Source organism: Schistocerca nitens, chromosome 2, assembly GCF_023898315.1.
Source record: "Schistocerca nitens isolate TAMUIC-IGC-003100 chromosome 2, iqSchNite1.1, whole genome shotgun sequence".
In the NCBI taxonomy this organism is placed as follows: Eukaryota; Metazoa; Arthropoda; class Insecta; order Orthoptera; family Acrididae; genus Schistocerca; species Schistocerca nitens.
Genome location: NC_064615.1, coordinates 201,683,198 through 201,827,376, shown reverse-complemented (window position 1 = coordinate 201,827,376; position 144,179 = coordinate 201,683,198). Strand labels below are relative to the sequence as shown.

General features: G+C 40.0%; 1 protein-coding gene across 1 annotated transcript; it reads left to right on the top strand.

The window, feature by feature from the left end:
- Positions 1 to 53,216: 53,216 nt before the first annotated feature.
- Positions 53,217 to 109,504, top strand: LOC126235901 (tRNA-splicing endonuclease subunit Sen2). The gene is made up of 4 exons (XM_049944845.1): positions 53,217 to 53,667; positions 68,648 to 69,638; positions 85,425 to 85,585; positions 109,239 to 109,504. The coding sequence occupies exons 1-4, from the start codon at positions 53,476 to 53,478 to the stop codon at positions 109,398 to 109,400; spliced, it is 1,506 nt and encodes a 501-aa protein (XP_049800802.1). The 5' UTR covers positions 53,217 to 53,475; the 3' UTR covers positions 109,401 to 109,504.
- The last annotated feature ends 34,675 nt before the right edge of the window (positions 109,505 to 144,179 follow it).

Sequence of the window (144,179 nt, the reverse complement as noted above, 5' to 3'; positions counted from 1 at the left end):
CGAAATGGAAAATTTTCCATAGAATTCTTATCTTCATTTGCTGGATACGGTCCTAAATAGATATATAAACTGCAATCAGTGGGTCTTGCATAGGACCTGCAATTGCCCATGGTGAAATTTTCTAAGAGGGGACTAATACACCCTCTTCAAGGAGACTGCTTCAGCCCATAAAGACTTTTGTTCAATTTGCGTTCTAAATTTATGTTTCCACTAACGAAACCTTCAGGTTGTTTCATAAATATATATTACTTGCAAATTACCATTGAGAAAAGTAGTTTTCACATCAAATTGCTCTATGTCCATAGCATACGCTCCCGCCAAAGCCAAAAGAATGCGAATTGATTCATACTGAACAATAGATTAAAAGATTTCTCCATAACCAATTCCAGGTTTCTGAGAATACCCTTTTGCACATAATCTAGCTTTATACCTCATTATGCTACCATCTGGGTTACGTTTAATTTTGTAACCCATTTATAACCAACAGCCAGACTATCTGGAGATAGATCACCTAAATCTCAGGTATCATTTAGCATCAATGAAGACATTTCATCTTTAATTGTTTTGTATCACTTCTCAGAGTCTTCAGATGCCATCGCCTTGCTGAATGTTTGCGTTCATCATTGACTGCTGGATAAGCCACAGAATTTTGGAAACAAACTGGAAGGGGGGATGGGGTGGCAAAGTAGATCACCGTTTCTAAGATTCAGTCGTGATGAGCCGTATTCTCAGTAACATAGGGGTCCCTGGTCTTGCACAAAGTCCTCTTCGTTTTCAAGTTGTTTAACTTCATTTCCTTCTGCATTCGTCTTGAAGTTGTACTTGTATGTGAAGTTGTTGGGCCTGAATTCTGTGTGCTACCCTGCGACGTTTTCTTTGGAAACCATTTCTCATGGTACAATTATTTCTTTTGTTATAGGATTGTAGAGCCTGTAATTGTTACTGTAACCACTGTAACCAGCCATTATCGTCTTAGATCGAAACTGTTTGGGAGTGAGCGTACAGCACTCAGCACCAAATCTCCCTATATGCTTTAATGATTTTTTCTTCCTGAACTGTTTCTCATAAGGCACCTCATCACAATTAGCATTACGTGGATAGCGATTAATGTATAGACAACCATGTTGTCAGTTTCTGCCCAAGGTTTGTCTGGAAGGTCAAAATCGATAATCATTGTGTGAACACTTTCCTCAATAGATATGATTTCACTTCAGCTTTACCATTCTGCTCTGGTGTATGTTAAAATGATTATAAAGCTGATCATTAATGTAACTCTGCCCAAATACCAGTCATAACTTTAAGCTTATTCCTTGTATACCTTCCCACCAACTGTTGAAACTCTATGAACATAGAAGCGACATCATTTTTCTTCTTTGGTACATTTACAAACCTTAATTAAGTACTGTCGTATTTAAATACAACAAAGTAGTCAGCTGCAACTAATGACATGTGTGGCATATATACACATACATTAGTATGAATGAATTCTCCTGAACCAGAGGCACAAATCTGAAAACATGATCTAAATCCCTTCCTATGCAGTTTACCACACTGACATAATTCACAGAAAAACTTAGATAAAAATTTTATTTTATTTCAGTAATCAAACCACAATAGCCATTTTCTTTAAATTTTCGAAATTTTTCAGTTGAAAACCTCTTGTGCTATAACAGAGCTAAGTCAGATGATGCACAATTTGCTTGTTTTACATTGTCCATACAAAATAACATCCTGTAACATTGATTTTCAGCTTTTACATCACTTGCGACTATTCTCTCACTAAATTCCTTGATCTTACTATTGTCAAATATGACACCGAATAATTTATTAGCTACTACTCCCATTGAAAATTTTTTTTTCAAACCAGGTACATACAAAGATCCTCCAGTATATGAAGTTCCCATACACCATTTACTAGTGCATTTAACTTGACTGATCCAATACCTTCTGCATAGCCAACTGAATTATCTCTTATCTGAACAGGATCTTCCAACTTCCATTGTGGTTTAAACATAAAAAACCATTCCATGTAACATTATGTCTGTTGCTGCAGCGCTGTTGGCAAGCCAAACATTACACAATTTTTAACCAAAACGTTCCTTAATTCTGGGGTCAAAATTTTATATTTAGCTTCTTGATTTTTCTCTTGACAATTTCGTCAGTCTTTTCTTGAACTCGGCATTGTTAGGACATTTCTTATGAAAATAATAGCGCTCAACATTCTTCTTATTCACAAAACTTTTACTTAAATTGCTTTGCAAACACTGATCCTGACCCTTATCCCTTTTGTCATTACCACAAAGAGCAGCGGATACTTTATTCAGTTTGAGACAAATGTTGTTGTTCTTGCAGTATCCAAGCTGTTAAATTATCGAAAGTCTGCCTGCTTTCTGCATGAGTCCCAAGCTTTAACAAACGAACGATAGTTTGCCAGAAGTCCATTTAAAACTTTGACAAACTTCTCTGTATCTCCCACTGCTTCAGCAACATCTGCAAGAGGCTGTGCTAATACTTGAACTTTACTAATATGTTGCACAATAGTATCACAGAGTGACATCTTATAACTAAAGAACTGTTGTCTCAACGATGCTTTATTTACTGCTGATCACTGCTCATAAATTATCTTAAGATGATTCCACATGCCATTTGCTGTAGCACATGACATAGCAGTTTGCAGCTGGTCAAATTCCATACCAGACGAAAAAACAAGATTTTTTTTGCATTAAGGTTGTCCTACAAGTTCTGTGCATCTGTGCCTTCAGCTGGACTTACTTCACCTGCGTCAGTGAGGTCTAGCAATTTATGATTGATTCCTTTATTATCAGTGAAACAGTTTACATTACATGGATTTCATTATGTAAAACATTGAAACTTTTATGGCTTAAAATTAATTTCTTATACAGTAATTAGCAATGAAATGTACACATTATAAACAGCACTTCTTATAATAGGTAACCTATTTTAATTACATTCAAATTACAAACAGTACTTCTTATAATAGGTAACCTGTCTTAATTTAGGTACTCCATTACCGTGTAAAAACTTTTATTTTGTAAATAACCCTTCAGTTTTGCTTTGAATGAGTAGATAGTATCTGTGTCTTTTATATAAGGTGATAATTTGATATATAATGTGACGGCATTATGCAATAACCTCTGCTGAGTTTTATCTTTATTTTTTGTCTTCAGATGCAAATTGTAGCAGTTTCTTTTTTATAATCATGTACTAAGCAATTTTTAACAGTGGTGAATATATTTTTAACATACACAACGATATGAAAAATAGATTCACAAGATATAGTTAATATTTTCAGCGCTGTAAAAATTGTCAGGCAGTGAGCTGTATTTTCACTCTTGGTCATTATACATGTTGGTCTTTTCTGATGTCTGAATACAGCATGAATATTTTTCTTATTCACTCCCCAAAAATTATGCCATAATTAACAACAGAACGAATATAAGCCAATTCTCCTGATCTGATATATGAAACATCACCTACTGATGTAAGAATTCGATAGCAAATCATGCTGTAGAGATTCTTTTCACCTTAACTTAAAGTCAACACACATTCCTAGAAATTTTGTGCATTCCACACATTGCATAACTTCATTATTTATTTTCAAGTTGTTGTAATCTGGCATTTTGTTTATATGGACGTTCATAGTGCTTGTTTCCTTTATATTAAGAGTGACCTTATTTTTTATTGCTGCTAAGTCTTTCTTCAGCTTTAGGTCTTAGTACTTCTAGTGATTTGTCAGTGATCAGTCTATTAGATTCACCTGTGAACAGTACTGTTTGTTCCCACTTGATACTTTGTGGGAAACAATTTACGCAAATTAGGCACAGAGCTGGACCTAGCGTGTTACTCTGCATTACCCCTATATTTATACATGTAGGATCAGAAGTATTTTTTTCATTATATTTGGACATAGCTGATGTGTGTGTAATGATTATCAACTACGCTCTATTTTCTAGATATGACAACCACTTTTTCATCATCCTTCTTATTTCCAGTTCATCTAGCTTATTTAACAGTATTTTGCAGTCAACTGTGTCAAAAGCTTTAATTAGTTCTGCATCCAATGCATGTAGGAAATGTTTTATTAGATATACTGTTGCAATTCAGTATCTTTCCATGATCAGAAACTGAACTGGTCTTTGAAAAAGAGGCTTTATTTATTTAAATAGTTCATAAGTGTATCTTTTACTATAGTTTCTATTATTTTCTAAAGCTAGAGAGTAGTAAGTGTGGCCAATAATTTTCAATATTTTCATTTTCACTTTTTTTGTAGAGAGACAGTAATCTGACATATTTTAAATAATAATGAAAGCCACCATGTTTGAATGATTGATTTATGATGTCAGCTGATCGTGATGTTTGGCTCTCTGTACAGCCCTTAATCAGACAAGTTAGCACTTCATCGAAACCTGCTAAAATTTTATTTTTCAGTTTGTGAATTGCCTTATAGACTTCCTCCTTTGTTGTGGGCAGTAGTACCATTGAATGCAGTTCACATCTGTTTAGTTTTCTGACATAAGGTGTTATTTAAATTTTTCCTGTAATTTTGTTCCTATACTGCTAAAGTAGTTATTTGTATAGTTTGCCAAATCTTTGGGAGCTCTTATTAGAATCTCTTTGTATTTGATTTTTATGTTTGATTTATTCATGATACTGGTACTTGTTTCCTGCTTTACAATCTGCCATACTGGTTTGTTTTTGTTTTTAGCAGTATCAGTTTGGAATTATGAGCCTTTTTTGCCACAAGCAGCACTGTCCTGTATGTTTGCCTATACCATTTGTAAAAGTGTAAGAAAGCTAGATTACATTATCTGTTTTTGATGGAACTGAGATACTTTAGTGTTTGAGATGATTTCTTGATACCTTTTGTCTCCCCTTTGTTTTGTTCCACTGTGGATAAAGGACATAACACTGTACAAAAATTCTCTTCAGTTTTTAGTTTGAACAGAGTGATGAAATTTTTAAATTTTTCTTTTATATCTGCTTCCCATGTTTCATCAGCTATTTGTTTGATAAATTCATGCCTTCTAGGTTTAGAAAATAGTCATCCATATATCCCATTTTCTTTGTTTTTAGTGCAGCCATTTCTATATCTACAATTTGACTGAAGTGGTCAGATAAACCCAGATCTACTACATCCACATTGCACTATTCTTTATCTAAATCTGTTAACACATGATGAATAGCTGTCATTGACTGGTCTGTTATTCTTGTTGCACTATTTCTATTAACCATTGACACTCAAATGAAACTTTGAGTGATGCTTAGAAAAATATAACAGGTAGCATCAGGATTAAGTGTATTTATATTTAAGTATCCACATATGAGGATGATGTCCTTTGGAATGGGTGTCATATTGATAACTGATACAGTGCGTGCAAAAAGATATTCATATAAGCACTAAGTGATCTGTGGAAATGAAAAAAATAATTAATTTTTACTCTTATATTTGTCCCTTGATTATATTGCAGTTAACTCAAAAGTTCCTCTTCACTGACTGCAGACAGATCACTTCTACCATTATATTGATAGCTTGTTTCAAATAGATACAATAACCTCCACACTTTATAGATGTTCTACTTGATTCACTAGCTAAATTGTAAGATGTTAAATTAAATGGTTAATTTCTGATTCTTTGCACAGATGTTCTGTGATACAAACAACAGAGCTATCTATGACTTCCAGTTTAACGTCGACCTGTTGTACTTTATTTTTTAGAAACTGAATGTTGAACAATTGTTAGTTTATCTTTACTACATTCAGCTCTTTTTGCACTCTTTGTTCTGTTGTCCTTTTGCTTTCTCATTTCGAACATTTTCATGTATTTTATTTTCACATGACATTTTGGATTTATCTCCCCTATCAGACATCAGCTTTCCTTTTTTAAATTATTTTACAAATGCCTGCAAGTATTTTACCAAAAGTCATTGTACCTAGTCTATTTAAGTACACGCCATCACTCCCCAGACATTTGTCATTCAGAAATTTGTTTGGATCGAGAAATATTGTACCAAGCTCGTCGCACTTCTGCCTAATATCATTGTTTAATTTGTTTATGTAAGCATTACTCAGCGATCTTCTGTGTAAAATTCCACTGACTGCCAGTCTTGAGCTTGTATATACACCTTCAGCTGAGTGAATTACATTTTTTGTTTCATTTACGATTTCTTCCTGACTGCTGCTTCAAACTAAGTTCATCCCACCATCTTTGAACTTTGTCTCAGGATTGGTATAATTTTTGTGGTTCAGCTGTTTCATGTTCATGATATTTTGAAGATGTTTGCTCATTTACTGTGATTGGATGCCAGGTCGAACATCAAAATCACAGTTGACAACCACCATATTCTTCAATATGGGGTTGTGTAAATAAAATGGAGAACATACTTTCTATTAGAAATTTTGGAGAACATTCTCAGGCACGCAAGAATAAAGTGAGTCGGAGAATATGCTGCACCTGAGTATGTTCACAGTATGAGTAAAACGGTGGGGAAAGTTGCTCAGAATTTGAACATTTTCTGATTTCGTAAGAATAAAACTGGAGAAGCTTCTTGTAAGTGGAGAACATGCTCTGATTTTTGTAGTGAGCTCTGTAACAGACTTTGAGCTGAGTGAATTGTGTTGAGGTTAAGTTTTATCGACTTTTTGATATAAATGGCAGAATTTATGTTACTTGGAAGGCAAAAGAGATGTACATAGCCTGAAGAAATCGTGAGGAAGGGAACTACAGAAGTTTATACAGGTTTCACAATAAAAACATTATTTGCCTGGCGAATTTACTTCTAGAAAATATCGAAAGAAAAGATGTGACCTTTCAAATGAAGTGAAAATTAAAACATTTTTGCTGCTCTTTATCAGACCGAAGTTTTCAGACTGACGCATGAGATGACTTAGGTATATATCAAGCAAGTGTGTCACTGACATATCCATTTACAATGGATTTCCATATTTACTAGTTGTTGATTCACTTCCTAGCTTAGCGTTTGCTACTTTCAGTTATTCCATCTCCTTTCTAGGGGATCCAATATGACTTGGAAACAGTTTCATCATCATGTCTTCTTACAGCATAAATCTTATATTTTGCTATGTTAGAAATAAGTAAGCGGACCAGAAAAATTAATAACTGGTTTATTACAAGCCCAGCGATCTAACAAACCATATAGACGACTGATTACATGCTTGATACACAAGCAGATCATTATGCACCATATTTAACCTCGTGTTAGAATACTCTGAAAGTGTTCCAGTATGGAGTGGATGAAAATTCATGTAGTCTTAAGATTTTGTTCGCATGATGTGTTCACCCAACTTCAATAACAAGAATGTTTCCCGCGTGTCGAGAATTTGGGAACATCGCAAGAAAACGCATTTCACTGAACTGTTCATAATTCTCTTAATTATTCGTTGCTGCACATGAAAGTAAAACCGAAATACAGTACAACTTTTCCAGAACATACTGAATCCAGTTCCATAATTATACACTGAATACTCTGTCTGTTTGAACGAGTTCAACATTAAGAGAATGGTCTTTTGCTCTGAGAATCTTCTACGAAGAACTTTCTCTTTTTTATTCATGTGAACCATGGAGTCGCCAATAATAAGAAATTCATTTCTGTTAACTGATTTAGTTAAATCACTTCCTTGTTTGTCCTTTTTCACGCATGTAACTGTTTTGCAGCTATATTTTTGAATACTGATGATTTTCGTTCGATCCATCTTTTTTCTTTTCACTTTACACATAAAACCTTCGATGTAACTGGACACACTTTGGAGACTAGATGGATGTGAATAAAATAACAAAATATCCAAGTAAATTTACACGTTTTTTGTGGGAATAACATGTTGGAAAGGCTGTAATTAAATTCTAACAGCATATGATAACGAGTTTTATTTTTTTGGATAAAAACTCAAGGCAGAGAAAATCTAGAGAGAGAGAGGAGAAACACACACACACACACACACACACACACACACACACACACACACACAGTAAGTGGGTACATACAGCACACTAGCGGATTGTTTTATGATCAAACCCACCCATCAGCAAAAGTAAATATAAAAATTAAATCAATAAAATTGTACATGAAAGTTTAAACCTGAGATCACCTAGGGATCAAAAATTTAGCTACAGAACAAACTCCAGATTGTGAAATTCTTTATCATTATTTTTATTTCTCTTCATTTATTTATACTGTTGCTTAATATTACCATATTCTAAAAATTGTAAGTCGCAGTCAGGTATTATTTTTAGACCTGTCTGGCAAAATAATTTTAAATTTGTTGTCAAGCTCTCTACTAATTTTCTCTTCAATCTAGTTTTTAATGTAATAGAATTCGTTTGATTCTAGATCACTAATCTTTCTAAACAAATTAGAATTGTTGCATTATTAAGCTATTTCAGTAGAGGTTTCATTTATATAGAATTAAATTTAATAACCTGATAAATTTCTAATATTATTAATATGACTAATGTGTGAGATAAATTTGAATTTAATGTTTTTGTTGATAGAAATAATAAACAAAAGGAGAAGCAAGTTCTAATATTTGCAAAGAATATTTTAAACCATCTTTAATTACAGAATATTTTAGAAGTGAGGAGAATTCTGAAAGTATTGATACATTAAAGTAAATTTATGAAGAAGAAAATAATATGACATTTAATAGTTATGATGAAACTACTATAGAAGTACGGGAGGAAATAGAAAACTCAGATTCTTCCTTTTTATGAGTGTAAAAAAGTAGCTAATTATAATTTACCTGTAAATAATTTACCAAAAATAATACAAAAATATATTAAATTCTATCTATTATTTTTAATAGTTTTCACTTAGTAATTAGAGATTTAGAAGATAGAGAATACAACAAAAACCAACTAATAAATTTATATCATTGGTATAAGAAATGTAGAATGAATTTTATTTTTACATTAGAAGATATAGAAGATTTTTAAATAATAAACAATTTTAATATCCAAAAGGCACAGTATCATAGTTTTCTATAACTACTCCTTTATCAAGAACTTTTTCTAATCCAGTTAACTAGATTCTTAGTGTCAAAATCTCTAGTGATCTGACTATTTTCTAATTGTATCCTTTCCTTCACTTCACTCTTGATCAACCTTATCATAGATTTGCCATTCAGCTTTTGAATATTTTTATAATTTAACGTGAATCCCTTTACTTTCATCTGTTTTTTTTTATTTTTTCTCTTAATAGTAACTTTCCAGGCCAGTTCAAACCCAATCTGTAATCCAGTTATTTCCAATTCATCAATCCATTCACCTAACATACAACCTGTTTCCACAGCATTTTCACCATCATCAATATGTACTGTAGAATTAATATCAAAATATGTAACAGATTCTCCTAGTTTATCTAACATATCATATAATCTAAGCCTTGCATTCGATTAGTGAATAAGCTATAAAAATATTTGTAGCTGAATTATTTTCCACATAGTGATCCTTCAAATTGTACTTCATCTGAACCATATTGTCATTGAGAAAATTTATATCTATATTAAAACTTCCTGGCAGATTAAAACTGTATGCCAGACCGAGGCCTTTGCCTTTGCCTTTCGCTAACAAGTGAAGAGCAGTTGCCCACAATAGGAAAAAGTCGCGAGTTGTGTGTTAGTTCTGCACATAGTTTTAATCTATCAGGAAGTTTCATATTAGTGCACACTCCACTGAAGAGCGAAAATTTCATTCTATATCTATATTATCTAATCTATCATTAAACAGTAGCTCATAAAATTGCTGTTTGATTCATATTTTGCCTTTGCCCAAATTTCCCCCATAATGAATCATGACATATCTTAGCAACAGCTCGTTTTCCTGGATTTTCCTTTATTCTATCACGATCTAACACAATATCTAATTTCTCTTTAACTGTTTTGATACACTCTTCACCCATTTAAAAATCATGTGGAATGATTTCTAATTTTATTTCCAGGAAATGTTTTACATAATTTTTAAATGGTATGTTGTTTTTATTTCTAAAGTCCCAAATTCCATAGACATCTAAAAATTTATATACTTTTTCTACAACTTTCTTCACTTCATCAGTCGTCAAAGTTCCAATAAAACTACTTTCGTCATCATTGGGATTGCATTTACTTATTCTTTTCTTTTGCACATTTGACACATTAGGGAAACAGTTTTTCATTTGTCCTTACTGGTAAAACTGGTTGATACAAGTCTTTAGGTGACATTACTTTATATTTTATTAAACCATACTAATGTTCAGACTAATATCTTGCTCTATATATTTTTCTCGGATTTCGTTCAGGATGAAAGTAGTAAAATCGCACAGTAGGATAAAGACTACATACATCATGTTTTTTGCTAGCACCATTAGCTTTAGCTCAATTTTATTGCATTTGTTCGACCACCATAAAAATTATCTAGCGAATGCAATATTTTAACAATTTCATGTGGGTGTTTTAATTTCTTAAGCTGTTTATACTCTGTTGAGTTAAGTGAATCACATTCACACATCTCCACTGAATTACATCCAGCATTTCATATTTCATCACTTCTTGTTACAATCTTTTGATGAGAGTCATCCATTGTTTCTTTATTTTTTGTGTTTATCGTCTCACTTATAACATATTTTTTCCAACCATGCCAGATGCAACCATGGTATTGATAAACAGTATTAGGTTCTTTATCAAAGACATCCTCTTTTGCACCAGGTATTTTTACTTGTCCACCATTAAGAGTATGCAACATATTATTATTGTTTAAACTGCTTAGCGAAGCTATGGCTTCTTTACCATATTTCTCTTTCTGTTCTTTATTCAATACAGCAATTTTATTGTCAGGTTAATATTTAGATCGGTATGTAACAATACGAAATCCGGCGATTGTCAAATAACAGATTGGATCAATATTAGCTATTTCTAGGAACTATTTTCTTAGTTCTAAACAGCCTCTTCTCAAAACATCTACATCAGAATTACAGTGCTCATTAATTACTTTCTCCATATTGTACATATAATTTTCTTTAACTTAGGAGCTACGCCATTTGAGAAACACAACAGTAATATCAAGTATCTGGAATCGGTCCTATGTAATTTTCATTTTCCTATATTTTGAACAAATGTTGGAAGTAGCCTTTCTTCAATTTATTCAAATGAAAATTTTTTGGAAAACTGCTAAGAGACCCTTGTACAAAATTACTGCAGTCTATCATTTTTTGACCTAAAGGATTGATCTCCAATAACATTAATTTAGTTCCTATGTAGACAATATATTTCTTCATCGTGTTTTCAACAAAGTACTTCAAAAGTAACGATGAATTATATGCTTTAGCATAGTGAGCTATGAATCTATAACACTTGTTTATTTCAGATGTCATCTAACTACAGAATTCATTATCTGTATTAAATCTATAAACAGTATCTCCTTTAAAATTGTATACTACTATGAGATTCGGAATATGTATCCCAGTTTCTAGTTGAGCTTCAAAATCAAAACACATGTATCATTCTCTATAGGTAAAACTCACTATCAGTGGGAATCCATCTTCGTAACACTCAAATAGTTTACCAACAACTATTTTTCTACATTCCCAGCATTGGTAAACTTAAAAATCTTAGAAAAATCCATTAATATAACAACAAACTTTATTTGGGCAAACTTGGACTACAATATCTTCACCAAAATTTCTATCACAAATTCCACCTTTTTGCAATCAGTACTGCATGCAACATTATGATTTCCAGTTTTTACTGCTTGATTACAATTACTACAAAGTTTAAAACTAAATTTCTGTTCTTTAGATCTTAAACAAATCTTTTTACTTCATTAACATTCATAAGCAGTATCACAAATTTCTTTGTGATTTCTTAAGCACTCTCCATTATTACAGTATCTATTCCAGTTTTCACAGTATATCTTGTTTTCCAAAGTTATGGGTCTGGACCTTCGCATAGTATACAGACTTTTCTTTCTGTTTCGTAATTATGTTTTCTTTTCTGTTATATGGCTTTTTACATTTATTACAGAAATATGCTGATCACAAGAAAGCCTTCATACTGTTAATTACATCTTTATACAGATATATCTTTATATCTTTCTCAGGACCACAACAGATAACTGAATTGAAATTCTCAGCACATATAACATTTATTTAAATATCCAACAATTCTTCAACATTTTTAATGTCATCTAAAGTAGACCCTTCTTCATTGTATTGTCCCAACTGATTACATAATATATTAGTTACCTTTTTTCGTTATTTATACTCCTTCTCTAATTTTCATAATACAGTTTGTAGTTAGTTCTCTGCCTAAGATTTTATTTCTCTGGTACATTAATGCAACTATTATTGCTCTAGGACAACACAGATAATCATTATTATTAATTCTTGTGATACATTTTTTAGTCTTTATGTTGTCAGCCAAATTATTATTATTTTGCCTTTACTACCTGTAGGGACTGCTATCATCTGAATATTAAATGAGATATCTGCTATACCAACACTCTCTTCAGATGTTAATATATCTCAGATTGTATTGCACAAAGCTTGAACAAATTTCGAGTATTATTTGACACTATATATCGTGCAGTACAAACGAGGTTGCACAGTGGCTAGCACACTGGATTCACATTCGGGAGGACAATGGTTCAATCCCATGTCTGGCCATCCTGATTTACGTTTTCTATGATTTCCCTAAATCGCTCCAGGCAAATGCCATGAGGTGCTTTTGAAAGGGCGTGGCAGACTTCCTTCCCTAGTTCGATGAGATTGATGACCTCGCTGTTTGGTCTCTTTCCAAAAACAACCCAACCCATATCCTTAAGAAATTGGATGTAATATTATTGGATTTTTGGATGTTATATTCAACTTATCTCCTTTTCTAAAATTTGTTCTTTTTTTGCTACTTCAATCATTGAATTGAGTGCTTTCGTTACATAATATATTTTTTCACTAATGGTGTCGAGTTTAGCAATATTAGCATCATTAAAGACAATTTTATAGGCAACATACCAAATTTGAAATTTTTCTTAAATTATCGGTCTTAATTCTTTCATCTCAAATAAATGCTTTTTCAATGACTCAGTCTCTTTTTCTTGCTCAAATAGTTTACTACTGAATGGATTAATTTTGTCTAGTCTCACGATTTTTTCTTCTCTCGATGGTCGAGTTTTTTCAATAAAATCGTCACCAAGGCTGCAAGGGAGGGGAAGAAAACCAATGCGCACTCCGTGTGCATACCGGGGGAGTCATTCCAGAAGTGGAAAGTGTCCTTCTGGATGCCATGAAGGGTACAGGTTGCACCCATCTGCAGGTGGTCGCTCATGTCGGCACCAATGATGTGTGTCGCTACCGATCAGAGGAAATCCTCTCTGGCATCCGGCAGCAATCCGATTTGGTGAAGGCTGCCAGTCTCGCTAGCGGGATGAAAGCAGAGCTCACCATCTGCAGCATCGTCGACAGGATTGACTCCGGACCTTTGGTACATAGCTGAGTGGAGGGTCTGAATCAGAGGCTGAGACAGTTCTGCGACCGTGGGGTCTGCAGACTCCTCGACTTGGGCCATAGGCTGGTGGGGTTTCGGGTTCCACTGGATAGGTCAAGAGTCCACTACACACAGCAGGCGGCTACACGGGTAGCAGGGGTTGTGTGGCGTGGGCTGGGCGGTTTTTTAGGTTAGATGGCCTTGGGCAAGTACAGAAAGGGCAACAGCCTCAAAGGGTGCGGGGCAAAGTCAGGATACGCGGGGACCAAGCAGCAATCGGTATTGTAATTGTAAACTGTGGAAGCTGCATTGGTAAAGTACCGGAACTTCAAGCGCTGATAGAAAGCACCGAAGCTGAGATCGTTATAGGTACAGAAAGCTGGCTGAAGCCAGAGATAAATTCAGCCAAAATTTTTACAAACGCACAGACGGTGGTTAAAAACGGATAGATTGCATGCAACCAGTGTTGGCGTGTTTGTCGCTGTTAGTAGTAGTTTATCCTGTAGTGAAATAGAAGTGGTTAGTTCCTGTGAAATATTATGGGTGGAGGTTACACTCAACAACCGAGCTAGATTAATAATTGACTCCTTTTACCGACCTCCCGACTCAGCAGCATTGGTGGCAGAACAACTGAGAGAAAATCTGGAATACATTTCACATAAATTTTCTCAGCATGTTATAGTCTTAGGTGGAGATTTCAATTTACCATATATAGACTGGGACACTCAGATGTTTAGTACGGGTGGTAGGGACAGAGCATCGAGTGACATTACACTGAGTGCACTATCCGAAAATTACCTCGAGCAATTAAACAGAGAACCGACTCGTGGAGATAACATCGTGGACCTACTGATAACAAACAGACCCATAGTTTTCGACTGTTTAAGAGCAGAACAGGGAATCAGTGATCATAAGGCCGTTGCAGCATCCCTGAATATGGAAGTAAATAGGAATATAAAAAAAGGGAGGAAGGTTTATCTGTTTAGCAAGAGTAATAGGAGACAGATTTCAGACTACCTAACAGATCAATACGAAAATTTCTGTTCCGACACTGACATGTTGAGTGTTTATGGAAAAAGTTCAAGGCAATCGTAAAATGCGTTTTAGACAGGTATGTGCCGAGTAAAACTATGAGGGACGGGAAAAACCCACCGTGGTTCAACAACAAAGTTAGGAAACCTACTGCGAAAGCAAAGAGATATTTACTGCAAATTTAAACGCAGCCAAAACCTCTCAGACAAACAGAAGCTAAACGATGTCAAAGGTAGCGTAAGGAGGAATATGCGTGAAGCGTTCAATGAATTCGAAAGCAAAATTCTATGTACCGACTTGACAGAAAATACTAGGAAGTTCTGGTCTTACGTTAAATCAGTAAGTGGCTCGAACAGCATATCCAGACACTCCGGGATGATAATGGCATTGAAACAGAGGATGACACGCGTAAAGCTGAAATACTAAACACCTTTTTCCAAAGCTGTTTCACAGAGGAAGACCGCACTGCAGTTCCTTCTCTAAATCCTCGCACGAAAGAAAAAATGGCTGACATCGAAATAAGTGTCCAAGGAATAGGAAAGCAACTGAAGCCACTCAACAGAAGAAAGTCCACTGGACCTGACAGGATACCAATTCGATTCTACATAGAGTACGAGAAAGAACTTGCCCACCTTCTAACAGCCGTGTACCGCAAGTCTCTAGAGGAACGGAAGGTTCCAAATGATTGAAAAAGAGCAGAGGTAGTTCCAGATTTCAAGAAGGCTCGTCGAGCAGATGCGCAAAAGTATAGGCCTATATCTGTGACATCGACCTATTGTAGAATTTTAGAACATGTTTTTTGTTCTTGTATCATGTCATTTCTGGAAACCCAGAATCTACTCTGTAGGAATCAACATGGATTCCGGAACAGCGACAGTGTGAGACCAAACTCGCTTTATTTGTTCATGAGACCCAGAAAATATTAGATACAGACCCCTAGGTAGATGCTATTTTTCTTGACTTCCGGAAGGCGTTCGATACGGTTCCGCACTGTCGCCTGATAAACAAAGTAAGAGCCTACGGAATATCAGACCAGCTGTGTGGCTGGATTGAAGAGTTTTTAGCAAACAGAACACAGCATGTTGTTCTCAGTGGAGAGACGTCTACAGACGTTAAAGTAAACTCTGGCGTGGCACAGGGGAGTGTTATGGGACCATTGCTTTTCAAAATATGTATAAATGACCTAGTAGATAGTGTCGGAAGTTCCATGCGGCTTTTCGCGGATGCTGCTGTAGTATACAGAGAAGTTGCAGCATTAGAAAACTGCAGCGAAATGCAGGAAGATCTGCAGCGGATAGGCACTTGGTGCAGGGAGTGGCAACTGACCCTTAACATAGACAAATTAATGTATTGTGAATACATAGAAAGAAGGATCCTTTATTGTATGATTATATGATAGCGGAACAAACACTGGCAGCAGTTACCTCTGTAAAATATCTGGGATTATGCGTACGGAACGATTGGCAGTGGAATGATCATATAAAATTAATTGTTGGTAAGGCGGGTACCAGGTTGAGATTCATTGGGAGAGTCCTTAGAAAATGTAGTCCATCAACAAAGGAGATGGCTTAGAAAACACTCGTTCGACCTATACTTGAGTATTGCTCAACAGTGTGGGATCTGTACCAGATTGGGTTGACAGAGGAAATAGAGAAGATCCAAAGAAGAGCGGCGCGTTTCGTCACAGGGTTATTTGGTAACCGTGATAGCATTACGGAGATGTTTAATAAACTCAAGTGGCAGACTCTGCAAGAGAGACCCTCTGCATCGCGGTGTAGCTTGCTGTCCAGGTTTCGAGAGGATGCGTTTCCAGATGAGGACTCGAATATATTGCTTCCCCCTACTTATATGAGGTGCATTCAAGTTCTAAGGCCTCCTTTTTTTTTCTAATCAACTACTCACCCGAAATCGATGAAACTGGCGTTACTTCTCGACGTAATCGCCCTGCAGACGTACACATTTTTCACAACGCTGACGCCATGATTCCATGGCAGCGGCGAAGGCTTCTTTAGGAGTCTGTTTTGACCACTGGAAAATCGCTGAGGCAATAGCAGCATGGCTGGTGAATGTGCGGCCATGGAGAGTGTCTTTCATTGTTGGAAAAAGCCAAAAGTCACTAGGAGCCAGGTCAGGTCAGTAGGGACCATGAGGAATCACTTCAAAGTTGTTATCACGAAGAAACTGTTGCGTAACGTTAGCTCGATGTGCGGGTGCGTTGTCTTGGTGAAACAGCACACGCGCAGCCCTTCCCGGAGGTTTTTGTTTGAGTGCAGGAAGGAATTTGTTCTTCAAAACATTTTCGTAGGATGCACCTGTTACCGTAGTGCCCTTTGGAACGCAATGGGTAAGGATTACACCCTCGCTGTCCCAGAACATGGACACCATTTTTCAGCACTGGCGGTTAGCCGAAATTTTTTTGGTGGCGGTGAATCTGTGTGCTTCCATTGAGCTGACTGGCGCTTTGTTTCTGGATTGAAAAATGGCATCCACGTCTCATCCATTGTCACAACCGACGAAAAGAAAGTCCCATTTATGCTGTCGTTGCGCGTCAACATTGCTTGGCAACATGTCACAGGGGCAGCCATGTGGTCGTCCGTCAGCATTCGTGGCACCCACCTGGATGACACTTTTTGCATTTTCATGTCGTCATGCAGGATTGTGTGCACAGAACCCACAGAAATGCCAACTCTGGAGGCGATCTGTTCAACAGTCATTCGGCAATCCCCCAAAACGATTCTCTCCACTTTCTCGATCATGTCGTCAGACCGGCTTGTGCGAGCCCGAGGTTGTTTCGGTTTGTTGTCACATGATGTTCTGCTCATTAAACTGTCGCACCCATGAACGCACTTTCGACACATCCATAACTCCATCACCACAAGTCTCCTTCAACTGTCGATGAATTTCAATTGGCTTCACACCACGCAAATTCAGAAAACGAATGATTGCACGTTGTTCAACTAAGGAAAACGTCGCCATTTTAAGTATTTAAAACAGTTTTCATTCTCGCCGCTGGCGGTAAAATTCCATCTGCCGTACAGTGCTGCCATCTCTGGGACGTATTGACAATGAACACGGCCTCATTTTAAAACAATGCACATGTATCTATCTCTTTCCAGTCTGGAGAAAAAAAATCCGCCACACACTGTTGGGATGCTTGCTGTAGCTGTAGATATAGAATCGTTACAAATAATTTATATTAGGTACTCGTTTCGGACTTGATCTAGTCTTGAAATAATTCTGGTTGAGATTTAAAATCTTGTAACACAGTAGCATTCTCTAACTCAGATTTCTTTAATTATCTGTATCCTCTAATACCAAGATTTTTAGCTCTAGCTTTGAGTTCCCTTACTTTCAAATTATCGAGAGTTCCTTTAACAGGAGGTAGTTACTTGAAACGATTAAATTAAATAAAGCTTCTTTCCTAAATCTGCTTTATACTCATAAATTATTCTTCCTGCAGTAATCACTAAGTTGAGCGATTGTAAACTATCTCAGTGAAGCTTCCATTTATGGAAAATAAAAAGATTAGCTTTTCCGAAAATGGGATCAAAAATTTAAGAAGCGTATTTATGATGACTGAATGTAAATGTCGTTTGAGATCACTTGTAATTAATTCTTTTCCACATTTACACACAATTTTTCTTTGTAGCTTATCTGCTAGTTCAAAAATCTTACATTTACTTGAGAGATATTTCCTACATGAACGGTTAAAGTAAAAGCAACTACAATGTTTAATTTCGTCACAGCCCATAGATTTTTGTTGAATTACCTCAATCGTCATTTTTCATGGATATCAATATTTTAGAATGTTCCTCACATGAAATTAGTTTTAAATGATTCTTTTAATATTCAGATGAAATATTTTTCCACACACACAAAGAATGTAATACACCTACTTTTTTATAAAGTTTATCACACTGTTTACTGATAAGTGAATACTTATCCTTTGTGTACATGTGTCAAAAATTATCACTCAACTTTTCTTCACTTTTCTACACTACTTGAACATATCCATTTATAGAGACATTTTTTCATTAGATTAATTAAAATTATTCCTTAATAAATGAACCCATTTTCATGTTGCTGTGCCTGTATATTTAAAGTATTTACACTCTTAATTTTTTTCCTGTCACTAGCGTTTTTACTGTGTGTTTCTTATTTCATTTATGAATTTCAAGTTCAATACACACTTCATGAAAAACAAATTTTAATCTCTGATGATACACTATTAAGGAGATCGCAGAAATAAATTTTATATAAAATTGCATATGGGAAACGCTTCCAGAACGAAAAATTACAAGATTGCTACAGAATTTTAATTTATCTAATATATTTTTATTCTATTTAAATGGAGTTGATTCCAGCGCCAGCTGAAGCAGGTTTCGGACTGCATCCAAGTACATCTAATGCTGTTTGCAATTCAGATAAATTACAGTGAATAAATTTGAATTTATTAAGCACAACAATTATCAATTAAATTATTGAGTTGTTTTAGAGATATTTGGGTTCCTTTATTCAAAGAGAAAATTTTATTAGTAACAAATAATATTTAATCTTTTCTGTTTAATATTGCAGGCGCCAAAGATCAGACACCTGAAAAATTAACAAAGTGCTATAGAATATATTTTTATTCTATGTAAATGGAGTCAGTTGTGTATCCAAAAAATTATAAACTCACTTATAATAATGAAATTGTTTTAAAAATTATTGATGAAAATAATAATCTATTGTTTAAAGCAAAGGATGTGGCAATACCTTTAGTATACAATCAAACATATAAAGCTTTTAAACGTATTTAGAAAGAAGATAAAAATATTAGAAAATATTGGACTATTCAATTTGGAGGGTCTACCTTCTAATGAGAAAAGGACAATGTTTGTTAATGAATCTGGATTATATTGTTTAATATTAAAATCGAAAACAGTAGAAGCAAAACAATTCTAAAATGGGTTACACTTGAAGTATTACCAGCAATTCGCCATCATGGTGAATATACGATTAGAAAAGAAACTATAGATTCCTACAGAAATCAAATAGAATACAAAAATTATGGTATAAAACAACTAAAGAAGATATATAACTTGGCTGCAAAATGAACAGAAGAAATGAGGAAACAAATTCATTGTTACGACATGTTGTTCCTCAATGAAATCATCGAAATTTAATAACTCTTCTTATTTTAAGATTACATAATTTTCATTGCAAATATTATGTTATTTGAGCACAGTGTAAAAATGTAAAAAATCAAATACATATTATTAGAAATAGACATGTAAATTGTGAAGAATTGTTAAGAATTAATTATATGCTGAGTGAGAGATACTTTAAGAATTAGTTGTCACAAAATTATTTCAATACTTTGGGTAATTATTCATGAGAAGAATTGATTAATGATATAATGATTATTCGTCACCGAAATTCAACTTAAAGAATATCAGCAATTGGAAAAACTGACCACTGTGAAAAACCATAATAATGTAATAGTAGAATGTATATTTGGAGATATGGATTTTAAATTGTTGTTTAAATTTATTAAATCTACTATGCATATTTTGTCATCTTCGTCAGACTGAATTAATGTAATTCTGTTTTTAAAAAGTATTCATGCATGATAGAAATTTCATCTCCATTGAGAATGAACAAGTAATATCACTTTCATCAGTTAATTGATCTATGAATTTGGAGGTCTCTTTATTCTGATAACATGCAGCTAGAAAGAATGAAAGTGCACTTTTTTATTATTAGTGCTGCCATTAACATAGATAATGTTTATTAACATATTATAATATTACTTTTGATTTATTTACCCAACTTATGTTTATCATCAAAATCCAACATTTGACATAAACTTAATTACTTTCCTTATTTAAAACTCAACAAAATATACATTGGGATACTTTGTCTTCTGTAATTCTTGCACATAAAAATATCTGTCAATACCATTCAATTTAAATGTGTCTGGATTAAAATGAATTTTAGTTGACCAGTTAGCTGTCTATACTTTTTTGAAAAAGTCCATTAAGTTTACTAATTCTAAATTTATCACCAAATTTTAATTCGTTTTTTTCGTTTGAATACAATAGTAGTGAGTTTATATTTTTTCATTAACTTCTGTTGTTTTCGTTGGTATAGTTGAATGTTTTGTGTTAATGTAGTCATCAACTAATTTCGACACTAGTTCAACCCTTTTATGATTTCCTTGAAAAGAAAATTTTTCCACATCTTTTCTTTCAAAGTTCTATTAAATCTTTCAACGACCGATAATTTGAATTCGCTTAGAGTTGGATGATGATTAATGTTAAATATTTTCATTAATTCTTGAAATTCTTTATTAAAAATCTTTGCCATTCACTGTTTGCAGATGTATTGGTTTCTCGACTCAAATAATTTCTCTAAACAATCAAGTATATTATTACCTGTATTATCTTTAACTGGAAATGCCCAAGCAAATTTTAAAAAAAATCATCTATTACAGTTAATAATGTTAAAGTAAATAAACGAGAAATGTATTTCCTCTACTATGGTGATACTTGGTTCTGTGTTGTGAATTTCTTTGCACCTAAGAGTTTCTTTTATTTATCATGCTTTTACTCTATGAAGTATTTGTTGTTATTATGAGTCATCCATTACATATTAAACGAAGAAAAGTACTATTCCTAAAAGTATTAAGTTCTTGTTACAAAATTATATCCTAAGTTCGTCTGCAACAAATAACTATTTACATCCTTTATTTATTTTCGAGATTCCTTTTATATTTCCAGAGTCCATTTCGACTAAGTCAGCTTGCCATCAATCACATATACCAAGTGAAATAACATTTCTTTTTTTAAATTCTTTCTTGTTGACTTACGTAATTCAATAATATTTTCTTAATGAATATTAAGGGTGAGAGATTTGCTCACTCCTTCACCGACAAATTTACTCTTTTTTTTGCTGTACAAAGACCTTGAATTCTTTGTCTTTCATTTTCAGTTGTTACTCTGAGACAATTATGTGTTTCAGTAAACTTTTTAACTTCAAACAGTAGATGTGGATACGATTATCCATTTGTATAGAATAAAAATTTAGTCAACTTTTAATTTTCTTCTAAAGAGGTCAGTACTTCTAGATCTCTACTAACTTTCTCATGAAAATTATTAAATTTCGAATCTAATGAGTTTTCTTTCTAGGATATCCATTTTAGTTAATGTTTGAAGAAGTGTTCTTTTTGTGTCATTTACTTCTGTATTATGATGTTCCATAATACCGTCACAAGTATCACTTCCTTGTCTTAAATATGTGAGCATTTTGGTGAGTTTATTCTTTGTAACAAGGTTTTTTCATTCTTCTTTATTGACATAATTATTGAATTCGTTAGAGTGCTTCTATATTCAGGTTTTGTAACAACATTTGATACTTTATTCTGTAAAAAATATTTGTTAACTATATCTTTTGCAGCAATTTGATCATTTATAATTCCAATTCTTCTATCTTTAATACCAATGTAACTCCTAGTTACTTTAAAAATAGCATTAGTTTCTTTCTGAAATTGTTTAGTTACATTTATTTTTGAGTCTACTGATGATTGAATATTTTTGATTTTGTGATTTCTTTTTGGTTGAAACCCTGAGTCATTATTGATCTTATTTACAAAAATGACCATTTATTAAAGTGAAAACATCATAAAATTGTTATTCTCTGACAGTAACTATAACAGAAAAAGACATAGATTACCACAAATTACTTCTCTCAGCATTGTATAGATCATTTTTTCCAAATATTTAACTAGTTTAATTGGTATATTACCGCCAAATGAATCAAAAACAAATTATATATCTGTATTCTTATAATAACAAATCAAATGAGAACCAACATGACCAGATGTATCTAAATTAACTATTCCAGATGCATTTTCACTGAGATGACTTGGTAATTCATCACTCATAAAAACGCCACGAAAGTATTTAATTTTTAATTGTTTAATTAGCTTTTCTATATCAAAATTACTTATTGCATTAGCATAGAAATCGACTACTTTTTGAATTTTTTTCTAGATTCAGTGTCTTTTTTCCATTGCTTGATTATGTCTTTTCCCTTCTTCCAATTCTGCATCACTTTTTTCTTGTTTATTACTGCATTTGCGATTGCTGCAGAACCACCAACAAATCAACCAATAGTTGCTAGACATGGTAATGCAGCTAATAGTAATGGAAGGAATTCCCCTTTGTATTGTGTTAATCCTTTTACTTCTTTCTTTTTGTTATATATTCAGTAATCTTTTTCACAACAGGAATACCTAATGTAATAAATAAATTTCCATCCATTTTTCTCCCTGTCTTCCGATTTTGTGCATCAGTTAAAATTGTTCAATATTATGTAACTGTTCATTACTCAGTTTTTGGCTTAGTCTTGCCACTAGTAGGCAACGTATAATCAAAAGAATAGTTATACCTTTTTATAGATTAAAAATTTATAAGAATTAATACTTTTTACTATCCTTAACCATTGTCATCCAAGCCTAATCCCAGCCAGCAGGAGTTGCCGGGTGGTTCTAGGTGCTACAGTCTGAAACCGTGCGACACAATTGTCGCAGGTTCGAATCCTGCCTCGGGCATGGATGTTTGTGGTGTCCTTAGGTTAGTTAGGTTTAAGTGGTTCTAAGTTTTAGGGGACTTATGATCTCAGCAGTTGAGTGCCATAGTGCTCAGAGCCATTTGAACCTAATCCCATTCCTAATTTTCTCTTTCCATACATTATCCTGTAACTGCAGTTGCTGCTAATTTTTCTCCTAATGAAGCATCACTTCCATACATTTTTTTCTTTTGTGGCTAATTGAAGCTCTTCATCTTCTTCATGTTTTTTTCTACATTTTTATTATCTAAATACATAATATTGTGTTTTTTACATTCTTCATCTAATTTATTTATTCCTGGCTCACCATGTACTAGTCTTTGAACAAGCTTAATAAATGGCCTGCAGTAATTAAATCCTGGCAGATGCATCTCTGCTTTGGTAAATTATTTAAAACTCAGCTGACTAATCCTTTACCATCACATTTAAGAGTGTGGCAGATGGCTCGTCGAACCACTTTCACAATTATGTGTTATTCCTATCTCGTATAGCGCCCGGAAAGAATGAACACCTACATCTTTCCGTGTGAGCTCTGATTCCCCTTATTTTATCATGGTGATTGTTTCTCCCTATGTAGGTCGGCGTCAACAAAATATTTTCGCATTCAATGGAGAAAGTTAGGGTTTGGAATTTTGTGAGAAGATTCCATCGCAATGAGAAACGCTTTTCATTTAATGATGTCCAGCCCAAATCCTGTATAATTTCAGTGACACTCTCTCTCATACTTCGTGATAATACAAAACGTGCTGCCCTTCTTTGAACTTCAGTCCTACCTGGTAAGGATACCACACCATGCAGCAGTATTCTAAAAGAGGATGGGCAAGTGTAGTGTAGGCAGTCTCCTTAATAGATATGTTACATTTTGTAAGTGTCCTGCCAATAAAATGCAGTCTTTGGCTAGCCTTCGCCACAACGTTTTCTATGTAAATATATGAAGATGGTATCTGTTCTCTTAGACATGTCCAAAAGAACGAATACAATCTTTATATAGTTGAGGCTAACAGGCCATTGACCTTCTCCAGTGTAGATGCACACGCATAGCCCGAACACTTAAGGGACTCGGTAAGATTGTCTGCCACGAGTAATGAGTGAAATCAGCAGCGGCACTACGAAAGTAGCATGTGGACATTAAGTTGCGAATGTGGGTCTCACGGAGAGCATGCAAGGGATAAATCCCTGCAGTCACACTATCCTCTGTGCCCTCGGTGGCTCAGATGGATGGTGTCTCTGTCATGTAAGCATGAGATCACAGGTTCGAGTCCGTCAGGGCACACATTTTCAACTGTTACTGTTGTTGTATATCAACACCTGTCTGCAACTTTGAGTCCTGATTTAATTATCATTTCATACATTTTCTACGTGTTCCTTCCAATTGAAGTTGTACATAATTGTAATTCCTAGGTATTTAGTTGAATTTACGGCCTTTAGATTAGACTGATTTATCGTGTAACCGCAGTTTAAAGAATTCCTTTTAGCACTCATGTGGATAACTTCACACTTTTCGTTATATAGGGTCAACTGCCACTTTTCGCACCATTCAGTTATCTTTTCTAAATCGTTTTGCAGTTTGTTTTGATCTTCTGATACTTTTTTAGTCGATAAACGACAGCGTCATCTGCGAACAACCCAAGACAGCTACTCAGATTGTCTCCCAAATCGTTTATATAGATAAGGAACAGCAAAGGGCCTATAACACCACCTTGGGGAACGCCAGAAATCACTTCTGTTTTGCTCAATAACTTTCTATCAATAACTACGAACTGTGACCTCTCTGACAGGAAATCACAAATCCAGTCACATAACTGAGACGATATTCCATAAGCACTCAATTTCATTACAAGCCGCTTGTGTGGTACAGTGCCAAAAGTTTTCCAGATTTCCAGAAATGATCTGAAATCCCTCGTCAATAGCACTCAAGAATTCATGCGAATAAAGAGCTAGCTGCGTTTCACAAGAACGATGTTTTCTATACCCATGTTGACCGTTTTCTTCGATTTAATTCGCAATGTTCGAATACAGTATATGTTCCAAAATGATGCTACATATCGATGTTAACGATATGGGCCTGTAATTAATTGGATTACTCCTACTACCTTTCTTGAATCCTGGTCTGACCTGTGCAACTTTCCAGTGTTTGGGTATGGATCTTTCGTCGAGCAAACGGTTCTATATGATTGTTAAGTATGGAGCTAAAGTATCATCATACTCCGAAAGTAACCTAATTGGTATACAGACTGGACCAGAAGACTTGCTACTATTAAGTGATTATGTTGTTTCACTACTCCAAGGATATCTACTTATTAGGCACTCATGTTGGCAGCTGTTCTTGATTAGAATTCTGGAATATTTACTTTGCGTTCTTTTCAGAAGGCATTTCGGAAGGCTGTGTTTAGTAACTCTGCTTTGGCAGCACTGTCTTTGATAGTATCTCCATTGCTATCGCACAGAGAAGGCATTATTGTTTCTTGACACTAACATACTTCACATACAACCAGAGTCTCTGTGGATTTTCTGCCAGGTTTCGAGAGAAGGTTTCTTTGTGGAAACTGTTATAAGCATCTCGCATTGAAGTTCACGCTAAATTTCGATCTTTTGTCAAAGATCGCCAATTTTGGTGATTTTGCGACTGTTTAAATTTGTCACGTTTGTTTCGTTGTTTCTGCAACAGTGCTCTAACCCGTTTTGTGTACCAAGGAGGATCAGCTCTGTCGTTAGTTAATTTATTTGGTATAAATCTCTCAATTGCTGCTGATACTATTTCTTTGAATTCAAACAACATCTGGTCTACACTTATTAATTTGGAAGGAGTGGAGATTATCTTTCAGGAAGGTGCCAAGTGAATGTTTATCTACTTTTTTGAACAGTATATTTTTTGTTTATTTTTGAAGAATTTGGGGGTTACAATATTCATCCTCACTATGACAACCTTGTGTTCACTAATCCCTGTATCCATTTTGATACTTGTTATTAACTCAGGATTATTTGTTGCTAAGAAGTCAAGTGTGTTTTCACAACTGTTTGCTCTTCACATGGGCTCATGAACTAACTGCTCGAAATAATTTTCAGAAAATGCGTTTAGCACAATTTCGGATGATGTTTTATGTGTACCTGCGGAGTTAAGCATGTATTTTCACCAACATATCTAGGGTAAATTAAAGTCACCACCAACTATAAGTATATGAGTTGGACACGTGTTTGAAATCAAACTTAAGTTTTCTTTGAACCTTTCAGCAACTGTATCATCTGAATTGGGAGGTCTGCAAAAGAATCCAATTATTGTTTTATTCCAGTTGCCAACAGTGACCTCTGCCCATACCAACTCACAGGAACTATCTACTTCAATTTCGCGACAACTACATCTAACAGCAACAAACCCTCCACCGGCAAACGTGTTTAACCTATCCTTTCTGAACACTGTTAGTTCTTCGCAAAAATTTTGGCTGAACTTACATCTGGATTTAGCCAGCTTTCAATACCTATGACGATTTGAGCATCAGTGCTTTCTATTAGCACTTGGTGCTCTGGTACTATCCCAACACAGCTATTTTAATTTACAACTGTTATACCGATAGTCCCTGGATCTATGTTCTACCTGTGTTTGGATCGAATATGGAACCCATTTTGGATTTTTGATAATAGAATCAGACATTCTTTGTCAACATATGCCTTATTCCCACTTTCTCATTATGATAATTTTTATTTCCAGCTTATTCTTCTGCATGGATTACTGCTTATCTATCAATTAATTGCTGGACATCATTCATACAAACATATTCGATTGGTTTTTCTGAATATTTTTTACTAAACTTTCACCAACGTTTTCATCATTACTTTCCAATGAATCATCTAAATTTTTTTATCTCAATGCTGAAAAAAATCATCAACAATTTCTTTTATCATATATTTGTATTTAATTCCTCTACACAATTGTACTTTATTTGGATTATTATCACAATATAATGCTCCCAGGTGCATAATATATCTGCATAATTCGGTAAACCAGGTCCTTTATTCTTGCCTTCCATAGTTATTTGTTTTTAGTAAAAAAATTCATAAACCAGCTGTACCTTCACATGTCCTGTCACCAATAGTTAATTTATCCCCATCGATTTTACTGGTAATTTATAAAAAACTTTATATGAGACACCAGGTCTCAATCCAAAAACATTATCTTTACTGTAATTAATATATTCTAAGATTCTTTCACTAACATTTTTTTAACATTTTTATCCTTTCTCTCTTCTCCATATTTACTTAATAAATCTTGTATTTCTGATCCACTTAAAGTATAGTCACACTGTGGACTTTTAAATTCTTTAATTGGTTGTATATCATTAAATTATTCTAGGTGACAATGAGAATAAGGAACCATTTCTTTCTCATCTTGTCTATTTTCTTCAATTGCTTTGAACACATTACCACCTAATCCTTCGATTCCTTGTTTAACTTGTTCAATTGCATCAATAACTTGTTGATATTTTCTACATTCATATTTTGTTCATGGTTGTTTTTCTCATTTTTAAATTCTTCTTTTAATTGATTTTTACTCTTCTATTTTGTCTAGCTTTTTAATAACTTCTGGATAAAACTTTGCAAACATTTATTAGAGATGAAAAACATTAAACATTTTTAATGTTATGAAATTCTGTACTTCTGAACTTACTTTCAATCGGTTTTCTAGTCATACCTACTGTTATAAAACCCAATTTATCTTTACTCCAACATTTACTACAGATTTCTTAAAAGTCATCCAACTTTAAATCACCACCAACTAACTCATGATAAATATGATTTAAATTTGTATCATTTTCTCTAAAAATATTGTAACACTTAAGATTATTTCTAACTAATGGTTTTGGAGTTTTTGGATACGTTTGGCTTAAATAAAAACAATATATTCCTTTATGCCTACCTCTAGTAAAATATCCTCTAACTATGTCTTGATTTCGAAGAATAAAGTTATCAATTACTACTTCACAATTATATTGATATTGACATAATGGTGTAATTTCATCATTATTTTCAATGATAGTAATAAACTTTTTATTACACTTACCTTCAATATTTTCACATCTTTTTATAAATTATCATTATTTCAGTTGATCTAAACTTTTTGAATAAACATACATGAGCTTAATTTTATTACAGTTTAACCATCCTGGATCTACAATATAATTGTCCTTCAATAATATTGCTTTTCCACAACCACTTGCCCCTATAACTGAACTTCGAATAGAATTTGGTAAAAGTTTATCTTGTTTGTTTTTTGATATCTTTTCTGGAATTCTTATTTTGTGTTCCCAATTCAGTTAAATAAATTTTTTAATATTAAATGAGCAGATTATTTCAATTGAGTGATAAGTCATCTGTTCTCAATGAGGGATTTATTGTATCTATATGACATTACTTTAGTAATGGTGTACTGATTGGTTTTTATTCAACTTTTTAACTCCAAATATTATATCGAAAAATAATAAATTATATTGTGATGGAGAAACGATAGAAATTCCTATAGGTGAGTGCAGTTTAAAACTTAAGAAAAATTTATTCATTTGAAAAATCCAAATATTCATATTGAAGCAGATGAAATTTTAAATAGAGCTGTTATTTAAAGTGATAAAGAATTATACATTGATATAAAAAACAATATTGCAAGTGTTTTAGGGTTCAACGATCAAATTACTTAACTTAATTAAAAAACACTTGCTAAAGATGTTCTTACAATTATTCCATTTGAATTAAGTAATGTAAATTTTAATTTGGCTGATGGAATGATTGTTGAACATAATGGTCATTTTCATTGAGAAACTAATATTATTGTTTCATTTAAGCCTAATGCAGAACTTGGTGGACCAATAATTCATGAACCACATTATTCTATATATATTCAAATTTTTAATCCATTTATGATTTAGAAGTTCCTATAACTGATGACAATGATAGTTTGTTTCACTTTAATTGTGCTTATGTACTGATAATTTTAGAAATGTCTTAATAAATTTTACCATTAATAAATCATGAATAGAATCGAGAGTTATCAGTTTTACTCATTTCCTGTGAATGAGAAGATTAAAAATAATCTAAATCTTCCCAACAAGAACACAGATTAATATAAATATTGGAGATTGTAGGGTTCATCGTAATCATGCTCAGTTGTACATGAGTTTTGGTATTATTGGAGCTGATGTTACAGATTATCCATCATATGATGGAAAATCCATTAAAAATTAATGGACAACTACATTGCCAAGTTGTTAGAGGTCATCACTATAAAGAAAGGAAACAATATTTTGTCTAGAGTGGAGCACCCATTCATTTCTTCATGTGTCCTTATGAGATTAACTTCGACTATAGCTAGTGAGTTAAGCATGGAAGGCCATATTCTTAGTAATGGTAAGATAAAAAGTAAGAAAAAGGAAATACCTTTTCCACTAGAATTGTTTGGTGGATTTTTCAAAGATTATAAAGAAATGATGTGGGAAGGAGACTTAACAGTAATTTTTAGTTGGAGTTCAACTGCTGGAGATGCTATTCTTATATTGGTTAATAAAAACGATGCTGGAATTGAAATAAAACATACATTTCCAAAAGAAAGTAAAATTGTAAAAGAATCTATGGAAATTCGTGTTTCAGTTGTAAAATATGAACCAGAATATTTATTAGAGCTAGGAGAAGAAAGACTAAAAAATACAAAAACTCTAATTTCCTTCTTTGAGTCACAAACAGTTGATATAGCCATATTAGAAGGAAAAAGAAATTTAAACTAGATATTAATACTTATTATAATTCTTCAGAACTTGATATGCCTTACTTTATTTTCGTTGTTTTCCACACTCATTGAAAAGAATAATCAACTAATCGATTCTTCTTATTTGATCATGTTACATTACGTAATAGCTATGTGAAAAATGGAAGAAATGAAGTTTTTCCTCAAGAATTATGGAATCTTGATCCATCGAACAATTATCTGAAATCGTATGTTGCTTTCTTCGATTTTAAGAGGATTACTCAACTTTATGATGATGTCAATGTAAATCCCTTCAGTTTTATTGAAAATTATCCTATTTTGTTATAAATATGTCTAAGAGAATTTATATGTTCACCACAAAGAAAACTACATTGAAATTAGTTGTTACTTTTAATTTTAAAATTCCGGAAGATGCAAATGCATACATAGTCGAAAAATTTAACATATGATGCTCAGCAAAGAGTATTGAGTGACAATTTTTAGTATTATTTTTTATTCTGTATAAATGGAAACTCTACTAAAAACTTAATAATGTTAGCAGTTTTAATTTGTTTAAAAAGATTGGTGAGCTAGAAGCAGATGAATTGTATTACATTGGAGGCTGTGAGTATTTAAAAACTAGTTATGGTGAGAAAATTTGTATGGAGATTGATAATAAATTTAAAATTATTTTGCCAGACAGGTTTAATGAAATAAAAATAACTGGGACTTTGAATTTTATAAGATGGTAAAATTAAGCTACAGTAAGAATGAATGAAGAGAACTAAAAATAATAATAACGATTTTCACGATCTCGAGTTCATTGTGTGAGTAAAGTTTTAATCCATGGGTGAACTCAGATTTAAATATTCAAATATAATTTTATCGATTTACACACACACACACCATGACTGAAGAATGAAGTTACCAGATATGATGTATCGCACAAATTTAACACATGCAAATGAATAAAAGACCGTGTGCTAAGGTTCGGTTGAGCAGTTGCCTGCGGGATGATGCACATGCGCAGAGCTGGATTCGCATTATAGCAGTGCTTTCTCCAGCTTCTGGATACTTGAAGCATGGCTGTTTGTCGTATGATCAGTAGCAGCAAGTAGCCAGATGCTACCTGCAAAAATTTATCCAGCGCGCCCAAGCTGCCTTATTCATGCATGCACAGAGCAAGCTGAGTTATAGTCGGGGGGGGGGGGGGCTTCTACATGTGACCCACGTGTATGTTTTATGGTATTGCTGGTCTTAGTTTACAGCTCCCGTGTCAAATGAAAACGAAACAGATTTCTGTGGCCAGGAGCCATCAAGTGATTTAACTTACATTCTCATAATCATGAAAGACCAAAAAAGTTAGTAGTTTCAATTTCCAGAATTTATATTATTTCCACGTTATTAGCAATCAATCATTAATGTCTTAATGAAACTATTTCTGTCTGTTTTGCTGTTTTGTAGAGAAATTTGCTTCTATTAATTTTTTCCACTGAGGCAGTTAGTTTATTTGAAATGATGTGTTTCATTCCGCACTATTGGTTACTTTCAATTTCGTTCAATTTCAAGTGGAAATTTTCATTTCCTGGGACGAATGGCATTGTACCATAATAAACAACCAAACATGAGAATACAGTACTGGACCTCCAAGAAAATTTGGATCACGAAAACCACATAGAAAAGCTGAATACCGGACATAGAGATGTGCAATTAGAGCGGAATGAAGCATTTTAGTATGGTTTATGAAATTCTGATGCTGTTGGAGTAGTCTATGTCCTGTTCCTTTTATGACACTGTAAGATCTGTTAAAGCTATGTACATACGAACATACGTAAACATTGTCTTTAAGCTGACTAAGTAGGCAAATTTGGTCTGTAGTTTTGAACTAAATATTTTGTTTCAGATATATTGACAGCTGTAGCAGAATTTTACAAATCTGCCTTCTGTGAAACAGTGTTTTCCGATCACAACGCCCTTGTCTAGTACTTCCTCTAGGCCTGAAGTTATTTCTTAATTTGTGTTTAGATCTTAAATTTATAGAGTGCCATTCTATACCAATTGTAGACTGGCAGCATACCGTGTTTTATCGTTTTAACTCCCCACATCGCTTTATATTTATTCCTAGAATAAAATATAAACTGCCAGTTGTACAGTTTCTTTGCCTCACAGACAACCTTGTTAATTTTACACATTTTGAAATAATCGTGAAATTTATTGTCCTTTATTCTGGTGTAAGCTACACAAGAAACTGTTTCTTTTTTTGCAAGAAATTTGTATTCTATCCTACTAGCTTTTTGCAGTGCTGTGTAGATGCAAACCTGATTGGGTATGCTACATAACAATATTGCAGAGTATGAATTAAAAAAAGAAAAAAGTCTATCAAAGTCACCCCATAGCAAAATGTTATGGTACTTTGAACTGTGGAGTCTAGTTTTGGAATGATATTATGCCAAGAACTGCTTCCTTATTTGCATTCTTTATCTGGGTGGGATATGATAAAACAATTGTGTTTGTCCACTCAACAACATGCCACAGGGCCGCACATGGTCACGTGATGTCCCACCATGCACGAAATTCCATACAGAAATGCGACGAAAAGCGTATGAGCAGAGCAAGCACCAAGCACGGGCTGGTACATCATCATAGCTGCACATGCGCAGTGCAGCCTGTTGTCTGGCGCTGTCTGCTCACACGAACCTCTAGTCAGATGTGGCTAAAATAGTGAAAAAATGAGAGATACAAAGACATTACCAACACAACAAGCTAAGTGATTAAAACTTTGTGCAGTAGGGCTGTGTTTGAACATGGCTCGAATTGTTCGAACAGTTTCCATCGCAGTTCGGGAAGTCTCGGGTTCTATTCTAACTTTTGGTCAGCCTGCAATCTAGTGTTTGTTGGTACTATCATAACGATCACTCTTAGCGTTTTTAATGTGCTATAGGTTTTAATAATAAAAATAACTGAAACGCGGACTGAAATATCTTCTAGAGCGCAGGTCATGATTAATAGTGATATCTAATAACAAAATAAAACATTGAAATTATGGTTCTGTCCAATTCTCGAGCATTCGCTCGTCCTGTGAGCGAGTGAGAACCGATAGTACTATCTCCAAAACCGGTCTTGCCCCTTTAATTGAATCTCGCGGTAAAAATACAGTCACTTTATTAAGATATATGTTATTTGTTCTTTGTTTTTTTGAATAACAGGTCTGATCGTTTCATACAAATATTGCCATCTGATTTTCAAACTGATTCAAAACTCTTAACCTTTTATCTGTTGTTTCTTAAAAGAGATTGAATTGCGCATTTGAATTTACCAAATCATTACCGTCTCTCATAAATAAATAAAATATTGTACTGAGTCAGATGTGTAATAGTTTTTGGAGGACAGCATTTCCATCTTTGAGTCCTTTACTTAAAAGGAAACATAAATAATGGTTATATATCCTTATATTCCGGTACTGTATGAGAACTAGTGTCGCGAATCTGTTGAAACGTGTTGTTAAAAAAGGAAAAATGTTTTAACGTTCAATGTAGTATTCCTTGGTATTTTCATGAAATACGTTTTTTGTATATAGGATCTTCTTGAAGTTCGTTTTTTCAGTTAAGTGCCAAATCTGTATCCTAAAGAAATATACCGTTTTAAATGAAACTGTTTTGTTCTGCCCAGGCTACGTGAAACTGAACAAAATGCAGTTTTTTCAAGTTTGATTCAATTCAGTGTGTGCTGGTAGAAGCTATCTGTTGTTGAATCGATCTGTACGGTAAGAATATGGCTACAAACGGAGACTATAAAGTGATTATCGATAAACTCGAAGGGCCTGAAGATTGGGCAAAATGGGAATGGCATATCTCTATGGTACTCCATTGATATGTACTGGAAGATATTATCGGTACGCACGAACCCGTGGTGCTGCTTCGGGAACCAACAAGTGAACAGAAGGCAGCGTACACAGAATGTCAAAAGAGCGAGCAAAACAAAAATTTCCTTATAACAAATGCAAGCAACTAGGACACTGGCAGCGGAGTGTCTACAGAACCCTCGTGACTGCAATAAGAGCGGTAAGAAGAGAAGGTGAGTGAAAACGCTGTGTTTATTTCGTGTGCTATGGGTGCGTCTACTGTAAATTATATTGACGTAAATAAATGGTATTGTGATAGTGGTGCTACGAAGCATATCACCCCGAATAAACAATACTTCGTCTTGTACAGCGAATTTGATGTTCCTGAAGTGGTTTCATTAAGAAGACAAGGTACTAACATGCATGCACTTGGTAAAGGCACAGTTTACATCGAAATAAGACGAAACAATGAATGGTATAAGGCCAGGTTGGAAAATGTTTTGTATGTGCCCGATGCAAGCGCTCAGTTGTTCTCTGCCAGAGCAGCTGCAGGTAACGGCTACAGTATAACATTCGATTATAAAAGTGTTATGATTAAAAAAAAAATCAGTGGCGACATCGTCATGACAGGCTATGTGGAAAATGGTCTGTATGTGTTGAATATGCGTGTTGTCAGACCAGAGAACAGTGATCAAGTAAATATAGCAAAATCTGAAACACTGCAAATGTACCATAAAAGATTTGGTCATCAAAATAAGCAACACATCAAGAACATTTTGAAAAAAGTGGTCCAAGAACTTTTCTGCTCCTTACGTTTCGTCCAGGACTACGCTGGACTTCCTCAGAGGCGTTGCTCCACTGAGTCTTGCCGACTGACTGGTCGGTTTTTTTTTCTTTATTGAATTTCAATTCCCCCCGAAGGGGGCGGGCTGGCAGCAGCTTAGTATGCCGCTCTTCAGCCGACAGATTGTGACAAAGATCAAGAGAACAAATAATAAAAAAACAGGCGATAAAATCGGAGACTTAGAGAGTAACAAGGCGAAAAGAAATCGTGGAACTTAAAACAACAACAGAGGGATGATGATGCTAAGAAAAATACATACGAAGCAGACAGGGAAAACAATAGACAATTAAAAAACACGGCGACAGTCTGGATTCTGTTCGCAAAACACATAAAATTCACACCGAGCGACAGCATGGTTTCTGTTCACAACACGAGAAAGACATACAACACTGAATAGTCACTGGAACACTGCACTAAAAAGTTGGCAAATGTGACACCACAGTCGAGAGCAGGTGGGGGGAGACGGGACAGAAGATGGGAAAACAAAAAAAAGGGGGGAAAGGAGAGTAAAAGCGAATGGGGGAACCGGGAAAGGAGCTGATGGAGGATGAGGACCCAGAAGAGGGGTGGAGGGCAGACGCGACAGGGAGTGGGGGAGGCAGAGGAGGGGAATACAAAAGGACTGGGGTGGGAGAAGGGAGTTAGGGAGAGGTGTAGTGGGGGAGAACACAGGACGGAAGGGGGGGGGGAAGAGGGAGCCCAGGGAAAGGACAGAGGAAAGGAGGGGGAGTGAGGATCAGAGTTGATAGGAAGGATAAATGGAGGGAGAGAGGGCACCATCCGGGAGGGGGAGTTGACGGAAGCCACCTAGGGAAAGGAGATGGAGGGTAGGGGGGACACAACGGTGAAGACGTGGCAGGGGGCGGGGATGGGAGAGGAGAGGAGAGGAGAGGAGCAACCAGGGAGGTGTAGTGGATGCGGATATGTTCGAGGAAGAGGAGCAGATGGGGGAAAGAAATGAGATCATATAGGATCCGCGTGGGGGACGGGAGGCGGATACGGAAGGCGAGGCGGAGTGCATGACGCTCAAGGATCTGGAGGGACTGATAGAATTTGGGGGGGGGGGCAGACATCCAGGCAGGACTGGCATAACAGGATGGGACGGATTAAGGATTTGTAGGTGTGGAGGATGGTAGAGGGGTGCAACCCCCATGTCCGGCCAGAGAGGAGTTTGAGGAGTCGGAGGCGGTTGTGGGCTTTGGATTGGATGGAGCGGAGATGAGGTATCCAGATGAGGTGACGGTCAATGGTGAGGCCAACGTAGGTGAGGGTGGGGGTGAGGCGGACAGGACGTGCGCAGACAGTAAGGGAGAAATCCAGGAGCCGGAAGGAGCGAGTGGTACGACCTACGATGATTGCCTGGGTCTTGGAAGGATTGAGTTTCAGGAGCCATTGGTTACACCATGCAGCAAAAAGGTCAAGGTGATTCTGGAGAAGGCGTTGGGACCGTTGGAGGGTAGGAGCGAGGGCGAGGAATGCGGTGTCATCAGCATATTGCAAGAGGTGTACTGGAGGGGGGGGGTTGGGGCATATCTGCCGTGTACAGGAGGTAGAGGAGAGGGGAGAGGACAGAGCCCTGGGGCACACTGGCAGAGGGGTAGAAGGTGTGGGAATTGGCATGATGGATGGTAACATAGGAGGGGCGGTGGGAGAGGAAGGAGGCCACCAGACGGATGTAGTTGATAGGAAGGGCGTAGGTTTGGAGTTTAAATAGGAGACCGGGATGCCAGACACGGTCGTAGGCCTTTTCGAGGTCAAGTGAGACAATGGCGGAGCGACAGGAGTTAAGCTGGAGGGAGAGGAGATGAGTGAGGTGGAGGAGCTGGTCATCAGCAGAGAAGGAAGGTCGAAAGCTACATTGGGTGTTTGGGAGGAGGTGGTTTTGGTGGAGGTGGATGATGATGATGATTATTATTAGTGTTTTAGGGCGCACAACAGCGAGGTTATCAGCGCCCGTTCCCAAAAGTTCAATTGAGTCGAATTGTGAGAGAATTGGTATTGTTCAAAGTGCAAGATGGGACACAGCACACCAAAACAGGGAGATAAAACTAAAAATAAAATAGCAGTACAAACAGGGAAAAATAATTAACGGTGGCTGAGTGACCACTTACAAAGAATGGGTGACCAAACCACTGGACAGCACATTAAGACTTCAATCCCAATATTTTGGGAAGAAGGCCAGACATCACACAAAAACGTAAAACTCTAGCAACACTCGCCTCATTATTAGTTAAAAGAGAGGGTAGGTCTGGTGGGAAACCGAAATCGTCCCTCAAACCCGCATATAAAACACACTCAGTTAAAATATGTCGTATCGACAGCTGTGTCCCACATGTCTGACACGTTGGTGGCTCCTCACGACGTAACAGAAAACCGTGTGTCAAAGGACAATGTCCTATTCGAAGCCGTGTAAGGGCTACTTCCTCAGCGCGTCGGTGGCGGAAGGAGGTGAGCCACGGTCGGACAGAATCCTTCACCGCTCGCAACTTATTATCCCTCACGTCCAGCCACTGAGCCTCCCACCAACGCATGACCTTCCGAGTCACGAAAGACGTAATGGCCTGCAGGGGGACGGAACAGCGAGCAGGAGGTGGGATGGAGCAAGCCTCCTTGGCAGCCGCATCTGCAAGTTCATTTCCAGGAACCCCTATGTGCCCAGGAACCCAGCAGAAAATTACATCCTTACCCTGCTGTTGCAAGAGCAGGAGTGCATCCGGCACCTCTTGCACCATCCGATCTGCTGGGTACATCTGTTCAAGAGCGTGTAGAGCACTTTGGGAATCGGAGCAGATGATTAATTTCGTACCACGATGTCGGCGCATATGCTCTAATGCTTGCAGAATGGCAAACAGTTCTGCATAGTAAACTGAGAACTGCTCTGGGAGCCCTATCCGATGGACAGTATCGGGAAACACAGCAGAGCAGCCCATAAAAATCACCCTGTTTAAACCGATCCGTGTAAACAGTAACAAAATCGGAATGGCGTTCTAAAATCTCAGTAAGTTTAATTTTAAAAAGGTGGTCTGGGGTACAATACTTCCTGTAAGCAGCCAGACCAAGAAGTAATCTTGGCCTTTGTAGTCGCCAGGGAGATCCCCTACTCCATCCCTGGTAGAGTACCTTAATGCCCTCCAGGTGTACTAACTCGAGACTCTCCTTCGCACGGATGCCAAACGGCTTTGTTGCCTTCGGACGGTGGCGGAAGAGACGTTCCAGTGCCGGCTGGGAAAAAGTGTTGGACACCAATGAAAGAGGAGTGGACTTGGCCCTGTACGCGTGCCGTACCACGAGGAGAAGACGCTGAATGGACAGCGGAGGCTCTCCCGCCTCGACACACAGACTAGCGACCGGACTCGTGCGATAAGCCCCCGTTGAAAGCCTAATACCCTCATGGTGAATCACGTCCAACATTTTGAGGTAGGAAGGTCTGGCAGAGCCATAAGCTTGACATCCGTATTCCAGTCGAGGTCGCACAAAGGCCTTATAAAGTTGGAGCAGACGTGCCCTGTCAGCGCCCCAGGATCTATGACTGACGCATTTAAGGACGTTTAATGCCTTGAAACAGCGGACCTTTAGATCCGCTAAGTGTGGCAACCATGTGAGCTTCTCATCTAAAATAAGCCCGAGATATTTCACTTTTCCCACAAAGGGGAGAACAGTGTCTCCTAGTTTTAAAACAGGGAGATTAAAAAGAGAACGGGAACGGTGAAAATCTACACAAACGGTCTTCTCCAAAGAGAATTTAAAGCCCGTGGTCTTAGACCATTCCTCCAATCGCACGAGTGTCAGCTGTAATTGTCGTGTAGCAGCTGTGAGGGAGGAAGACGCACAGAAAATGGAGAAATCGTCCACAAACAAGGAGCACTGCACGGGCCGTCGTACTGTGGACGCAATACTATTGATGGCAATTGCGAAAGCTGTCACACTGAGGACACTTCCTTGAGGGACACCGTTGTCCTGCTTAAAACGGTCAGACAGGACATTCCCAACCTTATACTTAAAATATCTGTCCGACAGAAAGGATCGGATGAGTGTGGGTAAACGCCCACGGAAACCCCACTCATAAAGCTGCCGCAAAATGGTATGCCTCCAGGTAGTATCGTACGCCTTCTCCAGGTCGAAGAAAACCCCGATAAGGTGTTGCTTACGTAGGAAAGCATCTTGTATCGCTGTTTCGAGTAGGAGCAGGTTATCGAGGGTGGAATGATACCTCCTGAACCCACACTGGCCGCGGGTAAGTAAGGATCTGGATTCGAGAACCCACACCAGGCGCCGATTGACCATACGCTCAAATGTCTTTCCGACGCAGCTCGTGAGACTAATGCTACGGTAGCTACTGGGTTCGGTCCGATCCTTCCCTGGTTTTAAAAGGGGAATTAAAATCAATTCTTTCCACGAACTAGGAAAGTCGCCTGTCTTCCAAATTTCATTAAAAAGTTGCAGGAGGACTTCCTTCGACCGCAGATCCAACTGCTGCAGCATGCTATACGATATCAGGTCTGGACCAGGTGCGGTATCCCGAGATACGGACAGAGCAGAGTCCAACTCCCACAAAGAGAAAGGCTGGTTGTATTCCTCAGCGTTCTTTGAACGGAAATCAAAACCAGCCCTCTCCTGTGTACCCCGATAGCGCAGAAATTCTGGGTCCTGGCTAGAATCGGCCGTAATAGTTTGAAAAGATTCTGCCAACGCCCGGGCGATGTCTCTTGGAGATGTTAGGAGACACCCCCGCTCACGTATAGCTGCTATTGGCGGTCGAGAGTATCGCCTTGAGATCCTCCTAATGGCTTCCCATACTTTGCTGGAAGATGTGGACCTATTGATGGAGTTCAGGAACTCACGCCAAGACCTCCGTTTACTCTCCCTAACGATTTGTCTCGCCCGCGCCCGTGCTATGCGGAAAGTTGTCAGATGCGCAGCAGTGGGGCACCGACGGAATCTTCTCAAAGCCGCCCGTCTATCTCTGATGGCGGTACAACAGTCGTCATTCCACCAAGGGACAGGCTGCCTCACAGGTGTTCCCTTTGACTTTGGTATGGATACATCAGCGGCATGGTGCATCACCGCCGTAATGTGATCCACCCAATCCTGGACGCCTTCACACCGTTCAAAAACAGCCAACTGCCGGTAGAGCGTCCAGTTTCCCTTCCGGAACAACCATTTCGGCGGCTGGGCGACACGACCCATTTCAACTGGCAGATGAAGCCAGATAGGAAAATGGTCGCTGCCATGAAGGTCGTCGTCTACGACCCACTGAACAATGTCCACAAGCACAGGCGAACAAATAGAGAGGTCTATGGCAGAAGACGAACCTGAAGCGGTGCTAAAATGCGTGGCCTGACCTGTGTTCAGCAGTATGATGTCGGAAGTCCTGATCAACTGCTCAATCATCTGGCCTCTGGGGCAGGTTTTGTTGGAACCCCATAATGCATTATGAGCATTAAAGTCTCCTAAAATGAGAAAGTGTCGGGGCAGCTGATCAATGAGCCGTCAATGCGCTGTCAATGCGCTCAGCGGGTGGTAGATACAGGGAGCACACTGTGACATCAACCTGGGCCAGGATCCGAGCTGCAACCGCTTGTAGCGTTGTGGTTAAGGTCACGGGTGAGGAGTGGAACGTGTCCTTAATGAACACGGCCACCCCACCCTGAGCCCTATTACCAGTCAGGTCGTCTTTCCTGTACACGCGATATCCTGGAAGTACAGGCGTGTCAGTCTCTTTAAAATGTGTTTCTTGCAAGGAGATGCAAAAGGGGTTTGCTTGTACTAACAGCCGCAATTCTGCAAAGCGAGGTCTGACTCCATTCAGATTCCACTGAAGTATGGAAGCCATATCAGCGTTTCGGTTTAGATTTCCCCCTGTCTTTGCGCCGCGCTGGTGAGGCACTTGTAGAGCGAGTGGCAGCAGAGGGGCTGCCAGGTTCTGGGGAAGAGGTATCAAAATCTATGACGATTTCCTCCTCATCAGTCAGGGATGCCAGGACGACATCCGATGGCGCCTTTGGCAGGTGTGACGTCAAACGCCGTGCGCCTTTCCCCGGTCCCGTTTTCTTTGTGGAAGTCGGGGATGGGGGAAGTGGAGAGGCACTCCGTTTCTGGAGGGCCTTCGAAGGCTTCACTGGAGCTGTCTCAGCAATAGCGGTTGGTGCAGGCGGAGCAGCCTGAAGAGCTATATCATTAGTGGGAGCGCTCTGGCAGGTACAAACGCAGGTACAGGTATTGGGAGGATACTGCGACGCTGGACATCGTCTGCGTCGAAGTGTCTACTTGCGACGCACGGTTGTGCACCAAGGAGGCATAGGATGTGGCAAAGACAGGGGGTTTTGTAGCCCTATACTCTCTCTTGGCTTCCACATAAGGTAGCCTCTTTGTCACCTTGATCTCCTGAATTTTTCGTTCTTCCGCAAAGACGGGGCAGTCTCTGCTCCAGACGGGATGGCTCCCAGAGCAGTTGATACACAGCGCTGGAGATGTGCAGTTGGTCCCAGCTTCATGAGCTGCCTTGCCACATATACCACAGGTTGGTTCACCCCCACAACTCATTGTCGTATGGCCAAATCGCTGACATTTGAAACAGCGCATAGGGTTAGGTATATAAGGCCGAACCCTAAGTCGGAGGAAACCAGCCATAACGTATTCAGGTAAGACAGGCGAATTGAAAGTCACAATGAAGGTGGCAGATTTCTCAATAACTCCATTATTCCTACGTGTCCTTTGTTCCACGTCTACAATCCCCTGTGTTGCCCATTGTTGCTTCAGCTCGTCGACATCGATATCCATTAAATCACGGCAGGTGACAACGCCTTTACTGGAGTTGAGGGAATTGTGCAACTCGACAGTAATATCATACTCGCCTCACTTGGTTGACTTTCGAAGCAGCTCCACTTGCTTTGCCCTAGTAGTCTCAACTAACAGGGTACCATTCCTCAGGCGTTTGATAGATTTCAGCGTACCTGCGAGTCCTTCTAAACCTTTATGTATGTAGAAAGGAGACACTTTTTCAAATGAGCCCTCCTTCCTCTTAATCACGATGAAAACATTCTCATTTATGACTCCATGAGCCCCGTTACTCTTTTCTATCTGCATATCTGGAGGACTAGCCTCCCTCATGCGCTTGACTGATTGCGAAGTTGGTGAAGGGAAATACATGGTTGCCATGTGCATCCCACGAACAGCTAGGGAACTAAAGGTCCGCTCAGACAGAGCCCCGCGTGCCTGAGTAAGCCTTATACAACTGGGGTGCGGCAGGTGCCCCAGAGGTTGCCCGCTTGCGACTGTTCCACCTCAACAGCCATGCATCTCATAGGCGCGGAGCACACTGGAAGATTGAGGGGTTTTTGTAGAGGTCGGCCTTCCTCGCAATCCAGGCGGTCAAGCCAAGATTACCATTCCCCGCAGCACACAACATTCCACCGCCGCGCCATACGGTGGTCGCTGAAGCACGTCCGGGGGTTACGGTGACAGGAGACGGGCGGCGCCGACCAGTCCCCAGCTCAGGACCCCGGGGTCGCCAAGCCCGTACGCAGCAAATGAATGCTGCGCCCCTGGGGGGGTGGAGGTGGAGATGGATGCGCCGGGAAAGGATGGATTCCAAGAGCTTGCTGAACACCGATGTGAGACAGATAGGAAGAGGCATCAGATGGAGGCTTATTGGGTTTGGAGAACATCGGGATACGGGAGGTTTTCCACAGGTCGGGATAGAAGCCAGGGGCAAGGATGACATTGTAGAGGGTGGCAAGGAGGGAAAGGAAGGAGGGAGGGCAGTGTTTGAGGTGGCGGTAGGTAACGCAGTCGTGGCCGGGAGCAGTGTTGCGTTTAGTGCGGAGTGTGAGGCTGATGTCCTGTGCAGTGATGGGAGTGTTAAGTGCAGATGGTGGGGTGTGGCCCAAGTACTGGAAGCTAGGAGCAAGGGGAGGAACAGAGGTATTCGTACGGTCCATGACATCAGGGAAGAGGGAATAATCAAAGTGGGGATCATCTGGGATGGAAAAAACATCAGAGAGGTGGGAGGCAAAGTGGTTGGCCTTACTGAGATTGTCAGGAAAGGGACTGTCATTGAGGAGGAGAGGGTACTGGGGGGTGGGGCGGTTCCCAGTAAGGCGGTGGAAAGCAGACCAATACTTGGAAGAGTTGATGGGGAGCGTGGTGTTGAGTTGTGTACATGTCTGGCGCCAGGCTCGGCGTTTCTTCGCAACAAGCAGGTTGCGGATGTGTCACTGTAATTGCCGGTGGCGGGTAAGTGTATCCCGGTCACGAGTGTGGAGAAAAGAGCTGTAGAGGCGGCGGGACTCTCGAAGGAGAATGACGGCCTGTGGAGGCAGGGTGGGGCGGTGAGGGTGGATGGCTTTGGTGGAGATATGGGTGGCGACGGCGTCAGACAAGGTCTGGTGCAGGAAGGCAGCAGTGCGAGAGATGTCATCAGGAGACTGGAGGGTAAGGTCGTGGCCGTCAACCTGGGTGTGAATGGAATCCCAGTAGGCATCCCATTGGCACGGGAGTAATCATGGACAAGTTTAGGAGGGACAGCAGGGCGAGGAGCGTGGCGGGGATGGCGACCGTTAGAGATAGTGAGGAGGACAGGAGCATGGTCACTGCCAATGAGGTCAAGGACATCCGCGGTGATGCGCCCAAGGAGGTTTGGAGAGGCAAGGACCACATCAGGAGTGGTGTTGGATTCGGGCCGGGTGTGCTGAGGCAGGGGAACCAGGTCTCCCTGGAGAGTGGTGAGAAACTGATGCCACCGCCGGAGGTCGGCAGGATCACGGCTGTGGATATTGAGGTCGGCGGCAATCACGTAGGTGGAGAAGGTGCGGTCAATGTGGGCCAGGAAATCGTACGGGATGGAGGTGTGAGGTTAGACATAAATGGTGGCACAGGTGATGGTAAGGGTGGGGAAGAAGAGGCTGAGGGTGAGATGCTCGGCAGGATTGTTAAGGAGAGGTTGGGGCCGGACAGGGAGGTGCTTGAGGTGGCCTATAGCAACTCCGCCACACGCGAGAGGGTACGGGTTATCGGTGCGGTGTAGAGTGTAAGGAGCCATGGAGACGGAGATACGGGGGTTGAAGGAAGGTTTCATTTAGGATGAAGGCATCCACGCGGTGCTGACGTAGGGTGTGGAGGAAGAGGAGTTTGTGGGTGGGCAGGGAGCGAATGTTGTGGTACAGGATACGGTACGATTGTTGTACCATGGGAGTGGAGAGTTAGACAAGGGTGGTGAGGGGGGGTGAAGGTGAAGTGGGCTTGGTTGTGGGAGTATGTGGCATAGGTGGTAAGATGGAAGATGGAACGGGCAGCGAGGGCGATTTGGGAAAGAGTGTGTGAACACTGGAAGGGGTGGATGTTTTGGAGCACAATGGTGGTGAAGCAGATGATGTCCTCAGCAGTAGGGGGAGGGCGGAGCGAGTTGTTGGGGTGGATGGGGTCATCAACAGGACGGACAGGCACGGTGAGCTCAGGGGTGACTGGTGGAGGTTTCGCTTTACACTTCGAGGAGTAGGTAGGATGTGGTTCGTTGCAAGTGTTGCAGGAGGGGGGAGAGGTGAGGTTGGGGCAATGCTTGAGGAAGTGGGAAGCTTTGCAGTGGGGACAAGTAGGGGGGTTCTTGCAGGCAGAGGTAATGTGGTCGTTGTAGGTGAGACAGCGTTGGCAGCGGTAGGATTGGACTGGGGAACGGGAGGGGTCCACCTTATGGCGCTGATTGTAGATGAGGGCTCCCTCGATGAGGAGGCGGTCAATGGAGGAGGAGAATTCGGTGAATATCCGCATGAGAAAAGTCGGCCCGGCATAATTGAAGATGCGACGGGCCGAGCGGATTTCAATGTAGGGCCGGGAGTTGAGTTCCGCCAACACCTCAGCCTCCGTGATCACGGGGCTAAGCTTCGTGATCACAGCGGTGAAGGTTGGCGGACGCCGGGGAGGTTGAGGCTGACGGGGAGAGGACGGGGTGTGGTAGGGGGTGAGGGTTGCACGTTGGCCAAATTGGATACGGGGGATGCGGGAGAGGAGATCGGTGTGGAGGGAAGCACTGGGGGATTTTATGAGGACCGAGTCCTTGCGAGGAATCAGTTGGGAGATGGGAGCAGTGGGGTAGTATTTCCGGATGGCGAGGGTGAGGGAGCGGGCATCAAGGAATTGAGAGTCAGGATGGGAGAGGACAAAGGTGTGGGCGGCAGGCTTGGCGGGGTCGGGGGTCGGAGCCGCGTCCCATGGGGGTGGGTGGGTCACGGGGGTTGGGGGATTTTTTTGGAGGAGACTTCGGGGGAAGGGTCAACATTCGGGCGCTTTGAAGGTTTCGTGGGCACAACCGGGTGGAAAGGTGGCAGGGGTACGGGTTGCAGGGGGAGATGGCGGGGGGCAGGACCACCCTGAGCAGCGGATGACGCAGACGGAGGGGGCGTGGGTGTCACTGAGACTGTGGAACGTCGAGCAGAGATCCGTGCTGGCTTGGAGCCTGTCGGAGGCGGTGCGGGGAGCGGCGGAAAATCAGTAGCTGTCGATGGGGCGACAGTCATAGGGGAGGAGGAGTTGGGGGTGGTTACAGCCGAAAGTGGCGCAGGGGTAGGGTGGACAGGGAGAGAAGGAAGGACGGGAAGTGGGGTGGAGGAGGAGCTCCATGTGATGGTGGTTGAAGCAGCGGAGGGAGAGGTGAAAATGATAGTGGTGGTGGTGATGGGTTGGGACATGGCGGCGGCGGCGGCGGCGGCGAGCACCGCCAGGCGGCAGGCGGCGGCGGCGGCGGCGGCGAGCACCGCCAGGCGGCAGGCGGCGGCGAGCACCGCCAGGCGGCAGGCGGCGGCGAGCACCGCCAGGCGGCAGGCGGCGGCGGCAGCGGCGGCGAGCACCGCCAGGCGGCAGGCGGCGGCGGCGGCGGCGGCGGCGAACACCGCCAGGCGGCAGGCGGCGGCGAGCACCGCCAGGCGGCAGGCGGCGGCGGCGGCGGCGGCGAACACCGCCAGGCGGCAGGCGGCGGCGAGCACCGCCAGGCGGCAGGCGGCGGCGAGCACCGCCAGGCGGCAGGCGGCGGCGGCAGCGGCGGCGAGCACCGCCAGGCGGCTAGCACCGCCAGGCGGCGAGCACCGCCAGGCGGCGAGCACCGCCAGGCGGCGAGCACCGCCAGGCGGCAGGCGGCAGGCGGCAGGCGGCAGGCGGCGGCGAGCAGCGCCAGGCGGCAGGCGGCAGGCGGCAGGCGAGCACCGCCAGGTGGCAGGCGGCAGGCGGCGGCGGCGGCGAGCACCGGCAGGCGGCGACCAGGCGGCTGCGGCGGCGGCGGCGAGCACCGGCAGGCGGCGACCAGGCGGCAGCGGCGGCGGCGAGGACTGGATGGCGAGCAGTAGTGACGGCGAGCAGACGACACGGCAAGGAAACGGCGGGAATCTTCCACGTCGATGTCGCACCCTGAGAGTAGCCCAGGTATTGAAACTCTTCGATGAAGACGAGAGGGAATCCAACCCTCGAATGACTGGTTGGGTGTCTGAGAGCGGCTTATATATTGTGAGAAAGGGGGGCGTGGTTCAGGTGACACGTGATGAGCAGTGATAATCCATAGCAAAGATAAGATTGACTATCGATTACCACCTTGTCAAAAATAAAAATTGTTAGCAATTTTGTAGAGCCACTGACCATATATCGCTAAGTTTCATAGCCTCCTCTTTCCTATTAAAATTATCATGATGTTTATAAATTTCAATAGCTTCTATATGTAGCCTTGGATAGTAATTTAACGTTGTAGATAAAACTTCGGTATCCGAAAACTTCACTTGGTGGTTGCCTGGTTGAAGAGCATGTTCTGCTACAGCTGATTTTTCTATTTTTCCAAGTCGACAAAGACTTTTATGCTCTTTCAGTCGCGTGTTTACGCTTCTTTTGGTAGTACCATTATAAACTTTACCACAGGTACATGGAATTTTATACACACCACATGTCGACAGGGGAGGGCGTTTATCCTTCACAGATCGTAGTACTTGACTTATTTTCTTTGTTGGTTTAAAGACGGGTTTTATGTCATGTTTTCGTAAAATCTTACCGATCCGATCTGTTACTTTTTTAATAAAAGGGAGAACTACTGTATTTTTCGGTCGTTGTGGTTCATTCTTATCTTTTGGTCTTCTATTCCTTGGACGCAAAATTCTATTTATCTCTTTTCTTGAGTAGCCGCTTTTTTCAAAAGCCTGCTTCAGATGCTGCACTTCAGCATCCAAATTGTCAGGTGTACATATCCGTTCCACTCGATCGATGAGACTTTTTATGACACCCGTTTTTTGTTGTGGATGATGATTAGAATTTTTATGTAAATATCTGTCCATGTGTGTTGTCTTCTGAAAGACTTTATATTCCAAGCTTCTGTCGGACCGTCTCATAACTAAGACATCCAAGAAAGATATTCTGTTATCCTTTTCTATTTCCATAGTAAACTGTATTTTTGGGTGAATTTTATTTAGATAATCAAAGAAATCGTCCAAGGCCTTTCTGCCATGGGACCAAACCACAAATGTGTCATCTACATATCGATACCAACGAGATGGTTTGTTATTAGCTTTGTCTAGGGCTGATTGTTCAAATTTTTCCATGTAAAGATTGGCAATCGCAGGGCCTAATGGATTACCCATTGCTACTGCATCAAGTTGTTCATAAAATTCATTATCCCACTGGAACTGACTTGATGTAAGACAATGTCTGAAAAGAACAGTCAAATCTTCTGGAAAAATATCCGCTATGAAAATCATTACTTCGTTAACAGGAATCATTGTGAATAAGGACACAATGTCAAAACTTACAAAAATATCTTCAGGGGCCAGAGTAAGTCCCTCTAGTTTTTCAATAAAATGACGTGAGTCTTTTATATATGAGTCAGTTTTTCCAATAAATGGTTGTAAACAAGTTGTTGAATATCTTGCTATTTCATAAGTGGGAGAATTGATGGCACTGACTATGGGCCTTAAAGGGAAATCTATTTTATGAATTTTAGGTACACCATACAATCGAGGACACATAGCTTCACTTTTCAACAAAGTTCTTTTATCTTCTTTTCGGATAGAGGTAGATAACTTAATCAAATTATTTGTTTTCCTAAGTACACTGGCTGTAGGATCCCTTGCAAGTTTTTTATACTGCCCTGACGTTAAAAGGAGTTAAACGCATATTTCGGTATCTGAAAGGTACATTAAATTATGGCATTAGCTGTGATACAGAAGAAAATCTGAGAATTTACAGTGATGCTGATTTTGCTGGAGACAAACAGACAAGACGTTCAACAACTGGTATTCTGGCAAAGTACCATGGAGGGGCAATATCATGGACAAGTCGGTTTCAGAAGATAGTGGCTATATCTACAACTGAAGCAGAAATCATTTCAGCAAGTGAAGGAGCCAAAGAATTAATTTGGTTACATCGTTTACTAAGTGACTTGGTTGAAATGCCGGAACAACATCCAACACTTTATATTGACAATGCCAGTGCATTAAAATTAGCAAAAAACCCTGAATATCATCGTCTGTCAAAACTCATAGAGGTCCAACACTTCTATGTTCGTGAAAGATTTCTGAATGGTGAAAATTTGGTAGAACATATAGACAGAAAAAACCAGTTAGCTGATCTGCTGACAAAGCCACTTGAGCGAGTTCGATTTAATTTGCTGCGTGCAGAGTTTGGTGTGAAGGAAGTCAAACAGTAACTCCTTGTTTTCATATGACTGTTTTATTTACCCTTTTGGAGGGACAAGGAAACAAGGAAAAATGTTTTTAACGTTCACTGTAATATTCTGTGGTATTTTCATGAAGTATGTTTTGTGTGTATAGGATCTCCTTGAAGTTCATTTTTTCAGTTAAGTGCCAATTCTGGGGTCTAGTGAAGCAGGGGATACAACCAGTCGGCTTTGACCAATGACATCATACATTACTCATAGATTATAATGTCTTCACTTTCAGCTATAGATAAAAAAAAACAGTTCTGTGTTCCAGATAAGCGCTATCATTGTACATTGAAATAATTGAATGTGATTTTAAAAGAGAGCGCTACATATTGCTCAAAATATTCTTTGTGTGAAGTTGTTTAAATAATTGGTTCTTTGCAATTCATTCGATACTTAATTTAATTCGTAGTGATATTGAGGTAATCTGGACTATTGGTTTCTTATTTTAGGACAATTTTTAGTACCTCACTTTCGTTTGTAGATACGGGTTTATCTGTTCTGATGAACCTGGATGATTTGAGAGTGCGGCGAACATATATACCTCATAAGTGTATCTCGTCGCCGTAATCACGACTTATTCCTATGGCGCTGCAGCAAAAAAAAAATGTTCAAATGGCTCTGAGCACTATGGGACTTAACATCCATGGTCATCAGTCCCCTAGAACTTAGAACTACTTAAACCTAACTAACCTAAGGACATCACACAACACCCAGCCATCACGAGGCAGAGAAAATCCCTGACCCCGCCGGGAATCAAACCCGGGAACCCGGGCGTGGGAAGCGAGAACGCTACCGCACGACCACGGGATGCGGGCTCTGCAGCAAAGGTCTGTTGTGGCAGTCCAGTAGACGAGAAACATGGTTCGAGAAATCTAAGCTCGCCTTGAGAGACATTATGAAAATCATGTACTGTTGGTGTTTGAGATATCCTGTGTGGCTGTGTGTCCATGAATGAAGTGTGAGTAAGCGTACAGTTATGGAATGGCACTCTTTTTGCAGGGTAGTTTGTGGGGAATACATGCAATATAGGGGGGCCGTTGGGGATGGGGGGGGGGGCGGGGTTTATGGTCGAAATTGACGAGTCGCATTTTGGCAAAAGGAAGTTCAACAGGGGGGGGACCTCCAGTGGGATTATGGGTTTGGGGTGCTGTAGTTTCAGGTCAAGAGTGTGACAATGTAGTGTTTATAGAAGTACCCAATCGAAGGAAGGAAGTTTTGGTCAGCTTCATTGAAGATCACGTTGCAGAGGGTTCCACTGTAATTTCAGATAGTTTTTCTTCATATAGGGATTTAGGGGAAAGGGGTTCTCAGCATCTCATAGTTAATCACAAGGGGCTCTTAGTTAATCCACAGGGGATTGCACAAATAGCGTAGAGGGTTATTGGTCAGCTGTGAAATCTGTTGTAGGGAAGGGAAAACGCCGGATTTCCACACTACAAAGTCACTTAGACAATTATTCATGGAGGCTTAGTATTCCCAAAACATACTGCCCATTTAAATGTTTTGTTAAACGTCTTGGGCAGAAGAACCGTCCGAAATATGTTAGCTAATTTCACATTAGGATGGGTGGTGGTGATCTGAATGTGTGTGTCTGCGCGTGTATGTATGTCTGTGTGTGGGTGTGTGTGTGTTTTCGTGATGTTTTGTTTCTTGTGTATATGGCTATGTCATTTTTGTTGATGTCTTTCTAGGCAAGCTTCGGTTCTTTTTTAAGAAGTTCCCGTGTGATAATTTCAGTTTTCCATTATTTTCTTTTACTGCATTTGATTATTTCGACGTTTTTCATTGTTGAATTTCACCATTACGTATATTTTTATGTACTCCAGTACGTAATAGAAAATTCGGAGTTGTCGTTCTTCTTCCGTTTCCCAGCACTAATATCAGTACGATTTTTTCGAATCTGTGCTAGCAATATTAAAGGCTAAACGCCCGACACAACTAAAATTTGTATCCCGTCCTTCGGTTGACCTTTACACTGACACTATCTATTCGAAACGAACATTAATGAGATTTACCTATATATGTCAACTGGAGAGCAGGATAAAAACGTTGTGTATAGCTATATAGCTAAAACCAAGCGAGGTGACGCAGTGGCTAGTACACTTGACTCGCATTCGGGAGGACGACGGTTCAATCCCGCGCGTGGCCGTCCTGATTTAGGTTATCCATCTCTGATCCGATGAGACCAATGACCTCGCTGTCTGGTCTCCTCCCCCAAACAACCCCAACCCCCCTATATACACTCCTGGAAATTGAAATAAGAACACCGTGAATTCATTGTCCCAGGAAGGGGAAACTTTATTGACACATTCCTGGGGTCAGATACATCACATGATCACAGTGACAGAACCACAGGCACATAGACACAGGCAACAGAGCATGCACAATGTCGGCACTAGTACAGTGTATATCCACCTTTCGCAGCAATGCAGGCTGCTATTCTCCCATGGAGACGATCGTAGAGATGCTGGATGTAGTCCTGTGGAACGGCTTGCCATGCCATTTCCACCTGGCGCCTCAGTTGGACCAGCGTTCGTGCTGGACGTGCAGACCGCGTGAGACGACGCTTCATCCAGTCCCAAACATGCTCAATGGGGGACAGATCCGGAGATCTTGCTGGCCAGGGTAGTTGACTTACACCTTCTAGAGCACGTTGGGTGGCACGGGATACATGCGGACGTGCATTGTCCTGTTGGAACAGCAAGTTCCCTTGCCGGTCTAGGAATGGTAGAACGATGGGTTCGATGACGGTTTGGATGTACCGTGCATTATTGAGTGTCCCCTCGACGATCACCAGTGGTGTACGGCCAGTGTAGGAGATCGCTCCCCACACCATGATGCCGGGTGTTGGCCCTGTGTGCCTCGGTCGTATGCAGTCCTGAATGGTCCTCGTCGATACCCCAGGAGCAACAGTGTCCCTAATTTGCTGGGAAGTGGCGGTGCGGTCCCCTACGGCACTGCGTAGGATCCTACGGTCTTGGCGTGCATCCGTGCGTCGCTGCGGTCCGGTCCCAGGTCGACGGGCACGTGCACCTTCCGCCGACCACTGGCGACAACATCGATGTACTGTGGAGACCTCACGCCCCACGTGTTGAGCAATTCGGCGGTACGTCCACCCGGCCTCCCGCATGCCCACTATACGCCCTCGCTCAAAGTCCGTCAACTGTACATACGGTTCACGTCCACGCTGTCGCGGCATGCTACCAGTGTTAAAGACTGCGATGGAGCTCCGTATGCCACGGCAAACTGGCTGACACTGACGGCGGCGGTGCACAAATGCTGCGCAGCTAGTGCCATTCGACGGCCAACACCGCGGTTCCTGGTGTGTCCGCTGTGCCGTGCGTGTGATCATTGCTTGTACAGCCCTCTCGCAGTGTCCGGAGCAAGTATGGTGGGTCTGACACACCGGTGTCAATGTGTTCTTTTTTCCATTTCCAGGAGTGTAGCTCAACTAAAGAATGGGATACTATTGTACTGCTTTTGATCAAAACTATAACTTTCAGTCGATACTATTAGCATCGACGGCGAAAAAAACTGCCCCATAGTGAAGTACGGGATACAAATTGTAAATGTGTCGCCTGATTGCCTCTTCGAGTAGTTCAACTGAGGTACAGGTTGCAAATGTAACATATGTCCATTTCCACGTTTTCGATAGCAGTGTCAACGGAAGTATGGGATACAAATATTATGTACATAGCTCCTTCTGCAATCGGTAGTACTATTGTCTACATAAGAAGAGACTATTAGTGATAGAGGAGGCGAAAGAAAAAGCACATGTAAAATTTGTATCTCGTGTTTCAGTTGACCTATAAACTTCAACTGAACAACAATATTAACGAAAATGAATATGTGACGTGAGGTATTCTATGCTACCAATATTTCCATCCAGCTTTTCCCCTTCATTTTACACAGAAATAATGATACAATTACTTGTCTTGACATATGTCAACCATATTTTTTGTCTTTCGTATTCCTTTGTTTCTGAACACTTGTTAGCTGTTACAACTGTGTAATAAACGAACTCTGGCAAAATCTGACGTCATTGGTCAAAGCCGACGGGTTGTATCCCGTGTTTCACTTGACCCCAAATCTGTATCCTAAAGAAATATACCGTTTTAAATGAAACTGTTCTGTTCAGACTTAATAATTTGCAACTAAACATAATAGGTAGGATTTAATATTATTTCCTCCAGTGTTTCACTAAATTATTCAGTTTTAAGTAAAGCCTTAGCTTGTTGTTGTGGCTAGTTCGTTGTTCGTTGCGTATCCCTTGCACTGGGGCCGCGCAAGTCAAATGTCACGTGATTTTTCGAACAAGCTCGATACTACATCGAACGCTGCGGTGTATCGGGAAATCTCAAGCCAGCTTGAACACGTGTATCGCCTGTCCAGCCCTAGTTGTACCATTGTACACCCTTATTTGTGCTAAAGACAACCGTAATATGGAGTAATGAATGTCATTTTTCCTTCTGGTGTTGTAGTTTTGTACATCATTGTTCCTTCTGAACTGTAGTGGATTATTTACAACAATATTACCATCTTCAAATTGATTTCTCCAAAACCCCACGTAATGGCAGAGCGGACTGCGTGTTTCTATGCCCAAGTACATGTTACAAGGAATTGATTTCGATTTACAGTGAAACTTCTAGTTTCTCAGCAGAAGCTAAAGCTGTACTCGCAGCTTTAAAATATACGCAGAACCAATTAGAAACATTTTCATTTTAAGAAGTTGCATAGTTTAATCTGCGATGGAAGGTAAAACAAGTCGTTCCAAATCATTACGATTTATCGTGCAAAATGATCCATAGAACTTGAAACCAAATAACTAACTAACTATCTTATTCAGAAGTATCATTTGCTTATCGCCCGTTTATTGCAGTGACGAGAGACCCGTAATTGTTTAAATTGTATCTATGGTTGAAGGGTAAGGTGTAAAGTTCTTTCTTCTTTGAACTTTCATTGATTTTACAAGGCTTCTAACGTCATTGGATTTCTACGGGCTTGTTTACATTTTTTTTTTGTCTTTACTAGTAATGTAAAAAGTTGTTTTTGTTGTGATGAAATGGGATTGTCGTGAAGATATGTGTTTCTTTGGATATCTGGTGAGAAAAACTGTAAGGGTGCACTACCTTTAGACATCGGTAGTGTGTTTTTTATGCCGTGATGTGTAGTAGTCGTTCATTAATTTCGCGGACAGGCCGACATACGATTCGCGGCACATCGATCCGATTTTTGAGGACCCATTGGTAATGGAGAATGTAAAGGAGCCCAAGCGTAAGCGTCATGTGTACGTAACACGAGAACAACCATTTCCCGTCGTTATAGAAAGTGTTTCCGGTATACCTGTGAGTGCGCGACTGTGGCAAACATACACTGGTCGCTACAACGGCGACTGTGTAGTGGTGGAGAAAAAAAATGACATACACTCATTATATACAAAGGTAATCAAGTAACAGATCTAATAGTTTACATAAGTAGACACTAAATATTCTTGGTTAAGATGTCGAAAAGGTTTTCAACCCTTATAGGTAGTTCGTTGGATTTTTATTATCCTCCATTGGTTTGATGGCCCTTAGTTTTATTCCTGTGTTTTCTGTTCAGTTTAATGCCGTTCTACCATTTCCGTCAATAGCTTTAATTAGGTGTATGCAAATGTCAAATAGAAAAAAAATGTGCTCAGTGTACAAGATACATTTAGAAAACCACATTTTTTCTTCTGATCAAGAACTGTGCTTATATTTAAGAAGCCACTTGACGTTAATCTACATGCAGTATGTTATCAGCATTCATTTGAGTAGTTTAGCTCTTCATGAAATGAAATGTTACTTGCTAGTAAATATTGAATATCTCTGTTTAATATCTTGTAACATATTATCGGATTTTATCTTATGTATCCCCTATTCATAATTTCCGCTAAGAAAGTCAATTTTTGTAAGTTTGTAAGAAGGTTGTTGTGAGTGTACATTGTTGTCTTTTCCTGAATGACTGTCACTCGAGAGTTTTCAGCAGTTGTTTTCTCAGAAAAATGTGTTATAAACAGTGCTGCACATTTTCAGTGCATTGTACGAATGGTAGCAGGCAACAACCAGAATCTTATGAAAAGTATGTTTATTCATAGATAACAAGTTTCTGTAAGTGACCATATTCAGGTGACGGATGAGCACTACATGAAGAAAAGTTTCTTGGGATGAAATATTTAGTTGTTTTTGGTTGTAGCATATGTAACATACACTGTACATGCATTTCTTATCTTAGTAGTTTTCGTTTTTCGTATGTCAAAAAGTCACTCTTATATGTGACAGCTGCTGCAATTACAGGCAAATCAGTTGGTGACTGATGTAACATGTATAAAATAGTAGATACACTTATATGTGACAGAAGTATTTAATGCCAATGTAACTTCCTTTAACTTGATTTATGGTAGCAATAGGAGTAACTGAAACTGGTTGTCTATGAATAAATGTATTTTACAACAGCTTGTAGTGGATCCATGATGGGTCAGTCCATACCAAGTGGCCCAAGAAAGAAGTAATTGGTTGCTTGACCATCTCAGAGGAATTTTATATTTGCTGGGTGAATTCCCCAATGCTTAGTAGTCACAAAAATATTGTTCAAAAAAATTTATTGTTTGTTATTTTAAAATGGCGGCCATATTTGTTCCAGGCCGTGTTAATTTTTTAGTATTTGCAAGCATCTACATTTTTTACAATTATTCAGTAGGCCTAGTGGATTGTCCAAAGTCTTTCAGATGAAGTGCATTTAGTTCAACATTCTCTGGGCTACAAAGTTACATCATTATCACTTAGCTGAATGTATTGTTTAATATATTTTTAATAGGCACTAGTTCAAAGTTATCAGCCACAAATTAAATAAAACTCAATTTTTGAACAGTAGTTCTCCAAAGAAGATTAATTTCTCAACTTTAATATTTTTTTCTGCGATTACACTGCATTTCTGCGATTACACTGCATAGTATAGTTACTTTTTATAGTATCAATAGTGAGCAGCTTACACTTACAAAATTACACTATTTTTTTAAAAAATTGTTTTTTTATTATTTTTTTATTTTTCTGTTTTGTGGCCTGCATTATCTTTGTTGGGGGACCAGATAAAAATCTGAAAATTCACAGTTAATAGACCTTTATGATATCAAACTTCAGTATAAATTTCAACTTTGAGATTCAGTTGGAAGTTATGGATAAACAATTACAAACACAAGTCATAAGTACGTTTTTTAATATCTGCGATATCTAGGCTTATGGAATAAAATATATCAGATACAGTAGATAATTTAATTATATCTATGATTACTTACTTTATTTATTGAAAATAAGCCTACTGATTACATTATACTGTTCTCTTGTTATTTGTTTTTAGTACATTGCTCATTGAACATTTGAGAAATTTGTTCACTCAGTTTGGGGGTTAGATTATAAGTTTGCCCAGTCACCGTTGTAAATTCCATGGGAGACAGCTTCCTTAGTACATTTTTAAGTGGCATCCAAATTTGATCCTTCTCAATTTTTTTAAGAGATGTCCTTGGTCCTGTCCTGGAGGGTTGACAGAATACAACATGTACATCTTGGTTTTGACAGTCAATATTATCAACTTCACCAATCCACCCTGTTCATCATAAACATAAGCCACTATGTCTTTATTTTGAAGATCCAGTTGTACAAGTTTTCCACACTGATGAAGTTCACTATCAGGCGAAGTTGATGTGATCTTACACTTCAGTAAGTTTTGTGAATGGGGTACAAAACAGTGTAAAGGATAGAGTGCCTTTAATCTTCTGACCGAGTGCCGACTAGTGTTGGGCCTTTCCTTCAAGACACTGTCATAGACTTCTTGCATTTCCTCACATTGTACAAAAACATAAGTAATTCCTTTGATATGTTCTTTATAAAGAATTCTAAATTTCTTGAGGTGTTATGATATGATTGTCATTGGTCCGCTGCAGACTTGCTTTTGTGACAGCTCGCTTTGTTGTATCCCCGGCACCATCACAAGCATTCTTCCCATGGCATGAAGCGAAAAGTGCCATTCTACATCAAACCCAAAATCTTCTTTATGAAAGGATATGTTAATAAATATTTTTTGTTTTTATATTGACTTGCTGCCCCATCCAAAAAGTAAATCAGTTTTTTATGCAAGGGTGGTGCTGTTTAATGTATTTTGTTAATTTTAGTTGAAAAATGTGCACTGCTGTAGTGTTGTGTTCAAGGTAGTCACTCACGACACAAAAGTTGTGGCTCATTAGTTTATCTTCATCTTTATAATAGAATACAAATGGATGAACTGTGGCCTGTTTGTTTAGCCATTGGTGCCCTTGTACTTCATCTTGAACAACAAAGGAATAATTTTCCGAAAAGTCAGCAAGAACTAAGCATTCATTAGCTGCCAAGGTTTGCTTTTTGTCTTTCAAAAATTTACTTTGAGCGTTTGCAATAAAATGATGCATTTTCAGATTTTCAAGGTTAGCCACCAACACTTCAAAAAACTCTTCTTGTGATTTTATGACTGTCACCATTTCAGTTCTGTTTTGTGTCACCCATTGTTTGTATTTTATATTGTCAGGCATCAAATCGTCTTCTTCAGATTGTTCAAACATGTCAAGTAAGGCTTGTTTGCCTGGACAATCTTCACATTTTCCGTTGATCATACAATTGTAACTGTCAATATTGTATATTATAACTTCCAAAAGGTCTTTATAGTCAACTCTAAGATTGGCCCCATCTATCATCAACTTTACGTTCTGATGATACAAACAAACACAAACGTTATGGGTGCCAGATGCCGCTGAAACAATACACCATCTTGGTCTCAACTTGCATAACTTTGATCTTCCAATTTTAATGTCAGGATTTTCTTTTTTAAATTCAGTCAATAGTTCATTTAAATTACCCAATATTAACCTTTTTTTGTCTTTGAATCTTAGAACCACTTTCTTTCACAGAAACACAGTCCTTTTTTTTTTTTTTTTGCCAGACATCAAACGGCTGTTATTGTCATAATCATAATACTTAATAACTTTATTGGTTGTGTTTTCATCTACCAAATTAGATGCACTTTTCTTTTGTAATGCTGGCAAAATTCCATGTTCTTTTAGTAATTGCCTTGTTAACTTAATAAGACGTTCTGACACATTATATTCATCACTAACTTTTACTCGACTCCAAGAATTCAGCAGTAAACTGATAATTTTACCCACTTTGTTTGAAGTACTGCATTTATTTTTTAGTTTTTCTATCAAATCATCATATTCGGTGGTGAAGTTTTAGAACTTCCATCTATTTTAGTACAAATTGTATTTTGAAATGAAACTTCCAAATTCTTTTTGAATGTAGCTGCCACTTTCTCATTTTTTGTATTCAAGGCACTTGGCCTTTTATGTTGACTTAGTTTTCTAATTTTACTAGCAGGTGATATACCCAGGGTTTCATAAGCTGTATCTACTTTTTTAATGGTTGCTGATAAGTCACAAAATTCTCTACCTGAGGTTTCACTATTCTTTCTCTTGTGAATTACAAACATTTTAGAATAACATGATGGACACAGTGATTTTCCTGGTATGAGATTGACAAAAGGGCTTTTATTTTTAGAATAATGATCAAATGTTATTTCTCACAGACCTTTTGTTATAGGTTTCTTATGTTTCTCAAAATGGTCCATGCAAGACTGACCAAAAAGGTGATGAATTTTTTTAAAGTATTTCATTCCATGCTGCTTGCATGTTTATTTGACCTCTGGGCCGACTCATACGTAAAACAACACTTTTTCTTCTTCACTGTAATCTTCAATTAAAGTAATGTCTTTAGAATATACTCCTTGCTTCATTAATAATAACACCAACAGAACACTGAGACACCACTTTTCAGCTGCACACTTCAAGAACTTCTAGCTAAATAAGTGTGAGTAGACAATTGTTGGTGTAAGGGAGAAGACAACAATCAGACTTGTATAGGCTTGCAGATGCAATTGTTAGCCTGCTGAAACAATTACCACAGCATTGTGTAGACAAATAATCATTAGTTAGTGTAATGTGGCGTGTTACATTATGTAATTGGTATACTTTATTTGATTAGCCTAGCAGATATCGCAGATGTTAAAATATGTATTTTTGACTCGTGTTTGTAATTTTTTTCCGTAACTTCCAGTTGAATCTCAGAGTTGAAATTTATGCTGAAGTTTGATATCATAAAGGTCTATTAACTGTGAAATTTTCAGATTTTTATCTGGTCCCCTAACAAAGGTATTGCAGGCCACAAAATGGAAAAATAAAAAAAAAATCCATTTTTTAAAATAGTGTATTTTCTTAAGTGTAAGCTGCTCAACATTGATACTCTATAAAAAGTAACTATACTATACAGTGTAATAGCAGAAAAAATATTAAAGCTGAGAAATTAATCTTTCTTTGGAAAACTACTGTTCAAAAATTGAGTTTTTTTTTAATTTGTGGCTGATAACTTTGAACTATTAAAAATATATTTAAGAATACATTCAGCCAACCGATAATGATCTTAATTTGTAGCCTAGATTGTGTTGAACTAAATGCATTTTATCTGAAAGGATTAGGATAATCCACTACTGAATAATTGTAAAAAATGTAGACGCTTGCAAATACAAAAAAAAACACATGTGGCCTGGAACAAATATGGCCGCCATTTCAAAATAATAAACGATAATTTTTTTTAAAAAATATTTTTGTGACTACTAAGCATTGGGGAATTCACCCAGCAAATAGCCTATAAAATTTTTCTGAGATGGTCAAGCAACCAGTGCCGGACCACTTGGTATGGATTGACCCTGATGCCATTCTTTAAACTCCCACCTTAAAAAAATCCTATGACAATTTGCAGTGCCGTTGTTTGTATACACTAGATATCTGCTGTTAATCTGACTGGTTATAGGTCCTCCACAGTTTAGGGGTATTCACTACAAACTTCATCTAGTGTTTGTAGGTATTCTCTTCTGTGGGCAAACCGCATTTCCCGGCTTTACTATTTATAAACTGAAGCATGTCATTTACTTTACATACAAGTGAGCTTATGGCAGTGTCCCTGAATGTGGCTGCTAAAGAAGGATGAGGGATTTGGTGTCGGGAAGACTCTGGGGCAGAAGGTGTTGGGAGGGAGCAAGGCCTTAGGGGATGATCATATATATGGACATTAAACCCTCATCTGTGGGAAGAATAGTAATGACAGGATTAATTTCCAGATTGTGGATGGCTGTTCGTTGCTTTGCTTTGGTATTGGGCTCACTTAAAAAGAATATGGGGAAGCAATATAAAACCAGGTTGGAGGTGAGGAAGTCCTGCAAAGTTCCCAGGGTCTGGAAGAGGAATAAGGATCACAGAGACAGTCAGAGCTGTTTCAGACATGGTTCATTGTCTGTTTTCTGCTGACAGAGGTCAGCGTAGAGGGTGGTGAGGAAATACTTCAAGTAGATGAGGGGTGTAAGACAGGGACGGAATCTTTCACCCCTGCTGTTCAATCTATATGCCAAAAAAGCAAAGGCAAAAATGAAAGAAAGATTCAAGACTGGGATTAAAATTCAGGGTGAAAGGATATCAGTGATAAGATTTTCTGATGACATTACTATCATCAGTGAAAGTGAAGGAGAAGTACAGAATCTTTTTAATGCAATCAACTGTGCAGTGAATAAAGAATATAGATTGAGAGTAAATCAAAGAAAGCTGAACATAATGAGAAGTAGCAGAAATGAGAACAGCGAGAAACTTAACATCAAAATTAGTGGTCACAAAATAGATGAAGTAAGGAATTGTGCTATCTAGGTGGCAAAATAACCTATGGTGGATGGAGCAAGGAGGATATAAAAAACAGACTAGCACAGACAAAAAGTGCATTCCTGACAAGAGAAGTCTGATAATGTCAGACATGGGCCTTAATTTGTGGAAAAAATTTCTGAGAATGTACATTTGGAGCACTGCATTGTGTGGTAGTGAAACGTGCACTGTGGGAATACCAGAATGGATGTAGTGCTACAGAATAGTATTGAGAATTAGATGGACTGATAAGATAAGGAATGAGGAGGTTCTCAGGACAAGAAGAGGGGATGGTGTGATAGGATGTCTGTTTAGATGTCTGGGAATAACTTCCATGGTACTAGAGGGAGCTGTAGAGAAAGAAAGACAGGAATACATCCAGCAGATAATTGAGGACATAGTTTGCAAGTGTTACTCTGAGATGAAAAGGTTGGCACAAAAGAGGAATTCAGGCAGACCACGACAAATCAAACAGAAGTGTGATGACTCAAAAGAAAAGGTGATTAGCAAAAAATGTAATACCTAATTGAAAAACTGATTACATCATGATCATGATAGAGACATTACCCTCAAGGACAACCAGTGGATGACACACTAACAACCCATGACGTCACCAATATGACGGAAATGACCATTCTCAACGTCTCCAATATGACACCTATGATGTCATTACATAAATGACAACAAACACAAAAATACTTACAAAACCAACAAACACATCCCTGTCCAAAAATATATTCAAACTAACGTGACCAGTGTGGGAAATTGGGGGTTTTTGAGTGGGGACATACTAAATACAAACACATACAGACACGCACCACGATCCCAAACCACACAAAACGACGATGTAAAAACACCACAAAATTCCCAAATTCTGCTACACTTAAGGGGCTCTGGAACGCCCTATACTTGCAATGTTATAATAATGCTTATAAATTACATCTTTCCTCACAAAGTATTTGAGGTAGGAAGTTGAACTTTTTACAGATTATTTATTGGAATATGGGCTACAACTTAACACAGGGATTTTACAAAATTTTAGTTCAGTTATTAAAGATGATTTTTTTTTTCAATTGTAATGAAAATTCACAACATTTTTTTGCAATTTTTTATTTATATATTCAAAAATATACAGTTTTTTGGAAAAAGGCTGTGTTAAATTATGCAGAAGGTACTGTGTAACATTTATTGAAAGTTTGAAACAAATATGTTTGGAAGATCCTTAGAAAACATGTAATTAGTATGAGAAAATAAAAGTTTTGGGAATCGAGCGACAAAGATTGGATTAACTTTTTAGTGCATTCCAGGTCCATAGGATGGATTATCTTCATCCTCTGCAAACTCCTCCTCTAGCTTCCTCTTGTTCCTCCTCCTGTTTACTCTTGCTTGTATTTCTAGACTCTTTACAGCCCTGTCTGCAGCCCGAAGGCGTTCCTTGTCTAAAGCAAGCATCGCTCGTACCATGTTAGAACCTATTTTCATTCCCATATTTCTAAATACCTTTGGCTTTCCAACATTTATCCTTTTCTTAAAAGCCTTCGAGGATTTCTACTAACTTTACTTTTACTCATTATTATACTTCAACAAAACAGAGACTCAAGAAACAGAATTAATTATGAATATTTTCGAGATAACGACAGAGTAAATAAACATGAAACAATCGACAATCACACCAGCGATATATATTGAACCATCACAGGTTAGCCACAACACATACTTTATCTCACATCACTAAAATGTACCTGATGAACACGGACGTTAATAATAACACCATTTGACAGCAGTTTAACAGCGCCACAGTGGGTCACGCCCATGTAGAACACATTTCAAAAAAAATTTAAAAATAGTTGTAGTCTTCGGAATTGAATAAATTATATATCTATTAAAAGGTAATAGTCTGCAGATTCAGAAAACGCAAAAAAGTAAAATTTGAACTTTTCATGATTTTGAGCCTTTCCGGAGCCCCTTAAGATATTGACAAAAATTGGTCACTTCCCTTCACCTACATAGCTCAACCGCAATTGTCAGTGCCACAAAATAAAAACCAGCTACTCCAAAAATTATAATCACACCGCAACTATCGATACTACAAAACTGACACCTAAAACAACAAAAATTGGAATCTGACAGTCAACAACAACTCACAATACCAAAACCCTCATAGCTACGACACATTGGAATCGAACACTCCCCTTGACCTATATAGGTCTACAACAGCTCACAATACCAAAAAACACATAGCTACGATGACAAATTAGAATCGGTCACTTCCCATGACCTATACAGCTCAAATACAACTGAAGATACCAAAAAAATTGAAGCTGAGTACTTCCCCTAAGATACATAAATCAACCACAAGTGCCGATACCAAAACATCAACCACCAGCACATGCATTAAATAACACCGACCCAACACCACATAAAAACCCCACCGAACATCATAACACGCGTACAATAGACCAAAAAAAAAAATGACTACATACCATAAAATAGTTCCGGCGCTACACTCTAACCCCCAACAAGCATATCCTGCTTGCATTCGCCGCATTTCACTATCTCTCTCATAAGCCCAAAAATTTGCAGAAACTTAATGATGGTCAACATGTCGTCCCCCATTTCAGCCTGCAGATGCACACAATTAAACTTAGAAGTCATATCCATACCTAACAAAAGAAGCCACAAATTGGATTAAACGACTTACTTTGGAACAAACAGCAAACCAATAACATAAACACAACGGAAACTTAATTCTTAACTCTCTGGAACTAATTTCCGTTTTTCTATAACAGTCACGACCGATAATTGCACATTTCAAGCACTGACACCCAAATGAACCTAACACACCACATAACACGCGCACCACAGGACCACACACACGCCACCAGAGGACACCACCAACTGCAACAAGACAACATCTACAAACACAACACACTCATAAACTAAACTCCATGCCATTATGACGTCACACAACACAGCACCCTTATGTCATGGGTCAAAGCCGACGGGTGGGATCAGACGCCTCTGTTGACCCAAGGAATTGGCCATCTTATCTCATAGTGGGATATATGTATCAACAGTTATGGTGATTACTTTTGAAATAAGGAACAGTTAACTTACTTTTTTCCCATGTGTCTAGTTTTCATTTGACTGCCACTTATATACCAACTGACAGAAAGATACAAGTAAAAAGACTAGTGTGGGTCTAGTGAACAACACAATGTAAGCTGCTCTTTACAAAATCAATGAACATGACATTTCAGATATGAACCAACCCCAAAATCAAATGAGTGGATTTCCCACAGAAGAACTAATGATAAATTATAAACAAAATACACAAGTGACATCAAAAATTGAATATGCAAATAAAAACATTGCAGTTTCTTTGTGACACATGATGTCTCATTGCTGTGTATCTAGAGGTGAGAGCTTTCAAGATGGCTAAAACTTTTTTGGGGTAGTGAAAAGGGGGAAGGGGCCAGGTTGACAACAGTGTTAAGAGCTGGGTTAGATATAGGTTTTATTTATTTTTTTAAAGGGGAAGAGAAAGAAGTTCCTGGGATATGAGACGTCTGTGGTCTATAGAAAGTTGAATACAATTGATAAATTTACTAGTGAACAGTTACACTCCCAGAATGGAATAAGACACAAGTAGCTTAAGTACCTATTTCAGATAATTGTAAAAATGTCACTTCAACTGTTGGTGGACAATAATGATTCTAGAATTGGAGTACAGGAAAGTAGTGTTACAGAGTAAATGTATTTTGTGGAAGGAACAGAGGTGTTCAGGTAAGAAATGTATTTGAATGGTTTGATTATGCAGAGTCAGTGCTAAGTGCTGCCTAGTAATGTTACTGAAAAGGTGAACGTCTTTGGGAAAGGGTGGGTGATATGCAGAGATACTGATTCTTATTTCAAGTCCCTTAAAAGATGATAAGACCCGTGGAGGGCTTCAGGAAGAGAATGTCAGGCAAGATTTTATGTAGGGCAAAGGCTTGTTTTTCAAACTGATGGAGACAGAGCAAGAGCACATGGTGAGACTGGTAAGAGATAAAATATGGTGAAAGACAGGTTGAAAAATGAAAAGACAATTGTAGAAGTAGTTTTAAAAACATATTAGAAGAAAGTCATTTCATATCACAAACATGAACCACCAACATTCCCCAATTTTTCCATCTGTCACTTGTTCCATGTCAAAATGCTGTTCTTCTACAGTATCAACATTCTTGGGCTCTGGATCTGCATTGAGAAACTGGAATTATCCAACTATGTGAATGACTTTCATAGAACCTTTACAGTCAGTATGCGTGAAAAGACTACAGTCAGAGATGGTGGGTGGGAGTATGAGACAGGTGGTGTACCTGGTTTGTTCACAGGGGGTGCAGAATTAGGAACTAAGTAGCTTAGGAAAGAACAAACATGTTGAGCAACAAGGTAGTCAATTTTCATTTAGTCACAGTTTCACAAATTCTTTCATTAAGTAGACAGCACACGACACTGAATAGGGGCTGTAAGACATGTGGAACGTAATGTGACTTCCTTCACTTGAGTCCCTATCTTTGATTGTGTATGAAATACATATAACAGACCTGCAATCAGAAGTGATGGGTAAGTGTCTGAGACAAGATGTTGCACCTGGTTCACTCACAGGGTTTGCAGAATAAGGGGCAAAGTAGCTTGGGGGTGGACTAAAATACTGTGTATGTGACATCTGGACGGTGAGAACAAGACTTTGAGTAGGGTATGTCTCATCTCGAAGCATGATGAGCAGTAGTCAAAGCCCTTATGAAGCTTCTCTAGGTCTTCCGTGAAACTGCATGAACTGGCCAGTGGCTGTTTCACAGTAGTTTTACTGATGTCCAGAAAATGACACACATCTCTGGACTAGCTGGAGGCATAAAATTTTCATTTTTTAACTAGGTGATTAGTAAAAAAATAGAAAACACCTCTCATAACCGAGATCAGACAAATAACAAAAAGTCCTGGTTATACAGAACTGAAATACTGGAATCGCTTTTAACTGGTCAGTTTTTCCCATCCCTAGGTTAATGTTGACTGGGGCACCTTGAAAGGGGTCCATTTGACACTAAAGATCTGTTAATCAAAAAATGGAAAGCTCAGGAAAGAATAATGACAATATTATGAAAAGGATAGATTGCTTTTCATCATGTAGTGGAGATGTAGAGTTGCAGACAGATGCAGCAAAAACATTGCTGAACAAGTAAGTTTTTGATGAAAACTCCTTCTTCTGAATTAGACAAAATACACACACACATTCATGCAAACACAACTCCCACCCACATGATCACTGTCTGGCTGCTGAGGTCAGACTGCAAGCAACAGTGCATGATAGGAGAAGCAATCTGGGTGGTGGGGCATAAGGAGGAGGCTTAGGTGAGGAGGGGAAGGGATAGCACAGTAGGGGTTGGGGGATGGTAAAGTGCTGCTTGTGGGAACATACAAATTGAGATGAGGGAAGGTAGAGAAGCTAGGTTCAGTTGGGGTTAGGTGGTGGTTGGGGGGGGGGTGGGGGGGAGGTTGTCCTGCCTGTAGCCCTGCCTCTGATGGTATAGGTGATGCTTGTTATCAGACTGAAGTAAGTGGTAGTGGGAGGATGTATGGGAAAGGTCTTTCATCTAGATCTGTTACGGGAATATCAGCCATGAGGCAAGGGGTTGTTAGCAGGGATGGAGGAGGATATTGTGTAGGTTTGGTGGGTGTGGAATACCACTATGGCAGGGGTGGGAAGGATAATTGTTAACACATTCTTCATTTCAGGGCAAGACGAGACTTAGTCAAAACATGGCGGAGAATGTGATTCAGTTGCTCCTGTTCTGGATGGTAGTGAGTCACATGGGGAATACTCCTTTGTGGCTGGACAGTGGGACTAAGGGAGGTGGTGGGTGACTGGAGAGACAAGGCACAGAAGATCTGTTTCTGTACAAGGTTGGGATGGTAATTTGAGTCTGTGAAGACCTCAGTGAGCTGCTTGATACATTTCGAGAGGGTCTGCTCGTCACTGCAGATGTGGTGGCTACGGGTGGCTAGGCAGTGTGGAAAGGACTTCTTGGTATGGGATGGGTGGCAGCTATCAGAGTGTAAGTATTGGTGGTGGGTGATAGTTTTGGTATGGACAGAAGTACTGATGCAGCCATGTTTGAGTTGGAGGTCAGCATCGAGCAAAGTCACTTTTTGGTTTGATAAGGATCATATGAAGTGAATGGGAGAGAAGGTGTTGTGGCTCTGGAGGAATGTGCGATTGATGTCATAGGTTCTGGAGAAATGTGGATAGGATGTCCTCACCCTCGATCTGGTTCACGAAGATGTGATAAGTGAATCTGAGCCAGGTGAGGAGTTTGGGTTTCTGGGGTGGTTAGGAAAGATTCCCTTAGATGGCCCATGAATAGGGTGGCACAGGATGGTGCCATGTGGGTGCCCCTTGCTGTACCATGGACCTGTTTGTAGGAGATACCTTCAAAAGTGAAGTACTTGCAGGTAAGGACATAGATGCTCATGTTACCATGAAGGAGGTTGTAAGTTGGAAGACAGTCGGATGTTGAGAAAGGTATTATTCAGTAGCAGCAAGGCCAAAGGCATTTGGGATGTTAGTGTAAATGGAGGTGCCATCAATAGTGATGAGCAGGGTGCCATGTGGTAAAGGAATAGGAACTGTGGTGAGTTGTTAGAGGAAATGATTGGTGTCTTTTATGTAGTAGAGTAGGTTATGGGTCGTAGGCTGAACTATGGGAGTAGGCATTCTCTCAGTGGGGCAAAATAAGCGGCCACAATGGTGGGTCCTGGGTGGTTGGGTTTATGGACTTTAGGAAGCAAGTAGGAGGTAGGAATGAGGAGAGAGAGACCCAGGGGAGAGGTTCTGGGATCAGCCTAAGGGTTTGAGGAAAGAGTGGAGATCCTATTGGATTTCTGGGATGGGGTCACTGTGGCACAGTTTGTAGGTGGATGAATCTGACAGCTGGCGGAGTTTTTGATGTCATCTTCATGATCTGGATTGAGGGTGAGGGCACCCTATCCACGTACCTCCAGAACATCAACATTTTCTTTCTCATTTGCTTCACCTGGTCCTCCTCAGACCAACAAAGTGCCTTCCTCGATGTTGTCCTCCACCTCAAAACTGGCTACGTCAGACCAAAACTATAAACCACCAGCAATAGCTTCACTTTAGCAGCTGCTTCCCATCCCCTACTAACAATTCTTTTCCATACAGCCTAGCCACCCTTGGCCATCGTGTCTGTAGTAATGAGCAGACCCTCTCGAAATATACCAAGGGTCTCACTGGGGCCATCACAAACCATAATTATCCTCCCAACCTTGTAAAGAAACAGATCTTGTGTTCCTTATCTTTCCAGTCACCCACCACTTCCCAAAGTCCCCTTGTGACTCAACATCATTCATGATTGTGGCAACTGAATCACATTTTCTGCCAGGGATTTGACTAGATCTTCTCTTGCCCTAAAATGAAGAATTTCCTACCCACTGTCCTTCCAATTCCTCCCACAGTGGTATTCCACCACCCACCAAACCTACACAATATCTTTGTCCATTCCTACTCAACCCCTGCTCCCAATCCCTTGCCTTATGGCACATGTCTCTGTAACAGACCTAGATGCAAGACGTGTCCCATAAGTCCTCCCACCACCAACTACTCCTGTCCGGTCACAAGTGTCACCTATCCCATCGAAGGCAGGATTACATGTGAAAGCAGTCATGTGATCTAGAAGCTAAGCTGCAGACACTGTGCAGTTCTGTGTGGCCGTGACAATACAACAAGCTGCCTGTCTGCATGAATGCAACCAAAAAAGTGTGTCCAGGAAACAGGTGGGCCACCCAGTTGCTGAGCATTCTGCCCAACACAGTTTTCTTCACTTCAGTGACTGCTTCACAGCCCATGCCATGTGGATCCTCCCTACTGACACCAACTTTTCCGAATTTGGCAGGTGGGAACTCTCCCTGCAAAATATCCTACATTCCCATAACCCTCTTGGCCTCAATCTTCATTAGTTACTGCCCTTCACCTGCCTATCTGCTTCCCTGTTCCCACTCCAGCACTAAATAGCTTTTTATCCCACCAATGCACCTACAGTCTGTGTACGTGTCTCATTCACCCCCCCCCCCCCCCCCCACCTCCGCCTCTACCACAACACAGATTGCTTCTCCCATCCCGTTCTGTTGCTCACAGTCTGGGCACAGCAGCAGCAGCAGTGTGAGAGTTATGTTTGTGCGAGTGTGTGTATGTGTGTGTTGTCTAATTCAGAAGAGGGCCTTTCGGCCAAAAGCTTACTTGTTTAACAGTTTTTTTGTTGTCCCAGTCCGCAACTCGACATCTCCACTGTATGGTGAGTAGCAGTCTATCCTTTACATAATGTTGTTAAAAGAGTATTAATTTTATTCCTGAGCTAGACACAGTGAAAGGGGTTCACATCCTCATAGGCCAATAGTTCATGGTGGTTGTATTCATGTATATATGATTTGTTATTTGTATGATATTGATATTGTTAAATAGTGGGGTAATATTATGCTTCACAGGAATAATATTAGACTTCTGATATTTTTAGTTTCTGTAGCGACAGACATTATTTACTGACAACTTTGAAGATATTACAATATGTTTATATTTTCAGGGTTTCTTTGGGAAAGGTGCGCTATCAAGGCATTTTCCCACTTTTGGAAGAGTCAAGAATGGCATTCCTCCATTTATTTCAGAGCGCCAGTGGAAGCAGAGAAACAAGTGGAAAGAAGATTCTGAATCTGAAGAGATTGATATTTCAGTGAAAGTTGAAGACAATAGTGGATATCTAATAAAAGAAGAGGTCAACAGTGATATAGACCATTCATCATCACATTTAATGCAAAGTATTGGAGGTTTGGTTAAGGAACAAGGTCCTCAAGTGTTCCCTCCTGACTGGCAGAGTGAACAAAAAGATACAGAGTCACCACAGCCTTTGCATAGTTCATACCAAGCACCTACAATAAGATTTCACAGGGATCCCCCCAAGAAACGAGTAACTGTAGTGAACCCTGTGTCAGAACAAACCAGCAGTGACAATGGAAATGCAGGAGAAGGAACTTCGTCAGGAACTGGTGGTGCATCTAGATCCCCGCTTGGAGGTAGTGCCAAAGATAGAAGCAAATCACAAAAAAGGGGAAGTGATGTTGAGGAAGACAGCAGATCACATGTGATTGAAGCAGGTAGGGCTGGACTGATGGATACAGAAGAGATCAAAAGTGAAATAAGGACAGGTGACGAGTCTCCGTCAGCCAGTGAGCACCTTTCATTACAAAGGAATGTTGAAAATGAAGTTGTTGTATTGCGTGATTCAGACAGTGAAGAAGAGGAATTGGTAATAGATAAACTGGAGGCGAGGTTAGTGCAAAACCCGTATCCAGTTCCTGAACACTTGCACTTGACACTGGAAGAAGCCTTCTTTCTGTCCTATGCTCTTGGATGTTTGCAAGTACTGGACCTCTCAGGCAATGTGATGACATTAAGAGAACTGTGGGAGACATTTCGTGCATCAGATGCTGAGTTTGTGCAAAAGTATGTTGCCTATCACCATTTCCGTGGAAAAGGATGGGTTGTCAAATCAGGACTTAAATATGGTGGAGATTTTTGTGAGTATTTGTAGTACATTAAGGTCCAGCGTACCATGTTATTTCATTATTGTTGGAGTGTGTTTCCTCAAAACAAGTATTGTTATAATAATAATAATAATAATAATAATTATTATTATTATTATTATTATTATTATTATTTGATTATTCGTGGTGACAACAGCAGGTGTGTTTGGGGCTTCAAAGATGGATTGTCATCAGGACAAAAGTATTGTGTGATGAATGGGATTTAAAAGTACGGATATGAGTCTAGACATAAATTACTCATAAGCGGCCCCTGAAATATTTATTGGAAAAGGCCCTGGAACCCCCTGCCCTCCCTCCCTCCCTCCCTCCCTCCCTCCCTCCCTCCCCCTCTCTCTCTCTCTCTCTCTCTCTCTCTCTCTCTCTCCCCCCCCCCCTCCCCCCCCCTCACACACACACACACACACACACACACACACACACACACACACACTCACACTCACACTTTATGAGGATAAACAGTTTGATGAACCATTTCAATTCCCTTATAGATAATTTGATTATGAACTAACAAAATGAGCCAACTCAACACATTAAAAGCTACGAACTAAACATTCAGGGATGCAGATAACACACAAAATTTCAAATACTCCCTTCATGAGCTTCATTGTCAGCTCAGGTGAGTGTTCGTCGTTAGTTTTTTGCTATGTTAATAACTCCTTTGCATCTCCATTTTTTGGCAGTCCATCACTTCATTCTTAATGCTGCTTTGCATACTGTCATCCAGTACATCATTTAGGATCTGAATTCTCTTCCTGCCATGCCTCTTGCTTTCGTTACATGTGCCCCTCTAAAACTGTTTTTCTAAACCCTCCTTCTTCTTTAATGTTTCTTCTATGCTGTGCTTTTCCTTCTTTTCCTAACATTCAGTAATAGGCTATTTACATATATTAAAAATATGTTTCAGATTGTTATTGTGATTGATTGTAACATTTAAGTAGCATTTACAGTCAATATTGTCACAAAATATATGTTATTTGTTTATAATTAAAGCTTAAAAATCATTAAATATCAAGATCTGGTCACATAACGAAACTATACTTGTGTTATAGGAGCATTCGCCAAAGTTGCAAGGTTTTTATGTACTTTTACTGCCAATAGTTTAGCTATATACTGATGGAAAATGCAATTACAACTTTTAAGTGACAGTAGATAGGAATTTGTGAATGTTAATAGTGAACTCTTGCGAAAGTTGATCATTTATGCTCCACCCATTTTAGAGCGGTGATATGTGCAACAAATATGTTGCTGCGGTAATGGGCTCTTGAGTCCGGTATGACCAGTGAGTGTGAGTGTTTGTGTGATATGTGCAACAATGGAAATTCTTTTCTCCCCTGCCTGCAACATCATTATATTTGATCAAAACTAAGGAATTGCAGATCTTTTGCAAATGGGTCCGTGTATTGTAACTAGATTGTTGAGTACATCATCAGCTACAACCCAAAGCACAAAAAAATTATTGTTTGTAAAACTTAATGCTGATTTGCTGTGTAGAAGACACTAAGCAGAGAGGGTGCATCTCTCAGGTGTTCTGTGGTGCAATAGATAGCAAATAGGACTGCGGTGCAACTGGTCACATTTTCGAATCCTGGAAGGGTCATATATTTTTTAAAAGTTTTACACAGAATATGAAAATAGCTTTAGCAAGAACTGATTGTATAGCAGTTGTTTTGATCAAGGGATGTCTTACATACAGCTTCACATTAGCCTAATCTGAGAACCAGACAACAGTGTGTAAAACACGCAGTGACACAAACGTAAGGGCTGTGATGTTTGTGAGTGTAAACTAACATTAGTGTCTGAAGCAGACTAACTACATCTTTATGTAAGATGATGAAACTGCAAAAGTTTAAACAATAGGGATCCTGGCTAGACAGTACGAAGGTAAAAACATAGTTCCTATAAAATAAAAAGTGTGTGGTTACATTAACTAGAATATATCTTTTTGAACATGATGTGTGTGAAGAGCAATTGCAAATATGAGTGCATGTGAACAGGAAGGAAAACACAATAATATGAGGGTAATCACAAAAGTAAGGTCTCCTATTTTTTTTATAAGTACATAGACCTGTTTATTTCTACAATGGCTTACATCAGTTCACAGCTTGAAAATTTAGCCATTTTTTGACATAATCACCATTTCTGTCGATGCATTTTCGTAGATGCTATGGCAGTTTTTGTATGCCCATATCATAACAGTTCACCACCATGCTGTTCAGAAAGCTATGAACCTCTTCTTTCACCTCGTTATTGGAGCTGAATCACTTTCCGGCCAAATGTTCTTTTAACCTAGGAAACAGGTGATAGTCACTGGGTGCCAAGTCAGGACTATAGGGTGGGTGGGTGATTATGTTCCACTGAAACTGTTGCGGTAGAGCAACGGTTCGCCGAGCGATGTATGGGCTAGCGTTGTCATCGAGAATGTGTACTCCCTTGCTCAACATTCCTCTTCTCCGGTTCTGAAATGCCCGTTTGAGTTTTTTCAGAGTCTCACAGTACCTGTCAGTTTTAATTGTGGTCCCAGCGATTCAGCTCTGACGACGAGGTGAAAGAAGAGGTTCATAACCTTCTGAACAGCATGGCGGCAAGCTGGTATGACATAGGCATACAAAAACTGCCACAGTGTCTTCAAAAATGCATTGACAGAAATGGTGATTATGTCGAAAAATAGCTAAATGTTCAAGCTGTAAACTGATGTAAACCATTTTAGAAATAAACAGGTCTATGTACTTATAAAAAAAAAGGAGACCTTACTTTTGGGATTGCCCTCGTATTCTGTTTCTGAGCAGTGTGGTGAAGTTTTGTAATTGTGATTTGGTTTTCATATGAGATGACTGTCGAGTCGTTTCACAAATAAGTTAAAATGTTCTTTCGGGTTAGATTTGAACCAGCAATCTATATGGTTATCACTCTAATTTCTGAGCTTCCAAATAACTGAGATGTAGTAAGGTAAAATGACGATCTTAAGTAGGAATCTAATTTAATTCATTGAAGTGCTATCTTTTGTTGAAAGAGCCGGAGAGCATATCTCGGAGATAAGTTAATGTTAACTTCATAGTGCAACACACATTAAGTTAGTGAATTTGTGTGTCGATGTGCTGGAAATTTGCTGGTACAGTGCAACCCCATTGTGCGCATCTTCTCACTCTCTGGAACACTCAAAAATAACTTTTCAGGAATTTTTGTTGATGTATTTGTGCAGTATGGTACTAAACACCATTTATAACCCATTTTCCGAAATGTAAATTCCAAAACAAGACATCACTGTAGATTAGCGTTATGACAGCAGGAGCGGTGAGTTAGCCAGTCACATCACAGGCGTCACTTGACTCAAATGGAGTGTTTTAGCGGGTGTTCAAATTATTTGAATTTTGTTTCCGTTTTTACAAAAGAATACTGAAATTCAAAATCAAAACAGCATTTTAGAAAATGACATAATTAATCATTTAAGACAGTTTCCAGAAAACAGTCAAATACCTTATTGTCTCTGCTCTACTGCTCTTCTCAGTATCCCTGCATTTTTCACTCTATACGTACAACTTATTTTTTCCATCCTCTTCCATGTCCACATCCCAAAGGCTTCCAGCCTTGCTCTACCTTTCTTCTTCATTGACCATGTCTCAGCACTATATAGGACACTCCATATAAAACTCTACAGTGGTTTTAGTTTCTGTGCTGCACTTCATCACTTTCTATTCTTTTTACTTGGTAATAAAGCTTTCCATGTGTTATAAAGTTTCTCTATTCAGCATTATCTTTATGCTTTCCTTTTCTTCTAGTGCCCTTGCTTTTTTTCTTTCTTTGTATTGATATTTACTCCATAGCTCTTTCACTTGGCTTCAATGACATGCTCTATCTCCTGCAACTCTTTTTCATTTGTCACTAGAAGGACAATTTCATCTGCAAACCTCAGACACTATTTTCTTGTTTCTTCAGTCCCAACCCCACCCTCTCCCGCTTGCCATCTTTTGATCACTACTCAAACGGCCTTGTCTTACTCCTTTTCATAGTTCAGTCCACCTGGTACTTTTTCCATATTAATTAAAGCCTTTGACATCGCTTTACTAACTCACAACCAAGTGGTCAGCTTTCAGCATAACCAAGACGTCGTGTTGCGCTACAAATCAGTCTGTCACCACACCCTACATTCCAAAAAATATATTTTTTGCTATATTAGATACAAAGAATATTGTCGGTGTTCTGTTTTCTTTCTGTTTGTGCATGTATGAAGTCAAATGTCACATCATTATTTTGTCATAGGATCGGTAGGCTCAATTAACTCCTTTCCCCTCTCACTCTCACTGACACTTTTTGACTTAAATGTAATGAGTTTATGTCACCAGCTTCTTTCAGTTCACTCTCTTTTCCCTTGTTATTGTTGTAAGTTAATCCCAACCCACAGTATCATAAGCCTTTTGCATGTCTATAAAACACATTTATAAGCCTTCTCCCTACTCAATAACACTCCCCCCCCCCCCCCAAAAAAATAGTAGTATCCCTATTGCAGATGTTGTACCTGTATTTCTGCTCGTCAGCCAAATTCTCCTCCATTACCTTTCCGAATATGTTATTTAAAACTTTAGCTGCATGTGAAATGAGACTAATTACTCCGTGCTTACCACAGGTGTTTAAATTATAGGCTCCCTTCTATCCTGAATTTTAATGTCCTCTTTTCAGAAGATTTTTAATAACTAACATTGATATCTAGATATTTGGTGACCAAGCTCCAAAACCTGAGAAGGAGCTGTATTTGGATTTCCCACCAAAGTATAAATAGACTATGCCCTAAAGTGGTGCACTCCATGAAATGTAAATATATAATAGTGTTTGAATAGAGGACTAATGAATTACAGCTGGAGTCTGCCACGACCTACAAATACAGTATCTAGAAATAGCAACATATCTTGTGCTGAAGTAGTATGATTATTAGTCATTGTTGTAGGTACATTGACAAACTTTGATCCCCAATGGCAGACTGAAATTTGTTTATTAAAGATCTATTCATACACTTGTATGGCCTATCATGAACTAGTACTCAGATGTGTAAAACTCATTTCAGATTGAACTAAAAAGGAAATGAAATGTTTACAGAGTAGAATAGTGGGGATGGCAACGGACATCTAGAATTAATTTACACCCTGAAGTGGAATTTGTTCTGGTTTGAAACTTGATAATAGATTAAAACTGAGTGTCAGGTGGACTCAGGTCCAGAACCACATCTCTCATAGGCACGTTTCTTACTGACTGAGCTATCCAGGTATGATTCATGACCTACCCTCACATCCGAAGTTTGTCACTAGGCCTACATCTCTCCTCAACTTGACAGCTATCCTGCATACCTTCCTACCTACTAAATAGTCACAAGCTTATTTACTGTTCTGGAGAGAGTATTTCAAATGCTGTAAAATTTCAGCTGTCGAACTCTCCAAAAAATGCATTGAAAATCTTACAAAACACATTTAGAAAATTTAAGAAACGATTTTCAAGAAGGAATCTGCATATATTCTTCAACTCCACGCACACTGGTTATTTGGAGGGCATGAATATAAGATTAAAATAATGAAAGATGCATGAAGGCATATAAGTAAACATTTTTATTGCTATCTTTGTGAATCCATATTACTGTATAAAAAGATGGATGGAATATCAGAGTTTTAACATCTCATTGGCCTTGGGATCACTGGTGGTGGAGCAGTAGTTGAGTTGCACAGTGACAGAGAAAGAAATTAACTTTGGCCTGATTGAAGGAACCATCCTGGCATTTGTTTGAAGTTAAACAACGAAAACTCCAGGTAGAAATATCGGCAATGTAGGAAAAGACAGATTACTAATTACTGTAGAGAAGTCACATTAGTACCTTTTTTGTAAATAAAACCTCCTTTTCGTGCTGCAACTTAATTTATTTTTTTCCCAGGCGCATTTTGCCTTTTTCTTGCTCTAAGGCATGTTCAGTGGGATCTATAATGATATTGTTTTGTTATTTTTAGATTATCAAACAGTTCACATCATGTTTCTTTATGTGAATAAGTAATGACTTAAAGTTTGCTGTGATCCGCATTTCCTCTCATGTGACGTGAACTGTTTGATAATCTAAAAATAACAAAACTGTATCATTATAGATTCCACTGAAGATGCCTTATAGCAAGTAAAAGACAAAATGCGCCTGGGAAAAATAAACAAGTATTTCTGTGTTTTCTGCAGAGGATGGCCACACAAACAAACTTGTTATTCACTCCACGCTAGACATTTTCATGTGGTCTGTACCAGAAATTCAGAAGACTCCAGCTGAACATCCATAAGACCACACAACACATAAAATTCAACAAAATTAGAAATTGTAACGATCTTGTGTCTAAACATATCAATGTAAAGATTAAAAACAGTTCACCCAGCACCCAACAAGCAATGCTTGACACTCAGAAAATGTGGTTAAAATATGAAATCAAATGCCTATACCCTACAAAACAAGAACTAAATTAAGAGTTATATAAGACGCATTTACAACTTGCAAACACCATTAATAGTATGACAGTTTTCTCCCATCTGCTCAACAAGGTCAAAAGGCACACAAACACTGCTGTACAAAGAATGGAAACAGTTCATAGAAGAAAGATCAACCAACTCAAAAAACTACAATACAATACCTTTACACACACGCGCAAATTCTACCCAAGATTAGTGAACCTTACAGACACAGAACTAAGCAGTAAAGAATGACAGCTGTTGGGGAAAGGATTAAAATACTATGTAAATTCAGAAACAGAGTCTTCTGAATTTTTGGTACAGACCACATGAAAATGTCTGGCGTGGAGTGAATAACAAGTTTGTTTGTGTGGCCATCCTCTGCAGAATACATAGAAAATCTAATTATAGAAATAGGAAGTGTTTTGACAAGGCAAGATAGGAATGAAACCAATAGTGTCAACATTGGACCAACTACAGAACTAGTAAAAAAGAAATACATAATATAATTACCAGTATAAAAACATAACAGCACAAAAACAACAAAAACACAGAATCTGCAACACTCAGAAAACTTAAGAGAAAACTTCAAAATGAAAATGTTTTCATTTCTAAAGCAGACAATGGGAACACAGTAGTACTGATAGACAGAGAACAATACATTGAAAAGACACAAGAAATCATCTCACAAAACAACATTACAAAATCAGACCCAACAAACAGATTCCAGACAAAAGTAAAAAACACTGAAAAATGTAGACATCATACTGGATAACATGGAGAAATGAAAGTTGGCACAAATTAATCCCACTGCACATGTCCTCCGAAGCCAACCAAAGATCCACAAACAAAATCTTCCTGTGAGACTAGGATTCCAGAAAATTCCCCACATACCAGCTTGCAGAATACATGTAAAAATTACTGCCAGAAAATTTCAAAGTACAAGAACACAGAACCATTAAAACACTACACAACTAATACAACAAATAAATATATAAAAATCCCAGACAAAGCAATGCTACTCTCATTTGATGTAGAAAACATGTGTTCCAAGATACCAGTACCAGAAACAATAGAAATCATAGATAAGAACCTGAAAACTTAGTCAACTCCCCGATGAACGGATTAAGGAAGCTCATAACAGAACAGAATTAGTTCCAATTCTATCATGAATTTTATTTACTAGAAGAGGGATTACCAATGGTGTCCCCAGTTTCAGGAGCCTTAGCAAATATTTTTGTAAATCACAATTTAACAGGTCATTTTCACAAAAATACTAGCAAAAGAATACAACATACTGTATTGGCTCAAGTATATGGATGACATCCGTTGCTTAACAGATTAACCACAAACAAAAATTGAAAAACTACACACTGACATCAAGAAGGGACATAAAAATATAAAATTCACAATTGACAGAGAACAGAATAACTAAATTAACTTTCTGGATACAACAATCAAAAAACAAAACAATAAGCATATGTTTGAAATTTAGCGTAAACCCGCAGCAGTGGACATTATCATTCCCCAATCCTCGAACCACCCACTCTCAAAATAGCAAGCAGCACTTTGACACATGCTCCATAGATTCAACACAGTGCCATTCACAAAAGAAAACTACAAAAAACTGGATATAATAATGCAGATGGCACAAAACAGCGGTTGCAGTAGTAACATAGTCACAAATCTAAACAACAAAATTAAAATAAAGCAGAAAGCACCAAGCCACAGACAACAACACAACAGAACCAAACACAAACACACATTATCATAACACCTAGACAGAATAATCAGAAGAAGATGAAAGAAAACACAAGAATGACATAAAAACACGAACTCGCACATAAAATCACCAACATTTTCAAAAGACAGGGGATAAATGTAGCATACACAACAGACAATTCTATACAAAAATTACACTCCAAAACTGACAAAAAACGGAGACATAGCTCAGAAAGCAGGTATATATCAACTAGTGAACACTTGTGAAGACAAATAAATGGGACAAACAGGTAGAACATTCGATGTCAGATACAAAGAACATATGAGAGCTTAGAAGTATGGGACAAACCACACCACATTTGCAGAACACCTAAGAGAACGTAACCACAAACCAACCACTAGAGAACAAGACATGAAACTAACTAGAATCAACAATAAAAAACATCTCCTAACCCTGTAAGAAAACTTACCACATACAGAAAATCAAGGCAAAAGTTGTTGGTTTTGAATATACACTTTGTTAGGGTGGTGATACGTAGATAAACAACCAAAGAGGAGGGAACACATAATGAAGTTACAATATTCACATTGTTAAAAGCACAGTGTTTGAACAAATAGCTATATCTAGTAGCAAAAGAATAATAGTACACCACAAAAAAGGAGGAGAAACATGGTGAACAGTGTGAAAAAGTTCAGAATACAAAATTGTACTTGTTGTTGTTGTTGTTGTTGTAGTCTTCAGTCCACAGACTGGATTGATGCAACTCTCCATGCTACTCTATCCTGTGCAAGGTTCTTCATCTCCAGTACCTACTGCAACCTACATCCTTCTGAATCTGTTTAGGGTATTCGTCTCTTGGTCTCCCTCTACGATTCTTACCCTCCACGCTGCTTTCCAATACTAAATTGGTGATCCCTTGATGGCTCAGTATATGCCCTACCAACCGTTCCCTTCTTTTAGCCAAGTTGTGCCACAAATTTCCCTTCTCTCCAATTCTATTCAATACCTCCTCATTAGTTATGTTATCTACCCATCTAATCTTCAGCATTCTTCTGTAGCACCACATTTCGAAAGCTTCTATTTCTTCTTGTCCAAACTATTTATCGTCCATGTTTCACATCCATACATGGCAACACTCCATACAAATACTTTCAGAAATAACTTCGTGGCACTTAAATCTATACTTGATGTTAACAAATTTCTCTTCTTCAGAAACACTTTCCTTGCCATTGCCTGTCTACATTTTATACCCTCTCTACTTGGACCGTCATCAGTTATTTTGCTCCCCCAATAGCAAAACTCCTTTACTACTTTAAGCGTCTCATTTCCTAATCTAATTCCCGCAGCATCACCCGATTTCATTCAACTACATTCCATTATCCTCATTTTGCTTTTGTTGATGTTCATCTTATATCCTCCTTTCAAGACCATGTCCATTCCATTCAGCTGCTCTTCCAGGTCCTTTGCTGCCTCTGACAGAACTACAATGTCATCGGCAAACCTCAAAGTTTTTATTTCTTCTCCATGGATTTTAATGCCTACTCCGAACTTTTCTTTTGTTTCCTTTACTGCTTGCTCAATATACAGATTGAATAACATCGGGGAGAGACTACAACCCTGTCTCACTCCTTTCCCAACCACTGCTTCCCTTTCATGCCTCTCGACTCATAACTGCCATCTGGTTTCTGTACAAATTGTAAATAGCCTTTCGCTCCCTGTATTTTACACCTGCCACCTATAGAATTTGAAAGAGAGTGTTCCAGTCAACATTGTCAAAAGCTTTCTCTAAGTCTACAAATGCTAGAAATGTAGGTTTCCCTTTCCTTAATGTTTCTTCTAAGATAAGTCGTAGGGTCAGTATTGCCTCACGTGTTCCAACATTTCTATGGAATTCAAACTGATCTTCCCCGTGGTCAGCTGCTACCAGTTTTTCCATTCATCTCTAAAGAATTTGTGTTAGTATTTTGCAGCTGTGACTTATTAAACTGATAATTCAGTAATTTTCACATCTGTCAACACCTGCTTTCTTTGGGATTGGAATTATTATATTCTTCTTGAAGTCTGAGGGAATTCCGCCCGTCTCTTACATCTTGCTCACCATACGCAGTATCATATCTCCCATTTCATCTTGATCTACCTCCTCTTCCATTTCCATAATATTGTCCTCAAGAACATCGCCCCTGTTTAGACCCTCTATATACTCCTTCCACCTTTCTGCTTTCTCTTCTTTGATTAGAACTGGGTTTCCATCTGAGCTCTTGATATTCATACAAGTGGTTCTCTTTTCTCCAAAGGTCTCTTTAATTTTCCTGTAGGCAGTATCCATCTTACCCCTAGTAATACATGCCTCTACATCCTTACATTTGTCCTCTAGCCATCCCTGCTTAGCCATTTAGCACTTCCTGTCGATCTCATTTTTGAGACGTTTGTATTTCTTTTTACCTGCTTCACTTACTGCATTTTTGTATTTTCTCCTTTCATCAATTAAATTCAGTATCTCTTCTGCTACCCAAGGATTTCTATTAGCCCACGTCTTTTCCCTTCCTTAATCTTTCCTCTAAGATAAGTCGTAGAGTCAGTATTGCCTCACGTGTTCCAATATTTCTACGGAATCCAAACTGATCCCCCCCGAGGTCGGCCTCCAGCAGTTTTTTCATTCGTCTGTAAAGAATTCATGTTAGTATTTTGCAGCCGTGGCTTATTAAACTGATAATTCGATAATTTTCACATCTGTCAACACCTGCTTTCTTTGGGATTGGAATTATTATATTCTTCTTGAAGTCTGAGGATATTTCGCCTGTCTTATGCATCTTGCAAACCAGATGGTAGAGTTATGCTAGGCCTGGCTCTCCCAAGGCTGTCAGTAGTTGGAATGGAATGTTGTCTACTCCCAGGGCCTTGTTTCGACTCAGGTCTTTCAGTGCTCTATCAAACTCTTCACTCAGTATCATATCTCCTATTTCATCTTCATCTACATTCTCTTCCATTTCTATAATATTGTCCTCAAGAACATTGCCCTTGTATAGATTCTCTATATACTCCTTCCACCTTTCTGCTTTCCCTTCTTTGCTTATAACTGGGTTTCCATCTGAGCTCTTGATATTCATGCAAGTGGTTCACTTTTCTCCAAAGGTCTCTCTAATTTTCCTGTAGGCAGTATCCATCTTACCCCTAGTAATACGTGCCTCTACATCCTTAACATTTGTCCTCTAGCCATCCCTGCTTAGCCATTTTGCACTTCCTGTCGATCTCATTTTTGAGATGTTTGTATTTCTTTTTGCCTGCTTCACTTACTGCATTTTTGTATTTTCTCCTTTCATCGGTTAAATTCAATATTTCTTCTGTTACCCAAGGATTTCTATTAGCCCTCATCTTTTTACCTACTTGATCCTCTGCTACCTTCACTATTTCGTCTCTCAAAGCTACCCATTCTTCTTGTACTGTATTTCTTTCCCTCATTCTTGTCAATCATTCCCTAATGCTCTCCCTGAAACACCCTACAACCTCTGGTTCTTTCAGTTTATCCAGGTCCCATCTCCTCAAATTCCCACCTTTTTGCAGTTTCTTCAGTTTTAATCTGCAGTTCATAACCAATAGATTATGGTCAGAGTCCACATCTGCCCCTGGAAATGTCTTACAATTTTAATCCTGGTTCCTGAATCTCTGTCTTACTATTATATAATCTATCTGATACCTTTTAGTATCTCCAGGGTTCTTCCATGTATACAACATTCTTTCATGATTCTTGAACCAAGTGTTAGTTATGCTCTGTGCAAAATTCTACCATTCGGCTTCCTCTTGCATTTCTTAGCCCCAATCCATATTCACCTACTATGTTTCCTTCTCTTCCTTTTGCTACTGTCGAATTCCAGTCACCCATGACTATTAAATTTTCATCTCCCTCCACTACCTAAATAATTTCTTTTATCTCATCATACATTTCATTAATTTCTTCATCATCTGCAGAGCTAGTTGGCATATAAACTTGTACTACTGTAGTAGGCGTGGGCTTCGTGTCTATCTTGGCCACAATAATGGGTTCACTATGCTGTTTGTAGTAGCTTACCCGCACTCCTATTTTTTTATTCATTATTAAACCTACTCCTGCATTACCCCTATTTGATTTTGTATTTATAACCCTGTAATCACCTGACCAAAAGTTTTGTTCCTCCTGCCACCGAACTTCACTAATTCCCACTATATCTAACTTTAACCTATCCTTTTTAAATTTTCTAACCTACCTGCCCGATTAAGGGATCTGACATTCCATGCTCCGATCTGTGGAACACCAGTTTCCTTTCTCCTTACGCTTCGGAAATAAAGTTGTAGTGCAACCTCCAGACCAGATGAGAGGAAACACAGATCACAGCAAACTATGAGTAATAACTTATTTACATAAAAAATGCATGAACTGTTTGATAATCTAAAAATAACAAAAACTGTATTATTATATGTCCCACTGAAGATGCCTTCGAGCAAGAAAATGATGAAATGCGTCTGGGAAAAATGAATTAAGTTGCAGCAAGAAAAGGCAGTTTTATTTACAAAACAAGTATTTCTGTGCTTGCTGAAGATGGCCAAACAAACAAACTTGTTAAGACACATGAAGTGGCAAACAGGCACAATTAAAAGACACTTAACATCAAGTTTTCAGCCACAGCCTTCATCATCAAAAAAGAAACACACACCATTCATACACACAAGCCAGTGCACTTCGTGCACATATGACCACCAACTCCAGTATCTTGGGAATGAATGTAGCAATCATGTGGCAAGCAGTTGTCTGTAGGTGGGGGGGAATGGATACTAACTTACAGGTGGGGAGAGAGATTAACACTGTCTGGTGGAGTGTGCAGAGACTAGAATACCAACAGGCACAGTGTCAGGAGGTTGGGGACAGGGAGGTGGGGAAAAAAGGAGCGAAAAAGAGATGAGTGGGGAAAGATGAGTAGGTGCGTTGACAGAGGATGGCAAATAAACAGAGCGGGAGATGAGAATGGGGAGGAGATGATTTGACAAGAGGGGATGGAAACTGTTGGGTAGAGGGTTTGTGGACAGTATGTTACCATAGGTTGAGACCAGGATAATTTTGAGAGCGGAGAGTTTTTTGCAAGGGTTATTGCCGTCTGTGCAGTTCAGACAAGCTGGTGGTGGAGGGGATTCAGGTGGCTCGGGTAGTGAAGCAGTCACTGAAATTAAGTATGTTATGTTCAGCTGCTTGTTGTGTCACATAGTGGTCTACTTTGATCTTGGCTATAGTTTGGTGGTGGCCGTTCATCCAGGTGGACGGCTGGTTGATAGTCATACCAATAGAAAAGGCTATGGAGTGATTGCAGCAGAACTGGTAAATGACATGGCTGCTTTCACTGGTGGCCCCGCCCCTGATGGGGTACGATAAACCTGTGACAGGACTGGAATAGTAAGTGCTGGGTGGTTGGATTGTGTAGGTCTTGCACCTGGATCTTATTATTTCCCCATATTCCATAGACACCACAAAGAACACCTTTATGGATGTGGACTGACAAGAAAACATCACCAGGTTGACCTCATATTTTAAGCAGAATAAAGCACACTTGCAAGATACCAGCTGCAGCAGTCTGTCCTGCATTAAAATTTGGGCCATAATTCTGATAGTACTCAGTTATGACCTTCTGAAAGTACAGTTTTTAAACTTTTGCGCACGCTGTATGTTTGTTACTCGCTCCACCCCACTGCAGCCACTGAATGCCCGAGTGTGAAGTAATGGGCAATGGAGTGAGAGAGAGATTTGTACATTGTTAACGAGCTTTGTTCATTGTGTCAAAATGTGCAGTTTCTAACCTGTAGCTGGTGCCAGAAAGCACTCTATTTTGCTGTGCTTAACCCCTTCATCTCTACAATTTGTTACTTATTTTCCCAGCTACTGATGATTTATCTTTCATCCATGCTTTTATTTTCTTTTAGAACTTTGCTTATGTTTGACCTGTTAACTGGCCTTCCTGCCTACCCATGTTTTCTCGCCATTTACTTGTTAGAATTACACTGTTGGTTTTCCTGATGCACTTTCCTGGTATGCTCTGGGACACTGTGCCCTATGTATCTTCCTTTTTCCATGGTGGAAACAAAACAGTGTATTTGCTAATACCTGTTTAGATTTTCATTCTGTGGGAAAAGGAGAGGGACACAAATATGTTGTGGAAAATCATGAAGATAAAAAATAAAACGATTACAGCATGATACCCAGAAAATATGTTGCCTATTTGTCCAGGGAATTGATTTGGTTCAATTTGCAATCAGTCTCTTTCATTAAATTGTGATCTGTTATATACTTACAATTGAGAGATACTCAGTAAATTGCTTTAGTTATTATGTGAGTCTTTATTAACCCTGCTGTTCTGTTTGAGTCTATATGATCGAAATGGTTATAAATTTCATTTCTTATTATTTAAATATCAAAATAACTTTATGAAATTTGGTGACTTCTGAAAATGCAAGGGCAGTAAGTTGTTAAAACATTTTAAATCATCTGGTCATAAACCATAAGTGTTACATATGAAATGTTTTGGTCAGTGTGACCCAACATTAATATGATTACTCTAAAGTCAAATACTTTCTGCTTGTCTCATATTTTATAGTAGTAATGACTTTCATTGTTCATACTTACTCTCAACATTCAACAAGTCAAGAAAGGTACTGCATTTACAACAATGGAATTGTCATTACGTCTCGTCAACTGTTCGAATTATCTGTTGTTTCTGCTCAGTTTGTGTTCTCTATTGTTTGTGATCAGTCTGAATTGTGACATCATGATGGTTACATCATTGACTGACGCTTAGTTGGAAATATTAGTACATAGCTCAACAGACGAAGGATCACTTTACGAGTTCAAAGACCATGTCAGTAATGGACCTCAGAGTGAGTATTCTGATGACATTGACGACAGTCCACAGTCTGTTCAAAGTAATGTACAGACTTCTGGTTCTAAAAATGGGAATATAGAATGGCAGTTTCAACCACCAGCACAACACAGTCGCCTACTTGCTTTGAACGTCATCAGGAGTACCCTGGGAGTTACTAGGTATGGAAGCAGCGCAGTAAGTGATGTAGAAAGTTCATTTGAAATATTATTTTCTACAGCACTTCAGAATGAAATAATAGAGGTGACAAATATTGAGGGATAATGAGTTTATAGTTAACAATGGACAAACATGGATGATTATCTTTTTCACTCATACTTGGGACTCCTACTCCTTTCGGGTGTGTATTGCTCACATGAGGAATCTACAAAAAGTTCGTGGGATGAGGATACTGAGCGAAACATATTTCTAGCAACCATGTCCCTAGAAACATTCTACATGTCACCTGTCTTGCGATTTAATAAGTCCTCAAGAGAGGAAAGACGACGTACTGATAAACTCTTCACAATTCACAGTATGTGGGAGAAGTGATTAGAAGTCCTTCCTAAATGGTATAGTTCACATTGACCTGAACAGTACATTTTTATAGTAAAAATGAACAGAACAGCAGGGTTAATAATAATTTAGTGCCCTCTATTCCATCAGAATATTAACAGTAATGCATTGTTCTCTACTTTTCAGTACTGTACAAGGAAGGCCCTCCATTCTATCATGCATCGTACATTGTTCTGGTAGAAGTACTACGGCAAGCTGACTTGGGCAGGAGCTCTTCACACAATCGCCGGTCAATCTCTTGGCCATTGCTGTTTGGGGTTAATCGTCTTGCTGAAACTGTTGGCAAAGTCAGTACCATAACAAATTTTTATTTTATTGTAATTCATATGGGTCACATTAGGTGTACTGCGATGTCCCAAGTCGAAGATAAGCAGTAGAGTAACGGAAGATAATACTGAGCATATAGTAGAGGCATTGAATGGCAAATAAGCACATTAAAAAAACTGGGACATCGTAGCTGATCTTGTGAACTGAGTTCTTTCTCAGAATGCACATACCCGAAGAATGCTTGTCCTGGTTATGCGGTCTGTGTATTCTTTGAAGAAGGGAGGTTCGTAAGGTTAGCTGTTATATATCAGCACTTATGTATGTTTCTGTCTGCTACTCAGTGCAGTTGTTATTAATTTCATTGCTTATAGTTCAGATTTCTTGTAGGTGAACATATTGTGTCATTTTGAATACTAAGCATTTTTATTCAGTGTATGAAAAATAAATCAGTGGTGCTACCAGATATGAGGTGGTCACAAAGAATTGTAATTGTAACTCTGAAGTGAGAGCCACCTCATATGGCCACACAGTACATCTGCATTGTATGGTTGGTAATTATTATCTGTACTTGTGCTCTTGTTTAATTTTTTACTTCCATTTCGCCTGCAGACTTAAATATGAAGAACTTATAAAACTCAGGCATAATTTGGTTAGAAACTTCATTTTTGGCCGTACATCAGCAGATGGGAAGGTTTTGCATTTTAGAATTTGGTTTCTAAATCTGTGTTACCGTCATGGAATAGAGCTGCTCGGGGGAACACAATGGTAAGCGCCATGACACCACCTGTGGGATGCACAATGCAGTAAACTTACTAGTAGTTCCAAATTCACTCACCAGGAGTCAGGGCTGAGCTTAATGGTAAGCGCCACTGTCCGTCTGTTGCGGAAACATAATGGTAAGTGACAGAGAGAATCGCGGCAAGTAAAAACATCTCCGAGATTATGGCAACAGTGAACATGGCAGAAGACGAGAAATATACTTCCAGTGATACTAATATCTGCGAGAGGGATCCAGAATACATTCCTAACGATTCAGATGAATCAGAGGTATGTTATTTTGTAAATATATTGTCTTTAGTACGTTTGACGAACATAATGGTAAGTGACAAACTGCCTATTGGCTTCTGTCTCGGGTTCTAACAATTTTGTATAATGGTAAGTGCACGTACATACCATTATGTTCCTTAAGTACGTTAATTTTGAGGTTATTTTAGAATGGCTACATTTTTTTGGCTAAGTGGTGTGTGAATGCGCATTTCTCATTTATATTGTTACATGTAATAATAATAATAATGGTAACGGTAGTAGTAGTTTTCGTTGTTATACAGGTTAATAGCAAATCAGATCATATTGCCCAAAACAACTAACAGTGTATCGCTCCTGCAGAAACCATTCAGGAACAGACAAAGAGGTCGTCTCGGAAAAGGTGCTGCTGTGGCCAAAATAAGAACTGGAACATGGTACTGTTTTGGAAATATCTAATTTCAACTGGTAGATTTCCTGTGATTGATCACCACTTCCCCTTGAGCGGGCACATAATGTTGCCATCCGATAGAGATTTCGCAACAATTGAAAATTACATTCGCCGAGAAGTACAAGATGTGTACAGTCCAGATCAGTGGTGCGAGATCATCAAGAAGTCGGCTAAGAAGAATCCATTGCTTGTATATAATATGAAAAGAGAGGATTTCTATCAAATACGATACTCTAAAGAAGCGTTTGTCTTCAGAAAGAAGACAGTTGATGGTCGAGATGTCAACCTAAGGAAAGTATGTAGGTGGAAGGTGACCTCCGAATATCCATCATCTTTATTCATCAGCGAGACATTTTGTCATGACATTTGGCATGAAAGAAGCTTCAGGAAACTTGGAAGGCAAGGACCAGTTCCTATGCTTCGACTTAAATACAATAGGCAAAGGCTTATTGAAAAGAAGAAAGTTGCTGACTTCCTGTCACTCCTAAATTACATATCTCCTGTCCACCATGGATTTATTCTGTCACTAAAGCCAACAGTTTTGGATGAAAAAGACACTAGTAATGAGAGTGATGAATGATTTTGCAGTTTCAGTAAAGCGTTGAGGACTTACCGTAAAATTTAATATGTAATGTTCTATCACTATGTGTTGTTAATGGTGTATGGTAATGTAATAATTTTTGTATATTTCATTTGTTTTAGTCAGTTCTGAGTTTCATTTATGTCTGTACAGTAGAAGATAGATGTTAGAATCACTACAGAATAAAAGGACTGTTCAAAACAAATTATTCAGATTTTCAGATCAATTGTAACTTTAGATGCGCTGTACCTCGAAACTGTGATTTTGGCACTTACCATTTTGTTCCCCCAAGCAGCTCAATTTTAAGCACTTTTCCTGTGCTTCCAGATAATAATAATGAATTATAAGTTGATCCAGCTTCTTACAACAACTAAACAAAACAAAAATTGTATTCTTGCAATAAGGCAAGACCCTCTTTAACTCTCTATTATTTTCATACAACTTATTTGAAAATTTTTGGTGTCTCCAGGTCTCTTCTGTGAATAGGATCCTCTTTCATGGTTCTTCAACCAAATGTTAGCAATGATTAAATTGTGCAAGGTTGCTTCCTCTTTGATTTCTTCAGTCCACAATGTCTTACAATTCTTTCTTTTTCCTTTTTCTGCTACCAAATTTTAGTCCATCCAATTAAATTTCCTTCTTCCTGAATAATTCCTTTTTGCTCTTTATACATTCTGTCAATTCCTTCATCATCTGTGGAGCTGCTAGTAGGCACATAAACTTGTACTATTGTTGTCGGTGTTGGTTTCATATCTTAGCCGTGGTGGTGTATTCTCTGTGCTGTGCATAGTAACTTACCCACATTTCTATAAAAATGCCATTTTCCAACCACGCACTAATTATTTTGATGCCATTTAGTCATTTGATCTATTTTCACATCTGTACTAGTACAGAGCAAAATTATTAACACAGACAATAAGATAACCATTGCAAGTGGATGAATCTACTGGAAACATTAGTGTTACATTAATTCAGATTATTCTAAAAAATGAGATGCCCCTTAGAGGAAAGATAGATATTAGATGCTTTGAGGTTTGTAAAGAGGACATTGTTCAGTACAATAGACACAAAGTGGGTTTATGTGAAAGGGTTATAAATGATAAATAAAGAGCTGTTTGGGGGGGGGGGGGGGTTACGCACACACCTTTTATTAAATTTTTTCTTCCCTCAGTGTGTGACCCACCATTCATCAGCAGGCAAGCAATTCACATTCTGGAAATTCCATTATTATCTTAGTATCCTGAGATTTGTCATTGTATTATTCATCGATAGTTCTGTTTACGTGACCGAGTGGGAATGACATGCTACTAGGTACGAATCCAGATAGATAGAACAATGAACTCATATGAAGTTAACTTTAACAAAGTTAAGTGTATCAACAGCGCATTTACTGTGCATTGACAGGTGTTAGTCTTTGTCAATGCCGCCAGGGGTGAAGGAGAACACAGTGGGACAAAAGGTCACGTCAAGTGAGAGGATCCACCAGGAAAGATGGCCTGGAAGGGGACTTAGAAGTGTTGTAGGCCATCAGCTGGCCTGCAGGTGAGTACTGCAAATAGAGGGAAGGTCAACAGCAGGGTTAAGAGACTGAAGGATGTTAAGTGCCAAAGCACTGGAGCATAGGAGGAGAAAAGATCAACGACGAGAATCGTCATGGATTGCAAAGGCCATGCAATACTGTTCCAGCTAGAGGATTAAGACTGGCCATGGCATCATTGAAAGCCTGAATGACGAGTGTTGTGGCGGCCACGTCATGTTTATGTGTACATTGGATTGTTTTCTTCAATTGGCAGAGGTCGTGTAGCTCGCGGGTGAGGAAGGAGGCCACGCACAATACAAGGCTGTATGAAGGGTAGTTGGCTCATAGGTCGCTAACTTGTATGATACTATGTGTAGAATAACAGTGGAAATACTTTGACCTGGAATTAGAGGATGCTAGACACAATGATTAAGCAAGCAAGTCTAAGATATTGTGCCTACTAAATAGTATGCATTTTTGTACTATCCAGTGCAACAAAGATAAGCACAAGAAAAGTGGTGTACTTCTCATATTTTGAATCAGACACAGAATATTGTTTTGGGAAATGAAGGTAATAACTCAGAAATATCAATGTTTCTGAAGTGGAACTTGAAAGTCTTTGGAATGCATAACAGAGAGAACTGTGGTATCCCTTATGAGGAGATCAGTAGATATTTAGAAATCCTTATTGGCATATTTTTGAGCTAATTCGCTTCATGTCCCAAAACTCAAGTTTACTTGAAGAAAAATTTTTTCACTATACATAGGAAACCAGGAATAACATAAGTGTCATGCTCCCACCACAGAGGTTAAAACTTGTGGGCTTTCAAATAATTAATGGTTTAATGGTGGCCCTTAACTATGTCCCCTCAGACTCAGAATTAAAGTATTAAAAGTTTTGGTTGGGGTTTCATTGTCTAGGGGCTGGGATACATAGTTGCCGTATTACAAGCCATATACTGCTGAGTCTGCAGTATACAATATGAATATACACATGAATCGAATGGTCGAAGGTTCCTATCACCCGGCAATTACGAATTTTGAGTGTAACAAAGAAATTTATAAATTAAAGATTGCAATTAAATAAAATCTGCAGGTACTATTTTTAATGACTTTAAATGATGAGTACAATAGCAGAAGTACCTTTAAGAATGCCATTTATTACTGCAAAACACTTATAGGTGTTGATGGTCCAGCAATTAAATAAAATATAAGTTGAATAACACAGAAACAATAGATTCCTACTTCACGTAATTAGTTATGAGCAACAACATAGCTCACGAGATATTCACTTCTAAATGCATACTACGTCTTCACTGCAGAAGCCATGGAAATCTCACAAGTGCACAAGTTGGCACTACAAAATATTTCTATCTCCCGCAGCCAAGCATAAACTGCTCAACACTCTCCAAGTATTTTCTGCGACCATCGATCGCGCCTTCTGTCCATCTCTCCCTCCATGTCCTGTGCCACCCGATGCTCCTCCCCTTTTCCATACAGTCCCTCCATTGACTTCGGTAGTCACCTACTGTAGTAAGGAGTGCTGTGATTGACTAGAGCGCTCCCGCCATGTCTCCAAGCCAATACACACTCACAAACATATTGAAACACGTACGAAATACTGGATTTACATTTAAATAACTTGAAATTAATTAAATATTCTTATGGCTGGACATAAACACGCTCTAACACACATTATTAAATACATAAACAAATTAAATAAACATATGTCAAAGAAATAGAATCAAAAGTAGGCCGGTAGTCTAATGACTCTGTCCTTTCTAAAACACAGTAAATATTTGACCAATTTCTTCATGAATAGTATATATTGGATATAAACAAAGACATAGACGAATAAATATATTTGTAAGCATGCTGCTACTGTTTTCTTGTGTAACTGTGGAATACTAATGGCCTGACACGATCAATAGTAATCGGCCATTTTGACCTCCATAACTCGTGTACTATTCAAGTTACATGCCTGTAATTCATACCAATTTGGGTTTACACTAATAGCTTTCTAAAGACACGTCAGTCGAGAAAATCGGATGAACTGTTTATATTTTGGAAATACGTTGCTGGGTGTTACGTGTATAATTTACAGTCGGAGACTAAACTTTAAACTAATAAACATATTGAAAATCTGATTATACCGTCAGAACCATCGTGCAAATAATGGTAATGTACATGTTTCTTCTTAAGGTATCATGATTCCTCTGGCTGTTATTAATTTCTATGTGAACTGTGAAAAGTCTGCCATTATGGTTTCACAAAGTCCACCATCTTTGGCACTCCCGGCATACAATTTTCATTGACGCAAAGCACAGTCCTCGACACAGTGTCAACATGGAATTCCCAGCCATGCGGTTGGCTTGGACCATGCACTGATGCTACCCCTCTTGCTCCGGCTAACGTTCGGGACCATGCGGTTGCTGACAAGCCCCGGCTTGCCAAAAGGCCCTTGCGGCCATGCCAACTCCGAACTTAGAATATTTTCAGGACACCAAACTCGCCCGTTACCTCACACACCTCCACTTATTAACATTCTGGCTTGTCAGAATGTTCAGAAGTAGCACCCTTCAGTTCATATAAGTACATATAAAACAAATTACAAAGAACATATCTAAAAAGAAAGAAAGTGATGAGACTTACCAAACAAAAGCGCTGGCAGGTCGATAGACACACAAACAAACACAAACATACACACAAAATTCTAGCTTTCGCAACAAACGGTTGCTTCGTCAGGAAAGAGGGAAGGAGAGGGAAAGAGGGAAGGAGAGGGAAAGATGAAAGGAAGTGGGTTTTAAGGGAGAGGGTAAGGAGTCATTCCAATCCCGGGAGCGGAAAGACTTACCTTAGGGGGAAAAAAGGACGGGTATACACTCGCGCACACACACACATATCCATCCGCATATACACAGACACAAGCAGACATTTGTAAAGGCAAAGAGTTTGGGCAGAGATGTCAGTCGAGGCGGAAGTACAGAGGCAAAGGTGATGTTGAAAGACAGGTGAGGTACGAGCGGCGGCAAATAGAAATTGGAGATTAGCGGAGATTGAGGCCTGGCGGATAGCGAGAAGAGAGGATATGCTGAAGGGCAAGTTCCCACCTCCGGAGTTCTGACAGGTTGGTGTTAGTGGGAAGTATCCAGATAACCCGGACGGTGTAACACTGTGCCAAGATGTGCTGGCCGTGCACCAAGGCATGTTTAGCCACAGGGTGATCCTCATTACCAACAAACACTGTCTGCCTGTGTCCATTCATGCGAATGGACAGTTTGTTGCTGGTCATTCCCACATAGAAGGCTTCACAGTGTAGGCAGGTCAGTTGGTAAATCACGTGGGTGCTTTCACACGTGGCTCTGCCTTTGATCGTGTACACCTTCCGGGTTACAGGACTGGAGTAGGTGGTGGTGGGAGGGTGCATGGGACAGGTTTTACACCGGGGGCGGTTACAAGGGTAGGAGCCAGAGGGTAGGGAAGGTGGTTTGGGGATTTCATAGGGATTATCCCTATTGTTTGCTAAGTCTCATCACTTTCTTTCTTTTTAGATATATTTTTTCCACGTGGAATGTTTCCCTCTGTTATATTCAAATTACAAAGAACAGAATTAAATGATTAAAACGCGAAGCCAGTAGTGTTTACAAATTTTTGTAGTGGTCTGGGAGCAGCGTGAATTTCAAATTAAACTTAAACCAACACAAATTATGAATGAAATGGCATATTAAATAAATACCTGCAGTTCAGTTACGCACAAACAATTTTTTGGACAAGAAATATATTTTTTTTAATGCACTTCCTGTGCCACTCAGCACTGAGGCGCCTTCTTGCACTAATTTTTCCATCGCACTATACATGCTCACACGGGTTTTAGCACGAAGTATTGATCAACTCACATCAGTCTTTTGACCAAGTGCCTCACAGAAATCGTGTCTGCCTCTGACTTCCGAGCTCCACCATTTATCATGACAAATCTGTCTACAATGAAAACCAAAAGTAGAAACCCGTCAACAAACCATTTCCCAAACCCAACCAGGATCCTCACTAAAGATTCCCTCCAGCAGAAAACTACACTTTAGGAACAAAGTCACAAGGCAAATAACTGAATCACTGTAAGCTCAAATTCCCACAAGTTTTATTTAATTGACTTTAACAAATCCTTCCTACTTCCATGCACCAAAAAATGCATGCACATACAATTACAATTTTAATACCCTTGAAATTGACCGTTAAATTCTTTGCCACACTCTTATACAAAGCATAAATCAATACATATTTTACCCATCCCCCAGAGGTCACTGACCTCCAAGCACCCTCAGTGCCTAAACTTCCCCCTCTTGCATATGTACAGTGCCACAATAAACTAACAAATTGCTAATGAATCCCCAAGTGAAACATATAAAATTATCCCTCCAGATTTACTACCACTAATTACAATTAGAACAGCTTTTCATTTCTCCCTTAATAAATCATTCTCTATGTCTGGTCCCTTCTCTCCCAGTTCTAGCGTACATACATCCTGTTCTATCCATCCCTCAATCTCGTGTTCATCCCAAAATAATGCATTAAATATTTCCTTCGCCCCTAATTCGTTCCTTCCCTTTTCTAAACCCTTAGCAATTTTAAACTTCTCTCGTTTCCACATACGCAGCAGTAATGACCGTAACATTTTACTGTACAAACGCCAATCCGACACACTAAAATCACACTACTCCTTCATATACCAATTTGTATGAACTTCATTACACAAACTATCCCTATCCACACTATTTACTTCAGCCCTCTCTAAATTTTCTGTTAGTTCTTCCACACCTTATGCCAATTCACTACCCACAGCATGCAAAACTTTACTGTTTTTCCCATCCAAAATATCGACACTTGCAACTTCAACAAAATTACACATCAATTCACTGTTAAACACTTTTATCTTCCTGAAATAATACATCAATGCCTAAACCATCATCACCATAAATATTCATCTCACAACCTTATCTGCTTGTACACCAATTAAATCACTACATAAATTCACACAGCTTTTCTGAATTGTGCAGGTGGGAACTTTCCCTGCAATACATCCTACATTCCCGTAACCCTCCTGTCCTCAACCTTTGTTATTCACTGTCCTCACCCATCCATCCCCCTCCCTGTTCCCATTCCAGCACTACACAGCCGTCATTTCACCACCACACCCAGTCTTTTATTTTCTCTCCTTTCCACTACTTCCCCCCTCCCCCCTCCGCACCTTCTCTCCTGCCCTCCGTCTAAATGTAACACTTGACTGTCCACCACTCCCACCATACTATCCCTTCCCCTCCCCGCCCCAGCCACCTCCTTACCCCCACCCAGTCGCCACTCCCATCATGCACTGGTGCTGCTGTTCACAGTGTGGTTTCAGATCTCTGACTGCAGGTGTGTGTGTGTGTGTGTGTGTGTGTGTGTGTGTGTGTGTGTGTGTGTGTGTCTGCTGCTGACAAAGGCCTTAATGGCCGAAAGCTTTAATTGTGTGAATCTTTTTATTGTATATATCGCGACTCAGCATCTCCGCTATATGGTGAGTACCAACTTTCCTCCTCTGGTATTGTTACATTCCATCCTGGATTTTCCATTGTTTAACTTTACGTGAATCGTACACAACTTTATCCTCCGCCGCTACATTACACAAATTGCTGCTACCTTGTCGTACAATTTTGGGACTTCCAGACTTGCTACATTCCACTGTGATTGGACAAAAAGCAGCACACACTGCCATTTCTACACACCTTTCATCCAGATTAGCCCCCAATCCTATTTTACATACATTCTCACTTTCACACTCTGACAAACATTTTAGATTCACACATTCATCAGTAAGTTTCGTTTTGCCTTCATATGTGACTAGAATCCGTAAATTCCTTCCTCTGAAGTTGATACTAGCTTTTACATCATTACATAAATTCCATTACTCTGTTCCTTTAAACAGAAATCATCTACCTCCACCGATACATTTTTAACTTCAACTGCTGGCGAGACCAGTGCTAAGCCTCCCTTAGTAACATTGTCGCTTTCTGCTGAAACACAATCACCCTCACTTGCAGCTGGCGAGACCAAAGCTACACCACTTCACTAACATCGATGCTTTTTGCCGACTCACAAATACTTGCAACTACAACACCTTCCTTACTGCAATTGCTACTGTTTGCTAATATCTTTTCAGAACTCTGCAAACAATTTGCTTTCAAAAACTTCATCTCCTCTGTAACTTCTTTTTGAACCACTGAATCTTTGCATTCATCACCATTCACACACTCATTCATTATACATTCATAAATTACATCGTTCCCCGCAAATTTATTCCCATTACTTTTACTTAAATCTCTCACAAATCTATGCTTCCTCCGTCCGCGCCTGCTTTTATTGAAAGAGCGACCTATATAGCCTTTCTCTTTAACATGCTCCATATTACGTATTTGTTGCCTTTCTCCAAACCTACCAACATTTCTACCATTAGCTTTGTCTCCAGTCCTTCTCATTGCCTTTTCAGATCACCATCTCCAAATCCGAGATGTGGTGAACATCAGTTTCCTGACTGGTTGTTATGCGATTGCACTTCGCGCGAATTTCCCCTGTCAAAGCTGCGTTCTTTACTTGGGTCCCGTCCACGGAAGTTATAACTCCCATCTGTTCTCCAACCATTCTGCTCATTCCAGCTACTATCTCCCTGAGAATTCCTTTGATTTCTCTCACGATTATTATTTTGTTGATGGTTATTTGGATTCCCATTTTGATAACTACCACCCAGTTTGCTCGGAGGTTTGAACTTCAAAGGCCCCTCTAATTTTTCTACAAATTCTAGAAATTCGTCCACGGAATCACATGAACAATGGACAAGATCCCACTGAAAATTATTGGGTAATCGCCTTTTTAACATGGTGATTTCCGTTAAAAACCCCAACGGATGTTTCACATGCATAAGCTTGCCAAGTTCACGCTTGTCAAAATCTCTCATCGTCCCATTACCGCACCTGTAACTCAGCCCGTTTAAAAATTCATTTTCGATCCACGTCTGTTTTGCATGGCTCCAGAATTTATTCAAAAAACGCATTTCGAACTCTTTGTATGATTCGCACGAACTACATTTAACATTTGCCTAAGACTGTGAGTCTCCCTCCAAATGCTGTTTAACATATTTCATTTTTGCTTCGTCCGACATGCCATGAACAAAAGTGTCCCTGCATGCAGCCAAGAAATTTACTGGGTGATACCTTCTGTCATCTGTGTAACGTTTCACAGATCCAGTATTTGCCCAAGGGCCTGTTGGAGGCTAAAGAATTTAAATCACTTTTTATCTGTCGCATTTGTTTTTTAGCTTCATTTTCACTAGTGATACTGGACTTTATTTTATCTTTAATTTTGCCCACTTCTTTCTCCCCCTCACCTTCACGATTGGCAATGTCACTAATTGCTAAGTTTATATTGCTTTTATGAGCATCTTGCGCTTTTATACATTTGTTTACCTTGCCCCTAATGTTCCATCTGTATCTTATCCATTTTTTCCCCAAGATCTTTTTCCATTGGTTCGATTTTAGATTTTACTATTACAACTTCGCCTGTAATTTTCCCCATATCCACTCGGACACATTTTAATTTATCATCAATTGCTTTTTCAAGGTTACCCGTAATTTTTTCAACTTCTTCTTTTATAGCGGAGCCTATTTCAGTTCACATTGTACCCATATCAGACCGAACTGTGTCCGTAACTGTTTGCAATGTGCCCATATCTGTTCGCAGTGTACTCATATCTGTTCAAATTGCACTGATATTATTTGCCATTGTATTCATATTATTTCACAATCCCTGGATCATTTGCATTAGCTGAGACTTCATATCTCCCCCACTTTCATTCCCCTTGCCTGAATTCCTACTAGTTACACTTTCGCGCTCAGATTTCAGACTAACCGACTCACTTCCATTTTCAGAATGACACATACTAGGTGACTGTTTTGTATTTGCGAGCTCTATAAGTGGAGCTTGAACTTCAGAGTTAAACACTATCTCACTATTTGCGCAGGCACTTACCTGATCTGAGATGGTTCCCTCTGCCATGGTGATGCCATCAGTTGTAGTGGAAGTCGACATTGAAGACTGCCCTGGAGTACTCGAAGACACTGCCGTCGTACTGCTGTTGAACTGTGTCCGCCACTGGAAAAGTCGCCTGATGTAACTGTAGTTGCTGCTGGTTACCACGCTTTCCAACCCTCTCCGATACTGCTGTCTGTTAAACCCACCAACTATTACCGTTCCCTGCACTCAACTTAGTTAGACTCTGAGCCCCACGCAAACTGCCTTTAACATGACAGATTAGGACCTCTATTGAGAGCATGTGTTAGTTGTGAAAATTACTGTGTAATTTCACTATTTCCAGAAACCTACTTGCAGAAGGAAAAACCAATCTTACATTGTGTTTTGTGAGAGGCTCACTCTACAGAAATCTCTACTAGTTTTGCAAAGGTTTTTGCACTTCACATAGTTTGCTGAATAACAGAGAGCAAAGGAATTACCACTTTGCAGGACTCAAATCCCAGAGGAGAAACCTCCAATTGCGGGCTTTCAAATAATTAATGGTGGCCCTGAACTACGTACCCTCAGACTCAGAGTTGAAGTATTAAAAGTTTTGGCTGGGGTTTCATTGTCTAGGGGCTGGGATACATAGTTGCCGTATTACAAGCCATATACTGCTGAGTCTGCAGTATACAATATGAATATACACATGAATCGAATGGTTGGAGGTTCCTATCAATCGGCAATTGCGAATTTTGAATGTAACATAGAAATTTATAAATGAAAGATTACAATTAAATAAAATCTGCAGACACTATTTTTTAATGACTTTAAACAGTGAGTATGATAGCAGAAGTACCTTTAAGAATGCCGTTTATTACTGCAAAACACGTACTGGTGACCGTGGTCCAGCAATTAAATAAAATACAAGTTGAATAAGAGAGACACAATAGATTCCCACTTCATGTAATTACTTATGAGAAACAACATAGCTCACGAGATATTCACTTCTAAATGCATACTACGTCTTCACTGCAAAAGCCATGGAAATCTCACAAGTGCACAAGTTGGCACTATGAAATATTTCTATCTCCCACGACTACGCTCAAACTGCTCAACACTCTCCAAGCATTTTCTGTGACCATCTGTCATGCCTTCCTGTCCGGCACTCCCCCCATGTCCTGTGCCACCCGAAGCTCCTCCCCCACTTCCGTACAGTCCCTCCATTGACTTCGGTAGTCGTCTACTGTAGTAACGAGCACTGTGGTTGGCTAGAGTGCTACCGCCATGTCTCCAAGCCGACGCACACTCACAAACATATTGAAACACATACGAAATAGTGGATTTACAGTTAAATAACTTGAAATTAAATAAATAATCCTATGGCTGGACCATAAACACGCTCTCTAACAAACATTATTAAATACATAAACAAATTAAATAAACATATATCAAAGGAATAGAAGCAAAAGTAGGCCAGTAGGCTAATGTCTCAGTGCTTTCTAAAACACAGTAAATATTTGACCAGTTTCTTCATGATTAGTATATATCAGATATAAACAAAGACATAAACGAGTAAATATATTTAGAAGCATTCTGCTACCGTTTTTTCATGTAACTGTGGAGTACTTATGGCCTGACGCGATCAATAGTAATAAGCCACTTTGGTCTCCAATAACTCGGGTACTATTCAAGTTACATGCCTGTAATTCATACCAATTTAGGTTTACACTAATAGCTTTCTTAAGACACATCAACTGAGAAAAGCTGATGAACTGCTTAGATTTTGGAAATTCATTGCTCGGTGTTACGTGTATAATTTACACTCGGAGACTAAACTTTAAACTAATAAAGATATTGAAAATCTGATTGCACTATCAGAATCATCATGCAAATAATGGTCATGTACATGTTTCTTCTTAAGGTATCATGATTCCTCTGGCTATTATTAATTTCTATGTGAACTGTGAAATGTCTGCCATTATGGTTTCAGAAAGTCCGCCATCTGTGGCCCTCCTGGCATACAAATCTCCTTCATCAACACAAAGCACAGTCCTCGACACAGCGTCAACATGGAATTCCCAGCCACGCGGTCAGCCTGGACCACACGCTGGTGTTTTCCCTCTTGCTCCGGCTAACGTGTGGCACCATGTGGTTGCTGACGAGCCCCGGCTTGCCGAGCGGCCTGTGCGGCCACGTCAACTCCAAACTTACAATATTTTCAGGGCGCCACAACTCGCCCGTTACCTCACAAGCTATCTGCTCAGACTCCACATAACATGTTGTTGTTGTTGTTGTTGTTGTTGGCTTCAGCCTGAAGACAGGCTTTATCCAACTCTACAAGCGAAGCTGTCTTGTGCTAGCTTCTTCATCTCTTTAGAATCGCCATAAACCTACATCCTCTGGAATGTGCATACTGTATCCAAGCTTTGGTCTCTCGCTACTGCCCCCCTCCCCATTCCCCAATGCTTGCTTTACATATGTATGAAAACTTACGTGCTATGTCTCAAATGTCTGTCAAAGACTATTTTTAGGCATTCATTTTCAAGAGGATTTGAAGTGCGAGAGACATCTTAACAATGTAAATAAGAAACTGAATACATGTATGTATGCTGTTAGGACTCTCCCTCAAAATAGAAGTTTCGTATCAGTGTTGACAATGTACCTTGACCGTATCCAGTCACTGCTGATGTATGGAATCATTTTTGAGGGAGTTTTACAGTTAAAAAAATTAAAATACAGAAAAAGATTATCAATATTATGAAAATGATATATTGCTAATCACCATGTACATCTACTTAATTATTCTTCAGATCACAATTAAGTACGCGGAAGAGGGTTTCTCGAACCACCTTCAAGATACTTCTCTACTGTTCCACTTGTGAACAGCATGCAGAAAAAATGAACATTTAAATCTTTCCACATGAGCTCTGATTTCTCTTATTTTGTTATGATGATCATTTCTCCCTAAGTAGGTGCTTGCCTAAAAAGTATTTTCACACATTGAGGAGAAAGTTGGTGATTAAAATTTCATGAGAAGGTCCTGCCACAGCAAATACGCCTTTGTTTTGATGACCGCCACCCTGATTGATGTGTCATATCCACGGCACTTTCTCCCCTGTTTTGTGATAATACAAAACAAGCTCTCTGTCAAATCTACCTGATGCAGATCCTGCGTGGCCCAGTAATACTCGAGAAGAGGGCAGACAAGTGTAATGTAAGCAGTCTCTTTAATAGACCTGTTACCTTTTCTAAGTGTTCTGCCAATAAATCACAGTCTTTAGTTTGCTTTACCCACAACATTATCTTTGTGACCATTATGATTTAACATAATGGAACTTTCACTCTGCTGCGGAGTGTGCACTGTTATGGAACTTCCTGGCAGATTAAACCTGTGTGCTGGACTAAGACTGGAACTCAGAACCTTTACCGCGAACTGTGGTGAGTCGTTGGAGGAAATAGTGTCTTTTTATATCGTAGGGTAGGTTACAGGTAGTAGGCAGATGGTGTTGTCCTATGAGAGCAGACATTCTCTCAGTGGGGCACAATAACCAGCCACAATGGTGGGTCCTGGGTGGTTGGGTTTATGGACTTTAGGATGCAAGAAGGAGGTAGAAGTGAGGAGAGAGGGGGAGAGAGAGAGAGAGAGAGAGAGAGAGAGAGAGAGAGAGAGAGAGAGATTAGGTTAGGTTAGTGTTTAACGTCCCGTCGACAACGAGGTCATTAGAGACGGAGCGCAAGCTCGGGTTAGGGAAGGATTTGGAAGGAAATCGGCTGTGCCCTTTCAAAGGAACCATCCCGGCATTTGCCTGAAACGATTTTAGGGAAATCACGGAAAACCTAAATCAGGATGGCCGGAGACAGGATTGAACCGTCGTCCTCCTGAATGCGAGTCCAGTGTGCTACCACTGCGCCACCTCGCTCGGTGTGAGAAAGAGAGAGAGAGAGAGCCAGGTGAGAGGTTTTGAGATGGTCCTAAGGGTTTGAGGAAAGAGTGGAGATCCTATTGGATTCCTGGAATGAAGTCACTGTGGCAGGGTTTGTAGGTAGATGAACCTGACAGCTGGCAGAGTCTGTCTGCCAGCTAATCTTTGCAGTTCAAAACCACAGTGGATGAGCCTTTGTGGCATGTAGGATCAGGATCAGTTTTTTTGTGGTGGATTGTGGTTGTTTCTGTGGATGTAAGGTTAGTTTCCATGTTGAGGTTGTTGGGGAATGATGAGAAGGCAAAGTTTGAGGTTAAAAAATTCTGGAATGTTATCAGGAAGTGATTTGGGACAATGGGATTGGATCGTGGTTGGAAGGAGTGAACTGAGTCAGGCATGGTTTAATGTTGGCTTTGTGTTGAGTCTGATAGAAGTGGTTGGTAGCAAAAAAGTGTTTCCACTTTTAGGGGCCAGGAGAAGAGGATAATGTCTTTAATGAGTCCAGCATGACAGAATTTAGGAGTGGAGCAGAAGGTAATGCCTTTGGAAAGGATTGATACTTCTGTGGAACTAAGGCTTTTGGAGGAATAGTTCATGACTGTATTTCAGGTCTGCTTAGGTTCTGCATTTTGTATAGTGGTGGGAGTGAGTTTCTGAGGATGTGGTAAATGTAGTAGGTCTGCAAGGCAGGGTTTATTGGTGAGAGGATGTGAGAGAGATTTTGGAGGCTGTTGTAGAGGTGGTGGATAGCAGTAGTCAAAGGCAGGAGTAGGTGGGGAACAAGCTGTAGAGATTTTAGAGGTGGTATTGTGCATGTTGCTTTATTTATGAGATATTGAATGCAGGAATTTGGGATTTCAGAACGGGAAAAGTTTATGTATGAAGAGGGAGTATTGCAAGTAGATTTGGGTCTGATTTACATGACATTGCAGTAGTAGGCGGGTGAGGGCAATTGTCTGACAGAATTTGAACAGATAGAGGTAATTATGGAAGGAGGGGTTGCAGCTGGAGATGGGTAATTTGATGATATGGCCAATTGGTGAGATTCTATTATCTAGGTAACTATGCAGGAACAGTTTGTGGAGTAGGTTCTGGCATGGAATAAGGAAACTTTTCTGTATTGGTCCGGAAGAAAGGAGCAAGGATCCGAGGTGGGGGATTAAAAAAGTATAATATGTAAAAATATATGTGAAAAAACTCTTAAAAATATGTGCAAAAACTCACCAAAGAACAGAATGGATGAAATATGGGGAAAAGAGGTGAAACCTGGGGGTGTAGAGCCAATAGTGAAAGGCCAAAACAAACTAAAATTTTTGTGAAAACACAATGAGATCAAAGAGAAAAATAAATACAAAACAATAATGTGGAATGCAGATTGGTGAGTGGGTATGTGTCAAGAGAGGAGACAGCGGATGTAAATGGATTAGGTGAGGTTAGTATGAGCATGCTGGAATAAGGAAAGAGAAAATAGGGGGTGGGGGGGCGGTTGGTACTTCAAGGTTCAAGAAGTTTGTATGGCACAGGGAGGTATGGAAAATAACACACAAAAATGTGTGAGAGTGAGGCAGGAGGAGTGATCAGTCTTAAGGTCTGGTCATGTGATCTATAATCTGTTCATCGTAAGAATAAACCTGATGTAAACACTGCACTGTGTATTCTTCCACGTTTGCTGGAACCTCATTGGATTTCTGTTTCACGCGAGACTGTAGCCAAGGTGCCTCGATTACTGTCATGTATGATAATAAGGGTAAATTTTGTGCTGTGCGTTACGCCCACATCGACATACTGATAATAAGGGACAACAGCTTTACCAGTGCATTTAACTCGGACAGCACTGGCCGGTCAGCTGGTACAGCTAGCCTGCAGTGTGGCCAGCTGCAGTTCACAGTTAAAAAGAGACAAGCAAAGGAGCAATACAACTTTGAATGTCATTTAATTTTTAAGCAGAATGAAATAATGCAAATCTCCCACAATATGCTCCTTAGACAACTTGATGAAAACCACAACACATTATCGTTTTTAGCTAACATACTACTGTAATTTAAAAAAATAATGATGAAAAGTCCTGCTTGAGCAGTGGGTAATTTTTCTGCATAAGCTGTGTGTAGCATAAGAGAGTATTGAAGGATTTCACCGTATAGTTAAATATTGAAGGCACTGAAGGTATTATGTACAGTCAGTCATCTGGTAATCTCTTAGCTCCTTCCTTATCCAAATCCAAGAAATACATTTCAGTTCTCGATGTGTCACCTGCTATGTTGGTAACAAGCCTATCAACAACAGAATCCACAAAGCCTACCAGGCACAGCATTTTCTCTTCTTCTTTTATGACGAGCCGTTCTGTATCTCGCCAGCATTCGGCAGTGATGCATGAAAAAGCTGCATGCATTAGTTCCAGTATGTCTGGCAGCTTAACTGCCTTGTTACTTCTCAGGCCAAATCCTGCAGCTTGGCTCCAGATCAGTTCTGTTGGGTTCATATTGTAGTAGTACAGTATCAAATGTAAAAATGCAGTATTTGTATGATGTGCTTGATGCTGCGAAAATGATTGTTTTTCATTTTTCTACGATAGTGGTATAAAATGGTGGACATAGTCCAAATGAAGAGGATTTGGTTTTTCATTATTGTCTTGAAAAATTAAATTGTGATGTTTTCTTAATTTAAACAACTTTTATGAACAGTCTTTCATAAAACATCGATAATACGAATTTGTATTTGAAATGGAATTTCGTGTCCAATATGTAATTAGAAACAAGAAGATGTGCATTATTCATGAAAAATGATGAGTTTTATAATTACGAGATGTAGGTATTTCAAATTGAATGAAAAAAAAAAAATGACACTGGGAAGATACAAACCAACACACGAGTAACCGCATTTGGTTCACTTTACATTACACCACCGATTGCGCTACACGTTCAGTGTGGGTTTGTGAATCAACTGCAGTATATACAATGCTGGGAAAATTTTAAGCCAATTCAGACTACAACCTAGTGATGGGAGAAATACAAGTGAAGTTGAAAAAAGTCTGGAGAGGTAAAGCAAAGGAAAGACTAAACATAGCAAGACTCAAAGAGGTAGGAAAGGCATCAGATTTGGAGAATAGATTTATGGAAAAATGGCAGAGAGGTAGTGTTGATGAAAGTGTTAATGACAAGTGGATAAAAATGAGGGAAGGACTCATGGACTCTGCCAAAGAAGTACTAGGAATTAGAGTATCCCAAAGCACCAGGAAAGAATGGATAACAGAGAACATGTTGAAAAAGATGGAAGAGCGCAGAAAGTGGAAAAGTGTAGAAACTGAAGAAGGCAAAAAGAGGTACAGGAAACTGAATAATGTATTAAGAAGAGAAACTGAAGAAGCAAGAGAAAAATGGATGAAACAGAAATGCGACGAAATAGAGAAAATGAAGAGAGAGGGAAAGTATGAAATGATGTATAGACTGGCTAGTGAGATAGTTTTTGAATGTAAAAGAAAGAGGAATAACATGGAAATAGAAAGAGCGGATGGTACTGTAGCAGAAGAACCACAGGACGTTTTGAACAGATGGCAAGAATATATTGAATGTCTGTATAAGGGGGATGAAATGCAAAGCGAAATTAAGGTTGAAGGGGAGTAATATGTGCCGGAAGATGGAAAGGGATTTACCATCTTGGAAGCAGAAGTAGAAAAGGCGCTGAAGGAGATGAAGAATAGGAAGGCATGTGGAATAGATGATTTGCCAGCAGAACCGTTGAAGAGTCTGGGAAACAAGGCAAGAAAAGAAATAGTCTATCTCTGTAACGATATATATGACGAAGGGGAATGGCCTGAGGACTTCGCTGCAACAGTTATGATACCAATAGAGAAAAAGAGAAATACTAAAAAATGTTGAAGGGCACCGGACCATCAGTCTAATTTCTCATGCAGCTAAAGTCTTGCTGAGAGTGTTGAATAGAAGGTTATATGGCAAGTTGGATAGAGGGATTGCAGAGGAGCAGTTCGGATTTAGAAGAGGAAAAGGAACAAGAGATGCTATTGGCCTGCTAAGAACTATAGGGGAAAGATATATGGAAAAGGGTAGAGAAATCTTAGCTGTATTTATAGATTTAGAAAAGGCTTTTGACAGAGTTCAGTGGAACAAGCTGATGGATATCTTGAAGAGGAAAGGAGTAGTTTGGAAAGAGAGACGACTGATACAGAATTTATATTTACACCAGAAAGTAAGGATAAGGATTGGAAATGAAATGTCAGAAGGAAGCAGCATTGGGCGAGGTGTTAGACAAGGTTGTTGCCTTTCCCCACTGTTGTTTAATGTACACCTTGAAGAGATTATTGCAAAAAGTTTAGATGGGAAAAGAGGAATATGTATTGGTGGAAAGAGAATAGAATGTATAAGATTTGCTGATGACATGGTATTAGTGGCAGAAAGTGAGCGGGCAATGAATAACATGCTCAAAGATCTGAATGAAGCTTGTGTGGAATATGGGATGCAAATAAACGCAGCAAAAACAAAGAGTATGGTCACCAGTACAAGACACAGACAATCCAATATTAAAACAGGACAATCTACCATTAGCCAAGTAAGTGAATTTAAATATCTCGGAAGCACAATAACTGAGGACTTGAGATGTCACCAGGAGGTGAAAACTCGAATTGCCATAGCAAAGGAGGCATTCAACAGAAAGAGGAGACTCTTATGTGGCAAATTAGATAAAGGACTAAGGAAAAGTCTTGGCAAATGTTTTGTCTGGAGTGTGGCACTATATGGGGCAGAAACATGGACACTGAGACGAGAGGATGAAAAAAGGTTAGAAGCATTTGAGATGTGGATGTGGACGAGAATGGAGAGAATAATCTGGATGGAGAGAGTGAGTAATGAAAGAGTATTGGAAAGGGTTGGTGAGAGAAGATGTCTGCTGAAGGTTGTAAGAGAAAGTAAAACGAACTGGTTGGGACATTCACTGAGAAGGGAGTGCTTGCTAGTAGATGCTTTGGAAGGATTGGTTTGTGGGACAAGACTGAGAGGAAGAAGGAGATACAAGGTGATAGACGACATAAAGGGAAGAGGAAATTATGCAGACCTGAAGAGGATGGCAGAAGACCGTACAGCCTGGAGAACTACCATGTGAAAACCTGCCTTTAGGCAGAACACTGATGATGATGATGATGATGATGATGATGATGACCGATTGCGCTACACGTTCAGTGCGGGTTTGTGAATCAACTGCAGCATATACAACGCTGGGAAAATTTTAAGCCAATGATCTCTGTAAATTTATTAAAAACATTAAGAACGGCCTATTTCTTGGCACTTTTTAACTGTGTTCCACGCGTGCGTTTCACTATGGAACAGAAAGCAGCCTCAGCCATTTTCATACTGCCCATTAACAGCACGACAATCAGAGCACAACAGTGCAGAGGCTGTGACTGTACATGATTTTTGAAATAAAAACTACTTGGCTAAAGCGTGATTAAGAAAAACGTTGATGGCTGTTAATACATTTGAATATCTTAAAGTTTCATTTAACGTAACTTAGTAATAAGATATCTAATACATAAGTAGGACCTACTTCCAAGAGTGTAACAACTGTTACACCAGTGTACGTGTGCTACGGCTTCTGACTGGCCATCACGTTTGTGTTTGTTTACATCAGGTTTATTCTTATGATGAACATATTATACAAACTAAGCTGCAACCACTGTGCTGCTTTACAAGGGTATGGCCAAGAGACAGCTTGACCATCCAGTTGCATATTTCCAACACACATGCTTCACTTCAGTGACTGCTTCCCAGCGTGCACCATCTGGATCCTTCCCACCAACACCAGCTTTTCTAATTTGCGCAGTTGTGTACTCTCCCTGGAATATATCATATGTTCCTCCTGTCCTCAACCTTCGTTAGTCCCTGTCCTTTCCCCATCTGTCTGCTTCCCTCTTCCCACTCCCGCACAACTCAGCCTTCTATTCCACCAATGCACCCATTAGCTTTTTTTCTCTCTACTCTACTTCTCTCTTTTTCTGCTACCGATTCCCCCGAACCACCAGACTGCACCTAGCAGCCTTACCTTGTTGTCCTCTCCATATCCCTGCATGCACCCACAGGCAGCTCTACACCTTCCACAAGCCCTATCTTGCTATCCCTCCCCATTGAGCCCCAGCCTCTTCCCTATCTCCACCAACCACAGATTGCATCTCCCACCAGGCGCATTTGCTGTATGCAGTCCAGCATCTGTGACTAGAGACAGTGGTTTTGTATGTGTGTGTTTTCTACTTTAGAAGGACTTTTGGCCAAAATCTCAAATGTGTAGCAGTCATTTTATTGTGCTTGTCATTATTCCAGCCTGGATTTTCCATTGTTTAAAAAAGATTATCAGGGTGGTAAAGGAACCTCACTGCAGGGATTCCAGTTGACCCCTTTTTAAAAGTCTGAAAATATCTCTGTTTTGTTTGTATAAATATGAAATACCAATTTTTACAAAAGGGAACATCTTCAAGCATAATTATGATTTACACTCATGTGAAACTAGACAGAAGCTTAACCTACACATAAACATAGTAAGTTCAAAATTATGCAAAAGAGGAGTACATCCTACTAAAGTTGTGTTATGTAATGAATAGGCCTTCTTACTTAAAATGCATACTGACATCAGGATCCATCCTACCAGCACCAGCTCTTCTGAATTGCACTGCAATATATCCTACTTTCCCCCCTGGTCTCAGCTTTCACTAGTCCCTGTCCTTCACTCGCCTGTCCACTTCCCTGGTCCTCCCAGTCCAGTGCTACCCAGCCTACATAGCCTTCTAGTCTATCAATGCATCCACAGTCCAGGCAGTTGTTCCCCCACCCCCCCCACCCCTTGCGCCAACCATGTTTACTCGAGTAACTAGATGTAATTAAGAACAAAACACTATCTGGTGACTGTCATCTGACAAAACAATACAACGCTTGTGTGGCGATTGCCGGAACTACAAACTATTACACTACCAAAGATGAGACAACTCCATCAATTAGTTTGCCAGTTATGGACTTTTAAACAGTGGATACATTTTTTTGGACCCCTCTGTATATACAAACAATGCATTATGTCAGTTTACGTTATTATGTACCGTACTTTGATTGTGTTGAAAATGCAGTCTCACTTAATAACTATGATAACTACAAATTAATTATGTTACCTGTGACTTGTCCTACATTACATTGAAATGTGAACTTTTCCACATTTGAATTGCATATGATCTTGAACGGTGGGTGTACATCAGTTATACCGAAATCATTTCGTTATTAATAAAATTTGTTGACCGCAGTCATTCCTCCCAGCTTCTCAAAAACTTTTTTATTTGTAGGTAGACTAACTATTTAATAAAAGTTCAGCACAATTGGTTTAAATTATCCACTATATTTGTGAATGAAACTAGTAAAAAGTGTGTCCCTTACAAAAACTGGAACAAGACTAACTCAACATGGCTTTTGTCATGTTGCTTATATAACAGTTTAACAATCACATTTAGAGTTTAGCATTGCAACATAAGTATTTTCGTAAAAATACAATTAAAACTTTATGAATTTATACATTTTGTGTGTGTTGAAAATTGCAAAATGAAATAAACAGTTTCTTTAGTTGGCTGTCATGTTTGTTATGAAATGCAAACAAAACGTGCAAAGTTGCATAAAGCTAAGTTCATTGATAACGCTTTTTGATGAGTACACAGATTACTACAAAAATGGTGCATCAAAAGATGCTAACATATTTTAAGTATTCTTGTATCAGATGCTTTTCATAGAACTAATAACTTTTACAGAGCAAAATTGTTATGTCTTAATTCTAAGACGTAATTTAACAATTACCAGATTGGTGTATAATCAGTTAATCTGGTGTGCTGGCTGTGAGGTACAGAATTATTTAAATATAACATAGCAACTGAATTAAAGTCACTATAATCACAATTACATATATGAACGAAATTAGTTGGTGTTCACACTAAGTTAGTATAATATGCAATTTGAGTATCAAATATTCCGGAATCATTAGATATAGAATGTGTGGTCCCGCTCTGCTGTGTTACAATAAGTGCAAACAGTGTACTTAAAATAATTTACTGTCCTGAGTAAAACATGAATAAAAAAACTTAATAATATTATTATTTATGTTGCAGGAAATACTGATGTGTCGTGTGGTATGGCCACGTTCAGTAGCTGACCATGGTCCAAATACCCCGCAGCAGCTTGCTCGATTTTGTGTACAAGAGGTCCTGCTCAAAAGATGGGTCTCTTCCCAAGAACGAGAAGAACTTGATAGAGAGGAGATTATTGAGTAACTGTTATACAGTTGTTACTATCATGATTCAATGTACATACATATTACAACAGTGTAACAATGACTTAAAAACTGAACAAACATGAATCCAAGTGAAGTTCATGATATGTGGGTTTAATTTGTCTAATCATCAATACAATTTAATTTCCCCCACACAAAAAACCTTCCTTTTGTCCATATGCCTGTATATTGACTGCAACACGGGAACGGGATACAGTACAAGACGAATGGGTAGCTATGGGAAATGAAATAGTGGTGGCAGCAGATGACCAATAGGTAAAAAGACAAGGTCTAGTAGAAATCCTTGGATAACACAGGAGATACTGAATTTAATTGGTGAAATGAGGAAATATAAAAATGAAACAAATGAAGCGTGTGAAAGGGAATACAGATGTCTAAAAACTGAAACTGACAGGAAATGGAAAATGGCTACGCAGGAATGACTAGAGGACAAATGTAAGGATATACGGGGTGCCCCACATAAAACTGGTACACCTTCACGTACCAGTTATTCATATGTAGTCGAATTGCTTGTGAAGTGGCAACACTGTCTTAGAAGTTGGCTACACTGCATTTTATTGGAAAGTTGAGTGCAGCTGTGCGTTCATACACCAATTGCTGTGAAAAGCTAATATTTTCGAGTTGTTGCAAAAATGGAACAGTTTGCATTAGGACTGCGAATTGATGCCGTGGAGTGTTACATAAAGACAGGGTTCATCAAGGAATGTAAAGAAGTGTTTGAAGTGGTAGCAAGCTCCCCATGACCAGCACTATTCAAGATCTTTATATGAAATGGAAGGCTGTAGGATCTGCTCGGAATGTGCAAAGGAATAGGCAACCGACAATGAAGACCTTTGAAACTATAGATGGAATTTGCTTGGACACACTGAGAAATCCTAGCAAGTCGATAAGGAGGTTATTGCAGCAGGTTGGTGTACCTTATACATCACGTCATTGTGTACTAAAAGATATGAAATTAAAAGCCTGTCGTGTGACAAAGAGCTGAAATTTGAGGATCGGGAAAAAAGAAAAGAGTTCATCATTGTAACTGGCTGTTAACCTCAATTAGTAATGGTTAACTGGACTCCTTGCTTTACTTCATGTCAGAGGAGTCCTGGTTTCATTTGTCCGGTTATGTAAACTCTCAGAATTGCAGATACTGGTCACAGGACAATCCACATACACTGAAGAGCCAAAGAAACTGGTACAGCTGTCTAATATCATGTAGGGCCCCCGTGAGCACGCAGAACTGCCGCAGTATGATGTGGCATGGACTCGACTAATGTCTGAAGTATTGTTGGAGGAAAATGACACCATAAGTCTTGTAGAGGTGTCCATAAATCCACAAGAGTATGAGGGGTGAAGATCTCTTCTGAACAGCCTGTTGCAAGGCATCCCAGATATGCTCAATAATGTTCTTCTTTGGGGAGTGTGGTGGCTAGCAGAAGTGTTTAAACTCAAAGGCGTGTTCCTGGAGCCACTCTGTATCAGTTCTGACTATGTGGGGTCTTTCACTGGCCTGCTGGAATTGACCAAGTCTGTCGGAATGCACAATGGACATGAACGGACGCAGATGATCAGACAGGATACTTACATACATGTCACCTGTTTGTGTTGTATCTAGACATATCAAGGGTCCCATATCACTCCAACTGCACATGCTCCACAACATTATATAGCCTCCAGCAGCAGGGTCCATGGATTCAGGAGGTTGTCTCCATACCCGTACACATCCATCCACTTGATAAAATTTGAAATGAGACTCGTCTGACCAGGCAACATGTTTCCAGGCATCAACAGTCCAATGTTGGTGTTGACGGGCCCAGGTGAGGCATAAAGCTTCATGTCGTGTAGCCATCAAGGGTACACGAGTGGTCCGTTGGCTCTGAAAGCCCATATCGATGATTACGTTAGATGGTTCTCACGCTGACACTCGTTGATGGCCCAGCACTGAAATCTGCAGCAGTTTGCAGAAGTGTTGCCTTCTGTCATGTTGAACGATTCTCTTCAGTCAGTGTTGGTACCGTTCTTGCAGGATCTTTTTCTGGCTACAGCGATGTCGGAGATTTGATGTTTTAGCGGATTCCTGATATTCACGGAACACTCGTGAAATGATCAAATGGGAAAATCCCCACTTCATCGTGCTACCTCAGAGATGCTGTATCCCATTGTTCAATGCCGACTACAACACCATGTTCAAACTCACTTAAATGTTAACCTGCCATTGTAGTAGCAGTAACCAAGTTAACAATGTGCCTGACACTTGTTGTCTTATGGGCAGTGCCGACCACAGTGCCGTATTCTGTCTGTTTACATATCTCTGTATTTGAATATGTATGCCTATACCAGTTTCTTTGGTGCTTCAGTGTATTCTGCATGGAGAATGCCCCCACTCAGAGTATTTGGTGTGCAGTGTCTGGTATGCACATTATTGGACCCCTAGTTTTCAATTACACCTTAAACAGATATCTAGAAGTATTTGACTCTTTCTATGCTCAATTGAAAGAGATCCAGAGAAGCTGTATGCAGTATTCCAAAAAGATGGAACAATCGTTCACACATCCAACCAAAATATGGCCCACTTCACCAACTTGTTCCCTGAGGACAGACATCTCAGTAGAGGCTTCTGGACCCCAAGGTCCCTGGACTTAACATCATGTAATTTTTTTAATGGGGCACACTAAAAAGCAAAGTTCATGCTAACAGTCCTTGCACTCGCACAATAGATGGTCTTAAACAGAACATTAATAAAGAACTTAACGATATCAAGTCTGCAGAATTACAGGGCGTTGCTGGTAACTTCATCACATGAAGTCAACAATGTCTGTATGCCCATGACCACCACTTCTAGCATCTCTTATAAACAGGTAAGTAAATGTTACTGATACCTATTCTTTTTTAGTTAGTTCACTATTATTTGAATCACAAGCATGAGGCGTACCAGTTTTATGTGTGAAACCCTGTATAATCATATATAACTAGAGGAAAGATAGATAATACCTATAGGAAGGCCGGCCGAAGTGGCCGTGCGGTTAAAGGCGCTGCAGTCTGGAACCGCAAGACCGCTGCGGTCGCAGGTTCGAATCTTGCCTCGGGCATGGATGTTTGTGATGTCCTTAGGTTAGTTAGGTTTAACTAGTTCTAAGTTCTAGGGGACTAATGACCTCAGCAGTTGAGTCCCATAGTGCTCAGCGCCATTTTGAACCTATAGGAAAATTAAAGAGGCATTTGGAGGAAAGAAGAGCAGCTGTATGAATATCAAGACCTCAGATGGAAAACCAGTACTAAGCAAAGAAGGGAAGACTGAAGGTGGAAGGAGTATAAAGAAAGGCTACACAAGGGAATGTACTTAAGATAATATTATAGAAAAAGAAGAGGACAGGTGAAGATGGGATGAAAGATAAGATACTGTGACAAGAGTTTGACAAAGCTCTGAAAAACCTAAATCAAAACAAGGCTCCTTGAATAGATGACATTCCTTCAGAACTACTGATATTTGGGAGTCAACCATAACAAAACTATTCCACCTGGTATACAAGGTGTATAAGACAGGCGAAATTTCCACAAACTTCAAGAAGAATGTATAAGGGGCGTTCAAAAAGAAACAAGCCGGAGGCATAATTAAAGAAACCAGTACCTGTACATTAGAAGTATTGACTCTGGCTGTTGAGACACTTGTCCCACTGTGACACAAGGCGGTGAATGGCTTTCTCATATTAACCAGTTTTGCACATACAGCTTGACGTCTTCGTCCACACGAGTGCAGGGAAGATTATGCTGACGTTCTTCTTTGACCAAGATGGCCCCCCTTCTGATTCACTTCCTGCAGCACAGAACAACAGTGAATGCCGAGCATTACTCGCAAACCTTGACCACCCTTTGCCAAGTGATCAAATCAAAACGACCAGGCAATCTCACCTGTGGGGTCATTCTGCTCCACAACAATACAAAGCCTCTTGCAGCCAACACAGTCACAACGCTCCAACAGAAATTCAAATGGGAGGTTCTTGGCCACCCTCCATGCAGTCCAGACCTCTCTCCATGTGATTACGCCATTTTTTGTACCCTTAGAAAGGCTTTGAAGGGCAAACAATTTACCTCGGGTGATGACAGCCAGCTGTATGTGCGTAACTGGTTAACATCGTAGCCCAGGAATTTTCTGAGACAGCCATTCACTGCCTTGTGTCACTGTGGGACAAGTGTTTCAACAGCCAGGGTCAATACTTCTAACATACAGGTACTGGTTTCTGTAACTATGCCCCTGGCTCATTTCTTTTTGAATGCCCCTTATAATAATTCCAATTCCAAAGAAAATAGGTGCTGACAGATGTGAGTATTACCAAACTATCAGTTTAATGAGTCATGGTTGCAAAACACATTTGTACGGCATAAAAAAGACATACCATGAAGTTTTATCCAAATAGGATAGAAATCAGTAGACGAGACATACTTGTACAGAAAAACAAATGAATACAATTTCAGAAAAGATTGGATGATTTATTCAAGAGAAAACACTTCGTGAAATTGAGGAAGTCAGTAACACGTTGGTTCACCTTCGGCCCTTATGCAAGCAGTTGTTCAGCTTGGTATTGATTGGGGTTGTTGGATGTCCACCTAATGGATATTGTGCCAAATTATGTCCAATTGTTTCAGTAGATCATCAACATACCGAGCTGATGGGTGGACCCTGTCCATAATGCTCCAAATGTTCTCAATTGGGGAGAGATGAGGCGACCTTGGTGGCCAAGGTGGGATTTGGCAAGCATGAAGAAAGCAGTAGAAACTCTGACCATGTGGGGGCGGGCAGTATCTTACTGAAATGTAAGTCGAGGAGGACTTGCCCTGAGAGGCAACAGAATGGGGCATAGAATATCATCAGTGTACCGCTGTGCTGTAAGGGTGCTGTGGATTACAGACAAAGGGGTCCTGCTATGAAATGAAATAGCACACAATTCCATCACTCCTGGCTGTTGGCCACATGGCAGGTGACAGGCAGGTTGGTATCTCACCACTGTCTGTGGCACCTCCAGACACATCTTCGCTGGTAATTGAAGCCTGGAATCTCACTGATTGCAGTAGAATTGTCGTCATTGATGAGTCCCACTTCGAGTTGAGCCCCAGTGACCAGCAAAGACATGTCTGAAGATGTCCCAGATACCAGTATGACTGTCGCCCAACATATGTCCCAACAACCACGAGTGGTGATCTGGGGTTCCATTTAACTTCATAACAGGACTCCTTTTGTTGTTATCTGCAGCACCCATACAGTATAGTTGTATGTCAACAATATTCTGCACCCCATTTTGTTGCCCTTCAAGGCAAGCCATCCTGGGCATACATTTCAGCAAACTAATGTCCACCCACACACAGTGAGAGTTTGTACTGCTTGTCTTTGTGTGTGCCAATCCCTACCTTGGCCAGCTAGATCACCAGACCCCTCCACAATTGAGAACATTTGGAGCATTATGGGCAGGACCCACCAACCAGCTAGCGATTTTGATGATTTAACGCACCGATTGGACAGAATCTGGCACGATATACCTCAGGAGGACATCAACAGCTCCATCAATCAATGCCAGAGGTGGACCAACACATTATTAACTTGCTCAATTTTTGAAGCTCTTGTTCTTGAATAAATCATCCATTTTTTCTGATACTGTGATCATTTGTTTGTCTGTACAAGTGTGTCACACCTACCAATTTCCGTCCCATTTGGATAAGGTCAGTTTGGATTCAAAATAGCCTGGAATTTCACAAAGTAGGAGACAAATAGAAGAAAAAATGAAATAATTAGAAATACAATGTCACTACAGTGATACCACAGTACAGGATCCCAAAAACCTGGCAAACTTTGAAAGTCAATATTTCAGTACATAGGTTTTGGCAAAACACACAATGTACTAGAGGTGTACAAATTCCCCTTGCAGCCTGCTTGCCCCTAGCTCCTCTGCAACCATTCATGCAGGTCAGCCTGCCGCGACGTAAACACAAGAGTGCACGTGTACTGAGGCATAGTGGGTAATGCGGCCGATACGGGCTCCCGCAAGCCCGGGCTACCTGGGTTCCCGCAAGCCTGCCAAGCTTGCTGCGCCTGACAACAGGTTGCGCTGTCAAGCTACCATGACTAGAGTAGCCAGGTAGTTAGCCCGCAGTTCATTTATCGCAACGGTGGAGGCAGCACAATGAATAGGTCGAACTTTAGTGAGATTGAAAAAAAATTGACAACTGGCGAATACATGCTGGTAACGAAACAGAGCACAAGTGCCGCATGGGAAACGTTTTCGTGTGTTTATGAGGCCGCTTCAAATAAATCGGTAGGTGTGTCTCAATGCAACTATGTAAAAAGCTCTTAAGTACTTATTCGGAAACCTCGAGTATGTTATGACGTGTGCAAGTTTGACAAGCAGTTCCCTCACTCCGTAAATATCTTGAAAGAGGACAAAGATTTAGTGACCGAAAAGTGCGTCGAAATGTGTGCTGAGGACCTGAGACCATTTAGCAGTATAGAGGGAGAAGGATTTCTTAATTTAGGGCAGACACTGATCGACATAGGTAAAAAATATGGCTCAGTTGATATTAAAAATGTTATGCCTTCCCGAGTGACAGTAGCTAGGAAAGTTCAAACCTTAGCTGATAAAGTGCGCAGCAAAATGCTCCCAGATATAGAGCATGCGATTCGTTCTGGTATATGTGCCAGTACAATTGATCTATGGACAGACAATTACAAAGGGGTGCATTACATGTCCGTGACAATGCATTACATAAATTCAGACTGGCGTTTGAATAAATATGTACTGATGTGCTCTGCGTTTCCTGACTGCCCAAAAACTGGCTCGAATATTCGAAACGAGTTGGAAGATGGCTTAGAAACTATGGGTGTTTCTCGTGAAGACATTGCCAAAATTACGTTTGTCACAGACCAGGGCAGTAACATTGTTAAAGCTCTCGAAATATATCAGCGTCTTCCATGCATGTCTCATAGTATAAACACAGTCTGTTCTGAGCGAACAGTTTTTGAAAGAAAATGTTCCAAATATATTAGCCATTCTTAAAACAGTGCGGGCTACGGTTTCGTACTTCAAGAGAAGAGGTCTCTGTGTGAGACTGAACTCATCTTTAAAGCAGTGGGTTTCAACTCGTTGGAATAGTTATTTTGACATGCTTGTATCAGTCCATTCTCAGATTGATTCAGTGAAGGCTGTTTTACATAATGAAGGTGCCTCTGATAAGATGCTGGGTTATGACCACCATATAACTGGCCAGCTTATAGAATTTCTTAAGCCGTTTAAAGAAGCAAAAATTGATCTAGAGGGTGACAAGGAGCCAACCCTACATTTAGTTCTACCGTGGTTTTATGCCTTAAAAACTCTCTGTACCGTACGGGATAACGATGAAGAGGTTTGTAATTTTATTCCATCTGAATATTATAGAACCACTTGTGAAATATGTATGTTGAGAAAATGTACACTCCTGGAAATTGAAATAAGAACACCGTGAATTCATTGTCCCAGGAAGGGGAAACTTTATTGACACATTCCTGGGGTCAGATACATCACATGATCACACTGACAGAACCACAGGCACATAGACACAGGCAACAGAGCATGCACAATGTCGGCACTAGTACAGTGTATATCCACCTTTCGCAGCAATGCAGGCTGCTATTCTCCCATGGAGACGATCGTAGAGATGCTGGATGTAGTCCTGTGGAACGGCTTAACATGCCATTTCCACCTGGCGCCTCAGTTGGACCAGCGTTCGTGCTGGACGTGCAGACCGCGTGAGACGACGCTTCATCCAGTCCCAAACATGCTCAATGGGGGACAGATCCGGAGATCTTGCTGGCCAGGGTAGTTGACTTACACCTTCTAGAGCACGTTGGGTGGCACGGGATACATGCGGACGTGCATTGTCCTGTTGGAACAGCAAGTTCCCTTGCCGGTCTAGGAATGGTAGAACGATGGGTTCGATGACGGTTTGGATGTACCGTGCACTATTCAGTGTCCCCTCGACGATCACCAGTGGTGTACGGCCAGTGTAGGAGATCGCTCCCCACACCATGATGCCGGGTGTTGGCCCTGTGTGCCTCGGTCGTATGCAGTCCTGATTGTGGCGCTCACCTGCACGGCGCCAAACACGCATACGACCATCACTGGCACCAAGGCAGAAGCGACTCTCATCGCTGAAGACGACACGTCTCCATTCGTCCCTCCATCACGCCTGTCGCGACACCACTGGAGGCGGGCTGCACGATGTTGGGGCGTGAACGGAAGACGGCCTAACGGTGTGCGAGACCGTAGCCCAGCTTCATGGAGACGGTTGCGAATGGTCCTCGCCGATACCCCAGGAGCAACAGTGTCCCTAATTTGCTGGGAAGTGGCGGTGCGGTCCCCTACGGCACTGCGTAGGATCCTACGGTCTTGGCGTGCATCCGTGCGTCACTGCGGTCCGGTCCCAGGTCGACGGGCACGTGCACCTTCCGCCGACCACTGGCGACAACATCGATGTACTGTGGAGACCTCACGCCCCACGTGTTGAGCAATTCGGCGGTACGTCCACCCGGCCTCCCGCATGCCCACTATACGCCCTCGCTCAAAGTCCGTCAACTGCACATACAGTTCACGTCCACGCTGTCGCGGCATGCTACCAGTGTTAAAGACTGCGATGGAGCTCCGTATGCCATGGCAAACTGGCTGACACTGACGGCGGCGGTGCACAAATGCTGCGCAGCTAGCGCCATTCGACAGCCAACACCGCGGTTCCTGGTGTGTCCGCTGTGCTGTGCGTGTGATCATTGCTTGTACAGCCCTCTCGCAGTGTCCGAAGCAAGTATGGTGGGTCTGACACTCCGGTGTCAATGTGTTCTTTTTTCCATTTCCAGGAGTGTATTTTCAGGACATGAAACCTTTGAAACAAGCTGCCGATGCCTTCCTAGAACAGAAAATGTGTGTTAGTATGTTGCATAAAATTGCAACGTTTATGGTGGCCAACTACCGCACATTAAGAAAGTTAACCGAGGATGAAAAAATTGAAGTTTACCAAGCAGCACGACAGATGTGTGCTGAAGGTAAGCTCCTAAGATAATGCATATATTCTTCATCTACATGTACATGGTTACTCTGCAAGTCACACGCAAGTGCTTGGTTGAGGGTTCATTGAACCACTTTCAACTTATTTGTCTCCTATTCTCGAATTTCGCGCGGGATAGAACACCTACATCTCTCCGTCTGAGCGCTGCTTTGTTGTACTTTATTCTGATGATCATTTCTTCCAATGTAGATGGGACTCATATCTTCGAATTCGGAGGTGTAAGTTGGTGATCGAAATTTCATATATAGATCGCGCCACGTCAGAAAACGCCATTGTTGTAATGATTCCCACCCCAACTCTTGTGTACTTTCCGCGACACTCTTTCCCCTGTTTCACGATAATACCAAACCATCTGCCCTTATTTAGACTCTTTCGACCTCTTCCGCCAATCGTAAGGCTCTCCAACTGCATAGCAATGCTCCAAAAGAGTGTTTTGTCATTAAAACGCCTACAGCATTTTCTGTGTGTCCATTCCTATTTAAGTAGGTCGTAATTGTAATCAGAGGTATTAAGTAGAATCTACAGCCTTTAGATTTGACTGGTTGATCTTGTAAACGAAGTTTAACGGACTTAGTTTAGTACACACAGGGATAACCTCGCTCTTGTCATTATTTATTGCCAACTGCTAATTTTCACACCAAAAATATATACCTTATTTAAATCGTCCTGCAGTTAGTTTTGATCTGGTGATTTTACTGGACGATAAATGATAGCATCATCTAAAAACTATTATAATTTCAACCATGTGTAGTACCATCTTCACATTATTCTGCAAATATTAATTGGAACCTGTACAGTTTCAGTACAAGTGCCCAATCAAAGCACCCAAGAAACAAATCCAGGGCCGTACAAAATGGCGAAATTTGAGGACTGGGCAGAAGAGCCTCCTCTCCTACATGATGAAGTCAGCAGATACTTGCAAGAACACTGTGTGAACGAGGGAGATATTCTACAGTGGTGGAAAAATAACTCCCAACGACTTCCTCGACTTGCGTGTGTGGCAAGAAAAATATTAAATATACCAGCCACTTGTGCCTCTAGTGAGAGAATTTTTAGTTGCGTTGGAAACCTAATTACCGAAAAACGATCACGTCTTAATGCAGACAGACTTAATGATCTCGTCATAATTCATTCAAACACTAATCAGCAGACACATTAAGAATACAGTAGAACTTTAAACAGGAAACTATGAGCTTGAGCGCAAATTTACTAATTAAGAGTGCAGATTTCTTTCTTGTGCTTTCTGGGTGTCAATTTCTGAGATTGAAATTTTGCAATGCATACAGTTCATTTTTATTTTAGACTAAACTTTTTGAGTTCAATCCTCCCAAGTGACATTTATTATTGTTTGTAAACCATTTTCTGTTACTTGTGTTTGCAAAAGTAGCCAAATATTTTTAGGAATATCTGGTTTGGCCTAAGTAATACTTTCAGGGGAACTGAAGGAAAATTTGTAAATATTTTATTTTGAAAAGTGTTCTGCAAAATAAAATATTCATTTGTGGATTAAGGCAATACACATTATGAGTTTAAATTACAATTTATTTTGTTGAGTTCCACACACATTGCAAAATGTAATTTTATTCTTGTATTTCTACATTAAGGGGAATCCCACATGCAGAGTCAAGATGCTGAAGACCTAGACACTACAAATGCTCCTAAAATGAAGAGCGTCTTTTTCCATGAATGTATTGTAGTAGGAATATAATGGAAACTCTGAGCCACTCACCACAGCGTCTACATCTGCGTCATGAGGATTCAGACTCGTCGTTTAGGTCTTTGTTATGAGGGTCTACAGTCATCGTTTAGGTTTGCATCATGCAAGTAAACACTCGTTGTCTTAGTCTGCATCATGATGGTCCGAAATATGGTCCCTCATGACACAGACCTAGACTACAAGTGTGGACTCTCATGACGCAAACGTAGGCGCCGCGAAAAATGGCTCAGGATCGCCATTGTATTCCCAGTACTATAGTTTTTAGACGAACTGGATACGAAACAAGTCCTTCGATTTTGTTAAAATGCATTTTGGCAATTTAGAATGATTTTGCCAACTTCGAATGAATTCACACAACCAGTAAAATACATCCTGGAAACGTAGTTAAATATTTATATAATTGGTGTCATACTTGGCTGAAACATACTAAAGTTAAAGAATCTAGACTTCCAAAATCTTAATTTGGTTCTCATTGCAGTACAGTGGTTAATAGGGGCGTAGATAATTTATTCTTCTGGGGAGGTGACCAATCTTCTTTTTGGGGGGTGGAGGTTCACTTCTTTAGTACAAATATCCATCCGTTTCGGTGTTGAAAAGTGCAGCACAGACTGCATTGTGTTGCCTGGGCATTTATTTATTCCATACTCTCGTAGTCCATCTTCCCTCCACTATTTTCTCTTTATCCATTTAGTCCTCTCCCACTATCTCTCTGATCACCTACCCCCCCCTCCCCATCCCTTGGCCGGCCGGAGTGGCCAAGCAGTTCTAGGCGCTAAAGTCTGGAACCGCGCGACCGCTACGGTTGCAGGTTCGAATCCTGCCTCGGGCATGGATGTGTGTGATGCCCTTAGGTTAGTTAGGTTTAAGTAGTTCTAAGTTCTAGGGACTGATGACCTCAGAAGTTAAGTCCCATATTGCTCAGGGCCATTTGAACCATTTTTGAACCCATCCCTTGACCCCTTTTCTCCCCACACCCTCTATCCTTCTCCTCATCCTCTCTCTGTTGGATTCCGCCACCTCAGTTCATCTCCTCTTCACCTATCTATGAAAACTCATATATATCTGTCAACTTTTGTGGTAATCAGTGAATCAGTGTCAAAGTTAATTGCTAAGTAGCATTTATTGTAATACTTTTTGATATGCAGCATTGATAGTTTTGTTTTCTGGTGCGTAAACAAAAAAATGGCTCTGAGCACTGTGGGACTCAACTGCTGAGGTCATAAGTCCCCTAGAACTTAGAACTACTTAAACCAAACTAACCCAAGGAGATCACACACATCCATGCCCGAGGCAGGATTCGAACCTGCGACCGTAGCAGTCGCACGGTTCCTGACTGCGCGCCTAGAACCGCGAGACCACCGCAGCCGGCGGTGCGTAAACAAATGAAGTTGAAGGTGTCAAGACTGGGGAATATGCGACATACAAATGGCCAAGTGAAAAACATGATTTTCAAGATTGATGCCACAAACATATAACAACTGCCCTTGCGATTTATCAATCGACATGGCAAATGTAAGCTGCACTGGAAATTATAACCGTTTAAAGTCGAATGGCATGTCGGTCGGAATCTTAGTGATACTGGAATCAAACTGTCTTCACCTTTGTACTTTCCTTTTAAAATTGTGGCTTCGATTACGTTGTTCTTTAATTTCTTCTCCGCAAGCCGGGTGCCATTACAAAGACGTGGCTGGTTTACCTTTCGCAACATAATGATTGCCGATCCGACTTAATTACAGATTGGGAGGCGGTAATCCGGGGAAATCCAGCGAATTTAAAAATTCCGTAGGATAGTTGACTACATCATCTTGGTTAGTAACGGAATAAACGGACTTGTATGTCAGCAATTCGCCAGGTGTCATATTTTGAATCTGAAAATTCATTTCGTTAACATCAAGGGTTTTTTGCAGCCAATATAACACGTTCACTCAACCAAAAATGGTTTGCAACTGTTAAAAGACATTTGCTGTGCGTGAATTGTCAAACACGATGACTGTGAATATGTCAGACAGCTCTCAAATTTCAAAAAGATCATATACATTTCGTTTAATATATAATGAAGGAAACATTCCACGTGGGAAAAATTATATATAAAAACAAAGATGAGGTGACTTACCGAACGAAAGCACTGGCAGGTCGATAGACACACAAACAAATCATGTATGTGTGTATGTTTGTGTGTCTATCGACCTGCCAGCGCTTTCGTTCGGTAAGTCACCTCATCTTTGTTTTTATATATATATATATATATATATATATATATATATATATATATATATATATATATATATATATATATATATTCAAAAACCTTCTCCATGGAAACATGCGGCCGGCCGCTGGTGGCCGAGCGGTTCTGGCGCTACAGTCTGGAACCGCGCGACCGCTACGGTCGCAGGTTCGAATCCTGCCTCGGGCATGGATGTGTGTGTTGTCCTTAGGGTAGTTAGGTTTAAGTAGTTCTAAGTTCTAGGGGACTTATGACCTCAGCAGTTGAGTCCCATAGTGCTCAGAGCCATTTGCACCATTTTTTTGGAAACATGCGTACATAGTGAACTTTCATGGTAACCCACAAACGATGTCAAAATCTTTTGTAAGGTACTCTATTCAATGTACTGTCTGAAATATTATGTAGGCAGTGATGTTCCTCTTGATGGTCAAGTGTGCAAAATTTCTTCAAGATCGGAATAAAATTGTAGGTTGGTGTAGAACTGTGTAATTAAAGTACCCTCCGCCATGCACCATTCAGAATTTTAAACAGACAGCGCCCTTCATCTTGCTTTGAATATCAAGTGTGCCAAATTTCATCAAGATCGGAATAAATACGTACAATTTGTCGAATTCCGTTATGTAAAGGAACCTCTGCCATGCACCATACGAAATTTTATGTAGACTGTGACCTTCCTCTTGGTTTCAAGGTATAGTGTGCAAAATTTCATCAAGATTGTATGCAATACAAACACAAGGACACAATGAAAACGCACTTTCAGTTTTTGTCAAATTTTCCAATTTTTCGGTCGATTTTCGAAAAATTTTATTTCATAAAAACCTTGTCCTGAGAATTACGAACACAGCAAAAAAAAATTAGCCGAATTGGTCCAGCCGTTCTCGAGTTTTACGCTTAGAACACATTTGGCAATTAATTTTTATTTATATAGATAAGAAGCCCGTAATATACGCGTAAAGGAAGAATATACAAATAAAACCCAATATTTTTTTTTACCTGAAGTTAATATATATAATGTTGGGGTTTGTCTTTTCGTGCTCAGGTAAAATAAAAACTTTTGATTAACGTTCATAATACGACAATGACGCGCGCAGACTAAACGCCTGCATAGCGCAGCTCAGCAGTAATATGGGCAGGCAAGCAAGTTTCCCGCAGCCTGCCCGGGTTGGGTTCTGCTTGGCTTGGCTGGGAGTGAAGCAGCCTGCCCGTTCTGTTGACAACGCGCGGCGGCCTGCCCGCCTGGCCACCGGGCAAGCATGGGCGGGTTAAAAGCGGAACATGTACACCACTACAATGTACAAATGCTGACCTCTGTTCGAAACAAAATGATGCTACAACCCACCACTGCAGAAGAACCAAACAATGTTGTACGCATCCTAAAAAAACATTAATAAGAAGTGCCTGTGTGCTTACTTGAGGACTGCATAGACCAGCGCTGGCCAGATACTCTACACTCGTGTGGAGGTGCTGCACATGTGCAACCTCATGGTCACATGTGCACACATACCAGAAGTATAAACAGGGAAGCAGAACCATCACTGCTCACTTAGTGTAGTACCTGGGGGGCTCTCTCATGCTCTTTTCCCAGTGTTCATTGCAATCATGGGAAGATATCATGTTACTCCATCACCCTATCAACAAACATCATGGTTGTAAAACAATACATAAAAGCAAACAGTGCATAAATGTCAGATTGGTTTTATATCCACATTATGCCTCTAAATACCTTTCACGGCAAGGGTGTCAAACATGGCTCTCAATAATTAAAGGATAATTTTTAATCATGTAAGTGTACAGGGTTATTACAAATGATTGAAGCGATTTCACAGCTCTACAATAACTTTATTATTTGAGATATTTTTCACAATGCTTTGCACACACATACAAAAACTCAAAAAGTTTTTTTAGGCATGCACAAATGTTCGATATGTGCCCCTTTAGTGATTCGGCAGACATCAAGCCGATAATTAAGTTCCTCCCACACTCGGTGCAGCATATCCCCATCAGTGAGTTCGAAAGCATCGTTGATGCGAGCTCGTAGTTCTGGCACGTTTCTTGGTAGAGGAGGTTTAAACACTGAATCTTTCACATAACCCCACAGAAAGAAATCGGATGGGGTTAAGTCAGGAGAGCGTGGAGGCCATGACATGAATTGCTGATCATGATCTCCACCATGATCGATCCATCAGTTTTCCAATCTCCTGTTTAAGAAATGCCGAACATCATGATGGAAGCGCGGTGGACCACCATCCTGTTGAAAGATGAAGTCGGCACTGTCGGTCTCCAGTTGTGGCATGAGCCAATTTTCCAGCATGTCCAGATACACGTGTCCTGTAACGTTTTCTTCGCAGAAGAAAAAGGGGCCGTAAACTTTAAACCGTGAGATTGCACAAAACACGTTAACTTTAGGTGAATTGCGAATTTGCTGCATGAATGCTTGAGGATTCTCTACCACCCAGATTCGCACATTGTGTCTGTTCACTTCACCATTAAGAAAAAATGTTGCTTCATCACTGAAAACAAGTTTCGCACTGAACGCATCCTCTTCCATGAGCGGTTGCAACCGCGCCGAAAATTCAAAGTGTTTGACTTTGTCATCGGGTGTCAGGGCTTGTAGCAATTGTAAACGGTAAGGCTTCTGCTTTAGCCTTTTTCCAAACCGTCGGCTGTGGGACGTTTAGCTCCCTGCTTGCTTTATTCGTCGACTTCCGCGGGCTACGCGTGAAACTTGCCTGCACGCATTCAACCGTTTCTTCGCTCACTGCAGGCCGACCCGTTGATTTCCCCTTACAGAGGCATCCAGAAGCTTTAAACTGCGCATACCATCGCCGAATGGAGTTAGCAGTTGGTGGATCTTTGTTGCACTGTTATGACTGACTGATGTGAGTGCATTTCAAGCACGACATACGCTTTCTCGGCTCCTGTCGCCATTTTGTCTCACTGCGCTCTCGAGCGCTCTGGCGGCAGAAACCTGAAGTGCGGCTTCAGCCGAACAAAACTTTATGAGTTTTTCTACGTATCTGTAGTGTGTCGTGACCATATGTCAATGAATGGAGCTACAGTGAATTTATGAAATCGCTTCAATCATTTGTAATAGCCCTGTACATTGAACAACCGGTTTAGTACCAAATTTTCACATAACAATGTTTGCCTGTGTAACATGGAGCTGGATTAGGCACAGTTAATAAATAACAATTATAAATTAGAAAAAGAAAGAAATCTGAAACATGTTGATGATTGGTGATTAGAAACAATAAAGTTGATGTTGGGCACGAAAGCATGGCACATAAATAAACGCAAGCAGTTGTGAAGATTTTTGTCACTAACAATGGATCGAAACTTTGATTTATGGAGAAAAGTCTTTCACACACATAAGTAGATCCGAACATGGACATAACTCTCGCAGCATCGTGATGCAGGCCTGGAAATTCTTGCTGTGGAAATTTTTCGTTGAATTATTTTGTACCTCGTACTGCAAAGAACTTGTCCTTCAGCTGCATTTTGTTGCACTACAGGTCAATCAGTTCCATCTGTAGATGAGTCGGAGCATATTCAGCTAATGCTGAAAATGACTGTGCAAATCAGTGAATGTCAGGAGATCCACTCATAACATCTACAAATCATACTCAAAATTGCTCTTTAATTTTTTACAATTATTGACACACATTCTTGAAATCTAGCACTTTCATGGATCAAACCAAGGGCAGGGAAATGTGCAGTGTTTTCAGACAATAGCTGGCTCTCCCAAAGAGCAAAAGCATGTACTTTTTCCAACATGTCAGAAATTAAATTATTTTTACCTTGCAAACTTACGTTCAGGCTGTTTGTGTGAGAGACCATGTGAACAAGAAGTGCAAGGTCTGATATCCAGTAAGGATCTTCTAGTTTCAGTTCACACTTTCCCTTCTTGCTTAAGAAATGTACTATGGCCCAACATAAATCAAAAAATATTTTCAGCATTTTACCATATCTGAGCCAGTAAAGTAAGCTATGTCATTGCACTCCTCTCCTAAATTCTCCAAGAACTGCCAAAACTGGTGATGCATAAGCCCTTGTGTTTTCAGATGGTTTACAGTATGCACGACAATTTGTATGATGTTTTCTAACGTTGCTGATTTTTGCACAAAGCGCCTCTTGATGTAAATGCAATGAATTCCATACAACGTCCCTCCCGTGCGTCCTATCTTTTTGCGCGTCAGTGCTAGAGTCCTCTGATGGCATCGCATTGCCTGGTCACTCAGATTAACTCATTCCAATCAATACCGACACCATCAATTGCTTACCCGACAACTTGGAGTAAGTCTACACCTGTCGTAGTCCCTTTCAAAGACACTATGTCCAAAATGTCCTCTGTTACATGCAGAGGACTATCGACACCTCATATGTATATCACTACCTGAGCTGTACCTGTACGATCTGTTGTTTCATCCAATGCTACAGAGAAGGCAACAAAGACTTTAGCCTTATTTATTAACTACCTGTGCACATCGTCAGCCACAACACTTACACGTCATGCCGCAGTTTGTAAAGGCTGATTTCTTGAAACCCGCTAATGTTCTTGGGACACGGAAGTTCTGCAGCATCAATGAGACAGTCTTTTGCAAACTCCCCGTCAGAAAACTGTCCTGGATCATGCTATTCTTAATGTAATTTTGAAACTTGCTTGCAGTGCAGATGTACTGTGATGGTCATTCTGGAAAACTGAAAACAGTACATTGTACAGTAAAATAGATATGAGTATAACAAGAAATGAAGAAGTTATGAGGTATCAATTAGTATGACTCACATTAAAACCTGTTGATATGTCTTGTCCATTTCTTTAAGTGCACTTAATTTGGCCAGCCATTATTCACTGTTCAGTACACTGCACTCATCTTTATGAAATGAGTTGTAGTACATTTCAATCATGAACTTGTGCTGGCCACCTATTAGTTGGTCTCATAGTAAACACAGTGTGTTTTCACCTACTGCTGTAAAGAAGAATTGCGGTTCCCAGTCATGTTTAAATGACTGACACACAGACCTCCTGTTCTTTACTTTTTTCAATATTCGCCATTTCTCAGTACATCTCACATAAGGCTACAGTTGCCAGAGCGAAGCAAGAGGTGTGCTGTGGTCCTTCTGGTACCAAGTAAATAAGGAAGCAGAACCGTCGCCACTCGTGTGGTATACATGTCTAGTCACAGACGGTGCTGTTCTGCTTTGCCCACTGGCTGAGATGTACACACCTGTGCCGCACCTGGGTGATGGTAAAGTGCTGCTTGTGGAAGCATACAAGGGTGAGGTGGAGAGAGGGTAGGGCAGCTAGGTGCAGTCAGGAGTTAAAAATGGAGGTCAGAGGAGGGTTAGCAGAAAAGCAGAGACCTAAAAGGACTGTGTGTGTGTTGGTGGAATAGAGGGCTGTGTAGTACTGGAATGGGAACAGGGAAGGGGCTAGAGGATAAGGACAAAGGCTAATGAAGGTTGAGGCCAAGAGGGTTACAGGAACGTAGGATATAGTACAGGGAGAGTTCCCACCTTCACAATGCAGAAAAGCAGCTGTTGGTGGGAAGGATCCAGATGGCACAGGCTGTGAAGCAGTCACTGAAATGAAGACTTTGTTGGGAAGTGAGCTTAACAATGGGGTGGTCCAACTGCTTCCTGATCACAGTTCATTGGTGGCCATTCATACGGGTGGGCTTGTTGGTTGTTGTTCCCAGCACTGTGGTTGCGGCTTGATGTGTTGTTTCAGAAGTGGCTCTCCCTTTGATAGTGTATGTTCTGTTACAGGGTTGGTCTAGATGATAGGAGGGTGCATAGGGCAAGTCTTACAGCAGGGACAGTCATGCGGGTAGGAGCTGTACGGTTGGAAAATTGGTGCAGAAGGAGCATAGGATAAGACCAGGATGTTGCCACTGCTTGGTGGGTAGATTTTTTAAACTATCCAATTAAATTATATTTTAAAAAATGGATTATTTTTGTTGCAATTTTGCATATGTTCAGTCTACAATTAGTTACGACAACCTTCTGGGGAACACATGAGCAGAAGATACACAAAAAAGACTGTATGAATTATAACAAAAAGTAGCAAGATAACTCACTGCATTGTATGGGAATGTTAACTGTTCCATGTGAAAATATTTTGCAAACAGTGATCCACAAAAAGAAAGCCACCAACCAGTGCCCAAAAGGGTATAACACAGATATGTAGTCTTTCAGCCGTACTGCTCCATCGATACATCAGTGAAGCAATGATGGCAATAAAAGAAAGTTCAACATTGGGATTAAAATTTAGGATGATAGGTATCAATAAGATTTGCTGATGACATTGCTGTCTTCAATGAAAGTGAAGACCAATTACAGGATGTGTTGAATGGAGTGAATAGTGTAATGTGTACAGAATAGGGGTTGAGAGTAAATTGAAGCCTTAATTTGTAGAATATACACTCATGCTCATAAATTAAGGATAATGCTGATACACGTTGAAATAATGCTCTGGTGCGCGGTTTGCGGGTTTAAATCACCTTGGGGTATGACCATGCGGTGCATTTGACCTGCGGTTGTCGCACGGTGGTGCTGGCAGCAGTCCACATATGAAGAGGTGTGTTGGTGCTTGTCAGAGTACAGTGCAGTGAGTAAGTGTGCAGACGTTTTCAGACGTGCTAATGGTGACTGTGTGTTGAAAATGGCTCAAAGAACACATTGATGACGTTATGAGGGGTAGAGTACTAGGGCGACTGGGGGCTGGTCAAACACAGCAGGTCATAGCACGGGCCCTCCGTGTGTCACAAAGTGTGATCTCAAGATTATGGCAACGATTCCAGCAGACAGTAAACGTGTCCAGGTGCTACAGTACGGGACGTTCATAGTGTACAACACCGCAAGAAAACCAATATCTCACCATCAGTGGCCACAGACGGCCATGGAGTACTGCAGGTAGCCTTGCTCGGGACGATACCGCAGCCACTGGAACAGTTGTCTCCAGACACACAGTCTACTGACAACTGAACAGACATGGTTTATTTGCGCGGAGACCTGCAAGGTGCATTCCACTGACCCCTGGTCACAGGAGAGCCCGTAAAGCCTGGTGTCAAGAACAAAGTACATGGTCATTGGAACAGTGGTCCCAGGTTATGTTCAGGGAAGTCTAGGTATAGTCTGAACAGTGATTCTCACCTGGTTTTCATCTGGCATGAACCAGGGACCAGATACCAACCCCTTAATGTCCTTGAAAGGGACCTGTATGGAGGTCGTGGTTAGATGGTGTGGGGTGGGATTATGATTGGTGCACATACACCCCTGTATGTCTTGACAGAATAACTGTAACAGGTCAAGTGTATCAGAATGTCATTTTGCACCAGTATGTCTGCCTCTTCAGGGGTGCAGTGGGTCCCACCTTCCTCCTGATGGATGATAATGCATGGCCCCACCGAGCTCCCATCGTGGAGGAGTACCTTGGAACAGAAAATATCAGGCAAATGGAACTGGCCTGCCTGTTCTCCAGACCTAAACCCCATCGAGCACATCTTGGATGCTCTCGGTTGACGTATCGCTGCATGTCTTCAAACCCCTAGGACACTTCAGGAGCTCCAGGCACTGGTGCAAGAATGGGAGGCTATACCCCAGCAGCTGCTCGACCACCTGATCCAGAGTATGCCAACCCGTTGTGCGGTCTGTGTACGTGTGCATGGTGATCATATCCCATATTGATGTTGGGGTATATGCGCAGGAAACATTGGTGTTTTGTAGCACGTGTTTCGGGATGGTTTTCTCAACTTATCACCAATACCGTGAACTTACGGATCTGTGTCATGTGTGTTCCCTATGTGCCTATGCTATTAGTGCCAGTTTTTTGTAGTGCCAGGTTGTGTGGCACCACATTCTGCAATTATCCTTAATTCATGAGCATGAGTGTATTTATGAGAATACATGTTTGGAACACGGCACTGTACAGTAGTGAATCATAGAGAGTGGGGAAACCGAAAAAGAAGAAAATAAAAGCATTTGAGATGTGGTGCTATAGAAAACATTGAAATTAGGTGAACTTATAAGATAAAGAATAAGGAGGTTGTCTGCAGAACTGGCAAAGAAATGAGTATAGAGAAAACGCCAACAGGAAGTAGGGACAGAATGATATGACGTGTGTCAAGACATCAGGGAACAACTGCCATGGTAATGGAGGGGGTTGCAGAGTGCAGAAACTGTAGGACAAGACAGGTATTCGAATGCAACCAACATATGAATGAGAATGCTTTTTGCAAGTGCTACCCTGAGAAGAAGAGGTTGTCAGAGCAGAGGAGTTTGTGGTGGTCCGCAACAAACGAATCAGAAAATTACTAGTGGAGTTGGTGGCGGGGGAGGGGGGGGGGGGCTATTAGCACTTTAAATTTTTCGGTTTTCCCTTCATCTTCTCAATTGTGCTGAAGGCCTTGCTTAATGTACTCCTGTTGCTATTGCCTTCAATTCAAAGACTGATTTGACACAGCTCTCTTCACTGATCTTATCCTGTGAAAACCTCTTTATCTCCAAATCACTGCTGCAAAATACAACCTTTTGAACCTGCTTGATGTGCTGATCTTGTGGTGTCCCTCTATACAACTTTTACCCCCCCCCCCCCCACCCCCGCCCACGCACAGACACTTCCCTCCAGTACTAAATTGGTGATCTCTTGATGTCTCAGAATGTGTCCTATCAACCAATCCCTTCTTTTAGTTATGCTGTTCCAAAAATTTCTCTTCTCCCCAGTTCTGTTCAGTACCTCATTGGCTGCACAGTCTACCCATCTCATCTTCAGCATTCTTCTGTAGCACCTCATTTGAAAAGCTTCTATTCTATTCTTGTCCATGTTTCACTTCCATACAAGGCTACACTTCAGACAAATAGCTACAGAAAAGACTTTTCAACTCTTAAACATATATTCAATGTTAACAGATTTCTCTTTCTCAGAAATGCTTTTCTTGCCATTACCATTCTAAATATTATATCCTCTCCACTTTGACCATCATCAGTTATTTTACTACAGTAGAGTTATACGGATTCGCGACTATCCGGATACTCAACCGTGAACAAATATCTTTGTTGTGTAGTCCGTGGGTGCACGGACATGTCGTGTTGTCACTATTTTCCTGTGCGCCATGTGATTTTTGCCGCCGCATTTCATTATTGTTGGAATTACTTGGAGTATGTTTCATTATTGTTCGAGTTACACAGTTGACAGTTGCTAAAATGCTGGGCCCTGTCCCGCTTGTGCCTAAAAATGTCAAAGTGCAAGAGAGTGCTGCTTTAGTGCTTAAAGATAAAATGATATGAAGGAGTGACTCAGTTGTGAGAGGTATTCAAATCTTGAAACTGTTGTAAACATATTGCAGGCAAACGAACAATAGGAAGTGCAAAAAGATGAAACAGAAGAAAACATAGAGGCAAAAAATGATGAAGGTCCTCTCACACAAAAGCATTTCAAAACCTGGAAACAGCTTTCAAATAATTCAAAACACAGAGTGTGAGTTTACTACAATTAAAATGAATTAATGGCGTAGTGGAAACGAAGAGAAAAAATTGTTTTTCATCTAATGACAGTGACCAAATATTTTGAACAAAATTAAACTACAGTGCATGTCCTATGCAACTTTTGTTTGGTTTTCACGATTAAGGGTGCAGTATCTTAATAATTTTAAGAAAATGTGTAAGTACATACAAAAAATTGTGTCTCTAATCTCTTAATAAAGATTCATTGCTGTTGATTATAGTAAGTTTAATTTGTTTTTGTTATTTTGAATAAACGCCTAACATTATGCATTAACCCCCAAAAGATAACTATCCGACAACACCCCTGAAAGATTATCATAAGCGATCAACATAGGTCATCTTCCTGGGGCTGTTGTTGTTGTTGTTGTTGTTGTGGTGGTCTTCAGTCCTGAGACTGATTTGATGCAGCTCTCCATGCTACTCTATCCTGTGCAAGCTTTTTCATCTCCCAGCACTTACTGCAGCCTATATCCTTCTGAATCTGCTTAGTGTATTCATCTCTTGGACTCCCTCTACAATTTTTACCCTCCACGCTGCCCTCCAGTACTAAATTGGTGATCCCTTGATGCCTCAGAACATGTCCTACCAACCGATCCCTTCTTCTGGTCAAGTTGTGCCACAAATTCCTCTTCTCCCTAATTCTATTCAATACCACCTCATTAGTTATGTGATCTACCCATCTAATCTTCAGCATTCTTCTATAGCACCACATTTCGAAAGCTTCTATTCTCTTCTTGTCTAAACTATTTATCGGCCATGTTTCACTTCCATACATGGCTACACTCCATACAAATACTTTCAGAAACGACTTCCTGACACTTGAATCTATACTCGATGTTAATAAATTTCTCTTCTTCAGATACGCTTTCCTTGCCATTGGCAGTCTATGTTTGATATCCTCTCTACTTCGACCATCATCAGTTCTTTTGCTCCCCAAATAGCAAAACTCCTTTACTTTTTTATGTGTCTCATTTCCTAATCTAATTCTCTCAGCATCACCTGACTTAATTCGACTACATTCCATTATCCTCATTTTGCTTTTGTTGATGTTCATCTTATACCCTACTTTCAAGACACTGTCCATTCTGTTCAACTGCTCTTCCAAGTCCTTTGCTGTCTCTGACAGAATTACAATGTCATCAGCGAACCTCAAAGTTTTTATTTCTTCTCCATGGATTTTAATACCTACTCCGAACTTTTGTTTCCTTTTCTGCTTGCTCAATATACAGATTGAATAGCATCGGAGAGAGGCTACAGCCCTGTCTCACTCTCTTCCCAAACACTGCTTCCCTTTCATGTCCCTCCACTCTTACAACTGCCACCTGGTTTCTGTACAAATTGTAAATAGCCTTTCACTCCCTGTATTTTACCCCTGCCACCTTCAGAATTTGAAAGAGAGTATTCCAGTCAACATTGTCAAAAGCTTTCTCTAAGTCTACAAATGCTAGAAACTTTTTTTTTTCCTTTCCTTAATCTTTCTTCTAAGATAAGCCGTAGGGTCAGTATTGCCTCATGTGTTCCAACATTTCTATGGAATCCAAACTGATCTTTCCTAAGGTCGGTTTCTACCAGTTTTTTCCATTCGTCTGTAAAGAATTTGCATTAGTATTTTGCAGCTGTGACTTATTAAACTGATAGTTCAGTAATTTTCACATCTGTCAACACCTGCTTTCTTTGGGATTGGAATTATTAGATTCTTCTTGAACTCTGAGGGAATGTCGCCTGCCTCATACATCTTGCTCACTAGACACAGTATCATATCTCCCATTTCATCTTCATCTACCTCCTCTTCCATTTCCACAATATTGTCCTCAAGAACATCACTCCTGTATAAACCCTCTATATACCCCTTCCACCTTTCTGCTTTCCCTTCTTTGCTTATAACTGGGTTTCCATCTGAGCTCTTGATATTCATGCAAGTGGTTCTCTTTTCTCCAAAGGTCTCTTTAATTTTGCTGTAGGCAGTATCTATGTTACCCCTCGTGAGATAAGCCTCTACATCCTTACATTTGTCCTCTAGCCATCCCTGCTTAGCCATTTTGCACTTCCTGTCGATCTCATTTTAGAGACGTTTGTATTTCTTTTTTGCCTGCTTCACATACTGCGTTTTTGTACTTTCTTCTTTCATCAATTAAATTCAGTATCTCTTCTGTAACTCAAGGGTTTCTACTAGCCCTCATCTTTTTACCTACTCGATCCTCTGCTGCCTTCACTATTTCATTCCTCAAAGCTACCCATTCTTCTTCTACTGTATTTCTTTCCCCCATTCCTGTCAATTGTTCCCTTATGCTCTCCATGAAACTCTGTACAACCTCTGGTTCTTTCAGTTGATCCAGATCCCTTCTCCTTAAATTCCCACCTTTTTGCAGTTTCTTGTTTTGATCTACGGTTCATAACCAATAGATTGTGTTCAGAATCCACATCTGCACCTGGAAATGTCTTACAATTTAAAATCTGGTTCCTAAATCTCTGTCCTACCATTATATAATCTATCTGAAACTTTCTAGTATCTCCAGTGTTCTTCCATGTATACAACATTCTTTCATGATTCTTGAACCAAGTGTTAGTTATGCTCTGTGCAAAATTCTACCAGGCGGCTTCCTCTTGCATTTATTAGCCTCTATCCATATTCACCTACTACGTTTCCTTCTCTTCCTTTTCCTACTGTTGAATTCCAGTCACCCATGACTATTAAATTTTCATCTCCCTCCACTACCTGAATAATTTCTTTTATCTCATCATACATTTCATTAATTTCTTCATCATCTGCAGAGCTAGTTGGCAAATAAACTTGTACTACTGTAGTAGGCGTGGGCTTCGTGTCTATCTTGGCCACAATAATGGGTTCACTATGCTGTTTGTAGTAGCTTACCCGCACTCCTATTTTTTTATTCATTATTAAACCTACTCCTGCATTACCCCTATTTGATTTTGTATTTATAACCCTGTATTCACCTGACCAAAAGTCTTGTTCCTCCTGCCACCGAACTTCACTAATTCCCACTATATCTAACTTTAACCTATCCATTCCCTTTTTAAATTTTCTAACCTACCTGCCTGATAAAGGGATCTGACATTCCATGCTCCGATCCGTAGAACGCCAGTTTTCTTTCTCCTGATAACGACGTCCTCTTGAGTAGTCCCCGCCTGGAAATCCGAATGGGGGACTATTTTACCTCCAGAATATTTTACCCAAGAGGACGCCATCATCATTTAATCGTATTTAATCATACAGCAAAGCTGCATGCCCTCGGGAAAAATTACGGCTGTAGTTTCCCCTTGCTTTCAGCCGTTCGCAGTACCAGCACAGCAAGGCCGTTTTGGTTAGTGTTACAGGCCAGGTCAGTCAATCATCCAGTAGTGTGTTTACATTTTGCGGCATGCATTGCAGCTGTAGCGGTTATAAGCTAAGTACTGACAAACTTATTTGTGCTCTGTAATACAGTTATTGCGTGCCGTTTGTGGTGAAATAACAACTTAATAAACTTTTGTAATCGTTCGCTCACTGTGTTGTAGAGAGTTTTCAGTGTGTTGAAGTCATTAGTAATTTTCGTGCTTTAGTTTTCAACTGACGTTTATTATTCTTTCTAGTGAAATATTTCAGTAAAATTTTCATATAATGTTTTAACTTCGCTTAGTGTTACAGTGGTAGTTTTAATTTATTGGTTGTAGCTAATATTTTTGTGAACTTTTGCTGGTATTGGTATCGGCTGTGTTGTAGTAGTATTAATACAAGTAGCTGCTTTCTTAGTAGGCAGAGAATTTCGAGACCATTATTGTTAGTTCTTAAATAGTTCGACTGGTGTAACTGAACTTTGGTAACGTAGACGTATAGTTTATTTTTCAATAACTGTAAAATTTACCATAAGTAAAAAGTGTGGGCTCTGTTGAAGGTTTGTGAGTAGTGGATTAAGGTGTGGGATTTATTCAAAGTATTTTCTTTGGGGGGAATGCAGTGGGGAAGCCAGTGGTCATTTTAGGGAGATCCTCTCCTGGGAATGTAGAATCTGTAGTAGAAACAAGTTAATAGAGGAGCAGGAGCGTATGATCTATGCCCTTCAGGTACAGTTACAATGTGCAGAGGAGGAACTAGATAGGTTGAGGAGGGTGAAGGGTGGTGGGGAATGGGAACTGGCAGTTGGCAAGAAGGTAGCTAGGAAGAGGAGGTACTCAGACAGTTTTACTTTGCATACATGCAATAGATACGACCAACTGTCAGAGTTGAGTGGAGAGGAGCCTCGTGTAGCCGTAGATGTAGGTAACTTGCAGCAGTCCTCAGCAATTAGGAGGCCTAGGTTAGTTGCAAAGTCTAGCAGAAAGAAGGTTCTGCTGCTAGGTAGTTCCCACGGTAGAGGTGTGGGCCAGCAGTTGCAGGAAGTGTTGGGGAGTGAGTACCAGGTCACCAGCATTGTGAAGCCTAGTGCAGGGTTGGCTCAGGTGACTGAAAGCATAGGGGAGTTATGTAAGAATTTTACGAAAGAGGATCAGGTAGTGATAGTGGGTGGAGCAGGGAACAGTCTCGATAGGGACGGGGAATATGATGTCAGTGGTGACTTGGTTAAGATAGCTATTCAAACTGGTGGCACTAATGTGCATTTTGTGCAACTGTTTCAGCGTCATGATCGGCCTCACCTTAATGCGGCTGTTAGGCACGTTAATGTGGGGCTGGGGAGGGCACTGATGGCGGAGGGCATGGAGCACATCTCAGTGGTGCCAGTTGGGTCTATCAGTAGATGGGGTTTCACTAGGCATTGCCTGCACCTCAATAGGTATGGGAAGGGAAGGCTGGCTAAGCTTATAGGTGACAGTGTAGTGGGTGGTGGTGGTGGTAGTGGTATCACTCATGGAAAAATTCCTATAGTAGATGGTGTTAGAGCTGCACCTTTTTTAGACTGAAGTCAGCTGATAGGTATACCTGCTTAAAGGAAGTGCCTCTAACTAAGGGCTCACCTCCAGAGGATGTAATGTTTCCATGTAGAGAAGGAATTAGCATATTTCATCAAAATATAAGAGGTATTAGAGATAAAGTTAGTGAAATGCTAATAGATGCTAACTCTTAAATTATTGGTATATCTGAGCACCACTTAAATAATTTGATAATTCAGAGGCTTCCTTTATCAGGCTACAGATTAGCTGGCTGTTTCTCAAGGAGTTCCTTGTGGGGTGGGGGAGTGGCTCTGTACGTAAAAAACAGTATTTCATTTGAGACCATAGACGTATCACGACACTGCACTGAACAGATATTTGAAAGTTGAGCAGCATCAGTTGAATTTAGTGAAACTAAACTTCTAATTGCTATTGTTTATAGGTCTCCTAACTCCGACTTCAGATTATTTTTGCTTAAGCTAGAGAGGGTTCTTGATTCACTTTGTAGGAAGTACCAGAAAGTAGTTCTATGTGGTGACTTCAATATTAATTTTGTACATGATTGTGCAAGAAAAAGGATGTTGGTAAATCTCCTAAATTCATATGATCTGATGCAAACTGTGTTTTTTCCAACTAGGGTGCAGGGGAACAGTAGCACAGTCATAGACAATATTTTTATTCATTCTTCATTACTAGATGGGCATTCTGTTAGTAAAAGGGTGAATGGGCTTTCAGACCATGATGCACAAATTTTAACACTAAAAGGTTTTTGTACTCTAACCAATGTCGTATTTAATTACAAACTACGTAGGAAAGTTAATCCAACAGCAATAGAGAGTTTTGCAAAACTTGTCAAGGAACAAGAGTGGCAAGATGTTCATAGTGCCGATAATATAGATGATAAATACAATGCTTTCCATAACACATTTCTCAAGCTCTTTGAGAGTTGCTTTCCATTAGAACATTCTAAACGGGGTACTAGCAGTAATGGACAGCCCGGTTGGCTGACTAGTGGGATAAGGATATCATGTAGAACAAAGCGGGAATTATATCAAAATGTTAGAAGTAGCTACAATCAAGCTACAGTAGCCCATTACAAACAGTATTGTAAGGTGCTTAAAATGTTATTAGCAAGGCAAAAAGAATGTGGTATGCAAATAGAATAGCTAATTCACAGGATAAAATTAAAGCAATATGGTCAGTTGTGAAGGAAGTGTCTGGTCAGCAGCACAAGGTTGACGATATAAAGTCAGTTTGCAGTAATAATATTTATGTTACTGATAAATCAGATATATGTACAGTATTTAACAACCATTTTCTGAGCATTGCTGGTGAATTAAATAAAAATTTAGTATCTACAGGAAATCATATAAATTTCTTAGCAAATGCCTTTCCGAGATTGATGTCTGAAATACTCCTCTGTGATACAGACAAGAGGGAGATTGAGACAATAATCTAATCACTGAAGACTAAGGACTCTCATGGTTATGATGGAGTGTCTAGTAGAATATTAAAGTACTGTGCTTCACATGTTAGCCCTGTATTTAGCCATATTTGTAATTTTTCCTTTAGGAATGGTCAGTTTCCTGAGCGATTAAAGTACTCAGTAGTAAAGCCGCTTTATAAAAAGGGAGAAAGGGTTAATGTAGATAATTTTAGACCTATTTCTATGCCATCAGTGTTTGCAAAAGTTATCGAAAATGCTGTGTATGTAAGGTTAATTGATCATTTTATATCACACGATTTGCTATCAAATGTACAGTTCGGCTTTAGAAGTCGTTTGACAACTGAAAATGCTATATTCTCTTTTCTCTGTGAGGTACTGGATGGGCTAAACAAAAAGTTTCGAACGCTTGGCGTATTTTTTTGATTTAACAAAGGCATTTGACTGTGTTGATCACACAATATTGCTCCAGAAGTTGGACCATTACGGAATAAGGGGAGTAGCTCACAATTGGTTCACCTCTTACTTTAGCAACAGGCAGCAAAAGGTCATTATTCACAATGTTGATAACGGCTGTGATGTGGGATCTGAGTGGGGTACTGTCAAGTGGGGGGTGCCCCAGGGATCAGTGTTGGGGCCGCTCCTGTTCCTTATTTATATAAATGATATGCCCTCTAGTATTATGGGTAACTCTAAAATGTTTCTGTTTGTTGATGACACTAGCTTGGTAGTAAAGGATGTTGTGTGCAACATTGACTCGGTTTCAAGTAGAGCAGTACATGACCTCAGTTCATGGCTTGTAGAAAATAAACTAACATTAAATCACAGTAAGACTCAGTTTTTACGGTTCCTAACACACAATTCAACAAAACCTGACATTTTAATCTCACAGAACGGGCATATGATTAGTGAAACTGAACAGTTCAAATTCCTAGGTGTTCAGATAGATAGTAAGCTGTCGTGGAAAGCCCACGTTCAGGATCTTGTTCAGAGACTTAATACTGCCATTTGCACTATTCAAACGGTATCGAAAGTGAGTGATATTTCGACACGTAAATTAGTCTACTTTGCTTATTTTCATTCACTTATGTTGTATGGTATTATGTTTTGGGGTAACTCTTCCCATTCTAGAAGGATATTTTTGGATCAGTAACGGGCGGTTCGAGCAATAAGTGGTGTGAGTTCACAAACCTCTTGTCGACCTCTTTTCACGAGTCTGGGTATTTTGACATTGGCCTCTCAATATGTATATTCCTTATTGTCGTTTCTTGTTACCAATATTAGTCTATTTCCAAGAATAAGCAGCTTTCACTCGGTTAATACTCGGCAGAAATCAAACCTCCAGTTAAACCTCTTCCCTCGCGGATGCGCATTTCAAGTAGAAGCTGTGGAAAGCTATGTTGTAAAATTTATTGATTTCCAGTAGAAACTAAATATTTATTTAGTTCACCTACTACATTCAGCAAGTGACTGTTAAGTACCATACATACATCTGGTTTTACCAGTTATGTTGGCCAAACACTTAGTTTTATTCAAGTGATATGATCACTTGACAAGGGCTAAGGAGTGCTTGGTAAAAACTCGTATAATTTTAATCACTTGACATGTCCGAAAACCCGAGAACTTTTCATTCAAGGTTACTGCTGGGAGAAACTCCATTCTTATAGTACAGTTTAATGAAATGGATAGACTGCTGCTCACCATAAATATGACATGTTGAGTTGCAGACGGGCACAATGAAAGAACTGTTATACACAGAGCTTTTGGCCAAAGTCTTCCTGAGAAAGACAAACACAAACACACATTGACACAAGCAAACACACCTCATGCACACGTGGCTGCTAACTTGTTTTCCTTTCTGAAGAAGGTTTTGGCCGAAAGCTCAGAGTGTAACAGTATTTTCGTTGTGCATGTCTGCAACTCAACATGTCATTTTAAAGTGACAAGCAGTCCATCCTTTTCACAATATTGTTAATATTCCAACCTGGACTTTCCATTGTTTGAGTTTACTTTATAATACTGTTTGTAACAGACTACTGCAGCTCAATTGTTGTTATTCATAATGTTTCAATATAATTCCCACATTTTGGTCTACATGATATACTTAACCATTAGTCAACCACCCAGGTTGCTTATTAGTGTCAGTACCTCATTTAAAATGTTCTAGTGGAAAGAAGCATTCAGAGTGTACGAGAAATGTGTGGAGGAAAGCATAATATTTATCATGTCATAATTACCACAAACGTCCAGCCACTCTTAATCTTTAATGAGGTTGAGAAAAGTCTTTATTGCCACTGGATCAACATTGCTAAATAGTATGTAATTATATATATCAAACAATGGAAAATTCAGGATGGAATGTAACAATATTATGAGAAGCAAAGTTGCTACTCACAATGTAGCGGAGATTCTGAGTCGCAGATAGGCACAACAAAAAGACTCACAATTAAAGCTTTCAGCCATTGGCCTTTGTCAACAGTAGATTCACACACACACACACACACACACACACACACACACACACACACACACACAAAAAAACTGCAGTCTCGGGCAACTGAAACGCGCGCGCACGTGTGTGTGAGTCTGTTGTTGACAAAGACCAATGGCCGAAAGCTTTAATTGTGTTTATTTTTTTTTGTGCATATCTGCGACTCAGCATCTCCGCTGTATGGTGAGTAGCAGCTTTTCTGCTCATAATATTGTTACATTCCATCCTGGATTTTCCATTGTTTGATTGCTCCTCTATTAACTTATTTTTGCTACATATCCTGTAGTTCCAGGAGATCATCTCTGAAGTTTGAAACTGCATGTGTTACTTCAGATCTCGACACCAATGTTCTGTTATGCAAACAAGTGAACTGTCAGTAGCCTGCAGTTTACTTCCAACTGTTGCACTTTATTTCTTATGGGATGGATATTTTGGTGGAGAACTGAGGTACACAGAGCACCATTATCTTCCCTCTCTTGATTCTTGTATACATTTGTATGTTAACCACATTTTGCTATAGGTTAAAATAAATTTTATTACAATTCCGAACATATTGCACCATTTTACATTTTCAAACTGTGTTTCTATGTTGACAAGTCCTTTGAATGTGTCTTGATTTTTCTCAAGTCTTATTTCTGTTATAAAGTGCAGTATGCAAACTGCCTCTCTGGCTCCTTTACTTTTCCTAAAACTGTACTGACTACCATCTAAAAGGTCCACAGTTTTCTTTTCCATTCTTTTGCATATTGTTGTTCTTGTCAGCAACTTGGATACATGAGCTATTAAGCTCGTTGTATGATAGTTCTTACACTTAACTGCCCTTGTTAAATTAGGATTGTGTAGATGATATTTTCTTGGAAGTCTGATGGTGTGTCTCTAGATGCATAGATTCTATAAAATAACTTGAATAGTTGTTTGGTTGGCAGCTACCCCACAGATTTTAGAAATTTCATAGGAGTATTATCCATGCCTTCCACTTTATTTCATCGAAGATCTTACAAATCTCTGATGTTAATACTGGATCATTTATGTTTTCCATATCAGCTTTTATTTCTTCCTTTGTCACATCATCAGATGTGTCCTCCCCCTCATAGTGCCCTTTAATGTACGCTTTCCACCTACCCACTCACTCTCCCCTGCAATTAACAGTGGAATTCCTCTTACACCTTTAATGTTGATGCCTTTACTTTTAATTTCTCAAAAGGTTATTCTGATTTTTCTGTGTGCTAAATCAGTTCATTTGACAATATTTCTTTTGATTTCTTCACACTTTTCATGTAGCCATTTCACCTTAGCTCCCCTGTACCTTTTATTTATTTCACTCCTGTGTGTGTTATACTGCTGTATCCTTGTCTTTTCCTGAATGTTTTTGTGCTTCATGCTTTCATTGATCAGTTGCAGTATTTCTTCTTTTGACAAACTGCCTATTGGCTTCTGTCTCGGGTTCTTCGGCCGACGTTCATCTAATGATTTTTCTGACGTTTCGCCAGCACGAGTGGCTGGCATTGTCCAAGCTTCACCCTCCATTGCCGGTGGTGAACTGGAGGCGAGCTCGCGGCCGCAGACTATATGTACCTGGCGCGCCAACGTCCGAGGGCTTCTCCGCGGTCATTTCCGGTGCGGTTCTCCTCTTGCTACCTGCGACGGTCATTCGCTGCAGTACGGGCAGCCAGGATCCATTTACCTTAAGGCTTTCCTCTTTCTTGTTGAAACTGTTCGCGTGTTTTTGGATTTCTACAGCTTCTCTGAACAAGCGCGTGTGATAGTGCTTCCCTACAGCCAGAATTTCCGTGACGGCGAATTTTATTACGTGGTCAGTCTCATTCAGTGCGTGCTCTGCCACGGCCGATTTCTCCACCTGCCCCAACCTGCAATGTCGCTTATGCTCTTTGATCCTGGTGTTGATTGATCGTCCAGTCATTCCGACATAAACTTTTCCGCATGTGCATGGTATACGGTATATTCCGGACATTATAAGTGGGTCTCTTTTCTCCTTCGCCGATCTAAGACACTCTTTGATCTTCCTTATCGGTTTGAAAATCGTCTTTACGCCGTGTTAGCGCAATACGCGGCCGATTCTGTCCGTCACTCTGGGAATGTATGGCAGAAAGGCCGTACCCGACATTTCTTTTTCTGGTTCCTTACTTCGCCGAGTGTTTGGCTCTGTTACACTTCTAATGTAATTTGTGGAGTACCCATTGCTCCGCAGAACAGTTTCCATGTGTTGCATTTCTCGTTTGAGGTGTTGAGGCTCACATATTCATCCTGCTCTCATTACGAGCGTACTAATCATGCCTCTTTTCTAGCTCGGGTGGTGATTTGACAGATTGTGCAGGTATCGGTCCGTGTGTGTCGGTTTCCGATACACGCTGTGTCCCAGGTTTTCGCCGTCCCTTGTGACCAGCACATCTAGAAATGGCAGTTTCTTGTCCTTTTCTACTTCCATGGTAAATGTTATGTTGGCATGGAGGCTGTTCAAGTGTCTCAGGAATTCACCGAGCTGTTCTTCACCATGGCTCCACACTACGAAAGTATCATCGACGTACCTGTACCACACCTTAGGTTTGCAAGTCGCAGAGTCCAGTGCCTGTGCTTAGAATTGTACCATGAAGAAGTTGGCCACCACTGGACTGAGAGGACTACCCATGGCGACACCTTCCAACTGTTCGTAGAAATCGCCATTCCACGTGAAATAGCTCGTGGTGAGACATGCATGGAAGAGCTTTTTGATGTCTTGCGGGAACATGGAGCCGATGTGCTCCAGAGCGTCACTGAGTGGCACTTTCGTAAATAACGAAACAACATCAAAGCTGACCAGGATGTCGTTTGGCGCAAGTTTCAGTTTCTTCAGCTTCTCAATGAAATGTCCTGAGTCCTTAATGTATGTGTCGGTCTTCCCCACGTGTGGCTGGAGCAGAGTGGCCAAGTGTTTCGCCAGTTTATACGTTGGTGAGCCAGGAGCGCTATCGATCGGTCTCAGTGGAACGTTGTTCTTATGGATCTTGGGTAATCCATACAGCCGAGGCGGTAGAGCTTCTGTGTTGCGCAGGCTTCTCTGTATGTCCGCCGGCAGAGGAGACGCCTTGATTAATCGATTCGTATTCCGAGTGACACGCTGCGTCGGATCTGCGCTTAGTTTTCGGTACGTCGTCGGATCTAATAGGTCTCTGATCTTTTGCTCATAATCTTCGGCAGGCAGTACCAATATACTCTTGGCGTTGAGATTCTTAATGGCTTGTACCTCTTCTTTCTTCAGGTTGCAAGCTGGTGGTTTTGCTCGGCGCAGTATCCTGGCTGTTTCAGTGCGTATTTCCTCTGCCCTTTCACAAGGAAGGGTCCGAATGGCTGCTTCGGTGTTGGCAATGATGTCCTCCATAGGTATAGTTCTCGGGATGATAGCGAAATTCCCTCCTTTTTGAAGAACAGACACTTTCTCTTCGGTCA

Coding starts and splice junctions, on each gene's coding strand:
- LOC126235901 (XM_049944845.1), top strand. CDS start 53,476: ATGGAGAATGTAAAGGAGCCCAAGCGTAAGCGTCATGTGTACGTAACA. Junction 69,639..85,424: donor TAAATATGGTGGAGATTTTT/GTGAGTATTTGT, acceptor TCTACTTTTCAG/TACTGTACAAGGAAGGCCCT. Junction 85,586..109,238: donor TTGCTGAAACTGTTGGCAAA/GTCAGTACCATA, acceptor TTTATGTTGCAG/GAAATACTGATGTGTCGTGT.